Source organism: Eubalaena glacialis, chromosome 2 (assembly GCF_028564815.1).
Source record: "Eubalaena glacialis isolate mEubGla1 chromosome 2, mEubGla1.1.hap2.+ XY, whole genome shotgun sequence".
In the NCBI taxonomy this organism is placed as follows: Eukaryota; Metazoa; Chordata; class Mammalia; order Artiodactyla; family Balaenidae; genus Eubalaena; species Eubalaena glacialis.
The window spans coordinates 121,084,926-121,206,821 of NC_083717.1; the positions used below are offsets into that span (position 1 = coordinate 121,084,926).

The 121,896-nt window shown below is 42.3% G+C and overlaps 1 protein-coding gene across 1 annotated transcript; it reads left to right on the plus strand.

Moving 5' to 3' along the window:
• Positions 1-39,357: 39,357 nt before the first annotated feature.
• Positions 39,358-117,777, plus strand: LOC133084680 (dehydrogenase/reductase SDR family member 2, mitochondrial-like). Its single transcript, XM_061181468.1, has 7 exons — positions 39,358-39,372; positions 39,991-40,118; positions 85,418-85,507; positions 85,759-85,936; positions 116,086-116,187; positions 117,331-117,401; positions 117,720-117,777. The coding sequence occupies exons 1-7, from the start codon at positions 39,358-39,360 to the stop codon at positions 117,775-117,777; spliced, it is 642 nt and encodes a 213-aa protein (XP_061037451.1).
• The last annotated feature ends 4,119 nt before the right edge of the window (positions 117,778-121,896 follow it).

The following is a 121,896-nucleotide window of genomic DNA, read 5'->3' on the forward strand; positions in this document are numbered from 1 at the left end:
CTCTGAACCTTCCTGAGATGGTTCCCCCTGGCACCCCTGAAGGTGACTCTCCAGTAATTCTTCCTGGCATGGTACCTCAGTTGAATTCACCATCCAGTGAGCCATAGCCATGCTCTCTCCAACCATATCTGGATCAAAGTCCTGGGGGAGGGGACCATTTTCCAGATTTCTTCCTTCCTTGGGGGCTCTGCTTCAGCCCTGGGGTAGTGGCTGCTCCCTACGTCTCCTATTCCTGGCTCCAAAGATAAAGTCAGTGTATCTACTGTAAAGAGCAACAGGGCTATACCAGTAATCAGAATGACTTGGCTCGCAGAGATTTTGGCAGGAGCTAACTGATCACAGTGTTTATAGGAACAAAATAGATGGACATCTCATTAGAGGATTGTTTGATCTATATAAAGGAAAAACTCTAGTCTGGTAGTAAAAAAAACCTGACTTGAGTCACCGCTTTGGAGACTCATGATCTCTTACTCAGTTTCCAGATCTAAGTCAATTTATAGATCCAGAGCCCTTTGATTGAGAAGGGAGCTGGATCCCCTTGAAGAATAGCTCTGCGTCATTTCCAAAAGTACATACCATCATTTCCACTTATACATACCATAAATCTTCTTCCCCCAAAGTACTTGTGATCATATTTTAGGTTACTATTCATTGGAGAAAGACAATACCCAGACATTTCAGGGATTACTAGACACTAGCTCTGAATTGATGCTAATTCCTAGGGACCCAAAACACCACTGTGCCTACTAGTTAAAGTAGGGGTTTATGATGGTCAAGTGACCAATAGAGTCTGAGCTCAAGTGTGACTCACAGTAGGTCTAGTTGGCCCACAGACTCACTCTGTTGTTATTTTCCCCATCCTAAATGTGTAATTGCAATAGACATAATTAGTAACTTGCAGAATCTTCACAGTGGTTCTCTGACCCATGTGTTGAGGGCTATTGGGATATATCCCATAAAATTTAAAGATCTACTTGCACCCCTATGTTCATTGCAGCACTATTTATAATACCCAGGACATAGAAGCAACCTAAATGTCCATTAGCAGAGGAATGGATAAAGAAGATGTGGTACGTATATACAAAGGAATGAAATTGTGTCATTTGCAGAGATTGGATAGACTTAGAGACTGTCATACAGAGTGAAGTAAGTCAGAAAGAGAAAAACAAATATCGTATATTAATGCATATATGTGGAAACTAGAAAAATGGTATAGATGATATTATTTGCAAAGCCGAAATAGAGACACAGACGTAGAGAGCAAATGTATGGATACCAGGGGGAACGGGGCGGGTTGGGATGAATTGGGAGATTGGGATTGACATTTATACACTACCATGTATAAAATAGATAACTAATGAGAATCTACTGTATAGTACAAGGAACTCTACTCAATGCTCTGGGGTGACCTAAATGGGAAGGAAATCCAAAAAAGAGGGGATATATGTATATGTATAGCTGATTCACTTTGCTGTACAGCAGAAACTAACACAACATTGTAAAGCAACTATACTCCAATAAAAATCAAATAAAAAAAGATCTAAATGTAGACAAAATTAAAATTTAAAATAATATTTAGGAATAATCTTAAAAAGGATGAGACATTCTTAAATGTGGCATGAAACTCAGAGCTTATATATGAGAAAGATAAGTGAAAAAGATAAATATATTTGGCTACATAACAATTTAACATTTTTGCATGGCAAAAGGCACCATAAACGAAGTCAAAGACAAATGATATACTGCAGCAAATATGTGCAACACATGATTGATAAAATATAAAGAACTTCTATAAATTGATTCCCCTCAAACCCCAAACAGTCCAATAGAATAGTATGAAAAATATGAGTAGAAAATTTACAGAAGAATATAATCAAATAAATGATTAATAAACATGAAAAGATACCTAACCTCTAGTAGTAAAGAAAATTCAAATTTAAACAAATATGAAATAACATTATTAGTGTTTATATTATTAGTGTACCCCATAATCTTCACCCTCTCTCCTAAATAAAGAGGAATCTAAAACTAACAGCCTTAGATTTCCTTGGCGGTCCAGTGGTTACGACGCTGCACTTCCACTGCAGGGGGCACAGGTTTGGTCCCTGGTTGGGGAATTAAGATCCTGCATGCCGCACAGCACGGACAAAAAATAGAAAAAAACATTGAATAGCCTGGTTTCTACCTTTTTGCTCCTTTCTCTAGACTAGAAAATGTATGCAAAATATGATTACAAATGTATAGAGTTTTGTAGTTGATGTTTGTTTTTATAAAAATGGTATATATTTCTCTACAACTTGCTTTTCTCACTTGATAATATATAAGGACCATCCATTCAAGTAAATGATACATACATAATTCATTCTTTTGAAAAGCTGCATAATAATCTATTCAATGGATGTGCTATAATTTATCTAACTTTTCATCCATTTTTCATTGCATAGAAAGCAAAGTAGGTAATATAGAAAAAGAATAACAATTAGATTGTCATCAGATTTCTTGTCAGGAATAATGGATGCTAGAAGACAATGCATTTAAACAAGGATGTTTCAACTGATAAAATTTTATAATTCCTGAAGAAGATACAGCAGTCATCAACTTTTATGTTCCAAATACAACAAAGCCTGATGACTTTTGCCAGGCCACATAACCCAGCCATGGCCACACTGGGTTTGCACACTTTCTTTGAATGTCTATACACATTATTACCCAAATAAGCAAAATTTAAAAAGCGTTACCATTAGTGAAGGAAATGGGCCCTTATACACTGTTGTCTGGAGGGTAAAATGGTACAGACTTTTGAAAAGCAGTTTGACAGCTGCATTAAGACTTTCAAACATTCATATCTGTTTCCTAGCAATTCTACTTATCTGCCTTTAGCCTAAAGATTTCATCAGGTAGGGGAGCAAAACTTTATCAACAAGGATAAACACAGCATTATACATAATAAGGAAAAACTGAAAACAACATAAATAATTCAACAACAGGAAACTGTTAATTAATTGTAGACCATCTATTAGGTGGCATACACAATCTTCTGAAAATCATATTTAAAAGACTATTTAATGCCATGAAGACCGCTCAGGATATAATATTAAGGGTAAACACGAAACAGAAAAGCATGGGTTTCAACATACTTCCAGTGCTATGGGGTAAAATACTTTGTAGCCTGGAAGTTTGTTACTTTAATATCTACTTAGACTTTCAGTTATAAAATGAAACAAACCATCACAGGACACTAGGATCAACTGCAAAGTTGTAAAAACTAGATATTCAAGGAGAAGGTGTTGGCAAAGTTCATTGCATAAGTAAGGACATTGGTGCTTCTGCAGAGGATGTGGTTTGTTCTGTCAGTCTGTCAATCAGCTAGAATTGCAGAACAATGCTCTGGGTGTGGCAGACACCACTCAGAATAAGCAGTCACCACAGTAAAGGATCTGAATGGTGCAATGTCAGAAAACCAGATAAGTGTGTTACCAACTGAAACATAATTACAGCCATTACAAAGTGCACTGAGTGAAATGGAGAATCATGGTTGTGTTGGTGGCTTGAACATCAAATGACACTCTTGATGTGGGATGCACATACCTCCTAAAATCTCTCCATGGGTGACCCATTCTCCTCCCCTAATTTTGCACCCATTCCCTCTTGGGGCTTTCCCACTATCGCATGGTAGTGACCCCTACTTCAACCTCCCTTCCTACTACCTCCAAAGGTAAGGTGTCTGAGTGTGATGGAGCCAGTTGTAGACAGATTCGGAGGGCTGGCCTTTTTTTGGGTCTGGGCTATGTCCATGTGTGTGATTTGTGCAAACAGAAAGTCTGTTCTGATGCTCTAATGACTCAAAAAGAAGACTAGGAGGTAGAATAGGGAGGGGAGGCTGAGCTCATCGGAATATTCTGAAGGGGGTGTGAGAGAAGAAGGAATGGGGGTTGAAGCTAAGTCTTAAATGTCTATGTCCATGGGAGACAGTATCTGGGAATCTACAGAGAGGAGCCGCTGCTTTACGAAGCTCCCCATCCATAAATCAGAGAAGGGTCATTAGGACCCACATCTCAGGGAAGGTTCTGTGCTCTCCAGAAAGGCCACTTATCTCCTAGGAAAGGTGGGTGGGAATATCCCCCCAGGGCTGGGACTATAGACAGGAATTTATCTCTGCCTAACTTACACCGTATCCCACAAGATGCCAGGATTGTGCTGCTGGAGCCTAGAGGTGAGGGATGTGCCTTGGTCACCACTGTGAGTGACCAGAGTGTGGCCAGTGAGGGGCTCCTCATATCCAAACCCAGACAGCAGTAAGGGGGTGTGTGTGTGTGTGTGTGTGTGTGTGTGTGTGTGTGTGTGTGTGTGTGTGTGTGCCTGTGCTCTTCTAAAGACTCATTTCTGGCCCTGCCTGGTTACCCTTTGGGTACTAGGTCCTTATCCAAGGGAACACTGACTTTCCCCCTTCCTTCCTTCCTTTCTTCCTTCCTTCTTTCTTTCTTTTCCTTCCTTCCTTCCTTCCTTCCTTCCTTCCTTCCTTCCTTCCTTCCTTCCTTCCTTCCTTCCTTCCTTCCTTCTTTCTTTCCTTCCTTCCTTCCTTCTTTCTTTCTTTCCTTCCTTCCTTCCTTTCTCTTTCTTCCTTTCTTTCTTTTTAAATTGAAGTATAGTTGATTTACAAACCTCCTTCTTTTTTTTTAATCCCTGAAGATAAAACACCAAATCTCCAGTTCAGGCTGCAGAAGCCAATAGCCACTGATCAAAGAGGCACTACTGGGCCTGCCACTCTCCACTTTCGGAGGCTCTGGACTTTCCTCTCCTCAGAACACAAGGTCAGGCTGGGCCGAGTCTCCTTAGGATTCTGCTGTGGGGGAGAGGAAGCCTGATCTTATCCCTTAGGGAGCTCCTTCTAGACTTTTCCTACTGATCCCTATGTCTAGGAAGTGTGGCTGACGTTTGCACAGCTGATTAGGACCGTGGTAATCGTTCAGCAAATCTAAGAACAGGCCAGTTTTCATACAGTTTAAGTGTGCAACTTAGCCAAGGTCATGAAATTTAAAAAGCAGATTTTACTACTGGAGCTTTAAATGTGTTGCCATTTGAAGATAGTCTTTCAAAATCCTCTGTGGTAAGTGTTACAGGACTTTTTTTTAAAAGAGGGTCTTTGTATTATAAAAGCAATACTATTCCTAGAAAATCTAGTAAGAGAAGTAAAGTAGAAAGTCAAGGGAAAGAAAACACCTGAAGCTCCATCACCCATCAAAGCTCCATCAGAAGAAAATTACTTTTAATGTTTTTGTAAATTTCATTTCAAATTTATTGTTGATTTGTTAAATTCAATAATTTCTGCCCTAATCTTTTAAAATGTTCTTTCTTTTTTTAAAATAAATTTATTTATTTATTTTGGCTGCGTTGGGTCTTCATTGCTGCACACAGGCTTTCTCTAGTTCCGGCGAGCGGGGGCTACTCTTTGCTGCAGTGTGTAGGCTTCTTATCGCAGTGGCTTCTCTTGTCACGGAGCACAGGCTCTAGGCTCATGAGCTCCAGTAGTTGTGTCTCTTGGACTTAGTTGATCTGCGGCACGTGGGATCTTCCCGGACCAGGGCTCCAACCCGCGTCCCTTGCATTGGCAGGCATATTCTTAACCACTGTGCCACCAGGGAAGTCCCTAAATGTCCTTTCTACTTTGAGTTTATTTGCTATATTTTTAAGTAGCTTCTTGGATGGAAAACATACTTCTATAATTTTCAACCTTTCTTAAATAATCTCTAATTACAGTATCTAAAATTATATATCTACGTGTTTTTTCTGAGCAGTGCTTTGACCATATCCAACACACTTAAAAAATTTTGGCATGTTCTCATTGCTCATTTCTTTCTTTTTCTTCTTTTAATATTTATTTATTTATTTTTATTTTCGGCTGCACCACGTCTTAGTTGTGGGGTTCGAGAGAGAGGTCTGAGCTAGAGACATAAATTTGGGAGTCCAGAGCATACAGATGGCATACATATTGGGCCACTCCCTCTCTCAATGAGAATGCACGGCAGTAGGGCAGACAGGAGCTGTGCACTGGCTGACAAAATGGCTGTGGTCACCGAGTCCACATGTAGCTGAGTAATGGGAGTACCCAACTGGGATGCATCCAAGGGATGTAGCATCCCCATTACGGAGTGGGATCTGCTGTCAATTTCCTTCTCCCACGTCCCTGCCCAATCCACTATCCTGTTACCCAGCTCTGGAAACTATCATCTTTCCAAGAGTGAGCTTCTGTCATTAAACACTCCCATTTCCCAGGAGGCAGAGTGAGAAGCTGGAAAGAGCAGGTGCTTTGGACTCAGACGTCGATTTGAATCCAGGCTCCAGATTTGTTTCCCTGGGCAGTTTGTGACTTTACTTAACCACTTCTGTAAAATATTATACTTGGATAATAATGCCTTTATGATAGAATGGGTGATAAGACACTGTGAAGGCTCAGCACATAGTAGGTGCTCAGTAAAAGTTAGTTTCTTTTTTTCTCAGACAGATTTGGAGTCTGGGACACTGGGGAATACATTTTATGTCTCATGATTAGGCTCCCAGGTGCAGGTAGGGAAGGGGCTGAAGCCATAACAGCCGTCTCTGCCTGCAGCATCAGCTTCACCATACCTTGGCATCTGGCCCAGGATGGGGCCCACGTGGTGGTCAGCAGCTGGAAGCAGCAGAATGTGGACCGGGCAGTGGTGGCACTGCAGGGGAAGCGGTTGAACATGACGGGCACTGTGTGCCACGTGGGGAAGGCTGAGAAGCGGGAGTGGCTGTTGTCCATGCTGAGGGGCCAGGGATGGGGGTGATACGGATGCAGAGATCAGAACACACAGACCCAGCCTAGGGAAGTCAGAACACTCCTTAACATAATTTTGGATATTTCCCAGTGCCAGACATATACCAACACCCCATCACATTAGTATGTGAGGCGCTTGATGTTGTTGTAACAGCTTTACGGTGGGAAACAGACCTTAAGTGTCAGGGATGATTCTGAACCGAGCTCTGCCTCACTCCAAATCCCACATTCTTAAGCAGGACTGTGGCTCTGCCCCTGGCAGGTCCCTGCAGGGTACAGATGCCCGAAGCCTGGTGAAGCTGGGACAATGCCCATGACAGGGGCTGCTCCGTGGACCGGAGCAGGGAAGATGCCAGGCTGGGGAGCCCATCGTGGTCACTGTGGGAGTGGGCACTCTTTTTGGGGGCTCACAGGGAAAAGGTTGTTTTTGAAGAGCCTTAAACGACAGTGGGAATCAGCCAGCTATGTTTTCCAGAGAAGAGACTCCGGGTACATGGGACTTAAAGAGTGAAGATTTGTAGAAGTGAGGGAGAGCTAAGAAGAGGTGTCTGCCTGGAAGTATAAAGGGTGAAAGGAGAGAGTCCAGCAGCGCTGGGAGCTCTGAATTCAGGTCAAGTTCAGGGTTCTAACTTAGGCACCATCCAGTTTTCTCCCAGAGTGTCTTAGGGTGAGAGGAATCAAGCATGGGGCCACAGTGAAGCTGGCAGCAAACGGTCAGTGTTCCAGGACCCACTTGGATCAGCCAAGCCCTCCCAGACGACTGTGGAGGGAGGGAGGAGGTTTCTGGTCCACAGTTTCGTCTCTTCCTCACCCTCTGTGCTGCCTCTGTCTCCCCCCAGGCCCTAGAGTGCTGGGGGCATCAAATTCCTGGTGTGAGTGCTGCAGTCAACCCCCTGGTGGGGAGCACCCTGGGGGCTGGTAAGCAGGTGGGGGACAAGGTGAGGCCCGGGAAGCACGGAGCTGTGAGTTTCTCTCCGTCTCCCAAATCTACTCACACACCTGCACGTGTTCCCAGCTGCCCCTGTTCCTTGGAACCACAGCCCCCGGTCCCAACGGGTAGAGCACACCTGGGTCAATCTGCCCAGGTGGCCAGTGATGCTGCAGACCTTCTCTACTTCAGCCTTCCTCCAAGCCCGAGATATGACGGGACACACCCGCTCAGGGCCAGATCCTCTCTCCTGGCTCAGAAACCTGAGGCTGCTGTAGTCTGGACTCACTGGCACCCATTCTGATCCCTCCAGTCTGGCTGTCCCAGGGACGCCTCACCTGTCCCCAGGCACGGCTGAGAAAAGGGACCCTTGCCCGGCATCCTAGATGGAACGCACTAAGCACAGCAGGGGCTCCTGCTGCCTCTGCAGACTCCCTGCCCCTGCTGTTCTGAGGGCACCATCCTGACCCCTCCCCCGATGCCCGCAGAGGTGGGTCCTGTGATCAGGGCGAGCCGTTCCCTCTTTCCTCCTTGTCGAGTCTTCCTCCGCTGACCACCCCCTCCTTTCTCCCCTTGCAGACCCTGCCCCACTTTCTCTTTTTGGTTCTCACATTCCCTGGCTTTCCCAGCCAAGTTCCTCTCCCTGCCTCCTTTGCCCAGCCTCAGGCTTTTCTAGGAAAGTCAGATTTCAGCATCTGCCCCTGAAAACAGCACCGTTGTTTACCTTGTGCAAATTCTCACCTCTCCTCATTAAAGCAGGCACTCACACCCCAGCTTTCCTATGTCCTTTCCTGGTGCTATTTTCACTGACCTGGTTCTCTGGAGGGTGATGTGCCATGAGGAGAGTCTGTGCGCGAATGATAGTGAGGGGTTCGTAAGCCAAGTGCTCCTGGTGGGCGAGCAGGTCCCTCAGACCCCTCCTCCGCACCCTGGGAGAAGCGCACCCACACCCCCAGCTCCTCCCCATGGGACTCCAGGGAGCGGAGGTGGCTGCTTCCCCACCCTGTCTGACTGCAGATCCTGCACCTGAACGTGAGGTCCCTGCTGTGCCGCTGAGCCAGCTGCTGCCCCTCGTGGAGAAGAGGGGGGAGGGCAGGGAGGGCCCATGGAGTTGGGGGGACTGCCTTGCTGTCCTCTACGCCAAGGGGACACTTGGGGAAGGAGCCCGCAGTGGAATATCCCAAGGAGAGCAGGTAGAAGGAGTGTGCTCTGGGTGCCAGGATCTGTCCCCCGTCACCTCCTGAACCACATCTGCAGGCTACTTTGTCCCGGGGGTTGTGGCCAACACAGCAGAAGGGACTGTCTGGAAGGAATGTGGCCGGCAGATTCCAAACCCACAGAGGAGCCCCAATCACCCCTGACGGGCTGTGTCCTCTGAGAATGGCAGGGCGGATGCCAGGCCCAGGGCCTGGTAGTGTAACCCAGAGAGCCAAACCCCTCCAAAGAGGCCAGAGGAAGCCCCTTCAGTCCCTCCCCTGCACGCCTCTGGTAGCCAAGATTTGCCCCCCTTTGCTTTTCACCTCTTCTTGTCTGAATCAGAAACAGTTCTAGATTTGGAACTCAGGTGACTCTAAACGCATTTCCCTCCTATGGGAGTGGCCGTCCCCTGGGCTGCACCGACCTCACCCTGACGGCTGCCTCCAGGCTCCCCGCTCTGTCCTCCAGAGATCCAGCTACTGATTGGCCCTGCCCCTGTGACTGGTTCCAGGGAGTCCTGGGCTTTCCCAGCAGGGGAGGCTGTGTCAGCACCCTCTCAGACCCAACATCCCCAAAGATTTTACTTCTCCCCAGAGACCCTGGCACCATCCCCAATTTCCCTTCTTCTCCTATTATAGCTCAGTTCTGTCTCCTCGTCAGAAGCCCATTTTCTGGGAGCATCTGCTTCTCATTTGTGCTCACCTTTTACCTCATCACACCTGTCTGTCTCCTCACAGGGGAGGCTCTGCGGTGCTGATTGCCACTGCTGCTGTCTATGTACCTCCACACAGTGAGTGGGGAGCTTTGGAAGGGGGCAGTGGGATGGATGCCAGGGTGTCGGGGAAGTGAACATTGATCCTGTGTGATAAAAATATCCAAGTGCACAACACTGAACATCTCTCTGGTCCACATTTAAAATCACACTCATTGCCTTTATCTCATTCAAACCCCACACCCCCAGGGCTGCCGTGGTTGGTTGTACAGGTTGTTCACTGTGCAAAGGCACCAGGTCCAGGGACAGGGACAAGTGGGAGCTGAAATCCAGTCAATGCTCTGTTCGCCAAGCCACGCACCCTGGAGACGTACTCTATTCTCCTGAAGGAAGCGGGTGTCTTGAACATGCATTCACCAAGTCTGGCACCAGAGGGGCTGTATGGGCTCAAAGGAGAGTTCTTTTAAAAACTCACACCAGGGGGCAGTATAGACATGGCAGTCCTGTGACTATCAACAGGCAGCGCTTATAAACCACATAGCAGATGAGGAAATTGAGACCTAGAGATCCTAAGTGACTTGCCCAAGGTCGACCAAGTCATGGTACAGCAGGGGTCTGGCCTTGGGTCTCTTCAGTCCCATTCCCTGACCTCGCACCTAAGCTTTTCTCTCTGGGTCGAGCATAGACCAACATAGCCTCTGCCTTCCTGACTTTTCTTTAAGCCCGGGCTTCATCCTGCTCCTGCTTCAATTTTGTTCCTTGGTAATTCCCAGGGGTGGAGTGGGAGGAGCGTCTGAGTTGGGTCTAAGAGAGAGCAGGTTTATCCTCCACAGCCCTGGAGGTCCAGCAAGAGCTCCTCCCCTCACTGGCAGTGTACTTTTACTGTTTCTTTTTCCTTCTTAGATGCTGGACCAATACCACCAGCAAACTGCCCCACTGGGACTTACCAAGTCCTTGGCTGTGGAGCTGTCCCCACAGGGCATCCGGGTGCACGGTGTGTCTCCAGGACTTGTCAAGACTGACTTCAGCCGAGTGGTGAGGATTCAGCAGCTGCCAGCAGTTCCCACGCCAACCACCTTGTGCTTTCCCTGGCTGGGCAAGCCGCTCGGGGCTCTGAGAAGAGCAGCCTCTCACTTCTCTGTAGCAGAATCAGGGTTCTGTCTTCTGTGAGAAGGTCCAGTGGAATCCCCAGCCCCGGCCCTAAGCAGGGTCATCTTCGCCAAAAGGCACACATCTGCCAAGGGCAGCCACTCTTTTGCCCTTCACGATCCTATCTAGCACTGACTCCCTGAATTTTTTCAGTTTGAATATAATCTGGCTGTGCAAAACTCTTTTAAAAATCTCTGTGGATCGCAGAGGTAGGTGGGGTCCCCAGAGGAGACAGGACTCTGATTGCATCCTGGCTTATCAGAGATTCCTCTCACCGAGTCTGGGGTTGCACAGCCTGGGAGCCGGGAGCTGGAGGACAGGAGGAGCCTGGGAGGTGGGAAACAGGGATGGAGGTATGCTGGGCCCTCCAGCCAGGTCAGCAGGGAGACACAGGTCAATGTTCATTAGCACATGCACCGAGACTGCAGTTCTCTCCCCCTTCCATGCAGGGCAGGGCAGCCAGAGGACTGTGGGAACTCTGTCCTTCCTGTGCTCTCCAGATGCCAGCTACATCACTGGGGAGAACGTTGTGGTGGCTGGCTTTTCCTTGAGGCTCTGATATCCACCACCAGGACCGGAGGCTGTTGCTCTGGGTTTGGATATTGAATTTCACCCTGGGAACCACATGGTGATTGGCTAGGAGAATGAAGGCCAGGCCTCTAGGAGGTGTTGTAGGTGAATTCTAAGACAAATCTAGTGTAGGGTATGGAGGTGGGGAGACAGAGTTGCTGCTAAGCAGTTGCTGAGCTGAAGTCTTGATTGATTTTTTTTTTTTTTTTTTTACTGGCAATGAACTTGTTTTGAAACTCTTAACCTCAGCTTCCTTGTGAAGCTGGCAAGTATGAGCAGCCGCTTTGCCTGCAAATGCTATCCCTGCATCAGTGGTCCATTTCCTCACCACTGCCCCCTTCCTCAGGAGATCCTTCCTCCACGTATGTCACCAGCCCTCAAGTGAAACCGTGTAACTCAGATTGGGACTTGAACCCACGTGCCGGGACTCAAACCCGGCCAAAACCCTGCTTGGGACTCGAACCCACGGTCTTTTAATTAGAATCACTCACCTGGTGTCTAGACTTACTGAGGCTCAGGTTCTTTGTGTCTCAGCACAGAAAGAATTCAGTGAGAGACACAGTGATAGGTAAGAAGTGGAAACACACTCCACAGACAGAGTGTGGGCCATCTCAGAAGGCGAGAAAGACACCAGGGTATGGGGTTGTCAGTTCTTACAGGGGTGGGTAATTTCATAGGCTAATGAGTGGCAGGAGTATTCCAGCTCTTTTGGGAATGGGTGGGGATTTCCAGGAATTGGGCCACCACCCACTTTTTGATCCTTATGGTCGGTCTGGAACTGTCATGGCACCTGTGGGTGTGTCATTTAGCTTGCTGATGTGTTACAGTGAGCGTATACTGAGGCTCAAGAGCTAGTGGAGGGCTTCCGTGGTGGCGCAGTGGTTGAGAATCTGCCTGCCAATGCAGGGGACACGGGTTCGAGCCCTGGTCTGGGAAGATCCCACACGAGCCCTAGTCTGGGAAGATCCCACATGTCGCGGAGCACCTGGGCCCGTGAGCCACAATTACTGAGCCTGCGCGTCTGGAGCCTGTGCTCCGCAACAAGAGAGGCCGCGATAGTGAGAGGCCCGCGCACCGCGATGAAGAGTGGCCCCCGCTTGCCACAACTAGAGAAAGCCCTCGCACAGAAACGAAGACCCAACACAGCCATAAATAAATAAAAATTAAAAAAAAAAATTTTTTTTTAAAAAGTAAAAGCTTTCATTGATTTAAAAAAAAAAAAAAAAAAACTAGTGGAAATCTGCCACTTGTCCACCATCTTGGACCCATTTGGTTCTAATCAGTTTATGTCATGTCCTCGGGCTATGTCATTCTTTCAAAAGTTGTGCCCTGCCCCCTTCCCTCCTGTTTCACAAGCATCCTGAGATGCCGGGGAGTGGGGGGGCGGGGAGTCTTTGCCTGGGGAGTTAGGGAGGTGGTAATTAAATGTCTTGCCCAGTCACCCAGGAGCACACCCAAGAGCCTGTCCCTCACAAGGTTAGTGGCTCCAAGAGGAGATTCATCTCCTCTTAGATGTCTCCCTCCCCACCTCCCTGCCTGGGAGCCATGGAAATAACCTGGACGAGGAATGGACGATCTGCTAAGAGTCCCTCCTCTGCCACTGTCTTTACCTTTTCTGGTCCTCATTTTTCTCAGCTATTAAATAACGGGTTGGATTAATAGCCCCCACCCCTGCCCCCCTCTATTTTTCTGTGAGATTCCCTCTGTTTCCTGACCCTCTAGCTTCTGGGTCCCAATGGTCTCAGTGGTTCCAGCTCCCCTCAACATGTGCCACTCTGAGCCTTGTCACCACCGCAAGGTTATGGCCTCTCATAAACATGTTCCTCTCAGGGAGCAAAGGAAGCTGGAGAAATTTGGGTCCCTCAAGGGGCGGTGGCTCAGACAGACCCCCAGCTTCACCCCACACAGGGGGTGCCCTTCCAGTCCAGTGACTGTTACACTCCAGTCCTCACCCACATCCTCCTCAGAACTCACACCACCAGCTCCACCACCTTCATCAACACCGAGCCGTGAACCTTCCCTCACATGCCTCCATGGCTGGCCCAGGCCCCCGGTTTCCCCCAATGGCTTTTGAAAACTGCCACCACTCTTTCCTTACAGCTTCACTTTTATTCACTCTGAGCAAGGACCTTGCTGCACACTTCACAGACAGAACAATGGCAATAATGAAGCAGGAGGGAAGGGGGCAGGGCACAACCTTTAAGAGAATGACGTAGCTATAGGTCATGACAAAGACTAGTTAGAACCAACTAGGTCCAAGCTGGCGGAAGAGTTGACTTCCAGTGGACCTTGAGCCTCATTATACGCTCATTGTACTACATTAGCATATGCTAAATGACACACCCACCAGCACCATGACAGTTCCAAGGCTGACCATTAAAGATCAAAAAGTGGGGGACTTCTCTGGTGGCGCAGTGGTTAAGAATCTGCCTGCCAGTGCAGGGGACATGGGTTAGATCCCTGGTCTGGGAAGATCCCACATGCCACGGAGCAACTAAGCCCATGCGCCACAACTACTAAGCCCGCACTCTAGAGCCCGTGAGCCACAACTACTGAGCTCGTGTGCCACAACTACTGAAGCCTGTACCTAGAGCCCGTGCTCCACAACAATAGAAACCACCTCAATGAGAAGCCCACGCACCACAAAGAAGAGTAGCCCCCACTTGCCGCAACTAGAGAAAGCCTGCCCGCAGCAACGAAGACCCAACGCAGCCAAAAATAAATAAATTAATTAATTAATTAAAAAAAAAAGTGGACGGTGGCCCAATTCCTGGAAATCTCTGCCCCTTCCCCAAAATAGTTGGAATAATCCTCCCACTCATTAGCCTATGAAATTACACAGCCCATAAAAACTAACCATGTCATATTTCGGGCCTCTTGCCTTCTGAGATGGCCCACACTCTGTCTGTGGAGTGTGTTTCTCTCTAAATAAATCCGCTTCTTACCTGTGTCTCTCCCTGAATTCTTTCTGCAACGAGATATCAAGAACCTGAGCTTCATTAAATCCTGAGAGGCGCAAGAGGGAGGGGATAAGGGGATATATGTATACGTATAACTGATTCACTTTGTTATACAGCAGAAACTAACACAACATTGTAAAGCAATTATACTCCAATAAAGATGTTTAAAAAAAAAACAAGTCCTGAGACCAGGAATGTGATCCCAATTAAAAGACGGTGGGTTCAAGTCCCAATCTGAGTTGCATGGTTTCAACAAGATGGCACTCGTCACCTTTCCCCACTCTGGTCTAAAACTGACTTGCATCGCTTCTATTCCTCCCCGAAAGCCCGCACATCAGTGAAGGAGGTGCGTGTGTCTTCCCTCTCCAGGGAACTCCTTCCTTACCCACTTGGGATCTCATTCACTCCCACCCCTCTAGGCACCTCATTCCTTGAAATTTCTTCTCTCTTATCTGCAGCTTCAACCTCTCAGAGGTTTAAAGACAAAACAAAATCATCCAACAAACAAAACTCATACTCGTATCTCTGATTATCCTGGAGCCATTATATTATTTCACTCTTTCCTGTAATAGTTCCTCGCTCCTGTGCCCTCTGTGGGGGTTTTCTCATCATCAGTGTGCATGCTGAAGTTTTCTTTTCCTGCCTTTTGGGATGTTTAGGAATTTAACATGCAGATCCCTGCTGCTCTCCACATGCTCAGATACTCAGCAGGGTCTTCAAAGGTTCTTCCACAGTCACAGAAGTAAGCCTCTAAGTCTGTTGCTATTTTATTGTTTGTTTTTTTTTCTTTTCTGTCTCAGAAATTGTTCATTTCTGCACGAAGTCTACAGTGTGCCGCCTGTGGATTTCACGGCCTGCCCGATCACCTATTCTGTCATCTGAGTCCTGGGTCAAGGAAATTTTCCTTAGGTCTCTGGGGATTGGGGGGGTGGGGGGAGTTATCTGCCATGGATCTCCTTTCTGATTCTGGAAACAAGTTAGTGTCCATAAGTGTCACCTTCCAGATAGGCTTCCGGGACACACTCATGACATTTCTCAAGAGAGTTTAAAGTGTGCTACCCACTTGGACCGTTCACAGCAGAACTGGGGAGGCTCTCTCGGCCTGACATTTTGGGGCCTTAGTCGTCCATCTGGGGCTGCAACCAGGCAAAGTAGTTTCCCCAACTCTCCCTTGGTGGGTATCCCAAGGCTCATGAAGGGGCAATCTGTATCCCACAGCCCCAGCCAGGAAGCATTTGGCCACCATGGTAAGGAGCCATGCCTGGACCTGAGAAGTGGAAAACCTCACACCCATTGGGGGAGTAAGGGAATTTACAATATTGGAATCCCTTCAGTAGGGCCTCCAAAATATGGATTGGGATTTCCAAGCTATCTATATGTGTATATGTAGAAGAAGGGTCATAACAAGAGTTACAAATCACTATTTCTTTGGCTCCACCCCATCAGCTCCCAAGGAGCTCCACTGGCTTCACAGACTTTTGCAGGAAGGACCTTTCTCTACTCATTCTTGCTTCTGCTCATGAAAGAGGACACTTTGTAGAACTCAGCCCTTTCAAAAGTGTTGGTGAGGAAACACACACCCTTCGCTCTGCTGCCTTATTCACTTCTCCCTATAGGCTGAGGAGTAGGTAAACTGATTGGTCCACATTACCAATGGGGGCTTACAAAGGCAAGGCAGTGTCCCCTGTCTCTTCCCCTTGGGCCACCTGCACTTAGGTGGGCTCAAGTGACCTTTCTAGTCTCTAGTGAGCAAGGCTTGCCATGTCTCTGTTCTGGGTTGAAGACGTTTGACCTGAAACTTGCTGGGCACATCAGGTCAGCTCTGCTCTGCCAGTTACCTTCTATTTAAAGAGGAGGTAATGGAAAGCCTTGTTCTCTACCTTAGCATTAACAGTATGCAGGTGACCCTGACTGTGATTCCATCTGTCCCCTTCGGTGTAAGAGAGGATTGTGATCAATTGTTTATACTTTTTAACTAATGGTCCGGAATACTTATGTTTCAGTTTGGGAGAAAGTGATAAATAATAACTGTGAGTCCATGGGGGCAGATTAGCTCAAGCCCGTGTATAAATCATAGTTTATGGGCTATTTTACAAAACCCTAAGATGTACTTATGGATTATCTTAAAACATCTCATTTGTACCTAAGTGGTGTATACAATTTCGTACAGTTCAATTTCTGACAGTTCTGTTCTGCTGGGGATTTTACTGTAATTGTTGAGGTGGGAGCAGGTTAGGAATAGGGTTTGTGGCATGGGTTGGCTGTCACCAGTGCTGATACTACTCCCATAGATGTCTGCACATCTTGTTCTTTTGTCCTTGATTTCCCTCAGACCATCCTTTCCTTCTAGAAAGAGGCACATAGGTGCCTCAAATAACTGATGTACAGTTAAAATACATATTGTAATTGATCTGTATATTCCTAACTTGCCATCTCTATCACTATCTGCTTTTATATCTACCTAGGTGTACATATTGTTATCCGCCATCTGTCATACCTAAATTATCTATTTATCTGTCTAGGTAACTGGCAACTTCCTATGGTTCAACTAAATATCTGTCCCTTCATGCATCCTGCAATCTGTTCAGGTAAAGACCCGTTCTCCTTAGGACCCACCTGCTCCAAACACTTAGCTCAACCCCTCGTAAAAGGGATTATGGAGGTGAGTGGTGAAGGCTGCTTGAGTTGAGCTCCAGGGCTGCTCCACCTGCCCATCTTTCACCTATCCTGCCAAGCATGTGTCTGGCATTGAGGATGACAAGTGCTGGACCAGGAGTGCTCAGACAAGCAGGGAGGGGGTTCACAGGCTGGATGGCCCTGGGAAGAGGAAGCGAGGGTGTGTGTGAAAGGAAGAGGGGTGGGTAGGACCGTCTCCAAACCTCAGTTCTGTTCCTGAGTGGTTTCCCCTCTGGATCCAGGTCCTTATCAGAGGCTATTTTTGCTTCCTTCTCTTCTGCTTTTGGCTATTCCTGGGCACAAGCAGCAGTCAGTCAAACAAACAAGAGCCACCATCTCTTCCCCCCCAGAATAGCCCAGGTCTTCCTTTCCCCTGGTGACAAGTCAGGCTGCCCTGGGGCTCCCACCAGGTAAGCACTGGAAACACTGTGGTTGCATTTGGGGTGGGGATACCTCAGTTTTAAGGCCTGCTCCTATCCTTCTTGCTAGACGTGAGGTCAAAGTTTCCATTATGATTTTGAGTCAGAGGCAAAAGACTAGCCCAATGGATGCCAAATTGGCCAAAAGGCAAAGCCGGTTCAAAAGCCCCAAATTTAAGGAATGCATTTCGCTCAGCTTTACTAGCACAATGTTAAAAATTGTAGCCAAGTTTTATATATAGTCAGATGGAGATATAGCCTTTTTAAAAATTTAGGTACTGTGACATTTCTAAATTTTTTCAATAGGAGTAAATTCAAAAAACGTTTTTAGGTGAGATGCTTGGTTAAATATAAGGCTGTTTATCATGAACTTAATGCACCATTCAGGGCTGGAATTGGATATTTAACAGCAGTCACGTTTTCTTAAACAAAATAGAGACATATGGCTTGGAAAATGTATGCTTATTTGTGGGAATAATGGAACAAACACTTGAAAGTGGGACTTTTCTGGAAAATCTGGGTCATAGAGTTGTGTATTTTTTTAGAGGATCTATGCACCATCAGCAGGACCCAAACTGTTTAATAAGACTTTAGCCTTTTTGTTCTGTGCTGGGCAATCTTGAGCACCTCAGTTGCTCTGGGCTCAGGTGCAACCGAGGGTGGTTTGGTTGCTGAGGCAAAAGGAATGGACATTCTTTACCAGCTACTGGAAATGTAAATCCAATATAAGTTATTATGTTATCCATGATATATCATTTTTAGTTGGTAGTGTTTTTGAATCAAATATCTGTAAATGCCAAGAGTAAAACAACTCTTCAACATATGTAGTTACTGCTGTATTCATTAAGGCTTGGATTCATATTAATTCACTGACTCTTTCACCAGTTTCTACTGAGAACCAAGTAAGTGCCAAGTATGCCATAGGGTTTGGGGGTATGGAAAACAAAGTTGTCCCTGACCTCAAGATGCACCCAACCAGGTAGGTAGACAGGTATATTGACACATCGGAACATGATAAGTGCTGTAACTGAGGAATGAGCTGGGTTTGTGGCCATACGGACGATAAGCACATCAAGGAGTGTCACCTCCTAGTCTAGGTGGGATAAGAGGAGATGGAGGAGTTAAGCTAGGGAAACAAGAAGGAGAACGACATTCCTGACAGAGGAAACGGCATGTGTAAAATCGCCAGACATTTAGGGAACTTGGTTTGGTATTCCTGGGACTCAGACACAAAGAAGAAGGAGCAGTGGGAAAAGAGGATGGAGATAAGAGCAGAAGCCAGAGTCAGAAATCCCTCAATGCCAAGGCGGGGAAAGTGGACCTAGTCTTGAAGACAATGGAGGGACAATAGAGGGAACTTTCTTATCCAACACTTTGTGTCTCCCAGCTTTATGCCAGGAACTCAGACTAAGTTCCTGGCCATGTTCAGGCCTGAGGCATGATCTTCTGTCCCAGACAGTTGTTGAAACTCCAGACTCTGTGCTTCGAGTCTCTCCATTCACTCATCACTGAGTATCTACTCTGTGCCTTGCATCACACTGAGTAATGCTGACACAAGATTGAATAAGAAAAGTGAATTGATTAATGTAGTATTCTGCTCTAACAGATAAAATCCAAAATTGTAGTGGCTTAATACAGGGGTCAGAAACTACCACCCACAGTTACCAGACTGCTATCTGTTTTTGTAAAAAAAAAAGTTTTATTGGAATATAGCTGTGTCATTCATTTATGTGTCACCTATGGCTGCTTTCACACTAAGATGGCAGAGTTGAGTAGTTGCAATAGAGACCATACAGCTTTCAAAGCCTAAATATTTACTATCTGGCCCTTTATAGAAAAAGTTGCTGACCCTTGACTTAACATAGTAGAAGTTTATTTCTTTTTTATGTAAAGTCCAGTTGGAAACAGAGAGTTCTGCTCCACAGAATTGAGGCTGATGGAGGCTCTGCCATCTTCAACACATGATTTCCAAGCTAACCCTAACACCAACATCTGGGAAGCCAAGAGGGGAGAGAGAGCATGCAAAGGTTTTATGGGCCAGGCCTGGAAATGTCAAACAACACTTCTATCCACATTCCATTAGCCAGAACTCAGTCACATGGTCCCATCTAAACACAAGGGAGTCTAGGAAATGTTGGAGCTGGCTGGGAAGCAACCTTCTAGTGATAGCTCTACTGAAGGGGAACCAGGGTCTTTGGTGGAAAGCCATCTATCTCCCACAATATGCCCCCTGTTTAGAAAGCTTGTGCTTGCAGTAGGATCACCACATGTGCACAAATAACCAAAGTGTAGTCTTTTAAGAGGCTTGAACCTTGATGACTTTATCAGTATCCCAGTAATGATGGAGCTTAACAGGATACATCACGATAAAATAGGTGACAATAGTACAAAGACTAGGCACAGCCCCTCTTCTTTTTACTGTCTAATAGAGTGGAAACATCAAATGTACACCTAATGAAAATAAATATAAATATTTATTAAGCATCTGCCATATGCTGTACTAGACCTTTTGAATACACGATCTCTTTAAACATGTGCCATGGCCAGAGGAAGCCAAGACCCCAGGTTCATCTGTGCTGGCCATGTGAGTGTTCTCCCGCCTCTGTCTCTCCTCCCTCCTGCTCATTTTAATTCTGGAGGAGTAGAGGCAGCCTTGTAAGAGGGAAAGGAGAAGCCCTGGATGAGGAAAGAGAGAGAAGAGGACCACGTTCCCTCCTCTGATAAATGCTTCCAGGTTAAAGCCAACACCCAAGCTGGCGAGGGAAGAAGCTTTCACTTAGAAGAGGTTCCAGAATTGTTATTACCATATTGGACTGGACCAATAATCACTAACATGAGACTATTCTTGTGACCGAAGGGGAACAGAGGGCTTTTATCATCTAAGAGGAATTTCATCCAGAGGCAGGGCAGGGCATTGGAATAGGGAATGGGGTGAGGGAACAACAAAGGTGTTTTTCTGATTTCATCCTGCTCGTTCACCTTGCCAATAACATTTACAAATACTGGGATCCATGGAGTTAGCTTAAGCAAAAAATGACTTTATTAAAAGGTTATTAGGGAGCTCCTAGAACCTTGGAAGGCTGGAGAACCGGGCTAGAGGCTAAAGCTCCAGGTACACTGCCCACACCAAAACACAACACTGGCTTGACTGCTGTCACCACGGGACCCAAATGTTCCAGGTTGCTCTGACCTGAATACCAGGGACTTGACATCACTGCAGTTGCCACCGATGCCACATCAGTGCTGTGCCTCTGTCAGGAACCCAACCTTGAGACCACCACAGCCCCTGAAAGCCAGCTGGCTCTGAAGCCACAGTTGCAGCAGAATGAAGAACTTATTTCATTTCCTTCTGAATCAAAGTCTTAGGTGAGGCCCTCTGATTGGTGGCACCAGTGCCTGTGTCTTACTGCAGAGGAGGTGGGGAGAGTCCTTTTTGGCTAGAGAGACTATGGATGGGGAATCATTAGTCAAAATTCTTCAAATATTAGAACTGTCTTCAAAAGGTGCCAGGCAGCCAGAAGACATTCTATGTCCAAGTTTCAACACAAGTTTAAAAAATACGTGTATAATCTAGGAAATGTTGGAGACGGTTTTCATAATACAAAGATGGCGGTTCTAAACTCAACAAGAAGTGACCTTGGGCAAGTCATTGAACTTCTTTGTGCTTAATTCTTTTAATCTATCAAATGAGAGACTGCGCTAAGTAATTCTAAGCTCCTGTCCACAGAAAGAAACAGAGATGCATTTGCAAAACCACTTTCAAGTCAATCAGAACCCACTTTCAAGTCAATCAGAACTTGAGGACAAGTTTTGAGCTTGAGGAGGTGCCATGGGGGCAGATGCGGAAAGGGGGACAACTTCTATTAAAGAGCAGTCTAGTCTCAGACTATCCCCCAGGACACTCACTGAATTCTGACTTGCACTTTGGGGCAGCACTCGGTTTGCCCTGGGCGCACCTCTGCTGCACTGCCTCTTCCATTCACCGCTGGTGAAGATAGATAATGGTGGCTGACAACTGAAAACAGGAGCAAACTGAGGCTTGTGGGCTTGGTCTGCTCCTGATCCAGCCCTGCCCCACCTTCCAGTTTCCCTCACCCTCTCCCACTCCCCAGAAGACCTTTGTTCCTTCAGGTAATTTTAGCTGTTGAGTGCTCGAAACTCAGACTTATATGACATGGTCACCTTCGAAGATTATCTTCAAGTCCCATAGCAGAATTCCTCAGAAGTGGGGGCGTGTTCCCATAAATGCCAGCGATATCCCAGAAAAGCAGAGGTTTTGCTTTTGTTTGTTTTTTAAAATAAAATCATCCTGCACTTTTCCTGTCTCTAGCGCAGTTCCCTTGGTGACACCAAATGGTCTCTGAGTCTCTGGGAGCAAGCCCATCTTTCCTGGATCGATATAGCAAATGAGCTTCTAAACTGAGGTCCTCATCTCTCGTGTACCTTCAATTTCAAACTTTAACTATGGATCTAGAGAAGAAAGTGCAATCGGTGTATGATGGCAAGACACAAATGACCAAGACTATGGTTAGGAGGATATTTAATGTTCTGATTAAGGATAAAATGTCAAATTAATTTCTCCCATCAAATTAGTTATCTACCCTTTGTGGAAAGCAGCAGAAAAGTAATGACAGGATATGTAGAAGCCTCTTAGGAAGGTGGAAGTCTATTTAAAAATGGGTGAATTTTAATAACTTAGTGGCAAGTGAGGAACTTAGAATTCTAAGTACATGGAGATGAATTTAGCAAGCTGTTTTCCTTGATGGAAATAACTGTAGTTATTTATGTTCAAAATGCTTTGAAGGGGTGGAAACGCAGCAATACCATCTAACATCATGTCCAGTGGAAAGTCGTGGGAACTGGAAATCCAATGCTATATAATTAATTGGGCTCAAATTGTTTCTACTTTTTCTGGGCTTCAAATGAGAGGATCTTCGATAAGAAAAGGGAGCTTAGTGGATTTGGGATTTGCAAAGAATGAGCAAACGTATATGTTAGGAACATCAGTAAATGCAAGGTAAATAGGACCATTAGGGGCTGGTACCCCCTCTGAAGTCATACTTTTCTTTGACAGAATTTATCAGATAACTCCAACAAATGGAAAAAGATATGTCATTGCCAATGTCCTCAAGAAGATCACTACAACAAATATAGTTCCTGGTTTCATAACCTCCTGTCTGATCATAGAAGAAGGGCCAGATCTGAAGCCTAGACATAGAAAAGACCTGTAATTACTAAAGGCATTTGTCAAACAACTCTGGTAGAGAGATAAAATAAGGAAAATAGGTCCTTCCAGACTCATAAAAATGGCCTCTGTGCTCCCAAAGACTTCTATTACTCAGCTCCTAATGGCCAGGGCCATTGACATGGCATCTACAGTCTTAGCCCAACCCTTGTTTCTATATCAGTTGCTACCGAGGCAAGTACAGCATTAGTGATCTCAGTCGTAACTCATCCTCCTCGGCCCAGCCTTGACCACTCCCTTTTACTTCCCACATCTCTATCCCTGTCAGTCCACATGAACATGGGTCCAGGCCTCCCACCACCCTCCTCCCTTTCAGGCTGGCACAACCTGTCAGCCAGGGCCTCTGTTGGTTCCCAGGCCTAGACCCCAAACAATCACTGGTCCAGTATCTAGGTCAGGGCTCACCCTAAACCCCAGACAGGTAGAGATCCTGCTGCCTGTGGATGGATATCTTAAGTCACAATATCTGCCCCAGGGGATCCCTGGTCCTCAAACAACCAGGAGAATCTCCCTCTCCCTTTCCCCAGATGCTGTTGTGAGCCATGTTGTAACTCACACCGTTTGCTGTGTTCTTCGTACACTTGACTTCTCACTCTGAGCTGAACTTCCGGAGCGCTCTTTGGCAGGGGCGGGGGCTCCTCATATCAAGAACTTACCGCTGTTGTCTTTTAATTGCTTCTGACTTATTCTGCAGGTTATATGAAAAATTCCTCAGGCTGTAGAGAAGTGAGATCTGTGACAGATTCCACCTGCTCTGTGTTTAGCTGCAGTTGCTACCACCTTCACCAAAGGAGGAACCCGTAAATCTTCTGCTCTGTTTGAAAATGGACAAAATGGTCCAGCTGCCATGTCATCCCTGATTCAGCCAAACAGGTGTCAACTGGTCTTCATTAAAACAAGGCCTCCTTGTTTGACAATTGTCATTGTTCGTGGTTTCTTTACATTAAAAAAAAAAAAAGAACAATTGTTCACCCCCTTCTTATCCATAATTACAATATTCAGAATTGAAAAGGAGTGAAAAAAGTAAGGAAATAATTCAAGAGAAGTTGTTAAATTTGGAGATCTGATTTCCAAATAAAAGAGGTTTCCAAAGGTGAAAAAAAACAAACAAAATGATAAAATCAATACTCAGAGAAAACATTATATTTGAAAAAAAATTACAGCGAGTATGTCTAAAGCTCCAGGCAAAATCAATAACAAAAGCAACACCATGACATAGTTTCATAAAAAATTAAAACTATAAGGGAAAAAAAGAGAATTCTGCAAGTTTCCAAGTAGAAAAAGTAGGTCATTTTCAAAGAGCAAAATATCAGACTAGCTTTGGCTTTTTCCACTGCAAGGAGAAATGCCTAATGACACTGTGATGACATCTTCTGTGGAAGGGATAAGCTGCAACTCTAGAATAATGGGCCACATCAAGCCATTTGTATAGGGAGGCAACAGAGAGACATTCTCAGATCAGTCCAATTTCAAAAGAAATGTGGCAGCCAGGGGCTTCGTTTGAAAAGTGCTCAAAGCCACAATGTACACTATGCAAGGCTAACATTAGTGATAGAAATTTTGAATGGCTAATGGCTAAAAAATGAACCCGTGATAATTATTGATAGCAACTATTGTTAAAGAAGTAAGGATAACTCTGGAAGGGTTATTTATGACATCAGCTTAATTATTTGAAGAAAAGTAAGACACAGAACGCATAAAAGAAACATGAAAGAGAAAAAAGTGAGAAATATCATATTTAATTATGAATGGGAAATTAGCGTAGGGAACAAGAAGCACAGACAAAAAGAATAGTAGCCTTTGTCTTCCATGAAGGGGAGTGGAACAGGCTTTTGATTCGGGAAAGAGACCATTAGAATGCTTATAGAATGGTTTACGATATTCATGTACGTCTTTAAAATAGGGCTTTTTATGTCTTCCAAAACTTTTTCAAAGATAAAGGGGGTAATATAGTTCATATAAGCAAAGAGACAGATCCTAAACATTGAAAGAATGAAAACCAAATGTACCAAATACCAGATTTAATATAAATCATCTAAACCTACTGTTAAAAGCCGGTTTCTGCCTAAATCAATAAGCAAGATTAATACTCCAAAACGTTAAAGTTAGAAAGTTGGTCCAAGATAGGTCATTTCAAAAGAGTAAAAACAAATTAAAACAGAAAAAAGAAATTAAAATTGATAAAAATTAATATCAGATAATAGAGTTGGAAACAAAATTGATTAAGCACAGTATAAAGTTTCAATAATAAAAACACCAATATTCAATAAATGCAATGATGAAACAATAAACAGTAGGAATATAAGATATTTTCCATTGCTATATTTTCTTTCATCTTACAGAGAACTGAACCAAGCCCAATAAAAGACTATTTTTCACTCTCACTGATCTATCGTAGACCTTTTTTGTGATTCTATGGACAGAAGAAGATGTATACTCTTGGCTATTAATATTTCTACAAACTTGTATGCTAACTTAATACTATTGTGAGGATCAAGAGGCAGACATACATAAAACCTACAACTGGGTAACATTGACCAGAGAGGGTTAATCTTGAGATAAATTATTAAAACATCATTGGATAATGTTCACTAGGCCTTTGGTGAACTTTTGAGCATTTCCACGAACTCTGGTTCATCTAGTGTAATGGTGAATGTGAATATCAAGGCTGGAAATAGATCTTTCTTATGCATCATTATATAGGTAGTAATTTTCTCATTTGGATTAATATTAAGGTAACTGGGAAAACAATATCACTCATTTATAGCTTTTTTTTTTTGTACAAGAGAATAATATATCCTCAAAGGAACCACCCCCTTCCATTTACAGAGATTACCAGAGAATAGGGATTCTGTGAAAGAATTTGACCCTGCACCTCAAATAAAGAAAAGCTCTAATTTGGGAAGGTACGTGCCCTGAAACCCTTCATTTGTCAAGCCCTGGAGCAAGTGCTGAAAGAAGGTGTGTGAGCAAAGGGGACTGTCCAGGGCTCTGTATATCAAAAGGCCAGGTCTCACCTGCGGAGGCTGAGGAGCTGATGCTGCCTCGAGGAAATTGTTTCTGCTTATGAATATTAATTTAGGCTCTAAAGTCTCTGAGAATTAATGCCTGTCCCTGGGAGGGGTGTGTGTGTGTGTGTGTGTGTGTGTGCGGTCAGTAGTTGTCTATCAGATGATTAGGATTAATGAGAAGACATATAGGCCTCACAATGGCAGGAGCCCCCAGGAGGGCAGGACTTGGAGGCAAATTTCCACCAGACTTCCTGCTGAAGTGCTTATAATTATTTTAGGCAAAATAATCCAGCCTTTGGAAAGTAGGCTGTGGAGTTATTACTGTGCTTCACTGATACGGGCAGAAAGGGATTTAGACCCTAGAGCCAGTTTTCTAACTAAGGTTCAAATCCAGAGGTAGTAAAAGCAACCAAAAAAATAAACAAACCAGGGCTCCTAGGAGAATGATGGATTCCAGGGCTGGGACAGGGAAAATAGAGAATGAGCCAGGATTATCTTGTGGGGACAGTAAATAAGAAAGTGTTAAATAAATAAATAAATAAATAAATGGGAGCATGTTGAAAGGACAGAAAAGCCCACCTAAAGGAGCTCCCAGTGGCCAAAGCTGGAATAATTCGAGAAAGAAGGTAAATGGTGATAGCATTGGATTACAACCCATAAAATAAAATAAAAGTCCATGAGTCCATACTGATATTAATAAATGACTGAGTAAATAAATAGAGGAAGAGAAACATAAAAGTACGATTAATAAATGTAGGAGGAGGGAGGGAAATGAAAATTATCATTAGGCAAAAACCACAGTAATAATTGTTGAAGGCAAATCCATTTATTGATGCTAAAATTAGTGAGCAAAAGTTTGAAGAGAAACAGGAAATTTGATGGTCTCAAAGTGCCTCTGCACAAGATATTTATGAATTACAAAGGGAAAAATAGTCTCCACAACTGTGGAGAAGTCAGGCAGGCATCATCTTAGCCGAGTGATCCAGGTCAACATCACCAGTAACAAGACACATTGACATCATGTACCCCCTGCTAGGATGCACTGGGGAGGGCACAACATCACCTCTGTGGGATACTAGCTAAAATGCACAACCTCAATCTAATCGTGAGAAAACATCAGGCAAACCTGATAGGCATTCTACAAAATCACTGAACAGAGCTCTTCAAAACTATCAAGGTCATGAAAGACCAAGAAAGACTGAGGAATTATTACAAATTGGAGGACACTAAAGAGACAGATCAATTAAATGCAATATGGGATCCTGGGCCAGGAAAAACTAGTGAAATTTGAATAAACTGTGGAGTTTAGTTAATAGTATTGCTTCAATGTCAATTTCTTGGTCTTGATCATCATACCACGATTATGCAAGAAGACATCAGGGAAAGCTAGGTGGAAGGCATACGTAAACTTTGTGAGTATTAGGTTTGCAATTTTTCTGAAAATTTAAAATAATTTCAAAGTAAAAAGCTAAAAGAAATCTAAAGAAATAAACTTTGCTTCTAATGGGCTTTTAAAAACAATATTAATAAATGGGAAAAACAAGAAATTCAAAGATGTCTAAAAATATTTTTCTACTTCTTATACTTTAAATATGTAGTTGCTTTCAGTTATTAGTGAATAGTCTCATTTTCCAGGTATTGACAAATTTAGACCAGTTTCACATCAAAGCTTTAATCTCCTGCAATTTAAACCTTTTCCGCAACCCCTGGATCAGTCCTGACTCAGGCTCAGAAACCTGAAGCCCGGAAAGGGGGTCCTGGTTGGCTTTTCATTCTTTCACCTTGTTCTTTTCCCTCCATTTCTCCCTGACCCTGTGAGCTCCAGTTCCCCTAGGGTTGACACTGGGAGAGGAGACGCGCAGAGGGTGGAAAAGGTCTTTGGTGACTGGAACAGTTGTAATCTGGCTTTGGTACCCTCTGTGTGTGACCAGTGCCCAAATGCTTGTCTCTTATGGGATGATTCTGGGGTTCATTGGAGACCTTCACCTGAGCATTCCTGACCCCACCGACACACTCTCCTGCTGACAGCTGTGGCTCTCACACTCAGACCTTGGCACCCTGCCTCCATCCCCACCCCGGCGCCGCCAGCCTGTTCTTGGTGGGATCCTTTTCAATTCCAGCTCCCTTCCACAGGGCCCACAGCAGGTCACAGGAAACACACACCTTTCCCCATTGTCGGGGAGGGTGCCGCTGTTCCCATGGCAGCCTCTTCTCCCCGTGCCCACGGAGGCAGCTTTGCCACAGACTGTGGCTTTCAGATGCTTTCCCAGCAGTGACTCAGGTACTAAACCCTACATCCCCCAAATTCCACGGGATGTGTGGCAAGGTCTCTGAGTGGCTCTTATGAACCCTCCCCAGCGACTTGCCTTAAACTACGAGGGAAACAAACTCGGGAAAAGAGAAACAGCACGCTGCTCTGACAACTCTCCAGTTTCTCACTCTCTAAAGAAACCCTCTCTTCTAACATTTGTTCTGCCTCTCGATGAATTCCTGGCCTTCTCTTATATGACCCTGAGGCAGAGATGAGGCTAAAGGTGGAAAGAAAACACGTATTACCATCTCTTCACAGCTCCTGAATAGGTAGTTCATGACTTAGTTTGGTCTTTGGGGCCTTTGTTGAAAATCTAAGACAACAGGAAAAGTCACATCTAATATCCTATTATTCCATCAAAATTAAAAGCGTATGTTTCCTAGGGAACCCTCCTACTCTGTTGGGGGGAATGTAAATTGATGCAGCCCCTATGGAAAACAGTATGGAGATTCCTTAAAAAACTCAAAATAGAGCTACCATATGATCTAGCAATCCCACTCCTGGGCATATATCTGGAAAAGACAAAAACTCTAATTTGAAAAGATACATGCACCCCAATGTTCATAGCAGCACTATTTACAACAGTCAAGACATGGAAGCTACCCAAGTGTCCATCAACAGGCAATTGGTTTAAGAAGATGTGCCATATATATATATATATATATATATATATATATATATATACACACAGTGGACTATTACTCAGCCATAAAAAAGAATGAAATATTGCCATTTGCAGCATCATGGATGGACCTAGAGAATATCATACTAAGTAAGCCAAACAAAGACAAATATTATATGATATCACTTATGGTTACCAAAGTACCAAAGGGGAAAGGGAAGGGGAGGGAGGGAGGGATAAATAAGGAGTATGGGATTAACAGATACAAACTACTATACATAAAATAAATAAGCAAGGATTTACTATATAGCACAGGGAACTATATTCAATATCTTGTAATAAGCTGTAATGGAAAATAATCCTATATATATATATATATATATATATATATATATATATATCTGAATCAGTTTCCTGTACACCTGAAACTAACACTATATTATAAATCAACTATGATCCAAATAAATAAATGAATAAATAAATTTTACAAACCATACATTTCCTCCTGCACAACAATTCTACTTCTATGCATTTACCTCATATGTACATGTTTAGAGAGATGTATATACAAAGATATTCATTGTAGCTCTATTTGTAAAAGCAAGAGTTTGGAAATAATGTGAGCGCCTATTGATAAAGGATGTATTACAGTGCATCCATTCAGTAGAATACTATATAGGCTTTGAAAAGTAAGAGGCAGCTTCAAGTTACAGATACAGCATCATCTCCCAAGTTGTATTTTTAAGTGGGAAAAGCAAGACACTAGCATGCAAAATTTGGTGCAATAAACAGCCTGTGTATATGAGCGTCTGTTAGCAAATGCACAGAATATTGTTGGAAAGATAAATAAAGAATTTGATAACAGAGTCTGTCACTGAGAGGGGAAACTAGGGAGTAGGTGGGAAGGTGATTTATTTTTCACTGTTCATCGTTTGTATGTTTTGAATTTTTTACCATGTACATCTACTGCCCTTCCAATTTATACAAATCAGTAACTTCCCTCCTGTCCCTTGTAAGCTATCCCTTGTAAGGTCCTAAACTCTATTTAGGAGCAGAGCTTTTGGCTTGTGATCCCTGTCTGTTTTCCTGCCCTCTTTTTTTTTTTTTTAATGGCCTAGTATTTGTATTTAACCTACATACATCCTCCTGTGTACTTTATTTTTATTTATTTTTTGTTTTTTAGGCTGCACTGTTCAGCATGTGGGATCTTAGTTCCCTGACCAGGGATCGAACCCATGCCCCCTGCATTGGGAGCATGGAGTCTTAGCCACTGGACCACCAGGGAAATCCTTCCTTCCCTCTCGACCTGGGTCAAGATATGTAGAAAGCAGCCTCAAACTCCACTTTTCCCTTCTGCCTAAAAGCCAAGGTTCTAGGACAATTATAATCACCCCAGCTGGTGGGTTCTACTGATGCCTTCTATAGTCCTTTAGAACTATGCATCCCTAAATCCCCCACTTCCCACCCCATACCTATCACCCCAGAAGTTAAAGAGAAGGATAGAAAGTAGAGAAAGTCCTTATAATCCCTCACTCCAAGGATTTCCCACCCTCCTCTCTCCAGGCTTGGTTCACTGTTCACTGGTGACTTTACTGTAGGTTCTTGCTGCCAGAACAATCCTCTCCTCTTCTCCCCAGGAAGGAACCTGGAGGATGAAGGAACAGAATACAAAGCCAACCCTCGGCTCTAGTCCTGGCTCTGCCTTGAGTGAGCTGTGAGACCTCATTAGTAGTAGAAATAATAGCACATTGTCACGGAAACCCACCGCAGGCCAGCCAACATGCCAGGCATCTTATACACTGTACTCATCAAATCCTCACAGTGACCCCATGAAATAGGTGCCATTATTGATTCTGTTTTATAGATAAGTTGACGACCTTGCCCAAGGTCACACGGCAGAGCTAGGGCTCTATTGCTTGCCGAGCATCTGGAACTGTTTACTTAAGCTCTCCTGTACGCTCATCCCTCATTTGTATGATGCAGGAAGACGAAACAAGGTTTTCATGGTCTCTCCCAGCTCCGATGATGCCAAGACTTTCATATTGTGACTCCCTAGAACCTGGGCCTTGTCTCCCTTCTCTGTCCCCAGGGACCTCCCCAGTATCAGACCAGGCACTTTCCTGCTCAGCCCAGAAAACCTAACGGCTCACCCAGACCTCACGCCTCTGACACTTCCCTCTGTGTTTCTAACTCTGTCAGCCCAGAACCCCAACTCAGCCTCTCTGTTAAGTGTGTCTTGGTAAGTTTTTCAAGTGTCTTGGTAAAATTTTCTCCCCTTTCCCACAAGGTCTGAAGCACAACACCACACCCTCCTCAAGTCCACCTGCCTCACCGCGAGGCGCCCACACTTCCTGTGTGTGCCCCAGCTTCATGGGGATATTTGAGGTGATCTGTGAAGCGCTTCAAATTCCTCCTCCCCTGACCTTCTCTGTGAATTTCTCTGATTCCCAAGGCAGAATTAGGGGGCTCTTCCTCTCTGACACTTGGCACCTTTACATTAGGTAAGGAGGAACCTAGAGATCATTGCTTACATCACAGTGAATTCGAACTGCTTGTCTTTGTCTTCATCAGATTATGAGATAATTGAAGGCAGAGACAAGGTCGTGTTTATCATTCTATCACCAGCAAATTAGCACTGAGCCCGACACACAGCACAACCTCAATAGATGCAGTGAGGTTTTAAGCAGTGTAAAAGTTCAGTAATATGTGTGTTTTAAAAGGATTGTTCTGGCACCAACATGGAGGGTCAAATGACAGAAGTGAGATGAGAGAAAAAGAGAAGTGTTAAAAGGCAGTGAAGATGAGGAAGAGGAACAAAGGGTGGATAAAAGAGATTGGTAAAATTGACAATTCTTGGACCTACTGTGACGTTGAGGGTGAGAGAGGTGGAGCTATCTATATTGACATTGTGGTCCCTGGTTTGGGCATTGGTGGATGTCATTGTCATTGATTGAAATAAGTGAAAGTAAATTTACCAAAAAATATCAAATTTGGTTTTAGTCAGGTTGATTTTGAAGTAAACTTTTCAGCAGAAAATTAGCTATTTGGACTTAAAACGTAGAAGAGAGGTTTGGGTGAATGAGATATTTGAAAGGCACCAGTATCTGCAAAAATAATCATATCAGTAAGAAATCCAAGCCAGAAGAAAACAAAATCATGAAGAAATGAGAAATGTCAGTATTTGATGAAAAAAAAAGTAGATCCTCAGGAAGAAGAGTTTTCTGTGTTTATTGGATGTTCCTCCATTTCTACAAGGCTGTGGCATAAACCATCTAAAAACTACTGGAAACTATGCCTCCCGTGTGAAAGAGTTTTTCAGGGACCCCCGGTGTCATTCCCTTAGCTGAACAGTAACCCGGGGCTCCAGTGAACAAGGCACTTGTTACCAGAGACTCAAAGACTCCCTCACAAAAGGAAGGAAGCCAGATTCGGATAGGAAACTAGAATCCTGTCTATAAATGCGAAGAAGAAAGGATATTTTAAATAAATCCTGGCAGACAGTGAGCTTGCTTTGCAATAACACAATACAGCAGCCAGTGAGTTGTCCCAGACACTTTGTGTGTGCTGGACGGCTGCAAGCTTTATTTTCTCAAGTAACTTAAATTCCAGTCTTAGCGAGTCTGTCTAAAATCAGGTCCATCATTCAGAAGCTGCTGGGATGGATGTTTTCATCAGTGAGTGTTATCTTGGTTCTGGTGTGAGAAAGGCTCGGTGAGGATTTGCCTTTGGCCAAATGGACCAGTGAAGAAAATATCCATGACATTTTCTTGTGTGTGCAGGCCAGACCCCTGGATTTCCAGAATCTGAAAATCAGGGAGTAGAATGGCTGTGGAAACCCGCAATGCACACAATTGTTTCCATTTCAGTAGTTATTTATCTCTCCATCCTGAACAAAGGGAAGTCATCAGTCAAGAGGAAATGATACAAATGAACTTATTTACAAAACAGAAATAGACTCACAGACATAAAAATCAAATTTATGGTCACCAAAGGGGATAGAGGGGGGCGGGGGAGATAAATTAGGGGTTTGGGATTAACAGATACACACCACTATATATAAAATCGGTAAGCAACAAGGACCTACTGTATAGCACAGGGAACTATATTCAATGTATATATACACATATATATGTATGTATAACTGAATCACTTGCTGTACACTTGAAACTAACACATCGTAAATTAGCTATACTTCAATAAAGAAAAAAAAAAGGGAAGGATCCTGACTAGCGAAGAAAACTGATAAAACTACAGAATTTTGAGGAGCAAAAAATGATGAGGTTATGGACTGTCTTTGTCATGAATCATGGATGAACTGCGAAAAATCAAATCACCTCTTGGCACTGTTTGTAAAAAGATGGGGACAGAGACTCATTAAGGAGAATGCATTTAGAAACTTGTTAACCAACATGCATGACCTTAATTTTATTACTGTAATGTTAGTAGACTAAGGAGAAGAACTTGGAAAAAGGAGAATCTGATGCATCAACAGATGATGATTTTGGTGGAAAGCAAAACGTGACAACAAATGGATATTGTTAAATTATTGTGAGAAGAAATTTCAGAAGCAGATCATTTCACTAGTGTTTCAGAACAGAATAAACAACAATGCCTGGGAAGAAACGGCAAATATTGTGCTATAGACAAATGCTGAAATGGCTCCAAGGAATAAAGGCTCTAGGAGAACTTCTATTCCTTTTAAATTACAAATTTCTCTCAAGGTCTCACACAAAGGAGTTCAAGACCTCTTACTGCCAGCCAACAGCTATGCCGCACAGAGACACACCCAGCTTGAGCTGCTGATATTTTACTACAAAAAAATTCTCTCCCTCTAAAAGACTAAACGGGCCTCCATCTTGCTACATTCTGTAAACACAGAGTGTTTTATGGTGTGTTGGCGTAATTTTGCCAAAAAAAGGGGGGGAGGATAAAACCAAATATATTGTTTTGCAACTCATTTACATAGGTATTTAGTTATATGGATACTATAAGTTACTAAACCTTTCTCACATTGTTAAATTTCCAGGTTGCTTCTATATTTTGCTATTGCAACAATGCTAGAATGAACATCCTTGTATCTTTCGAATTACTGTAGGATGAATTCTGAGAGACTGCTGAATCATATGTTAGTTAGTCTTATAAATTCTGACACAAAATAATTGAGTAATGTTTGCTTTAAATCCTTTAGCTAAGGATTTTTGCATTTGTTATGCTTTGTTTACACAAGAACTATGCTATTCAAATGGTTTTACTTCACTCCCACACTCTGGTTTTGATTAATAAAGAATTATACGAACTTTCTAATGGTATGCTCAGAAATATATAAAACGCAAATTTTGATTTCATTTTTCTTTAAGAAGTGTTTAAAACACAAGGCTATTAAGATAATGATGGAGATATGATCTGTCGTTTGGGATTATTTTTAGTCTGTTGTGTTTTGTGTTTAAATGGGGAAGAGAGGAATAACAGCTTTGGTTACAGATGCATTAATCAAATCATTCTCCAATAAGGAGTTATAATAAACTCTAATGCTTCTGGATTGAGGATCTCAAACATTTTTCTCTAACTTTAATTTGCCAAAGCTGTACACAGGTGATTTAAAAATAAACAAATAAATTCAAAGGCGATATGGGCATTCAGTGTATAAACAATAGTTAACACTATACAAACATTGTTGACTGTCCTCATCAATAATAATGAAATTACTTTCAGAAAAGTATATTATCCTATAGTAAAATTGAAAAATACCTCGACTGGTATGCACGAAAAGATGACTTTTCTAACAGTTCCCTTGGAAGGAAATTCTGAAGAAATCACATAAGCTGGGAGGCATGTGAATGTTACAGTGTAAAAATATTCAGTTGCCTAAATTCATCTGTCCTTGTATAGTAAATGCATATGTGAAATCAAGTTATTTCACACATAAATTTCAATAAGTAAGATAGAGGGACTATAATTTTAAATGGAAGAAATCACATGGTAAAAGTTTGTTTTAAAATATTCAAAACTCCCTATGTCAAAAATCATAAATAATAAAATAGTCTCATATTGGTGTAAGAACTGAAAAGTAGAACCGCCAGAACAGAGAGTCAAGAAACAGATTCAGGTGTGTATGGGGATCTAATAAATGATTAAGTGGCATTTTAAATCAGTGAGGAAAGAATGGATTCTTTGTTTGGGGAAACTGACTACTGAATGGGAAATCAATGAAGTTAGACCCTTACCTGACATCATATGTACAAATATGTCCAAAAGGATTAAATATTTAAATGCGAAAAATAAAATTATTGAATTGCTGGGTCAAAATATAGGAAAATGTTTTTATAATCTCAAAATGGGCAAGGAATTTCTAAGTATAACTTGAACCCCCCAAACTACAAAAGATCTATAGATTTGATTATAATAAAATTAAACATTTCTGCACAGGAGAAAATAAACAGGCAAAGTAAAAAGACAGATGACCAACGTGTAACACATATAAGTGTCAGCTGCTATTACAGTCTAGGGAAGTCAGCCTCTTTCGTGCTCACAGCAAGTTAAAAGGAGACATGCAAGCTCATTCCAGTTTCCATGCACACATAATTACAGGGCGTGTGCTAGATGCCGGCCATGGTCAAAGGCACTGGTGATACATGCCTGAACTTTATGGTGAGGGCAGTAAGGTACCATTGAAGTGTTTTAAAGGGTTCAGGGAGGTTCATGCTCAGATTTGAAATTTAGAACAATTGTGCTGGAGAACCAGTTGGGAGGGTATTTGGGTAGGTAGATTTCAAGGTAAGAAAACCAACTGGGAGGCTGGTGTGGCAGTCACCCAGGTGGAGATGCTGCTGGCTTGTATGGGGGCTAAGAATGGGATGTGAGATATGAGAGAAAAATGGTGAGTGAGCTATTTAGATGGTAAACTAGGCAAGATTTTGTGGATTGCATATAGACATTGAAGTAGATACAGGAATAAAATATGATGCAAAAGTTTTTGGCTTGAGTAACTGAGAGAAAATGGTGCCAATTTACTAAGATAAGGAAGCCAGTGGAGGAGAAGGGTGTAGATGAAAGACAATGAGTTCAGTTATTGGTATGTTGTGGTTTTGGTAATGTGGGATGTCCAAGTACAGATGTCCAGAGCAGAGCTTAGTAGAGAAATCTGGGCTGAAGGGTTATGTATCCCAGGTGTCTCAGATTTCAGCATCCATGGACAATAGATTTAGTCCCATTATTATTATTTCCCAAGTTTTGTGGGTTCAGATCTACCACTTTTATGACTATAGGAATTCTAGTCTCCTGTACAAGCTCTCTCTCCAAGAATTTCCAGGAGTTCTCATGGGATGCATATAAGTGTCCAGGAATTTAACCCATCCTTGCTTTCCAGAATTTAACCCATCCTTGCTTTCCAGGATTAGAACTTCCCATCACCCCTGCCCCACTTATGTTTGGCTGAGCCCGGAATTCACGACACACAAGGCTGGAGAAACTAGTAACACCAAAGGCCAGGCTACACCACCAGTCACACTCAGGCTCTGATGAAGTATTAGAATGAGTCTATTTCATAGTGTCCACAGCCCCTCTCTCCTATGGCACATACACTCTGGGGAGGTGATCAGGTCCCAGTGAGCCCAGACCCAGCAATGCCCTCTGATCTGAGGCATCAATACTGATCCTAGTTCTTTTTGCCTAACTTTGTCCAGTACAGTGAACTCTCTTCTAGGTTCCTTGATGTCTATTCCTGCAACTTTTCTCCTTTGAGGTCCCCCCAGCCATCAGACATTTTTCCGTATATCTGAATCTCAGGGGCCCTTCAGCCCTTATGGAAATAAATGGCTACATATAGACAGGGGAGAAGCGTCATTCAGTCTTCCTCACCTGCAACATCTGAGCTCCACTTGTTGCCGGGACAGGATTCTATTATATATTCAGTATGACACTGCATTTGCCTAAGCCCAAGCCCTGCTTAAAAACTTAGGAACCTCCGAAAGTATCATTCAAGACCCTCCGCATTCTGGCAGGGGTCTTTCTTTACAAACTTCCATCCATTTCACACCACCTGTTGTCCATCGACACCAAATCACATCCCCTTCCCTAATGTGTCTCACACTCTGCAGACGTGTCTTGGGTCATGGACAGCATCATTCTCCCACATCCATTCCTCTGAGTCCCATCTGCCTCCCAGGGACCATCTGAAATGCTACAGCAGACAGCCATCTATGGAATCCAACTCTGTCCTTCCTTAGGCCTATAGCAGCTTGCTTGAACTTTGGTATAAACCTCATCGTTTATTCTTGCCACAAATATTTTTTGAACAAAATTATTAAAAGGTGATATATATAGCATAATAGTGAAGAAAACTGGAATAACATTGCCTGGGACCACTGCCCGGATTTGCCACTTATTAGTTGTATAAACTCTGGCACGTGACTTCATCTCTCAGTGCCTCAGTTTCCTGATAATGTAAAAATGTGGATAATGGAAGCACCTCTTTCTTAGGGTTCTTATGAGAATTAAATCAATGCATTCATGCAAAGCACTTAAATTGGTGCCCACACAAGTAAGCGCTCAATACTTTTTAGTTATTGTTATATATTTTATGTTTAAAATGCAGCATAGCACATGCTACATTAAGTTGCCTCTCAGTCACTTTCTTTGGGTCAGCATATAGGACAAATACAAAAGCTTAACATCTGCCTCTGATCATACCGCACCTAACATGCTTTATTGAAAATGCTTTGACACCTTCATTTTTAACAATTTTTATCCAGCAGAGAATTGTCCCAGAATACATGAGCTGAACAATTTTTTTTTGTCATGACTGCATCCACTTTTCTTGGCACCAGTTCTCATTGAATGATAATTATTTGAACCCTACTACCTGCCAGGGCTCTGCTAAGACTAGATATGCCATTATGAGCAAAATGTATGTGATCCTGTCCTCAATAAAACTTAAGGGAAACAAGCACTCAGTACGTAAAAAAAATAACAAATAAACAAATAAATATATAATAACAAAACTGTGGTAAATGCCTGAAGAAACAGGGTAGGAAGGAGGTAAAACCAGAGGCACCTAATTTACACTGAGTGGTGAGTGAAGATCCATTTAAAGAAGGGAGGTTTAATCAGAGACCTGAAATTTGAGCAGGACTAGCCAGTGAAGAGTGAAAGAATCCAGGTGTGTGCAAAGACCAAAAGGAAGAGAGCAGCTTGTTGAGATTTTTGAAATGGACTTCAGCCCAGGGAGTGAGATGAGATGCAAGTGGGTGGTGGGGTCAGGTCACATGGGGGCTTGTAGGCCACACCAGGGATCTATGACTCTGTTCCAAGAGCATTGGAGAGCCTCTGAAGGGTTTCATGCAGTGAGGTGACAAATAACTGGATTTATATCTTTAAAAGATTGCTCTGGCTGCATGTGAAGTGTAAATTGGAAAGCAGTGAAAACAGATGAATAACAGCTTCCTGTAACAATGGATATGACTCCCAAAACAGACTGCTAGGCAAAAAAGCAAAAAAAAAAAAAAAAAAAAAGCAAATCACAGAAGAATGCATTCAGATTGGTGTCATTTATATAAAGGTCAAAACCAGGCAAAACTAAGAAAAAACATTAAGGAGCTATACATATATGTTAAAATATAAAGAAATGCAAGGAAACAGTTATTTCAAAATTCATGATAGTGGTTACTTCCGGGAGGCATGACATAGCTTCTGGTTTGGAAGGGGCATATGGGAGGCTTAAAGGGCATTTGGTAATATTCTATTTCTTAAGCTGAGTGGTGCATAATATGTTCATTTACATTATATATATTCTTCCCTATGTGCAATATACAGTTGACCCTTGAACAGCATGCCTTTGAACTACATGGGTCCACTTATATGCAGATTTTTTTCAATAAATACGTATATGTATTGTAAGTGTATTTTCTTTTCCTTATGATTTTCTTCTTTTTTCTTTTTTTTAAATTTATTTATTTTTATTTATTTTTGGGTGTGTTGGGTCTTCGTTTCTGTGCGAGGGCTTTCTCCAGTTGTGGCGAGCGGGGGCCCCTCTTCATTGCGGTGCGCGGGCCTCTCACTGTCGCGGCCTCTCTTGTTGCGGAGCACAAGCTCCAGACGTGCAGGCTCAGCAGTTGTGGCTCACGGGCCTAATTGCTCCGTGGCATGTGGGATCTTCCCAGACCAGGGCTCGAACCCGTGTCCCCTGCAGTGGCAGGCAGACTCTCAACCACTGCGCCACCAGGGAAGCCCTGATTTTCTTAATAACATTTTCTTTTCTCTAGTTTACTTTATTATAAGAATAAAGTATATACTACATATAATACAAAATATGTGTTAATTGACCATAGTATCGGTAAGGCTTCTTGTCAACAGTAGGCTATTAGTAATTAACTTTTGGGGGAGTCAAAAGTTATACACGGGTTTTTCGACTGTGCCCCTAAACCCTGCATTGTGTCAACTGTATTTCATAATAAACATTCATTTAGATTATCTAACTCCAGAAAATTTTGTGAAATGTTAAAATATGAGAACGTTGGGTCATGGATGCGTGAGTGCGTGTTATATTACTCTTATATTTTTCTATTTGCTTGAAACATTCCAAAACTAATAATAAATCACAAAGAGAAAATAGATCCGAGGAAGGAGACAGAAGGAGGGAGAGCAGCGGCCAGGCAGCATAGCAGGACTTTAAGGGCATCTTCTTATTGTAACCTGTTGTGGGAATAGACGTGTGCTGGGCGCGGGGCTGCCTGTATAGGCTGCAGTGTTAACGTTCTTCCGATGGCCGCGTCACTGGTGAGGAAGCTTCTGCAGAAATCCAGGCTGTAGATAAACAGTGACTTGCACCAGGGTAGTGGCAGTGGGGATAAAGAAAAATAGACATTTTCAAGTTACATTTAGGAGGTGGAGGAGCAGACTTGATAACGGATTGGATGTTTCACTGTATCAAAGGGCTGGGAGACACACCTGTTCCGTGTCATCTGGCTTTTCACAAAATGCTGTTCCAAAAGCCGGGAGTCTGTTGGGTCACAAATGCATCACAGATGCTAATAACACCTCACTTGGAGACTCTGAAACAACTCTCTCAGCCTGTGGTTTTTCCAAAGTCACCCCAAAGACTTTCCAGTTCTGTTTTCATGCCAGATTTCCCAACAGCAAATGCCCAGCAGCTGTGGAGGGAGCGTGACACAGAGAAGGGACTCCTGAGGGACCCCAGAGGCTGGACTGACTTCAAAATACCTCTAGAATGCCACTTGTGGGTCTATTCCTGCTAAACACTATGGTTTATACTCACGTACTTAGGTTCCTAAGATATAGGTTTCACGCAGGAAAATAGCTGCTGGTGTGTGCCACAGCTCCTGTCCCTTGGCACATACACCACACGATCAGTTATCACGTGGTCCTGCTTCTCAGCTGGAGTCGGCCAGCCTTCCTGGTGCACCTGACTCAGCAGTCACCCCAGCACACGTCACGGCAGCCATGATGGCTGAGGAGGCAGAGCCCAGGGGTCCCCCACCCTCCCGCCTCCCCTGTACCTCGAGGTACCGACATGCGTGCAGTGACTGAAAAGAGGTTGATTAGGCATCATACTCTAAGCTCAGCGCACCAGTGTAGAGCTGTGGGGATCTCCAGTGCACTGTAGTTTGGCTTGTGGGCACTCATGACCCCCATGTGATAGCTGGACAACAGAATCATCTCTCCTTGGTGCCTTCAAAAAATGCTTATTGAGAGTTTCTCTGGTGGGAGGCACTGGGTCAGACTTGGTAAAAAAAATGAACAAGACAGTCAAAATACCACTTGTGCTTTGTGAATGTGCATTGAGTATTCTGAGAGCTAGTCATGGTCTTTCCTACCCATGCACTAAATTTTTCTACCTTCCTTAAAGGTTTGGTTATGTAACAGTCTTTTATCCATTTTACTAGAAGGGTTATATTCAGTTTGTCTTTATTTTTAGAAATGGAATATTACTAAGCTGATTTTCAAAAATCAATTGGATATTTTCCGTCCAGTACGTATTTCTACGGGGAGTTTTTAAAAGCCTATGGTCTTAAGCTGATGCTCATGTTCTGATGGTATTTTTCCTGGCTTGTCTTACCCATGGCAAAGGAATATTAATGATGTTTGTTCTTGGGCTTCTGTGTGTAAGTAATGAACAGGGAACTAGGTGTGAAACACCACAGCAGCCAGATTCAATTCAATTCACCAGTGTGTACTGAACAACCTACAGTGAGGAATATCATGGTTTATGTTAAGACTTTGATCCTAAAACCTGACAAAGAAAGCAAATGAAATGAATATCATAGACCAGTTTTAGTTGTGAATATAGATGGAAAAAATAAAATGTTAGTAAGAGTAGATTCAGCATTATGTTAAAAGAATAATGACCAAGGAGTTTCATTTCCAAAATGAAAATATAGTTTATTATAAAAAATTTATTATATTCATAAATTATAAGAGAAAAAACAATGAAATCATTTCCGAAGATGCCAAAAAGGGACTTAATATAATTTAACAGGCATTTCTAATTCAATAAAAGTTATTAGTGTATTACAATAAAAAGAATATAAGAGAAACTAAAAACAACATTACATTAACAGTGAAACACTAGCAGCCATTCGATTAAAGTCAGGAAGAAGACAATGATACTCACCATCACTGCTATTTAAATCATGCAGGAAATCAATTTAATAGGCCAACTAAAAAAATTCTAAAAATATTAGAAGAGACAAACTTTTCACTATTTTCAGATGTTATCGTTGTCTTCCTAAAAATTTCAAGAAAATGAACTGGGAGGAGACTTCCCTGATGGTCCAGTGGTAAAGAATCCACCTTACAATGCAAGGGATGCGGGTTCAATCCCTGGTCAGGGAACTAAGATCCAACATGCCGTGGGGCAACTAAGCCCATGCACCACAACTGCTGAGCTTGCACGCCTCAACTAGAGAGCTTGCGTGCCTCAAACTACAGAGCTCATGCTCTCTGGAACCCGCACACCACAACTACAGAGCCCATGCGCCCTGGAGCCTGCACACCACAACTACAGAGAAGCCCGTGTGCCTCAACAAAGAGCCTGTGCGCCACAACCAAAGATCCCGCATGCCTCAACGACGATCCCGCATGCCGCAGCTAAGAGACCCAATGCAGCCAAAAATAAATTAAATAAATAAATATTTTAAAAAGAGGTTAACTTGTTTAAAAAAAAAAGAAAATGAGCTGGGAAATTATTAGAAAAATAAGAGTGTAGTATAGTAACAAATTAGAAAATAAGTATTCTGAAATTAATAGCTTTCTATATACTGGCAACAGACAGGAATATAACTGAGAAGAATCCATTCACAGTTGTGACAATAAAGCAGTCAAATATCTAGGAGTAAGTGTAAATTGACAATAAATGAATAAAATCTATATGAAGAAAACTGTTCAACATTGCTGAAGAGCAGAGAAGAAAACCTGAACATGTGGAGTGACATACCATGTTCATAGATGAAAAAATTCGATATTGTCAAGATGTTAATCTTCCCCCAAGCAGATTTTTAAATTCAAAGCAACTCCATTAAACATATTCTACATTTGAAATAGTGAACATGTATAATCTACATAAAAGATGAAAATAGTGCAATGAACATTTGTACACCCCTCACCTCAATTTACCAGTCATTAGCATCTTGCCACCTTTACTTCATCTCAACTACTTTTATTTTCTGAACCTTTCGAATGTAAGTTGCAGACAGCAATGTCACTTTGCCCCTGAATACTTCAACATGCATCTCCTAAGAATTAAGGCATTTTGACACAGCCATACTCATCAGTTTCACACTTGAGACAGTTAACAATAATCCTATAGTTCCACCAAAAACAGTGCTTATCATATTTTACTATGCATGTGAGCCACCTGGGGATCTTGTCAAAATGCAGATCCTGATTCAGTGGGTCTGGAGTGATGGCCGAGGTTCTACATTTCTAACAAGTTACCAAATGATGATGATGATGCTGGTCTGGCAGAACACACTTGGAGTTTCAAGGATCAGAAGTTGTTCCTTCTATACCCCCTTCCCAGGTTATCACTCCCCTCTCCTCCTCTAAAGAAGGAACCATTATCTTAAACTTGGTGTAGTTTATTCCTATGCATGTTTTCATACACTTATTAGATATATGTATCCCTTAACTATATACAGTATGTTTTCCATATTTTTAAACTTTACATATGGTATCGCATTGAACATATTCTTGGGCAACTTGCTATCTTCATTCAGCATTATGTGAGGTTTATCCATGTTAATAAATGTAGTTCTGAGCCATTCAGTAAATCTAAAAGAGAAAAAAAAGAGAGATAATTGATAAAAAGATTATGTATTACCTTTGTCTGTTCAGGCTCTATAACAAAATACCAGAGACTGGGAGGTTTATAAACAGAAATTTATTTCTTACATTTCTGGAAGATGGAAGTCTAAGATCAAGGTGCCAGCATGGTCGTCTTCTGGTGAGAGCCCTCTTCCTGGTTCATAGCCAGCGCCTTCTTGCTGTGTCCTCACATGGTGAAAGGGGTGAGGGACCTCTCTGGTGTCTCATTTATAAAGACACTAATCCCATTCATGAGGGCTCTGCCCTCGTGACTTAAGCACCTACCAACGACCCCACCTCCTAACATGGGGAGACATCAACATTCAGACTGTAATTAATGTCCACGAAGCCTTTAGGAACTTAGTATTTCCATGTGTTATGATTGGGTTTAATGTTCATTCTTTTATTCACTGAGTATTTATTGAGGACCTACTATCAACCAGAAACTGTGTGAAGCACTGGAAATACAATGATGAGCAAAACAGACCAAGACCCTGTTCTCAAGGAGACAGTGATTATGAAGTAAGGGTCAGACATTAATCAGATAATCACACTCATTTATTAGCTACAAACTGTGATGACTGTGGTCTCTGGGTTGTGGAGATGGAACTGAGAGCTTGGCAAGAACAAAGCAGCTAGAATTTGCAGGACAAAAGACAGAGAAGAGAGAGCGGCAGAGGAGAACTTCACAGATCTACAGAAGGTACCTCTTGAGTATTCAGAAGAGTACTGATCAGCACATGTATGTGAGAAAACTAACCAAGGCCAGAGAAAGAACCACTGGAAAGTTGCCCGGCTGCTCTCACAAGGCCAGGAATAGCGTCTGTTCCCATCAGCAGACTGAAAACCTTATAATTCATGGGGCATTGGGCAGAGTGCTCTGAGGGGTCTCGCCTCAGTAATGAAAAATAATCATTCTTAGACTGAGCACTGCTCTGATCCCATTTAACGAACATTCAAAGCAAGATCCAAAAGGATCAAACTGCTCCTAAGTAATTTAACTGTATCCCAGAACAAAATTCAAGAAGATTAATAGGAATACAAAAATATCCAGCATCTAACACATATATATGGAATCTAAGGGAAAAAAAAAAAAAAAAAAGAGGTCATGAAGAACCTAGTGGCAAGACGGGAATAAAGACACAGACCTACTAGAGAATGGACTTGAGGATATGGGGAGGGGGAGGGGTGAGATGTGACAGGGTGAGAGAGTGTCATGGACATATATACACTACCAAATGTAAAATAGATAACTAGTGGGAAGCAGCCGCATAGCACAGGGAGATCAGCTCGGTGCTTTGTGACCACCTAGAGGGGTGGGATAGGGAGGGTGGGAGGGAGGGAGATGCAAGAGGGAAGAGATATGGCAACATATGTATATGTGTAACTGATTCACTTTGTTGTAAAGCAGAAGCTAGCACACCATTGTAAAGCAATTATACTTCAATAAAGATGTTTAAAAAAAAAAAAAAATATCCAGCATCTAAGAAGAAAAAATGCATAATGTATAGCTTCCAATCAGAAATTACAAGGCATGCAAAGAAGCAGGAAAATCCAATCATAATAAAGAAAAAAAAATCAATCGATCCCAACTGACACAGTTGACAGAGATGTTAGAATCAGCATAACAAATATATTAAATAGATGTATTCCATATGTCCACAAAATTATGTAGAGACATGGAAGACTTTTTAAATTTAATTTAATTTATTTTTTTATACAGCAGGTTCTTATTAGTTATCCATTTTATACATACTAGTGTATATATGTCAATCCCAACCTCCCAATTCATCACCCCTGCCCCACCACCACTTTCCCCACTTGGTGTCCTTACATTCGTTCTCTGCATCTGTTCATGCGCTGGAAGAGCAAAATGTCATTTCTCCCCAAACTGACCTATAGAGTCAATGCAATCCAATAAAAATTTCAACAGCTTTTTTCATGGAAGTTGACAGACTGATTCTAAAATCTATATGGAAATACAAATGACCTAGAAAGCCAAAACAACTTTGTAAAAGAACAAAGTCAGAGGACTAACACTGATTTCAAGACTTATATAAAGTTACAGTAATTAATACAATGGTATGACAGGCCCTCCTTGTTTTGACCTGAGCAGTGTCAGGAACCAGAAGTGCTGACTTCATAGTGGGCTCTATATGCAGCCTCTTTCCTAGAGTCCTGTCCTCTTGGGACCAAAGAGTCAGCAGTAAGTAGGGTTTGTAGTTTCAGCTGTCTCTGTGGAGTTGGGAGAAGGCACAGCCTCAAGAAGAGACATGATGAGACCCTTTCCATCTTAGTGGCCATTCCTTTTTCTGAAGTTTGCAACAGCATTATCTGGGGCTGGAGACTAGAGGACAAAAGTGGTACTGCTGAGTAACATTTCCCTCCATGGGCCCCAGCCAGTGCCTTGAGGTATCTGGAGCTGCAGGACCCCAAGGGTGGAATGTGTGCTAGACCCTGCATCCAGAGCAGAGAGCCAGTGCCCAGAGCTCATCAGTTACCAGTTCTTCTCACTGATCATCCAGGATTGAGCAATGGTAGACTGACCATATCATGTTCTCCAGGTGCTTAGAGGGCATCACTGTGGCTGCATTTTCCTCCAGAGCTCTAAGGCTTGAGGATGTAGTGCCACAGGATCCTAGGTTCTGGAGGAAATATGGACTGGACTATGAGTCTGGAAGGTCCTGAACAATGATACCAGGACAAGTGTAGTTGGTTGTAATTGTTCTGCAGTATGGATGTAACAGTTATCTTAAATTCCCTGTGGTACTCAAAAGCTCATTGAAAACAATTTGCAGTATTTGCATAATCCAGATGCAAGCTGAGATAAGTCTGCCATTTCAGAGGAAAATAAAATTATATTGAGGGTCATAGCATAAACACTTTCCTCATTCCTAAAACTATGGTTTCATAAAAGTGACTTTATCAATAAATAAATAATAAAAACTTCCCTCAAATCCTTGGCTGTGCCTGAACAGGGCAAGAATCTAAGAAACTCAGTGGACAGCAACAGCTGGGATTAGTGGTAGAGATTTCAGTAGTTGTCTGGTGCTCTGGAGAGGGGCTTTCTATTGACCTCCAGAAGGGCCATGTCTTAAGAACAAGGATCATGTTCAAGGACTAAGGACTTTACTCTAGGACAAAGGATAAAACTGAAATAGCCCCATTCTAATATAGCTTAAAACCAAGCCTCCATAAGATCAGGGTAATCTTCCAATGATTTAACTGCTGCTAGGACAAATCCAGTGCTCTTCAAAAGAAGATAAGAGAATCTATAGTCTCTTACAATGTATCATACAAAATGTAGAAAATATATAGTCAAAAGTTAGCAGATATGTGAAGAAGCAGGAATATGTGACCAATAGTAAAAAAAAAAAAAAAAAAAAGTGGTTATTAGACATAGACCCACAGACCACTTAGATGTTTCAATTAGCAAACAAGAATTTTTAAAACCTATAAAAATTTATCAAAGGATTTAAGGGAAAGGTGGATATAATGGGTGAAAACCGAGAATCCTGAAAAAGAACCAAATAGAACTCTTAGAACAGAAAAATACAATACATAAACTTTAAAAATCTGTTGGATGAGATTAATAGCAGATCGAACAATGCAAAGGAACAGACTGATAACCTTGAAGATAGACCAGTAGAAATTATCCAAATTGAAGTACAGAGAAAAAATAAATTGAAACAAGGACCTGGGGAACAGTCTTAAGTAGCCATAACTGGGGTCCCAGAAGGAGAAGAGAGAATGGGGCAGAAAATATATTTGAAGAAATAACAGACAAAATTTTTTCCAGATTTGACTAAAAACATCAAGTCACAGATCCAAAAATCCTGGTGAACCTCAAGTAGGATAATTACAAAGAAAACTACATCTAAGCACATTATAATCAAACTTCTGAAAAGCAAAGATCAAGAGAAAATTTTTAAAGCCACAAGAGAAAAAAAGGACACGTTATGTACAAGAAACACTGGTAAGAATTAGAGCTGACTTCTTACAAAAAATAATGGAGGCCAGGGGACTTCCCTGGTGGCGCAGTGGTTAAGAATCCGCCCGACAATGCAGGGGACATGGGTTCGAGCCCTGATCCGGGAAGATCCCATGTGTCACGGAGCAACTAAGCCCATGAGCCACAACTACTGAGCCTGCGCTCTAGAGACCGTGAGCCACAACTACTGAGCTCACGTGCCACAACTACTGAGCCCAAGTGCCACAACTACTGAAGCCCGCACATAGAGCCCGTGCTCCGCAACAAGAGAAGCCACTGCAATGAGAAGCCCGCGCACTGAAAGGAAGAGTAGCCCCCGCTCACCGCAGCTAGAGAAAGCCTGCGTGCAGCAACGAAGACTCAATGCAGCCATAAATAAATAAATAATAAAATAATGGAGGCCAGAAAACAATCGAACAAACTTTTCAGAGTGCTGAGAGAAAAACAATAACAAAGCTATCAACCTATCATTCCAATAAGTAAAAACATCCTTCAAAATTGAAGGAGAAATGTCGACATTCAGATAGTGAAAAGCTGAGAGAATTCATCACTAGAAAGCTTGTGCTATAAGAAACACTAAGGAAAATTCTGGCGGAAGGCAAATGATACCAGATGGAAACTTAGAACTATAAGAAAAAATTATGATCACTGGAAATTGTAGATATATGGGTAAATATAAAAACATTTTCCTTACTTTTCTTCAATTCTCTATAAAATAGTTGACCGCTTAGAGCAAAAAAAAAAAAAAAAACCCTACAAGGTAACATGGGATTTATAATTTATGTAGCAGTAAAATACATGATGGCAATTACACAAAGGATGGGAGGATGAGTTAAATAAAATTATACAGTTGAAAGATTCTTATGTTACATGTAAAGTGGTGTAATAATAAATCAAGTTAGATTATAATAAATTAATGCAGACTGTAATTGCGATAGCAACCACTAAAAACGTAATACAATTTGTTTTGCTTAACAGCTAATAGAAGAGATAAAATTAAATAGTTTTAAAAATGCTTGACTAACCCAAAAAAAGGCAGGAACAGAGGAAAGAACAGAGAGGGCAAATAGAAATCAAATAGTAAGATGGTAGACCCGAATCCAGTCATTTCTATAATTACTTTAAATGTTCAGGAATTAACCAGTCCATAGAAGCAGAGATGGTCAGAGGGATAAAAAAGCAAGACCCAATTATATGTTATTTATAAAAGACACAACTTAAATACAAAGGCACAGATACATTGAAAGCAAAAGGGTAGCAAAAGATGAATCTTGAAAATGCTAAGCATAAGAAAGCTGGTGTGGCAATGTTAATAACAAAGTGGACTTCAAAAAAAGAGCATTTTAGGAGATAAAACGATCGTTTCACAATGATAAAGGGACCCATTTATTCAGTAGATATAACAAACCTAAATTATATGAGCCTAGAAACAGCTCTACAATACATGGAAATAAAAGTCGTAAAACTACTTAAATTAAAAAGTATCAATAAGTAAATGTTTATCAAATCACAGTATTCTAAAACTTCCTAAAAAATATGCAAAGACAGACAACATAAAAGAGAGATTTGAAATCATAACTACTTAAACTTTGGCACATTAAAAAATAACCAGAGGGGCTTCCCTGGTGGCACAATGGTTAAGAATCCGCCTGCCAATGCAGGGGACATGGGTTTGAGCCCTGGTCGGAGAAGATCCCACAGGCCACGGAGCAACTAAGCCCATGTGCCACAACTACTAAGCCTGTGCTCTAGAGCCCGCAAGCCACAACTACTGAGCCCACGTGCCACAACTACTGAACCCCGCGCGCCTAGAGCCCGTGCTCCGCAATGAGAAGCCTGCACACTGCAACAAAGAGTAGCCCCCGCTTGCGCAACTAGAGAAGAGGCCCATGCGCAGCAACGAAGACCCAACGCAGCCATAAATAAATAAATAAATTTATTTAAAAAAAAAACAACCAGAGACAACAAAAAAGAAAAATTAGAAATTAGAAAAAAAATTATATCTATGAACAGCAAAACATCTATGAGCAAAGTCCAAGAACATCACCAAATCAAGGCTTTTGTCATTCTAGGAAGAATAGTTTCAAACTGAAGGCCCGCACATGACTCCATCCTTAGGCAGACAACGTGATTGATTACAGGCATACCTCATAGATGTTGTGAGTTCAGTTCCAGACCACCGCATTAAAGCAAATATCACAAGAGTCACATGAATGTTTTGGTTTCCCAGTACTTGTAAAAGTTATCTTTATACTATACTGCAGTCCATTATGTGTGCAATATCATTATGTCAAAAAAATACATTATACATATCTTAATTAAAAAATACTTTATTGCTAAAAAATGCTAACCATCATCTGAGCCTTCAGCAAGCCATAATCTTTTTGCATAGTAACATCAGAGGTCACTAATCACAGATCACCATAACAAATATAATAATAATGAAAAAGTTTGAAATGTGAGATTATCAAAATGTGACATAGACACAAAGTAAGCAAATATTGTTGGAAAAATGGTACCAATAGATTAGCTCGATGCAGGGTTGTCACAGGCTTCAATCTGTAAAAAACATAGTATCTGTGATGCACAGTAAAAAGAGGTATGCCTGTACTTCTCCAGTGATGACAGTACTTGCTTGAACACCTAGGAACCATCACGAGAATTGTATCAGTTAGCTATTACAGTGTAACAAGCCATCCCAAAACTCAGTCACTTAAAACAATCATTTATTTATTTCCCAGGAATCTACAGTGTGGATAGGTGATTCTGCTAATCTGGGCCATGCATCGTTGATCTTAACTAGCTCACTCATGTGTCTATAGTCAGCTGGCAGATCAGTTGTGAGTCATCTTAGATTACCCAGCCCCAGCCAATGCAGCCTAGACAAGAACTGCCAACCCAGCCAACACACAGAATTGTGAGATAAATAATAAACGCTTGCTGTTTTAAGCTGCTAAATTTTGAGATGGTTTGTTATGCAGCAAAAGTTAGCCAATGCAACCTACCAGAAAAAGCTTTCTGACTATCCACAAATTATATGATGAACAGGATGATGATACATGAGAGAAAATAAGCACTTCCCTTCCTTAGACCCTTATAAACTTTTAGCAGAAATAAGAATAACCATGTAATTAGCTGAAATGTTTTATTACAGTCATTACAAAAGTACATTTTAGCGGTAGAGGTGAGCCAGAGATTCTCTTGATTACTTGGAGTATGGGTTAGCCTTTCTAGAATCAACCATAGCCCTCCAGTATATTTCATGCTGGTCTCTCCCCCACCTCACCCGAAGCTCTGTAAACTTTCTTTTAGAATAGGAAGAGCTAACTAAACTCGGGGGAGACTTAAAATCATCCATGAGAATGCAGGGAAAACGATAACTTCTTTTTTATATTTATTTTTATTGCATCTTTTAAGAATTTATGTTTTTGTTTAAAAATTTTTTATATACAAAATATATTAGTACAGTACTATAAGCATAAAATTTTAAAATTTATAAAAGCTCAAAATAACTTTTATAGATAGCATTATAGACATCTGGAGACCCCTAATATAGACATACCTCTAAATTTCTATAGGTCAGACATCACAGCACACAGAAAATGTAGCTCCATCTAATCCATCTTGAAAGAAACTCTCAGGTACTACAGCCATCAGATCCCACACTTCTATGCTCCTTCCCAGGAAACTTCTTCTCATGGGTCTTAGAGCTTGTTCTTTAACAGTAATTAATTGAGCACTTGTTCTGTGCCAGAGCTAGTTCCTGGGTATAAGTGATGAGCAAGAGTCATAGCCTCTACCCTAATGGAACTTGCAAGCTGTGTTAATCTTTTGGGGCTGCTATAACAGAATACCATAGAATGGCTGGCTTATAAACAACAGAAATTTATTTCTCACAGTTCTGGAGGTGGGAATTCCAACAGCAAGTCTCCAGAATATTTGATATCTGGTTAGGGCCTGCTTCCTTGTTCATAGATGGCCGTCTTCTTGCTGTGTCTTCACGTGGCAGAAGGGCAGAGAGAAGTAAGATTTCTTGTGAGTCTTTTAAGGTACTAATTCATTCATGAGGGCCCCAACCCCATGACCTCATCTAATCTTAATTACCTGCCAAATGCCCCACCTTCTAATACCATCATCTTGGAAGGTAGTGTTTCAACATATGAATTTGGGGGTCAGGGGGACAGAAACATTGAGTCTATAGCACAAACTCTCTCTTGTCACATAACCCCGTGTCTCTTCCTGGAAAAAGATAATATATCCACCTCCGCGATGTGGAATCCCAGCTCTTAATCCCTGATCCTGAGAGAGCAGAACACCATATGGTTTCTATAGAAAACTCAGATCCATTTTGATGCTTTCATGAATCAGCGAACAGGATGTGGAGGGAAAAAAGAGAAAACCTAAAGAAGTGTTTCCTGAAAGAGGAAGGCAAGTAAAAACATTCTCCCTGTCTGACTTTGTCTCACTCCACAGCTAGCGCTAGCCTTTCCCTAGCCACAGGTGGCTGAAGAAGGCAGGTAAGGGGAGTGTTTTAAGAGTTAGAGGAGGGACTTACCTGGTGGCGTAGTGGTTAAGAATCCACCTTCCAATGCAGGGGACATGGGTTCAAGCCCTGGTCCGGGAAGATCCCACATGCCGCGGAGCAACTAAGCCCGTGCACCACAACTACTGAGCCTGCGCTCTAGAGCCCATGAGCCACAACTACTGAGCCCGAGGGCTGCAACTACTGAAGCCCACATGCCTAGAACCCGTGCTCCGCAACAAGAAAGGCCACTGCAGTGAGAAGTCCGTGCACCGCAACAGAGTAGCCCCCGCTCGCAGCAACTAGAGAAAGCCCACGCACAGCAACAAAGACCCAACGCAGCCAAAAATTAATTAATTAATTAAAAAAAAAAAAGAGTTAGAGGACAAGAAAAGATGCTGTCTCCCACTCCTATCCCTTTCTTCCCTCAAAGGTGGATGATGACAGAGGAGCTCACTGGACACCTGATTATATCCACAAGCTGAATACTCTTGATAGTGAAGAGAGAACTCATGCCTGCATACATTTGGGCTGAAGAAAGGAAATAAATGAGTTGGTGCAATGAAGGAGGGGTGAAGAATGAAGGAGGGAGAAAAGTGTCTGTTCTTTTGATGGTATCAATTTTACTCTCTCTTTTTGAAGGGTCAAATGGTTTCTGAACCACTCCACCACTTTCTTCCCTCTCTTCCATACTTTTTTTTTCTATTTCTTTCTTCTTTGTTCTCCCCCATACCCAAAGCTGTGCCAGGAATGGAAGAAGGAAAACTTATGCTTTTATAGGATGTACTTGATGAGTGTTGGTAGGAAAAGAGACAAATCATTTTATTTCATTTTCTTCCTATGGGCCAAGGGGAGTAAACAGAAGACGAGAAGTGACTTCACATCATGGTATTTATGTGTTGTTAACTTTACATTATGGTATTTAAGTTACAGGATATCAAGGAGAAGAGTGAACATCACCCAAGGACTTTGCATCCTATTCTAGGGAAAGGATTTGTGCATTTCAGTTGATGCAGAAGAGTTATATCATGTTAGGTAGAAGTATGACCTTGTCATTGTCTTTATTTAAAGATTAAGTATGTTTTAAGGAGAAGCATATAGATGCCACGTTGACAAAGGGACGGCTTGTAATGGTTAATTTTAAGTGTCAACTTGGCTGGGCCACAGTGCCCAGATATTTAGTCAAACATTATTCTGGATGTTTCTACAAAGGTGTTTTTTGGGTGAGATTAACAGTTAAATTGGTGGACTTTGAGTAAAGCAGATTACCCTCCGTAATATGGGTGGGCCTTGTCCAGTCCATTGAAGACCTTGATAGAACAAAGACCTCCCCTAAGCAAGAAGGAATTCTGCCAACAAATGACCTTTGCACTTAAAACTGCAACTCTTCCCTGGATCTCTAGCCTGCTGGCCTACCCCATCAGATTTTGGATTTGCCAAGCTTCACGATCGTGTGAGTCAATTCCTTAAAATATCAATAAATCTTTATCTGATATATTTGGCAAGATGCATGAGCAGTTTCTGAAAACTCCATACTTGTGTGAGCTGCATTCCCAGTCTTCACTAGGCTGTAGGTGCCCACCTGTCTTCACCAAAGGAGAGATAACTGTAAGCCCAGGGGTCTCACGGAAAGAGGACAGGATAGTTCAGTTCCCAACCCCATCTGACTGCTGGTTTGGCAGCCAAATACTACAAATAAACTTTAAAATAAAGTCTCTTGTTTATCCATTACAATTCTATCATACCTCACCATTTGTTAAACCATTTCAGAATTTTTTTAAAAGGAATTAATAAAAACATGAAAATATTTCAGAAGATGTTGCCAACATAGAAATCCAACAAAAAGATCAACTCTCAATTAGCAGAAGTTTACAAAAAGAATAACACAAGAACAATAGGAGTAGAATTCTTTTTTTTTTTTAAAGAGAAGGAAAAAAACTCCAGTTGCAAAAAAGATCACAGATTGAAAATCACACCAACAGAGTCTCTGGAAAAGTAAGCATCACCAGAAATTCTGAGACACAGCTTCTTCAACATTTTCAACTACAGGGAAAGATAAACTGGCACATTTCTAAGAAAGAAAATATGGGTAGTGTTCACAGGAACAAGCCCTCAGGCTGAGCTCTGGATTTCCTGTCTCTCACTAGCAATGCCAGAGGATGGTGGGGTGGCATCTTCCCTTGAAGACTGAGTGGAAAGGTGTGACTTAAAAGTGACATTTTTCATTTTCTGTGGGAAGGCAGCAGAAAGACTCTTCGTACTGTCTAAACTCAGCCAACAGCCTTATGTCAGGGGGGCTCAAAGAAGCATGATAAAATACTAAATGTTGTAATTAGATAACATACCTTGGTATATAGTTATTTTTATTGAAGAGAATGTGTAATAACTTCCAAATGCCATTAGAAAAGTAACTGATTTTTCTTTAAATGTTGGAATTGAAACAGGAAGGAAAGGGGCAGGGCACAACCTTTGAAAGAATGACATAGCCCGAGGACATGACATAAACTGATTAGAACCAAATGGGTCCAAGATGACGGACAAGTCAACTTCCACTAGACCTTGAGCCTCAGTATATGCTCATTGTAACACATCAGCAAACTAAATGACACACCCACAGACACCATGACAGTTCCAAGGCTGACCATAAGGATCAAAATTGGTCAGTGGCCCGATTCCTGGAAACCCCCGCCCCTTCCCAAAAGAGCTGGAATACTCCTCCCACTCCTTAGCCTATGAAATTACCCACCCCTATAAAAACTGACAACCCCATACCCTGGTGACTTTCTCACCTTCTGAGGTGGCCCACACTCTGTCTGTGGAGTGTGTTTCTGTCTAAATAAATCCACTTCTTACCTATCACTTTGTCTCTCACTGAATTCTTTCTGCGATGAGACCTTAAGAACCTGAACTTCATTACATTAAGTCCTGAAATCAGGTGTGTGATCTCAGTTGGAAGACCATGGGTTTTGCCCAGGTTTGAGTCCCTGCCGCACGGGTTCAAGTCCCAATCTGAGGTGCACCGTTTCAGAATCAGTAAGGCCTAAAAGCAAATAAAGCAACCTAAAAGAGAAAAAATAATGGGGGATGGGGAGGAACTCAGGTTCTTAAGAACAAGAAAAGTTAAGAGAAGCGACAAGCTGTGTAGACCCAAAGGGCAATGTTGCTTGTCTTCTTAAAAAGAAGTGCCCCAAATTGCAATTAATGCAGTAGCTTTGAATGAAGAATGATTTATAAAATATTTTAAGATATGAAACTGAATTTTTTTGAGTGTTTTTTTTCAAATACTTTGAAAGGCTCAGGGGGAAGGAAAGCTCCACCCTGCCTCAGAGTTCAGTGTCTGAGTGGGAGGGTGGCCCTGAAGCCACTGCACATGACTTTGACTTAAGTAGACAAGAGACATGACCAGATTTGCATTTTAAAATGTCAAAAGTAGAATGGATCCTTCCTATTGCTTTCTTTATGCTCCTGGTCTCTCACTTGAGCTAATATTGAGATTAGCATGCTTCCTGAATCAGAATACATGTGTGTGCTGGCAGCATATCTCTGGGAGAAGGTGCCCTCAGCCAGTGTGCAGGGCAACGGTGTCCTTATTGTCACAAAAGGTGTATCTGGGTATCACCTTTGACAGCATTAGCCGTTATGATCTGATTCCAGGACCACTAAACAACCCTGATTATAACTAACTTCTCTTGTAGCTTTATCTCTAGCAAGATACTAAGCTGATCAATGAATGTTCTTTTTTGTTGTAAGTCAAGAACTTAGCATTATGGTTTTATTTTTCTTAAGTGTGTATTTCTATGAATCCTCAATCTGCTATCTTTCTTTATTATTTTGATATAAGCCTATAATCCCTTATCCACTACTCTGAAATCCAAAAAGAAAGTTGTTTTTTTCATTTGGCAGCAAAACTTGACATGAACAGATGGAAGTCTATTTATAGTCTATCCTCCTCAAGGAGAATAGTTATATATTTTGCTGCAGAAATACAATGTGTTTGATTACAAGGTATCCTTTATCTGTATATACTGAGATACAGTTTTTGTCCTTTTTCTGCATCTATTGAGATAAGATGGTGTTTGTCCTTCATTATGCTTTATCGTGAATTATACCGATTGATTTCTTAATGTTAAATCCAATTTACTTGTAGTGTATTTTTTTTTTAATATATTGCTCGATTTGGTTTCCTGATATTTCGCTTAAGATTTTTACATCTATGTTCGTGAGAGAGAAGTCTGAAATTTACTTTTGTAATATTTTTGTCAGATTTTGAAATGAAAGTTTATGCTGGCCTTATGAAGTGGGTTGGAAAGTGTTCTGTCTTCATTTTTGGGGTGCGTCTGTGTAAGACTGGCATTATTTTTTTCATAAATATTTGGTAAAATTCACAGGCCTGGAGTTTTCTTTGTGGGATTAATTTTTTTAATTGTTATGGAGCTATCCATATTTTTCTATTTCTTCTGATATAAAATTTGGTGCGTTGTATTTTTCTAGGGATTTTTTCCATTTCATCTAAATTTTAATGCCATTGGCACAAAATTACTTACAATATTCTTCTATTATTTTTTATTATCTGCAGGATCAATAGAGATGCTTCTTTACATTCCTAATGTTGGTTATTTGCATCCTCTCTCTTCTATCAGTCATTTATCAGTATTATTAGAGAACCAAATTTTGGCTTTTTTGTTCCTCTCTTATGGTCATTTCTTATCTCATTAATCCTCTTGATTTATTCTCGTCTTTCATCTACTTTCTTTGAGTTTATTTTGCTGTTCTTTTTATAATTTCTAAAAACGGATGCTTAGTTCATTTATTTTTCAGCTGTTCTACTTTTTCATATAATTCATTCAAAACTTACAATTTCCCTTTAAGAAGCTTTATTACACAGGTTTTGATATGGAATATTTTATGATTATTCAATTCCAGATAGTTTTAAATGACCATTATGATTTATTCTTTAACATGAGTTATGCGGAAATGTATGCCTTAATTTCCAAACATATGTAGACTTTCTAGTTTTTGTTGTTGGCGGTTGTTAGCTGAGTTCTAGCACAACTGAACTGAAGACAGAGAACATGCTCGATATGATTGCAATATTTTTGAGACTTGTTTTATGGTCCTCATTCCGGCCATAGATTTTTGCAAGGTTGGTAGTTATTTTCTTTCAGCTCTTTGAAGATATCTGTTTGTTGTCTTCTGGCTTCTGTTGTTTCTGCTGAGAAAACCAACCCACTATTTGGCTGGTTGAGAAACTGATTACACTGGGGCCACTTCATTCAGAAATTCATCCTAAAAAAAAAAAAGAATGTATATATATGTATAACTGAATCACTTTGCTGAACAGCAGAAATGAACACAACATTGTAAATCAACTATATTTCAATTTTTTAAAAAAAGAAAAAAAAAATGCATCCTGATGGTGACTGACATGTGTTCTGGGTAAGAGGTGTGCTTTTCCTACTAACTGTTTCTGCACCAACACCATCAATCAAGGACTCACGGGGTGTCTGATTTACCACTGTGGCATACCACATAATGTTACCCCAGGCCAAAAACCCACTTTATGTCAAAGAGGGTGTGACAAGAGGCACATGACCGCAGGATCTATGGGTTCTACCATACGCCATGTCACCCAGAATCTGCTCATATAAAAGAGCACGGTAACTGTTTTTTGAAGGGATGCTAAGGCACCAGCATGGAGATAATGTGCTGTCTTTCAGGATGCAGTGTACATCTTAAACCTCTTAAACCAATGGTCATTAAACCAACGATGCTGTGTCCCCACAGATAGACCACATGTGTCCAGGATCAAAGTAGGAGGAGTCCATTTTAGCATCATTCCCAGCAACTCACTTGGCTAATCTGTGCTTCCTATCCCCATGACTTTAATTTCTACAAGTCTAGAGGTCCTGGTTCCAGCAAAAACTGAAACTGGCTGCTCCCTAGTCATTGTGTTCTCATGTACATAGACCAGCAGGCAAAGAAAAGAGTTAGGCCACTTACAGGGACAATTGATCCTGATCATCTTGAAGATATAGGTTGCTGCTACATTACAGGGGCAAGGAGAAATATGTCTGGAACTCAGGGAACCATTGAGGCATCGCTTGGTGCTCCTATGCCCAGACAACTGTGAATGGGCAATTAGTATCAACCATGCCTGACAAAGGCGTGACAAGCCACCTCGGCCTGCAGAAATGCTAGCCAAGAATGAAGGGCATCTAGAGTGTTGTAGGTGAATATCAGTTACAGCATCAGGACCAACCACGGTTGTGGGTACATAGATTGCCCAACTAACTCTCCTCTTTCAAGTTTTCAACACGAATGGTGACTAACTGCCATCTCCAAATATGTGTTGGAATAGAATGAAGTGAATCTTGAGTGGATATGAGTGACGCAAGGGGTGGACTGTAAAGGACAATATTTGTTCTTTGTTCAACAAAGCATCTTTCCCCTTGTCTTTCTTTTTATGCTTTCTGTGTGTGCCCTTGGGTTGAGTGTGCTTTCATTTCCAATGGTCAGAACCTATGACCTTCTTTTAAGGACTGCCCTCCAACCTCATTAAGAGCCAGAGAACTGAATTTATATCCTGCCTTATCCCCCTCCCAAAGGAAGTCCTTAATCAAAGGTTGTCAGGGGCAGGATTATGAAAGCCCAGGACCCATTTTTTGGGTGGGAATGACTCCAATCTGCACACAATTATTCAGACATTGCAATTCTAGCACCTTTGTTTCTCTTAGAATGATCTCTCTCTTTCTCTTTCTCTCTCTCTCTCTCCTATTTATTACAGTTAAGTGTATTTGAGGTGTTACATTTGTAGTGCTAATTTGAGATGGTATTCTTGGCCTCTTTGGCATAAAAAGAGATCTAGACATTTGTAAAAGTGGATCAGCTCCTGTTTATTCATCATTTAGTTGGAACGACTTTGGGAGCATAGGCTGTCCAACTTCTGAGAGTTATACAAGTCTGCAAAACCTTTTACTGATGCCCTGATATATGGTTACTCCTGGAACTGTAAAACCATCCATACCCTATAATATTGGCTGCCTGCAACATTCACATTATGCATGCTTAGCTGTCTTGTATTGTTGATGATTGAGAGTTGCCCAAGAAAGAAGGAATCTGGGCATATATAGTAAAAGGCCCATCTAGATATGACTCCTATGCATAATTTATTAAATTTCTACCATCATCTTCAATTCTTATGTTGGTTTTCTTCTTATCAATGTATTTCTCTCTTTCTTTGGAATTATTAATACTTGATAGCGCCCTTCACCCACTTTCTTTCCTCCCCATCTTCATCCTTATAGTCCAACATTTGCAGTGAATGTTCCTGAATTAAAGTTACAATACAAATGTACCTCTCTCAGTCCCCGAATCAGATGCTGCTTCTGTCCAAATATAGCCTGCCTTTAGGGGGTGTGCATCCTGAAGAAATAGGGTGTGGCTGTGATTCAGGAAGTCTAGGGAGGGGCCTGAGCATCGTCATCTTCATAAAGCGCCACTGGCATTCCTGACCTGCTTCTCCAACTGAAAACTGCTGCCCAAGAGAATCTGTACCTCTTCTCTCTGCATCTCTGCTCCATTCCTCTCTTGCTACCAAATAGACACTCCCCGCTATGAGGGAGAGGACATTCCAGCTATGAGGGTGAGTAAAAGACTCACCATCCCTGAGAACTGCCTTTGTTCTAAGGTAATTTCCAGATTGAATGAGAGTGTCCTTTGCAATCAAAAGAACTTAAGTAACACAACTAATAAGCTGTGATGGCTAATTTTGTGTGTCAACTTGGCTGGGCCACAGTACTCAGATATTTGGTCAAGCACCAGTCTGGATGTTGCTGGGAAGGTATTTTTTACGTGAAATTAACATTTAAATCAGTAGACTCTGAGTCAAGCAGATTATCCTTCAGAATGTGGATGGGTCTCATCCATCAGTTGAAGGCCTTAAGAGAAAATAGCCTAAGGGACTCCAAGGAACAGGGAATTCTGTCTTTGAACTTGAGCTACAACATCAGTTCTTCCCTGGATCTGCAGCACAGCAGATTTTAGACTTACCACAACTCCGCAATCACTTGAGCCAATCCCTTAAAATCTCTCTCCCTCTCCCTCTCTTTATAGATAGATAGATAGATAGATAGATAAATAGATAGATAGATAGATATAGAGATAGAGGTGCTATTTCTCTGGAAAACCTTAACACATGCATTTCTTGGTTTCTCGCCCATTGTTCTTAGCTCTCTGAGTAAACCTGATCTCTGGATGCACAGAATCATGCCCTGAAAGAGGCTGCAATTTCTGGACGACTGGAGACAAGCTCATTGGAATAGGACCCAAGAGCTGGACCAGATGTTGGTGTTAACACTCTCATAACTGTTACAGGACAGGTTGAACACGGTGTGCAATGAATAACTTTGAAGAAATGTGCATACATTTTCAAAAGGTACTTTATCAATAAGCAAATGTCCTGGTTTTGTCTTCTTTTTTCTGTCTCTCTTGTCCCTGGGGACCCCGAGGAGCAAAGTCCCCCTGACATTCGGGCTCATGACTCTCAATGACAAATTTCTAATATAATTAGCTTCTTTCTAACTAGCTTTCTTCAGAGTTCACAGTAGCAAAAATTCATTCCAGCAAAAACGTAGCACTGAAACAAGAAAGACTCCCTTTCTTGTTTTTTCCTTAAGCTTCCATGAATCTTTTTGTAAGCTCCTGTAGGTATGTGACACAAAAATGTTTCTGAAAATGTGGCAACCTATGAATCAAAGTGAGAAACTACTCACCTTCAAGCCAGACATTTATCTTGAGTGCTTTTCTAAGATGTACGCATCACTTCTGTGAGCTCGTGCTTTCACTCATTCTTTCTATGCCTCTTCCCACCCAATGGTGCCTCAGTTTCCCTAGCTTGTCCACACTCAACGAAACACAGGGGAATTCGAACCAATCTGATCATCTCTAATGGATTCTTGGCTAGGTCATCATTTTCTAAACAAATAAACAAGAGTCAAATGACTGAACTTTAACTAAGTGAAGTGTTCTATAGAAATCTTTTGACTCATTAGCAGCTTGCCGGTTTTTTCCCCTCCTTTTTCTTTCCTACATCTTCTTTCACTCATCCAGAACCTTGGTGAAGACAGGAATCATTCCACTAGCTCTGATACTTTGGCTACAGGCGCTAATGCATTTCTAGAATAAGTGTTTACACTTCTTGCCTCTTAACACGCAGAAACATGAAACCTGTCCCAGGCTTCTCAGCCTGATGGGGAGCCCCAGGGGAAAGGCTGTTTGGGGAAAGAAAGAACTCAGGCTCTCTGTCTGTAGTCACTTATTTCTCACAGGTCTCCCTAGAGCTCTCCTGCAGGCAAAAGCCCTTCTCCCTGCTGATTAAGTCATCATGAATTCCAAATCTAACTGTGTGAGAGACCTTGTTTGTTAAAGGTGCAAGGAACTCAAACACTCTCTATATAATTTTTAAGCCTTGTATTTTCTTTTCTTTTTAAAAAAAATTAATTTATTTATTTTTGGCTGTGTTGGGTCTTCGTTGTTGTGCACGGGCTTTCTCTAGTTGCGGCCAGCAGGGACTACTCTTCGTTGCAGTGTGTGCAGGCTTCTCATTTCAGTGGCTTCTCTTGTTGCGGAGCACGGGCTCTAGGCACGCGGGCTTCAGTAGTTGTGGCACGCAGGCTCAGTAGTTGTGGCTCACGGGCTCTAGAATGCAGGCTCAGTAGCTGTGGCACACTGGCTTAGTTGCTCTGCGACATCTGGGATCTTCCTGGACCAGGGATTGAACCCGTGTCCCCTGCATTAGCAGGCAGATTCCTAACCACTGCGCCACCAGGGAAGTCCAAACACTCTACATTTTAAAATTTCTGCCTGAACAGGGTCATAAACATTCTAACTTCTAGCCTTCCTGGTTGAATACAGTGAGTTAGTGTTGAGATGATCGGAGCAGAAGCCCATTTTGACCTAAATCAAGTCAGTGACACATTTTCCAGCCATTTCTCCACCACATTTTTACAGGAAGAACGTGATGTTCTATGCATTCAACTATTTTGATGCGGTAGTGAGGAGATCGTGACGCTGAAAAGGACGTCACCTTTACCCTCACCCCGTTCCTGATCCCACGTGAGGCTTTGGGAATTGAGCTGTGGTCCTGTGATGTCTACTGCGTATACTACTTGCAAATTTAAAATAAAGCCCTTTGAGGAGGGGATTGGATGGCAGGTTTGGAAATTTAGGGTTTTAGGGGAAATTAATAGTTGTTTAAATTAAAGAAAATTGAGGTAAAGCACCTCCTTCCTCTTCCCAAAGTTTGGGGTGCTGTGGGTATTAATAGCAAAGGATCATCTCTTTCCAAAGAAATCTCTTCACAGATCTCTTCGGAAGTGGAGTATGTCCCCCTCCGTACTCTGATTCCTTTTTTGTGTCCTTAAACTGGGTGAGAGGTTTAAAGGTCATAGAACAAGTTTTTAAACATTTTCTTTGAATATTTGTATATGATCACCTGGCTTTGGAATTTCTCATCTAGAGTATTTTGGTGCCTTGAACAAAATTTCAATTTTAACAGCCTGTTACATATACAAAATAAAAATAGAATTACAAGGAGATAAAGGCAAATCTAAAAACATAGGACATAACACATATCCTAACACATATTTTGGAAACTGACATCAAGTAGACAACATCAATCAATACACAGAAAATATTTAGAAATAAACCTAACAAAACATGCACAAAAATCTTTATAGGAAAAAATTTAAACTTGATTGAAAGATATAGAACAAAAGGTGAATATAAACAGATGTTTAGGTTTCTGGATGAGAAACCTTAACATTATAAAAATGTCAGTTATCCCTCAAATTAATCTATAAATTCAATGCAACCTCAATTGAAATCCTGGCAGGATTTTTAGGCAACTTGACTGTTCTAAAATGCCAGTGGGGAAGTAAAGGCACATTAATAGTTTACACAGTTTTGAAAGAGAAGAACACAGGTATGTGTGTGTGAGGGAGGTCTCTTGCCCCGTTAGACAAGACATATTGAAGACTCTAGAGTTTAAAACAGTGTAGGGAAGGGGGAAGGAGGAGGGATAAATTAGGAGTTAGGGATTAACAGATGCACACTACTATATATGAAATAACCAACAAGGACCTACTGTATAGCACAGGGATCTATATTCAATACCTTGTGATAACCTGTAATGAAAAAGAATAAGAAAAAGAACAGATATATATATGTAACTGAATCACTTTGCTGTACACCTGAAACATTATAAATCAACTGTACTTCAATTTAAAAAATAAAATAGGACTTCCCTGGTGGCGCAGTGGTTAAGAATCCGCCTGCCAATGCAGGGGGCACAGGTTCAAGCCCTGGTCTGGGAAGATTCCACATGCCGCGGAGCAACTAAGCCCGTGCGCAACAACTACTGAGCCTGCGAGCCACAACAACTGAGCCCATGTGCCTAGAGCCCGTGCTCCACAATAAGAGAAGCCACCGCAATGAGAAACCTGCACACTGCAAAGAGTAGCCCCCGCTCACCGCAACTAGAGAAAACCTGCACGCAACACGAAAACCCAACGCAGCCAAAAATAAATAAATAAATAAATATTTATTTATTTATTTAAAAAATAAATAACAATAAAAATTTAAAAATAAATAAAATAGTGTAGTATCATCACAGGAGAAGAAAAATAAATCAGTGGGATAGAAAAGAGAACCCAGACACAGATCCATGCACATGTGGGTGAATACTAGAGAAGGCATTAAAACTCACCAAGGAAAAGATAAACTATTCAGAAAAAAAGGCTTGGAAACTGGCTCATCTTTTGGAATAAAATTAAATTAGATGACAATCTTATAAGTGGAAAAAACAAATTTTAGATCAATTAAAACAAATAAAACTTTTAAACTAGTAGAAAAATATTTAGAAGTATATCTCTGTGATTTGGCAATGGGTGCACTTCCTAAAGCAGACACAAAAAGCACAAACCATAAAGGAAAAGATTAATACATTTGATTATATTAAAATTGAAAACTTCTGTTTGGCAAAAGACACCATAAACACATTTAAAAGAGAAGTGGCAGACTATGAAAGCACATTTGCAACATATGTAGCAGATGAAGGAGTAGTGTCTAAATAGACAAATAACTCCTACAAATGTAAGGAAAAGACAATATGGAAATGTTGCCAAATGAGGAGCAGACAATTCCCAGGAGAGACCACTCAAACAGTAAAAAAAATTATAAAAGATCCTCAAACTCCTAGTAACTATGGAAAATAAAATTAATAATTTATATATCATCTTTCACTAATTGGAATGACCAAAATTTGAAAGATTGCTGTTACAAATGCTGGCAGATATAGCAGTTATGGGTTACACATTTATACAATATTTTTGGAGAACAATTAAAAATTTAAATGTTCCCACCCTTCAGTCAGCAAGAGCCATCATGAATTCTATTTACTTCCTCGTCCAAATCAAGACATCCTTGAAGGCCTGTGGCTCTCCTCTCAGTTAATTTCTAAATATGACACACCCCAGGCCTTCCTCACCTGTCCCCACACTGGCCCAGGGCCTGGAAAGCATAAGACTGTCTCTGACCTTCTCTTGCCCCACATGCAAAACGCCTTTTGTCTGTGTGATTCCATGGCCTGATAGCACAGGTGATTTCTTCCTGATGCTTGCTGCTCAGAAGTATGGCCTGGGCAACCGCTTCTCGGCCTTTTGGCTAAGATCAGCTGTAGCATCTATTCTTATCAGAAGTACGGCCTGGGTTCTCTTTATTCTCGAACCCTAAACATTATGGAGAATTTGTCAGGTTGTTAGTTATCCCCACTCTAGACTAGGCAAGGACAGGAGATTTACACCATTCCCACTCTGCATCTCTGCCCCAAATTCTTCTCTCACACCAGCTCATAGAAATTTTCTAGTCTGTTCTATTGGCTTACTTTTTTTTTTTTTTAAGTCTCTTTTGGTCTGAGACTTGGACTATACTTCTCGAACTTAGAGGCTAAAAATGTGAAATTTCCCAACCTTCTACTTCCTTACTAGGTGTGGTGGTATTAAAATATGTTCAAAACTTCATTGGTACACCTCCCTTCAAGTGATGGAAGCCAAATTCCTATCCCTTTGAGTGTGGGCTGAACCTAGTAACTTGCTCCTAATGAATAGAATACTGTGGAAGTGACAGTGCGTAACTTGGGAGAGTAGGTCGTAAAAGGTACTGCCACCTCCTGCTCACTCTCCTTTGGACCATTCATTCTGGGGTAGGCCAGCTGCCATACTGTGATGTCACTCAAGCAGCCTATGTGAAGCCCATGTAGTGAGGATGCCTGCCAACAGCCATGTGAGCAAGCCATCTTGGAAGCAGATGCTCCAACCCCTTTTGGCCCCGTCTGATATCTTGATTGCAACAACACAAGAGCCTGTGAGCCAGAACTACCCAGATAAACTGACTCACAGAAACTGTGAGCTAATAAATATTTGTTGTTTTAAGTCTCTAAATTTTGGGGTAATTTGTTACACAGCAATAGATAACTAATACACTGAGGGAATTGGCAACATCTTGTCTCATGGCCAAATGGGATAATCAAAGAGAGAAGAAAAGAACATACAGGCTAATATTTTCTATGGGCTGAACTGTCACTCCACCCCCCGCCATTCATATGTTGAAGCCCTAACCCCCAGTACCTCCAAATGTGACTGTATTTGGAGATAGGGTCTTTAAGGAGGTAATTAAGATTAAATGAGGTCATTGAAGTGGGCCCTAATCCAGTGTGACTTGTGTTCTTATAAGAAAAGGAGATTAGTGGACTTGCCTGGTGGTGCAGTGGTTAAGAATCCGCCTGCCAATACAGGGGACACAGGTTCGAGCCCTGGTCCCCTGGTCCGGGAAGATCCCACATGCAGCGGAGCAACTAAGCCTGTGCACCACAACTACTGAGCCTGCGCTCTAGAGCCCGCGAGCCACAACTACTGAGCCCGTGTGCCACAACTACTGAAGCCCGCGTGCCTAGAGCCAGTGCTCCACAACAAGAGAAGCCACCGCAATGAGAAGCCTGCACACCACAATGAAGAGTAGCCCCCACTTGCCGCAACTAGAGAAAGCCCGCGCGCAGCAACGAAGACCCAATGCAGCCAAAAATAAATAAATAAATAAATAAATAAAAATTAAGAAAAAAAATTTTTTTTAAATTTAAAAAAGGAAGAGGAGATTAGGACACAGAAGCACAGAGGAAAGACCATATAAAGATAAAGGGAGCATACTGGGAACTTGCTCTGTGGCCAATGTGACTGAGACACTAAATTTTTTATTTTAACTAATTTAAATTTAAATTTAAAACTGATGCTCAATTCAGTCATTGGAAAACTTTTAGGTACATTTGGAACAGCTTAGGTAGGTGAATCTACTTTTTCAACCATAAATTTTATTAAATCTAAATACATGCCAGGTATTTCTGATGAAATTTAACATCTGAATTGAGATGTGTTGTAAGAATAAAATATATACTGGATTTAAGATTAAGATTTTAAAAAGAATGTAAAATAAGATTAAGATTAAAAAGAGAATGTAGGGCTTCCCTGGTGGCGCAGTGGTTGAGAATCTGCCTGCCAATGCAGGGGACATGGGTTCGAGCCCTGGTCTGGGAAGATCCCACATGCCTCAGAGCAACTAGGCCTGTGAGCCACAACTACTGAGCCTGCGCGTCTGGAGCTTGTGCTCTGCAACAAGAGAGGCCGCGACAGTGAGAGGCCCACGCACCGCGATGAAGAGTGGCCCCCGCTCGCCGCAACTAGAGAAAGCCCTCACACAGAAACGAAGACCCAACAGAGCCAAAAATAAATAAATAAATAAAATTAAAAAAAAAAAAAAAGAGAGAATGTAAAATATTCTCATTAAAAATTGTTGGACTTCCCTGGTGGCACAGTGGTTAAGAATCCATCCGCCAATGCGGGGGACACAGGTTCAATCCCTGGTCCAGGAAGATCCCACATGCTGTGGAGCAACTAAGCCCGTGTGCCACAACTACTGAGCCTGCACTCTACAGCCTGTGAGCCACAACTACTGAGCCCACGCACTGCAACTACTGAAGCTCACTCGCCTAGAACCTGTGCTCTGCAACAAGAGAAGCCACCACAATGAGAAGCCCGCGCACCTCAGAGAAGAGTAGCCCCTGCTCTCCACAACTAGAGAAAGCCTGCGCACAGCAACGAACATGCAGCCAAAAATAAAAGAAATTTATTTTAAAAAATTGTTATATTGATTACGCATTGAAATAATACTTTGGCTAAATTGAGTTAAATAACATGTATTCTTTTATTCTGTCTTCTTTTGATTTTTTAAATATGACTACTAGAAAAATTTTAATTACATATGTGGCTCACATTCTATTTCTATTTCTCTCATTGGTTAAAGACTGCCCCACAGGGCATTACTTTCCCCATACACACACCTAGCAATGTGTCTCTTGGCCCCTTGGGGGTGTCACAGCAGGACAGCCCTTTATCTGGGTCCATAAGTGGTGAGCAAGGCCAGGGTCATGCTTAGCCAAAACCTGAATGATTTCTTGTCACAAGCAGAGCATCAGAAGGCAGAAATAAGGAGTTGGAGGTTGGAGTTCAACCTGGAGAATCTTCTGTCGATAGACTAGAGCACAGGCAGAGCTGAGGACCCTGGTGCAGGACAAGTTGCTGCTGTTCATAGGACAGGGTGGAAGAGGTATAATGCAGCTGCCCAAGCTTGCTACCCACCAGCTGCTTGCGAAGCCACCACATTGCAGCCCTCATGCACTGGCAGATATCCTCCATGCAGCTGATGGGTACCCACCCAATCTGGTGTGGGATGAGGTGAGGAGAAGCATTCCTCACGAGCAAAGGCCTAGGCCTGGAGACATTGGGACTGAATGAGTCCAGGAAGGGTGTGCATAACTGGGTGTAGAATGTCCTGTGACCCATAAGTTCCATTTAGAGCTACACACTCTAAAGAAATCTTCATACATATGTATGAAGAAACATGTTCATTACAATATTGTTTGTAATAAAGAAAAGTTGGAAGCATTTGTCCATCAATAGACAAATGCTCAAATAAATTGTGGTATATTCATATAACGAACACTATATAACAGGTCAAATAAACAAATTAACCAAATGGAAATTCTAGAACTAAAAAATCAATAACTGAAATAAAAAACTTACTGGATGGACTCAGTAGCAGAATGGTGATGACTGTCAACCCAGAACCCTATTTTCAGTGAAAATATCCTTCAGGAATGAAGGTGAAATGAAGACATTTTCAGATGAAGGATAACTAAGAGAATTCACAGCCAGCAGATCTGTTCTGAGAGAATTGCTAAAGGAAGTTCTTCAGACAGAAGAGAAATAATACAATAAGGAAACCTGTGACATCAGGAAGGAAGTAAGGGAACAGAAATGACAAATACTGAGTAAATACAATAGAATGCTCTTCTCTTTTTTAAAAAATTTATTTTATTGAAGTATAGTTGATTTACAATGTTGTGTTAATTTCTACTGTACAGCATAGTGATTCAGTTATACATATACATACACATTCTTTTTCATTATGGTTTATCACAGGATATTGAATATAGGTGCCTGTGCTATACATTAGGACCTTGTTGTTTATAGAATGTTCTTCTCTTAAGTTCCTCAAAATATGTTTAATGGTCGGAAGCATAAATTATAACATTGTCTGATTGGATTTTTAAAGTATGTACAAATAATATTATATATGACAACGATAGTATAAAGTAGCAAGGGAAAGGGGTCCTATAAGGTGGTAAGTTTTCTACATTCCAATTAATGTGGTAAAAGAATGATTCTAAGCAGACAGTAAAAAATGATGTATTTTGTAATCCCTAGAGCAACCACTAAAAAACTGTACAAGAGATATAATGAAATCCCAATAGATAAATTAAAATGGAATATTTAAAAGATATTCAAATAACTCAAAAGAAGGCAAATGTAGAGGGGTGGGATAGGGAGGGTGGGAGGGAGGGAGATGCAAGAGGGAAGAGATATGGCAACATATGTATATGTGTAACTGATTCACTTTGTTGTAAAGCAGAAGCTAGCACACCATTGTAAAGCAATTATACTTCAATAAAGATGTTTAAAAAAAAAAAAAAAAAGAAGGCAAATGTAAGAAAACCAGTTTCTTCTACACACAGAACACTCTGACACAAAATGTGTTTTCCAGCTGTCTATGGATGCCAACTGGTTATCCTACAATTTAATTCAATTCTGACACTAACTACCCCAAGTAAGTGCAGACCCCACAGATTAAAGGCTCTGTCCCAGAAACTGCCTCCCACTTCGGATGCCCATGGCAAGTCTGGGCCTCCCATACTTCTGACCAACCAGCTATAAATCAGGGGTTCCTTCAACCCCCTCTTCAGTTTCAATAATTTTTTATAACAGCTCAGAGGACTCAGGGAAACCCTTTACTTACTATGACCAGTTTATTATAAAAGATACAACTCAGGAACAGCCAAATGGAAGAGATGCACAGAGCAAGGCGTGTGGGAAGGAGTATGGTGCTTCTGTGCCCTCTTGGGACACGCCATCCTTTCAGTACCTCCATGTGTTCACTGACCCGGAAGCTATCTGAACCCCTTAGTTTAGAGTTTTTATAGAAATTACATGATGTACGTATGACTGATTAAATCATTGGACATTGGCAATTAAGTCAACCTCCAACCCCTCTCCTTTCCTCGGAGGTCAGGTGCGGGGCTAAAAGTTCCAACCCTTTAATCAGGTGGTTGTTCCTCTGGCAACCACTCCCAGCCTCCCAGAGTCATCTCATTAGCATATAAACAGACTTATCACAATGGAGGTTCCACGAGTTTTAGGAACTTTGTGCCAGGAACTGGAGAAGATGACCAACTATATATTTCTTATTATACCACAATATCACAGCAAGAAAAGGGAAACAGGAGTGAAACACAGAGGGAACAGCAAAAACAGATTTATAAAACGGTATACCTAAACCCAAACATGCCAATAATTACACTTAAAAGAATAAGCTGTTTCTGTATGCACTAATGTAGAAAGTCTCTAGGACATATTGCTATGTAAAAAACAAGTTACAGGACTTCCCTGGTGGCGCAGTGGTTGGGAATCTGCCTGCTGGTGCAGGGGACACAGGTTCGAGCCCTGGTCTGGGAAGATCCCACATGCCACGGAGCAACTGGGCCCGTGAGCCACAGCTGCTGAGCCTGCATGTCTGGAGCCTGTGCTCCGCGGCAGGAGAGGCCACAATGGTGAGAGGCCCGCGCACCGCGATGAAGAGTGTCCCCCGCTTGCCGCAACTAGAGAAAGCCCTAGCGCAGAAACGAAGACCCAACATAGCAATCAATCAATCAAATAAATAAATCTTAAAAAAAAAAAACAAGTTACAGAACAAAGCATTCATTATAAACCAGTTAAGTTTTTTATATATTCCTGTATGTCCATGTACGTTTGCATTTCCAGCCCAACATAAATGCATTAGAAAGATCTGGAAGTATATTCAAATTGAAAATAGTTCTTGAAAAGTCGCTGGGATTAGAGAGGAGAAACAGTGTCAAGAGGAACTTTTTTTCTGTATAATTTTAATGACAAGAATGTATTTATGTATTACTTTGTCATTAAAAATAAATGAATGGAATTAATTTTAAAAGAACATATTTTTTCACAGTGTGCTGGTGATACCATACGGGAATTAGACATTTTTAGGTCCCCTGACTCAGGAGTGTAGCCAACTGCTTTTAGCAGAATTTGTCAAATGAAGTTATTAGTATTTCAATCTATTTCCTATCTGTGCCATTTATCTTTTACTCCCATTTTTCTTCCCCTTCCCAAATTTAAACCCTCAAGTCTGGAGCCCTGTAACCCTAAGGGTTATGGATCCAATCTCCCTTTATCTTCACCCACTCCAACATCATATTACTCTTTTAGAATTTAACACTTTCAAAATGTTAGATATTCCCAGGGATGGCTTTCATAAAAATATGTTCAGCAGTTTTTCCACTATTATTTTTAAAGTAGTTTTAAGAGCAATATTTTTCAAATTGTAGGTCTCAATTAGTAATGGGTCATAAAACTTATATAGTGGGTCTCAATTCATAATATTTTTTAAGAAATGAAATAGAAAATATCAGAGTACACTGAAATTATAGCGTGGGTGAGATTTGTGAAATTTTCGTTTGTGTGTGTGTGTGCACGTGTGTAGTGGGTTGTGATGGAAAATGTTCTTTGCTTTCTGTGGGTTGACGTAAGGGAAGGAGGAGGAGGAAGAGAAACACTGCTGTTGTGAAAACATTTAAAAGAAACTTGATGCAATGTGCCTTCTTTCCTTCTTCTACTTACACATGTAAGTAATGAGTAAATACTTACCCCTTAAACAAATGCTTGTTTAAAGACTAGCCAACAGATTCTTAGCTATACAAGCCTAGAAATGTGAGGTAACTAGAAGTTTTACAAATAATGCCATTCATCCATCCATTCATTCATTCATTCAGTATTTATTTAGCATCTATTACGTGCTAAGCCTCAGTGAAAGAATCTTTGGAAATTTCAGGGGAAAAAAACTAACCTCTTGAAGGGAATAATGAACAAAGGATAAATAAGACATTTGCACAGGGATTTAAGCCAGTTTTGTAATACGAATGTTATACCATGAACAGATATCCCCTAAGAGGATAGGGAACAACCAAGCATGCATACCAAGACTCGCTGTCTCTGGTGGGGCAGGTGGGAGGCTGGAAAGGATTTCAAGAGCAGAGTAGGCCACCATGGTGGTACCACAGTTCCACCTCAGCGTAGGATCCCCCTGGGTAGGGATGCGAATTTTCTGGGGCCAAAAAATATTCTCCTCACCAGGACAGGCTTGGCTCTTGCTTACACAACTGACTCAAAGTATGTTACTTAAGGGGCTGGAAACAGTGATGATTGTGACTAATTTTTTTTTAAGTACTGAGAATTTTTTTATTACAAAAATTTTAATGATCATGATACAGCACAGCACTGGTTGCAATGACTCTAATTTCAGTGTATCTGAAAGCATGGTTCCCCCCACATATTGATCTCTCCACCTAATGACCATCCTAACATAAAATTTTGTCTTCTGATAATTCACAATAGAGACAGTAAATATTTCCTTGAAATTTATTTACCTGCCCTTAGACTTGAGTGTGTAGTTTGCAGTTGTGGGTTCCGTGGTATGTGCTCAATTATACATGTAGAGTTACTGATGCTGGTGATGGACTTACATTTATTCCTGCTCCTTGAATCTGGGGTGACAGCAATTATTTCCTGAAAACTTAGAAAGTCATCAGCCTTTTCAGTAAGAGCAAACAGGATTATGATCTATTCTCCATTCGTTTTAAGGCTTTAGTACTTAAACTGATGTTTCTTGGTAAGTATGATCTCAGATGGCCTTGAGCTGCAGCGGCTTGAAGCAGGATTTAGGTTCCCCAGCCAGAGACTGACGTCGGGCAGCAGCAGTGAGAGCGCTGGATCCTAGTCACTAGACCACCAGGGACCAGTGGCCAGTGACAAGGCCCTGGCCCGTCAGCTGTGTAGAAATGAATTTCCACACAGAGATGGAAAGTAGTGAAGTAGGTAAAGTGTTTATTAGGAGGAAAAAGAGTACATACAGTACATGTGGATAGACACACAGGGGGGCTCAGAGAGAAAGTCATGCCCTCGTGGTAGTTTGAATCAGTTTTATGGGGCATTTCTTCCAGGTTTCCTTTGACCAATCATCTTGCTTTGCCTGGTTCTTTTATCTCATATGGATTTTTATTTTTTCTAGTTTCTTTAAAAATTTATTTGTTTATTTATGTATTTATTTTTGGCTGTGTTGGGCTTTTGTTGCTGCGCACAGGCTTTCTCTAGTTGCGGTGAGCGGGGGCTACTCTTCCTTTCAGTGTGCGGGCTTCTCATTGCAGTGGCTTCTCTTGTTGCGGAGCACGAGTTCTAGGCACATGGGCTTCAGTAGTTGTGGCATGTGGGCTCAATAGTTGTGGCTTGCAGGCTCTAGAGTGCAGGCTCAGTAGTTGTGGCGCACGGGCTTAGTTGCTCCGCAGCATGTGGGATCTTCCTGCACCAGGGGACCAGGGCTCAAACCTGTGTCCCCTGCAATAGCAGGCAGATTCTTAACCACTGCGTCACCAGGGAAGTCCCGCTTTGCCTGGTTCTAAGTCCATATTTCATATATCACAGGGTCCTCCTCTGTGTGCGTGCGCATCTCTTAGCCAAGAGGGATTCTAGCGAAGAGGCCTGTGGGTAGTTGACATCACTTACTATGGGGTGGCGCGCCCTCCTTTTTTGACTTCCAGGGAGCCTTTCTGCGCATGTGTAGTCCGGGAGGTCTCCTTGATTTTGAGAATGAGGAATATGTGGTCTTTTATCTCTTATCTGGGCAGGACTCAGCCTCCTCTCTCAATTGTCCTGTTATTGATATTTTGGAGTTTCTGTCCACAGGGAACGAACTCCAGCTGCTTACCCTGCAGCCCATCTATCTCCTGCCTCAGGTATATGCATTTTCTTTATTAGATAATAGGAGGACATGTTTCTTCTGTCTACCATTGATGTAATTTCTGTGACTGTAATTTTTGAAAAGGAAAGAAGAGTGAAGGAAGTGAGAGGGGGAGGGAAAGAGGGAGGGAAACTCACATGGGAGGTGACATTGGTAGGGACGTGGATGGTCCATGCCATGCCACTGTTGTTCTTCCATGATGGCTGAAGATGAGCCATTGGGAAGTTGGCAAAATATGCCAATTTATAGCTGAGTTGAAAGGCATAGAAGAGGGACAGCCTTGGAGTGAGTGTAAGTAGTAGATATTGTGGTATCTGACCAAGAGAGCCTCAGCATTCCCCTCAGCTTGACTGGACTTTAGGCAGGCTTTTTCCTGACTCCAAGCCCTTACCTCCCTTTTCTTAGAGTGTTTCCTTTTCAAAACCTGTCACTGTGAATTCTTTCTGCCCCTTTGAGTTGTAAATCTTTTTGAAAAGCATCTTGCCAGTTTTACAACCCAGGAATGTCTTTCTCAAGGACCAGGGAGCCATCCCTTTGAAATATAAACATCAAGGGAGACAGCACCCCTATCTCCCAGTTTCTGTGGGAGGGTAGGAGCCTAATTTAGGTGGGCACCTTGCTCCAAATTGTAAAACTACCTCCTGTCATGAAGATGCAATAAAGTTTATTTTTCCTTTGGGTAAGGTCAGTTAACAAACACAGATGGCCTGGAACATCCCCATCTCAGCTCTTAAAAACTCTCTTGCCCTTTGTTTCCCTAGAGGTGAGCTCAGCCTGAGCTCAGGACCTTAGCCCCTGTTGCAATAACCTTGAACAAAGTCTTCTTTGCCTGTTTGACTTTGTTCAGGAAATTTTTCCTTTGGCACAGCTATGGGCTAGCCTGGGGAGAAAAATACTTGAACTGAGAGCTGGGAAGCTGGATCGAGGTCCCCCCTCTGCTCTTAAATTATAGGAACTGTGGGCAACGCACTTCACCCCCCTGAGCTCAGGATCTTTAAAATTTAGAGGTTAAAAAGATGAACTCCAAGATTTCTTCCAGCGTCAAGGTTTTTTGGTGGCAGATGTGCTAGATTGACAGTGGGGAAAATTATAAATGCTCCAAGAAACATATAGCGATTTAAATGCAGGTGGGTTGTTGTGTCACCTAGAAAACATTAAGGACTAACAGGATCATACACTGTTGCACTGCACTTACCTGGTCCTTAGAAGATGAAGGGGCTCTTTAGGAAGCATGAACGTGACCCCTGTGGAAAACCCTTGTTCTAGAGAAGTGACTAACCCCCAAGATGCTAGCCATCTTGACTCCCCAGAGACACTTGTTTCCAGGTGGGCACGTTGGAGGCCACTTTTAAATAAATATTCTTTCTCTACAGACTCTTTAGTTATCATAAACACTGCTCTGTCCTATCATGGGTCAGACACCAAGACAGCTGGTGGGAATTTGGAACCAGAAGGATCAGGGTAGGGATAGGAACCCAGATAACCAGTTAAGGGTTTGTGATGATTACTCCTTCTACTTAACTCACTATGCACTTCTATTGTATAAACCTATCACCTGCCACTCATTCTCCCCAAACAGGAATGTCATTCATTCATTGATCGGCCAACCAGCCCATCTTAAGTGAAGTGGCTCAATCTCACAGAGTTCCAGCAAACGAAAGGCCTCGAGATAAGAGGCAATAAGAACTGACCGTATTTGTCCTGCTCCATCAGGAGTCAGTGCTGTAGTACAACACATACAGCAAGGACCTCTGGTCACAGTGCTGAAGGAATTATCCAGAATCTTCCTGGTCTATTACACTAATAAATCTAATACTAATATACCAATTACATATACTAATACTAATATACTTACACGTTAATAATTAATAGGAGTGAAAGGTACCCCCAACCACCACTGTGACCCCCATCACGAGGCAGGTAAGTGCTACAGCAATGTTCTATCAGTCAGGGCTCTCTTGCTAAAGGAGAAGCACTTCTGTATTTCAAGGAGAAAGGAGTTAGTTAGACGCTTACACAATGATTTGAAGGGTTGGAGAAACAGTATGGAAACTGGCTGGTTCATGAAATCAAGAAGGGGTGGATCCTAGGGAAACTGCTGACAACAATCCCAGCTGTCTGTAACAGCTCCTCCCTCTCAGGAGGGGGCCGGAAGCTGCAGCAAATCATATGTCTATCATATGTCCAAGCGTTTGTTCACAACTGCCAACAGAGACACTGACTTTTCTGCCTTCCACATGTCCTGTGAGCAACTTTAATTGGCAGACTGTAACCCAATACAGGAAGGTGATACTGGGAAATGGAGCTCCAGACTTCCCTGCAATGCAGAGAATGGAGAAAGCATTGTGGATGATATTGAATTGACAAAGATAATCTGGTACAAGCAAATTAAGCCAAACACCTATATCGAGGGTAGAAGGCACACAAGATGCCATCAAAGCCCATGACTCCTCGTATATTACTACAGAACCTCAGGGACACTCTGGGCAGAATCCCTAGAGCAAATTAAGCCCAGACAGACGTGGTGGCTTAATAATTCACCCAGCTTCTCTTTCCTTCTCAAATGTCAAACTGCCTGGAAGTCTCAGATATGGATCTGGCACACACATAACTCCCATGCAACACAGGCTATCTTTCCTCAACCTGGCAGTGCCCTCAAGCATAACAAGACTCTTCAAAGCCCAAGTCCAAGAGATCAAGGTCCGGAAAGAGAAAGGAGTTTCCTCCTCCCCTAAGTCCTCCCTGGGGCATCCCTTTGTAGGGTCTAGAGCCTCCCTGATAATTGACATGAACACCCAAGGCCATGTGCTTCCAGTGACACCAGAAGGGTATGGTCTGAACCTAAGGCCCCTCAGAACAGGGCAAAAAAATGTGCATTGTGCAAAAAAATGACCATTCACCATATAAGATATAGCATACTCAGTAGCAGGGGGCTCATTTTGTTACACTCTCAGATGTCTAACTGGGGAGATGATGGTATCATAAGTACAGGAGGAAAAGGAGATTTAGAGGAGGAAGGTGAGGAAAGGGACCCTCTGACACTGGGTGGGAATGTAAATTGGTGCAGCCACTATGGAAAACAGTATGGAGGTTCCTCAAAAAACTACAAATAGAGTTACCATATGATCCAGCAATCTCACTCCTGGGTATATACCAGACAAAACTATAATTTGAAAAGATACATGCACCCCTATGTTCATAGCAGCACTATTTATGATAGCCAAGACATGGAAACAACTTAAATGTCCATCGACAGATGAATGGATAAAGAAGATGTGTATATATATATATATATATATACACACATATATAGATGTGTATGTAAAGAAGATGATATATACATATGTGTATACACACACAGACACACACACACAGTGGAGTATTACTCAACCATCAAAAAGAATGAAATAATGCCATTTGCAGCAACATGGATGGACCTAGAGATTATCATACTAAGTGAAGTAAGTCAGAAAGTGAAAGACAAATACCATATGATATCACTTACATGTGGAATCTAAAATACGATACAAATCAACATATCTACAAAACAAAAACAGACTCACAGATATAGAGAACAGACTTGCGGTTGCCGAGAAGGAGAGGGGGTAGGGGAGGGAAGGAATGGGAGTTTGGGATTAGCAGGTGCAAACTATTATATATAGAATGGATAAACAACAAGGTCCTACAGCATAGCACAGGGAAGTGTATTTAATATCCTGTGACAAACCATAATGGAAAAGAATATGAAAAAGAATATATATATGTATAACTGAGTCACTTTGCTGTACAGAAGAAATTAACACTACATTGTAAATCAACTATACTTCAATAAAATTTTAAAAAAATAAATAGAGGAGGAAGGTGAATTCAGTCAGACACACTGAGTTTAAGCTGTCTGCAGGAGAGCCAGGTAGAGGAAGCCAAAATGCCCTGGATTCTCTGTATTTCTCCTGTTGAGAATACACAACAAAATCACCACACGGCAAGCTCCCCAGCCCTTCCAGAGTCACTGTTGTTGAAAGGCCTCCAGGCCTTTCATGCCCTAAGGGAACCCTTGCAGATCTGTCTCCTCTCCACCACACTCTTTCCTCAGTTCTTCTGCCATATCAACTGTAACTGTTTACAAATGCACGGTGCATGTTCTAGGCCTAGGATACTGAGTGTGATAACTTGGTCATCAAAGAGCAGTCACTGGATAAATATTTGTTGAATTGAATTGAACTGATGGGAAAGGCTAAACTTGTTTAAATTATTTTACCTGAAGCTGTTTCCCAATCACATCTGAGGAGAAGCCAGTCAGGGTCAGACTGAGCCAAAAGCAAGAAAAGACCATTTATGCCTGGGGTCCTGGCCCCATTCCTTTTGGTGCTGCCACATCCAAATCCATGAGCTAACAAATGCTAATCCCTTGGCTAACTGCAGTGATGCAGAGAGAAGAATCCACGTGACACAAGGGTGCTGTGGTCAACTAGAGTTGGCATTCTGGCTTAGAAGAAAGCAACTCACTCCTTCCCCTCCCCTGCCTTGCACACTGGCCTGGTTGTTCTTCCCCCACGTCAGAGACAAAACGTGGTTAGTTATCTTGGCCCCCTACTCCCCTTTGAATTTGGCTAGAAGGCTATACCTGTGATGCTGGCCTGGGTCTTCTCCCATGAATATACCCAACAGAGGAGACCCTTGCTGGCCCTTGTCTCCATTGAAGGAAGGCAAAACTACGAGGCCTGAGATAGGCTGACCCTGGCTGGGCTGAGCTTCCACTGGAGCTGGCCGAGCTTTTGGGGTGCAGACGCACTGACCATCTGGTACCCGCCTCTTCTGGGGAGCTGAAACTCACAGGACAGAACTTGAAGGCTGCAACTGTACTTCGTCATTATGTTAAAGGTCCAACCCCACTCCAACACCAGTTAGAGAGCTGTGTCTCTGTGGGGTCCTTAGAAATCAGAACTCAAGGCAAAGCTTGTAAGTTAACACTTTATTGAGGGTCCAGGCTGCAAAAGTGAAGGACAAAGGGCAGTGAGTGGGGGAAGGAGGGCAAGCAAATTCAAAGGGGCATGTTACAGAGCTGTCCACAACCTCAGCAGACGCACTCCAGCTGCCCAGTCATGCCCGATGCCTGGGAGAGGCTGAGCAGAGTCACGATGCCTCACAACAGTCTGGCTGGGACAGAAAGGACAAGAACTTTACCTGTCAGCTCCTTCCCATTTCCTGTCAGCTCCTTCCCATTTCCTGTCAGCTCCTTCCCATTTCCTGTCACTCACACCCTTAGAGTGTGAACTCTCCTGTACTTCCTGCTTTGTTACCAGCTCCTGGGGAAACCAGAGCCTCCAGGTCTAATAAAGTCAGGCTGCTTTTCTAGAATCCTTGTGGTCATAGAATATGGGAGAAAGAGCAACATAGTCTTACTTCCCTTTGACGTCACCATATTTTTTTTAAACGGGTCATCATCCAAAGGAGAGAGTTTGTGCAGTTTGGGAGTTTAGTTGTGATGACTTAAGAGTCTTGGCCAATGTCTAAACTCGCTGAGGTATTTCTCAAGTATTTGAAATCAGTTTTAAGAAACAGGAGGAAAATATTTAAGAATCGATTACTTTTTTTAAAACATAAATTTATTTATTTTATTTACTTACTATTTTTGGCTGCGTTAGGTCTTTGTTGCTTTTTAATACAGCTAGATATTTGTAAACAGTATGCATTCGATTTTTTTAGTGCACAGAATCAGTCTAAAGAAGATAACCACAAAGGACAGTGAATTGGATACATTCTCTCGGCTCCCCTTTTATTCTTTCCATTGCTGCAGCTATAAGCTTCATGCGGGTGTAAACTGACACCACCCTCATCAGCACTCTGTTTCTCTTGCTCTCTTCCCAGTGTGTCTCTAATGCTGGGACATGGGACTCATGGGCGGTCTGAAACTGCAAGGGAATTAACAAGCCCTGGGACAACCCTTGACCAATGCGGGAAGGAGCTGGTGAACAACTGATCCCCCTACCAAACTCTTTTTTTTTAATTTTTTAAAAAAAAATTCATTTATTTATTTATTTTTGGATGCGTTGGGTCTTCGTTGCCGCGCGCGGGCTTTTTCTAGTTGCCGCGAGCGGGGGCTACTCTTCGTTGTGGTGCACAGGCTTCTCATTGCGGTGGCTTCTCTTGCTGCGGAGCACGGGCTCTAGGCGCACGGGCTTCAGTAGTTGTGGCTCCCGGGCTCTAGAGCACAGGCTCAGTAATTGTGGTGCACGGGCTTAGTTGCTCCACGGCATGTGGGATCTTCCCGGACCAGGCATAGAACCTGTGTCCCCTGCATTGGCAGGCGTATTCTTAACCACTGCGCCACCAGGGAAGCACCCCCTCCCAACCTTTTGAGTGGAGAATCTAAGGTCCATTCTATGTGGCTTCTCAGAGGATCCCAGTGGCTTCAGCCCCAGCCTCCCACAGTGGTGACCACCTGGAAAACACACTTTTGCCTTGGCTTTCCCTTCCTCTCTGTTTTACTTTCCCCACTTCCTCCCTCCTTCTCCTGAGAGTATTCTCCAAAAATTGCCTATATGCAAGCCTTGTGTTGGGCTTTGCTTTTACTTTTTGGGGGGGATTGGGGAGGGGGAGGCTAGAAGCGTTGGTAACAGAAATGGTAGAAAGCAGACCCTAGAGTAGGATCCTGGATCTGAATCACTCTCTGGTCAAATGGAAGTGAGGGCTCCACTGCCGGACAGCATGGAATGGGCATGACCCCTGGTGTGCCTTAGCGTCACAAGATTCCTAAGATGGGGATACAGTGCAGGGTAAAGGTCAAGTGTTGGGTTACAAGGTTGCTAAGGCACTTGAACAATATGAGGGCAGTGATGATTATAAGGACTGAGAGTTTGCCGGCTTTTATTAATTGCTTTAGAAGCCTTGAAGAAAGAAAATGACAAGCCCAGGTTAGCCAAATAACAACACAAGTCACTCTGTGAGATCCAGAAGGACTCTGTAGCTTGTTTAAAGAGACCTCACCTCCATCAGCCAGAGGGAGAATGTGCTGAAAATAAGTATTTAATTATATGAGTGATGGAACTGCAATGATGATTGAATGCATGGCTTCAAAGGTCTCTTTACTCAAAGCCCTTTGAGGAGTTCTCAGGAGAACTCCGAGAACAGGAATAGGGGCATTTGGGCGTATGAGCCTGATAATATCGTGGAGGCTTACTCTAGAGGAGTCATGAGGAGACACATTATATTAGATAAGAATTCTTGGGAGTTCCCTGGCGGTCCAGGGGTTAGGACTCCATGCTTTCACTGCCCTAATACACCAGCACCTCTTTTCTCTCCCTCCCTTTTCCCTCCTTGCACAGAGACCCCCAAACTGGCAGTGTGTCAGCCAGATGTGTTTTGTAGACCCGAAGTATTGTTTTAAAATTTGAATTAGTTGTCAACATTTTAGAAATCACGTCAATCCACATAAAACTCTAAATTTCCACCCATTTTATTATTTACATGAACTCTTTAAAATGTTAGAGTTTGAAATCTCTGCCCTGGAGTCCCCCTGGGGGCCATGCTTGTTCCACCCAAGAGGCAAAGGCTGCCTTGGGTTTTTTTTTCCATTTACAGTCAGCATCATAGACTGTGGGGATGGGACTAGACAAGGATATTAGTTATGACCTTTCACTTCATTTTGCAGATGAAGAAATTGATGAGTAGGAGATCATAGAACATAGTCAAGATTATACATTGGTTGGTAGCAAAACCAGGAGAGAGTTTAAGCCTTTGTTTTCTGAGTACATAGCATTTTCCTTAGTGCACCCATCGCATTTTGGAGGTCAGAGTAGGGGGGAGGTAAGGAAATCTTTCTCATTTCTCCCTTTAGCAATTATATTGACTTGACATCTGCTGTGCCCTAACCCAAAACTACCTCTCCTGCCAAACTTGGGTGTCTATAACCTACCAGTGTATAGCCGACTGTTGGGTAATCAAGTGATTATTTTTTAATGTAACCCAGGGATCACACTTCCCTTAGGATAGTCTCCCTGAATCCCCATCCTGCTTATTCATAGAAAACCCCATCTTTTACCAAGATTCCCTGATGTTTCTGACTATCCCCAAAGAATGCTTAAAGATCCCACAAATCCATCCAAATTGTCTCTGCCTCCCCTGCCCCCTTGCCTGGGTCGGAACTGCTGCTCATTTCCACCACAGGACAGTCTTTCCATCTCATCACTAGCTTCTCCACGCAGATCATTTTCCCCTCAAACCACTTTCTTTCAAGTCTGGACACAGATACATTCCTATATTTCTCAGGCATAGCATTTCACGAAACTTTGCTTTAGCCTTATATAATAACAGGACCAAGTCATGCTGCAGAAAAGAAAATGTGTAACAGGTAACTAGTTGCATCTGCTCCTAGATTGTCTAGGTTATGACCATCCACAGGAGATTACCCATTAACCAGTGCTCTCCTTTGCCCCCCCCCCCCCGCCCCGAACCTGCAGCAAAGTTGCAGGGGCCAGAGACGGGCCAGAGATGGGCTAATTCTGTACCTGGGAACACATTTCCAGTGAAGCAAAGAAAATCTAAGTTTAAGGCTAGCTTTCCACCACGTATAATGATTTACAGAGATGCCAAATCTACCCACGATGAAAACAAATGGTTGCACTGTTTGCATGGCAGTTTGTTTCTTTCCTGTCTCTCCACGTTAGAGTAGTATTCTGGTTTGACTTGGCATAACCAAAGGGCCCTTGAAATATTTTCAGTGTCAAAAAAGCAAGGCCCCTCCTCCACAAAGATGAATTTGAACCTTCACCTTTGACGAAACAAAACTTGCTGGCCTTTGAAAATATTCTTCATACTTCTAGCCACTGAGTTAGAAAAAAAAAAAAAAGTAGAGGTTTAACCTCAACTAGAAAAACCAAGAAAAAACATTTTATAGAGTTTCTGGAGAGGTGAGTGTTGTATTTTTAATATTTCAAGGTTGACATGGTTTGTGGGGAGTGAGTGAATAACGTGGCTAAATATGGAGAAAGACCATATTTAAGAAAACAAAGGGGTATCTCTCCGAGATTGAAAGGAAAGAGGCCCACTCAGGGTAAAGCAGGCCACCGAATTTTAAAGCTCATCAAACACTTTGCCCTACTCTCTACTTAATAATTTAGCAAAGCACAGCCCTGAGAAGTAGGTGATTTAGCTCAAAGGAGACATCTAATTAATGGCGGGACAAGTGAATAAATCAGGCCTCCTGACTCACTAGGCATTTTTCTTTCCACCACATCAGGCTGCCTTCAGCAGACAACAGGTAGGCAAGGCAGTAACAGGGAGGCCCCTTAAGCAGAGATTTCAACTGCCATCCTAGAAAGACAGTGGAATCACTCTCCCCTTTTAACTGTGAACCCTTTGTGGGAGTGATAGGGACAGAGTAAAGGGACAAAGTCGGTGATTAAATAGTTAATCCCACTAGGGGATTGTAAGTAGAGAGAAAAGTATGGGAGACCCCTGTAAGTTAACGATCACTCAAGAAAGCAGGCTTATAGGGACTTCCCTGGTGGTCCAGCGGTTAAGACTCCGCGCTCCCAATGCAGGGGGCCCGGGTTCCATCCTTGGTCAGGGAACTAGATCCCGCATGCTGCAACGAAGACCTGGCGCAGCCAAATAAATAAATATTAAAAAAGAAAAAAAAAAAAAGGAAAGCAGGCTTGCTTAACAACAAAACCATGCAACAGAAGCATGAGACATGCCCAAAACAATAAAACAATGGTGGAATGAGATCCACATCCTGCCCAGTGATGTCAGTAAGTTAATGATTCCCAGGACATGCTCCTCTGCATGCACTAAAAACAAAAATATAGGGGAAAAGGTGACATTATTCTGAAACCTGAAATGATTAACCATATTTTAGCATATATTACCACCCTTCTGAATAGCACCATGACAGCCCCAGTTTGACCATGTAGGGACAAGAAAACTCCCCCACCCGACGTGGAGGAGGAGGTGATGATAGAAGCTTGACGTCTACTCAAGAATGAGGAAGAAGGTGGCCTTCTTCCCCTTCCCACTTTTCCTTTGATTATGAAAATGTAACCCATTAAGTTCTCTGTGCGCACTCCCTTGCCTGCCTGCTTGTATCTCTCACAAGCGTCCTATACTAATAAACTCTTTCCTTACCTGTCACTCTGCCTCTTGCTGAATTCTTTCTGTGCTGAAACAGAAGAATCTATGCTCTGCTAAGTCCCAAAACGCATTCTGCGGTTTCAGCAGCATCTTAGGAAGGGTGTTAATGACGGGGAGGGAGAGATGGAGCTGGGAGACAGGACACTTGGCACTTCTGTGTGTTGACTGAATGCCAGCAAAGTTGTTGCCCATTGATTCTGGGAAATCACTTCTATTTAACTTGTGGTAAATGCTTTATCATAGGACAAGATTCTGACACTTTACAAAGTGCTTTTTTAAGAGAAAGAAGATGTGGAGGGAAGAGGGCAGAGTGAGGAGTTGCTATCTAATGGGCACAGAGTTTCAGTGGGGGAAGATGACAAAGTTGGATGGTGGTGATGCTTACACAATGACGTCAATGTACTTAATGCCAAAGAAGTGTACACTTAAAAATGGTTACAGTGGTAAATGTTATGTTATGTATATTTTATCACAATAAAAATATTTTAAAAAAATTTTTATTGAAATATAGTTGATTTACAATGTTGTGTTACTTTCAGGTATACAGTAAAGTGATTCAGATATGTGTATATATATATATATATGTATATATATATATATGTTATATATTCTTTTTTTACATTCTCTTCCATTATAGGTTATTAAAAGATACTGAGTATATTTCCCTGTGCTATACAGTAGGTCCTTGTTGGTTATCTATTTTATATATAACAGAGTGTATATTTTAATCCCAAACTCCAAAAAATATTTAAAGAAAGAAGATGCAGCATCAGGAAGGGCTTGATCCCCAGAAGCCACAGAGTACTGTCTGGCCAAGGGAGTTGCTATCTGGGCCACTTGAAGCAGCTGAGGGATCAGGAGCTGCCACCACCGCTGTCAGCTCCAGAAGGAGACACCCGGGCCTCAATCCATGCCTAGCTGTCCCCATGAAGCCAGGGACTGCATATTCATGTATTCTTTAAAACCAATAATGATGGATATCACATTATTAAGGTATTTAGGTCTCATTGGATACGTTTAAGAGAGTGAGATAACAGTTTTATTTCAAAATATGAATATTTAAAATATGCCAGAAATTACTTCCTTTATAGTGATTTAAATGTAGATGTTAACTCAAGAATGTATGAGGGCCCAACTAGTCTTTCAGAATCCTTCCCGGGGTTCATGGACAACAGTGTGGGGACCATTGCTTGCTCTGTCACTGTGATTACCTTTGCACGTGTAACAGTGGCATAGACAAGAGAACGCTGGACTTTACACCAACCAGGTTCAAGTCCCAGCGCTCACAAGGCTTGCTCTCCCACCCACATCATTCGGCTCTCCACTCAGAAGTCACCTCCTCAAAAGCCTTCTCTGACCCCCTTGTAAAGCAGCATGCCAGGGCCTTCTGCCCTAGATGTGCCTGGCTTTACTTCCCAACACTTATCCATCTGCAGCATGGTGTGTATTTCTTTGTTCACTAGAAGGTGACCTTCTTGAGGGCAGGACCTGGGTCTCTCTTGTTCTCTGTGGCATCTCCTGAGCTTAGGACCGTGCCTGTCAGGGCGAGGTAGACTGGTTCACCCAACATTCCAGCCCCTGGCCTTGCCTGACCCTTATAGCTGGGGTTCCATGGGAGATGATGCTGCAGCCAAGCAGACCCCCAGGCAAGACATGGCAGACAGAAGGGAGGCCCAATCACCCCTACAAATAACAAGCAGCTAACTCTGCGGCCCAGCTTAATTAAGCACAGGAACAGAAGTAACACAGTCACAGTCCCCACCTCACTTCTGCTTTCCTAGCTCTTAAAAAGTCTTCGTGGCGTGCCGCAACTAAGAAGCCCACATGCCGCAACTAAGACCCGGCGCAGCCCAAAATAAAAATAAATAAGTAAATAAATATATATATATTTTTAAAGTCTTCATAGACCAAACATAGTTTGGAAACTATGAGATAGAGAATGCTTTAAGAGCTTTTTTTTTTAGCACAAACAATATGAATAGGCAATTTAAGAATGCAAACACTTTTTAGTTACTTAGAAAACACAGATAATGCCAATTGTGTTCCAATCTCAGAGCCAGGGGCTGGGGGTCGGGGCAGAGACTTGAAGAACAGGCTATTCTTCAAGAGTGTTCTGGCAGAGGAACATGTGAGGTGTGAGGATACATGGGCAGGTGCAGAAAGAGGTCGTTGAAATCAGCTAGCAGAGAGGAAAGGGGGAAGCTACCTACTGGATCTGTCATGACCTCTATCAGAGACCTCCCCAGGCCAAGTTCATCAAGAGGGTAACCCAGATAGAGGCCAGCATGTTTAAAACGGCGGCCTAGGCCTCCTACCCCTTGCAGTCTCCCTCTCCTGGAGGAGACCAGCAGCGGAGCCAACAGCAGGAAGACATTGGTCAATCAGGTTACTGTGATCACCGGGTCCACAGTGGTGTTGAGCTTCTCCCTGGGGGTCCATTGGGTGACAAGTGACTCTGGGATATTTGCTTCATGCCCTGACTCACCCCATCACTCCTGGTCCTCTGACCATCCATAGGTAGAGGGAGGCCTTATCAGCTCTGGGCTGTGGAGAGAATCCAAATGGCAGGGGACAGGAGATAAGGTCTCAGAGAAAGAAGCACAACCTGAAGAGATGGTCTCAGCCCAAAGCTGACATGTCACATCCTCTCCATTTCTGCTCCCAGGATCGGCTTCACCATCTCCCGGCATCTGGCCCAGGATGTGGCCCACGTGGTGGTCAGCAGCCAGAAGCAGCAGAATGTGGGCCTGGTGGTGGCAGCATTGAAGGGGGTGGGCCTGAACGTGATGGGCACCGTGTGCCACGTGGGGAAGGGTGAGGACCGGGAACAGCTGGTGGCCATGGTGAGGGAGAGTGGTTGTTTTAAAACCATAACCTGGGGAACATGGAACTTCTGGGACTGAGATTCCAAAAGATCTATTGGTAAGTGCTTTTAATATTACTCCTAAGCATGCCTGGTATAGAACACCCTCAAGCCAGAAAAGAGATTAATAGTCTAGAATAAAGACAAATTTTGATCATATTTTAAAAAGTGTCCATACTAGTACTCCTTAGTGGCTATTGAGCATTCAAGCGTGGCATGAAAACTAAAAGTTGGTCCTGGCCCCCAGGATGCTCTTAGACAGAGGAGACAGGCTGGAGGAAGGCAGGAGGGGGCTCTAATCCTGACCTAAACGCCTCCTGCTCACCTTCATGGTCCTCAGTGTCCACTTCTGTTCATGCCCCAGCTGTCTGTATTTGCCTCCTTCATATGTGGCTCCATCTGGATTTACCCCTTCTTTCTCTTCCCAGGGGAAGCTCCGCAGTTCTGGTCTCCTCAGTTGGGGTGTACACCCAGAAGCTGTAAGTATGAAGTTCTATGGCTTTAGATTTGGAGAAAGGACACAACCCCATTTGCCAAGAAAAGTGGAGAGGTCCAGGAAGATCCCAGAGCAGGCCATTGCTGGGGGGGGCACACCTACATAAAATTTGATCAGTGGGTATCTCAGATCTTCCTTCTCCAGGAAGGATACACATGGCAGCATTTTATCCTTTTTTAATGACATTATCAATGATCTCTGCAATTGCTGCTGAAGGGATATATTTCTAGGCACAGGCCTAGAAATTCTATTGAAACTCTCCTTCCCAGTTACCATATGTGTCATCTACTTTCTTGCCTGTTCACAGAAACTAGGGGCCTACCATGTCAGTAAAACAACCCTGCTGGGACTCGTAAAGAACTGGCACCAAACATCTGGGTGATCTGCCTGGTGCCAGGAGTCTTCAGCCAAGTGGTGAGGACCAAGGAGCGCTCCTGCCCCACTGAGCGCTCGGGTGCCTTCCATGCCAGGCCATGCACCACAGGGACCTGGACTCCTAGACCTGGACCTGTGGACTCTCATTCTGATGCTCTGATCCACAGCCTTTGGGATCAACAACAGAATCAGGACTTCAGTCCTCTGTGAGGGACCAGCCCAGAGTGTCCCCTAGCAGCCCTTCCACAAAGACACAGGCCTGCATGATGTGGAGCCCACGTGACTCCATCTGTACAAGCAGCGCTAACCTTCTGACTTTTCCTTTAGCTATTTGAGGACTCCGCCTTCTGGGAGCATATGAAGGGACTCAGTGAAATACAGAGGCAGGTTGTGTATGAGGCAGTGTCCTTTGTAGATTTGGATTAACATGATCCCAGAACCTTTATGATGGATAAAAGATCATACACCATCCCTCTGCAGGCTATTACCCATTCCTCTTTCTGAGATCTGATGACCCGCCTAGCTCTGGGATGAGTAAAAGTCCCTGCAGAGCCCATATATCTCCACTTGCAGCCCTTCACACATCCCCTCGGGGTCTTGACTTCACAGCATCCCACAGGAGTCCAGGGTTCATGGGGAGGTGTCACCACTCTCAGCCCCATCTCCTCTTTCCATGCAGAGTGGGGTGGCCTGAGGACTGTGTAGGACTGGTGTCCTTCCTGTGCTCTCCATACGCCAGCTACATCACTGGCGAGATCATCGTGGTAGCTGGCTTCTCCCCCACCTCTGAGGGGCATGAGCTCAGAGCTCAGGCTTGCCTCTTGATGTGCGGGCCCCGTGTGGTTCTGGGCCACTGTGTTGGAACATCTCTATTAATGACGAGCCTGTGCTCCAAATACACACTCTAGTTCAAAACCTTCACTGCCAGAAATAATAAAGGACATCAGAAAAGAGGGCTTGTGGTATGAAACTATCATAAAACCAGCTAAAATAATGTCAGCTTTGCCAGAAAATAAAATATGTGCTTTTGAGTCTTGGAAAAGGGAAGGAACTAAAGGTAGGAAGGGAGAGGGCTGTAAGGCAGGGGGAAATGCATTTTGAGCACACTAGTAAATGCTTTCTTATAGATTATCTCCTAAACATCTCTGTGAGCCTGCTGTTTACATCTCTAATTAATTCTATGGTTAAGGAAGCCAAGACTTAGAGAGATTGAAGGAAAATGCTCTGAGAACACACAGCTAGTCCATAAGCAGTAATTGAACCCCAGGTTTTGCACAACAGAAAAGGACCACGACAGAGCCAGAGGTGTCTGAGGGGAAAGACCAGCTCTTAGGGTCCTCATTCTTCCCCAGATCCCCATCCTAAGAGACTAGATTTAGTCTACCTGCATTCATACAATTCAGCATTCCACAGATATGTGCCAGGGCAGTAGCTATTATCTCTCATACAATGAATTTAGACGCTTGATGCCTGAAAGTCAGGGACAGTAGCAGACCCTATGGGTATCCTGCCCATATCCCCTTGGCCCCCACATTGAAGTCACAAGCATCTTCAGTGGACAATTCCCATACACACTGAATGCTTCAAACTCAAACACGTGTGTCTCCCTTCCTAAGGGCTTTCTCTGGTCACAGTTTTGTGCTCTGCACGTAGAACTAGTTAGTTCCTGCAGAGCAGCTCACCCCAATAAGGGGTGGGAGTTGGGGAATCACTACTCCAGCTGCTTGTCACTTGGTGGGACAATGCCAGAGTGTGTTCTATACAACGTTTCAGAGGGTGCCCAGCAGTGGGCACTAGCCCACAGTTCAAGAGTTTGCTCTTAAACACACACTTTATTGGCTCTTCCCCCTTCCCTGTTTCATTCCTCATTCCCTCACGATTCTCCCCTGGTTCGTCTCCCAAGGAAACTACTTACACCCAAATTTTGGTCTGAGGGTCTGCTTTTGGTGTAATCCAAATTAAATTGGGGACAAAACCTTTCATTTCACGTTTATAAACGAAAGGCTAAAAATGCAAAAGTCTCACTCAAAAACACGATGGCTGAAAATCATTCACCCTAAAGAATAATAAGTCAATTATTATTTATAATAAGCACATATAGTTGGGATCAGATTACTTTCATTTTGATAGGCGCAAAGAGTTAGAAATCAGGATAGCTGTTGCTTAAAGTTGGAGAGATCATCAAGTTTGAAAAGAAGCAAAGAAGAATAAGCATTTACGTAAATGACTAATATCAGACCCTTTCTAAGGTTATTAGGGAAGGAGATAATGAGCAAGATGGCACCGAGTACTTAAAAGCTAAGGAGGAGGTAACCCTAGAGAGGTGATACAGAGCAGGAACAGAGAATGAGATGCCAGAAACCCTGAAGGTTGACAATATTGTCTTCACATCTTTTCTTTTTTTTTTTTTAATGGTTGAAAGTATTATATTTCTTCATCTTGCTTTATTTTTTTTAATAAATTTATTTATTTATTTTTGGCTGCATTGGGTCTTTGTTGCTGCGTGGGCTTTCTCTAGTTGCGGCGAGCGGGGGCTACTCTTCGTTGCGGGCTTCTCGTTGTGGTGGCTTCTCTTGTTGCGGAGCACGGGCTCTAGGTGCATGGGCTTCAGTAGTTATGGCACGCGGGCTCAGTAGTTGTGGCTCTCAAGCTTTGGAGTGTAGGCTTGGTAGTTGCGGTGCCTGGGCTTAGTTGCTCCGCGGCATGTGGGATCTTCCCGGACCAGGGATCGAACCCGTGTCCCCTGCATTGGCAGGCAGATTCTTAACCACTGCACCACCAGGGAAGTCCCTTCACATCTTTTTTGAATCTCTATTTTCCGAATTTGTTCTTGGATTCACAGAAGGTTCCTGGAGGTATCTGCAGCCTATAAAACTGTATACACAGAGAGGAATCTGGGAAGATGGCCAGGAATCTATATCCCCATCTAGACAACAACTGCACCAGCAGAATCTGCCAGGGGGGACTGCTTGGATAGTAAATTGCAGTTAATTTCAGTCAATTTCAGTTCCTAGCACAGTAGCAATTACCCATCCCCCACTCTTAGCCACCTGGTAGGTTGACAGCTGTGCGTTTGTCCCTGGAGGAGCCTGCATACAGCTTCCAGGAGCCAGTTTGAGCAAAAAGGACCTTATCCTCCAAATATCAGGGATCAGTGCTCTGACTGCTGATTGCTGCTTCTGATCACAGAAGTGCAGACAAAGAGGCAGTCATTGTTATTGCACCTCCCCCCTTTATTGCAAGCCTCTCCTCTGCTGGTTGAAGAGACTTCTGGGGGAATTTAAAAGGCTGACACTAGGGAGTTCCCTGGTGGCCTAGTGGTTAGGATTCTGCGCTTTCACTGCTGTAGCCTGGGTTCAATCCCTGGTCAGGGAACTGAGATCCTGCAAGCAGCACAGTGCAGCCAAAAAAAAAAAGAATATATCATTAAAAATAATAATAATTAAAATAAATAAAAGGCTGACACTCTCCCCCACACACTTCATTTTTTGCTTTCTTTTTCCCCTTTTGGGAGCCAGACATTAAAGACTAGGACATTCAAAAACAACTGTATAGGGCTTCCCTGGTGGTGCAGTGGTTAAGAATCCGCCTGTCAATGCAGGGGACACGGGTTCAATCCCTGGTCCAGGAAGATACCACATGCCGCGGAGCAACTAAGCCTGTGCAGCACAACTACTGAGCCTGCGCTCTAGAGCCCGCGAGCCACAACTACTGAGCCTGTGTGCCACAACTACTGAAGCCCGCACACCTAGAGTCCATGCTCTGAAACAAGAGAAGCCACCGCAATGAGAAACCTGCACACCACAACAAAGAGTAGCCCTCGCTTGCCACAACTAGAGAAAGCCTGCACTCAGCAACGAAGACCCAACACAGCCAAAAATGAGTAAAATAAAATAAATAAATTTATAAAACAACAACAACTGTATATATGGGCAAACTTACAAAGTAAATGTGCAAGCTCAAGGCTCAGAAAAGACCTAAGAAGACCTTAGGTTTACTCCTCAGGCTGATCCCCAGCACAGAGACAGCCTACAAAATTTTTTTAAAAAACAGAAAACCCTGGGGAAAAGGGAGAATCTGATTTCCAGAGTTTCCACATTATTACATTCAAATGTCAAGTGTTCAACTACAACAACAACAACAAAAACACAAGGCATACAAAGAAACAGCAAAGTATGGGCCATTCAAAGGGGAAAAAAAAATCAACAGAAACCGACCTTGAAAAAGACCAGATGGCAGATATACTAGACAAAGACCTTAAAATAACTACCTTAAAGATGCTCAAAGAACTAAAGAAAAATGTGGAGAAAGTCAGGAAAACAATTGGTGAATGAAATTAAGTATCAATAAAGACATAGAAAACGTAAAAAAAAAATAATCCTTGAGCTGACAATTACTATAACTGAAATGAAAAATTCACTAGAGGGATTCAAAGGCAGATTTGAGCAGGCAGAAGAAAGTGAACTTGAAGATAGGAAATGGAAATTATCAACTCTGAAAAACAGAAAGAAAAAAGTTTGAAGAAAAGTGAACAGAGCCTGTGGGTCATCATCAAGTGGACAAACTTATGGATCAAGGGAGTCTTAGAAGGAGCCAAGGGAGAAAGGGACAGAGAGAATATTTTTTAAAATAATGGTTAAAATTTTTCCAAATTTGATGAAAGATATGAGTATAAACATCCAAGAAGCTCAATGAACTCTGAGTTAGATGAACTCAGAGACATGTTAAGTTGCCCATACATATGTCTATGTCACAGCTCCACAGATCTGTGCACAATGTTCTTTATGCCTTCTCTCTACCACATGCCACCTCACTTCCAATTTGACTCCACCCTCCTCCCACCATTTTCTCCACTTCTTTGTCATAGCCTGAAGATAAGGCTAGGACAATGCACTCAATTCAGAGAAGTGCCACTTGGGTGGCTGAAGTTGCCATAAACTTATACACCAGAGATTGAATTAGCTCTCCACGGGAAAACTTCTTAGGGCTACCCATGCCTGCAGTCTGATTTAAAGATGTTTGGGAGTTACAGGAGGAGCCACTCTCTCTATCACCAAAAAGCAGACAAATTAAGTGCAATCCATAAAACTCATCTACAAACTTGAGAAATTTTAATGTACAAGGAAGTTGTTTTGATATGGGCATGGTTAATGTTGCAAGTAAAAATGAAAACAGAAGTGCATCCCTTAAGTCTAGAAATAGGAATGTTAAAGCAAAAATATACGTCACTTTATCTTGAGCAATCTGCAGGAGGAAGACAACATGAAAACTTGGTCCACGTTAAATATTCCTTAGCTGAGATGGGTGACAAATTGTCTATGAATTTGAAGAAAATGTTAACATCTACCCAATATTATCGCCCAAATCCACAGTTCATATTCAAACTGCATTTGAATATTTGAAATATTCATTTCAATATTATTGTACCTACAGTCCAAATTCAGATGTAAATGGTCTAAACATTCCAATTTATAGTTGAAGACCATTAGATTGGATTTTTTTTTAAAAGCAATACCCAGTTATATGCTACCTACAGGAAATACGTTTTAAATATAAAAACACAAATAAGTTAAAAGAAAAAGGGGGACTTCCCTGGTGATGCAGTGGTTAAGAATCTGCCTGCCAATGCAGGGGACACGTGTTTGATCCCTGGTCCGGGAAGATCCCACATGCCATGGAGCAACTAAGCCCATGAGCCACAGCTACTGAGCCTGTGCTCTAGAGCCTGTGAGCCACAACAACTGAGGCCACGTGCCACAGCTACTGAAGCCCGTGCACCTAGAGCCCGTGCTCCGCAACAAAGAGAAGCCACCGCAATGAGAAGCCCTGGCACCACAATGAAGAGTAGCCCCCGCTCGCCGCTACTAGAGAAAGCCAGCGCACAGCAACAAAGACCCAACACAGCCAAAATAAAAACAAAACTTAGTTTGTAGCAAATGAATAACAATGATACAACTATACAGTTGTACCAAATCAACCAAAGTTGACTGCTAAAAGAAAACTTGTTTAATCATTACATCAAACAGTCCATAAATGGTAGTACCCTTTCCCCCTACCAAATAAAAAAAGGGGAAAAAAAAGAAAAAGGGATGAAAAAAGATACACCATGCTATCTAATCAAAAGAAAGTTTGAACTATATTAATATCAAAGTAGATTTCAAAGTAAAGAATATTACCAGGAATAAAGAAAGTCATTTCATGACGATAAAAGGCTCAATTCACATAAGCACATAACAATCTTAAGTGTTTATGCATCTAATAACAGTGCTTCCAAGTACATGAAACAAAAACTGATAGAACTGTGAGAAGTAGACAAACCCACAATTACAGTCAGCAATTCAGACCCCCACAAAATATGTGAAAGACCTGTCCATTGATAACTACAAAACTTTGTTGAAAGAAATTTTAAAAGACCTAAATAAAATGAGAGATACCTTGTTCATGGATTAGAAGACTCACCATTGTTAGGATGTTAATTCTCTCCAAATTAATTTATAAATTCAGTACAATCCCAACCAAAATCCCAGCTGGCCTTTTTCTGGGAATTGACAGACTGATTCTAAACTTCATATGGAAATGCAAATGACTGAGAATTGCCAAAACAACTCTGAAAAAGAACAAAGTTGGAGAGCAAATGTTACTTAATTTCAAAACTTATTTTAAAACTACAATAATCAAGAGCGTGATATTGTTCCCAATCTTAGAAAGTTAAATATATACCTACCTCATGACCCAGCCATTTGTCCTGGAGATATTTAACCAAGAGACTCTTGAGGACACATGTGCAGAGTAAACTCAGAGCTAGGGCTTGACTCTAAATAGGCTCCATGTGTGGCCCTGTAGATTACAGTAGTACATCTTTTTCTGACTTCTCAAATTTTCTAAATCTCTGTTAATCTTCATTTGTACTCAGAGACATGGAAAATACCTAGAGCTATCTCTGGCCTACACAACTGCACACAGATGTGGGAGTTTTGTTACACTATACTGTATCCTGTTAAGCTTTAAAGAAAACATCTCAGTATTGTAAATAATTTCCTTTCTACTTTGGCCAATTTGATTCTAAGAACAATTTGTTCCAGAAGACTCATTAAGTAAATTGTCACTGCACTTAAATTCAACTGAAGCATAAACTATTTGATTTCAGCAAAACTGTCATAAATAAGGCTCATTACAAGTATAGGAGCTCATTTTCTTCTAATATGACTCGGTTTAGAAGCAGTGATTAGTTTCATCCCATCACTAAGCTTTTATTCAACTGGCTTTTGTTCTGACCCTGGCTGTTGAGAGTTCTCTTGGTTTTCCAGCAAGTTCACCTTTATTTTTATCAAGGACAAGAATCATCCTATTTCAGGGTTGGGAATATCATCTAACTTTAATCCCTATTTGATGTTTGAATTCCCTCCACAACACCCCTGCAAAATGATCTTCCATCCTTTGTCTGAATAACTCTAGTGTTAAGGAATTCACTATTTCTTAGGGCAGTATCTTTTATCTATGGACAGCTCTGGGCATTTGAAAATACCTTCTTAAATTGAGCTGAAAAATGTCTCCCCATAGCTCTTCCCCACTGGTCTTATAGCTATCCAAGGAGCACCATTGATCAAGTCAATTCTCTTTTCCCCATGACAGCTCTTCAAACGATAACACAGCTCTATCATTCCTACCCATCCCATTTTGGTCTGCTCTGTTCTCTGTTAAACATCCTCAGTTCCTTCTCTAAGCACCTTTGATCACCAGATAAATAACATTTACTAGCATCACTCATCCCACCAGGAAGACACTGATTCTACTATAACTAGAAACACATGAGCATTATCATAATCTTAATTCAGTCCACACATTTTTTTTCTGAACTCCTAGCTCACACTTTATTTGTAGGATAAAACTGTTCTTGAAGCTTCCTAAATCTTCAAGTATTCTGAAAAGCACTCAAGCGTCACCAACAAGCATCACTTAATTCAGGCTGGAAATCACAGGCAGACGAGTCAGAAGATTTTGAGAAGAGTCTCAAATTCTCTTGGCATCCTGCAAAGAGGCATCCTTGGACACAGTTGCAGTTGGATGTTCGATGGGATTGTGCTCCATTTGAGTCCTGCAGAGAAGGAGAGAGAAGCGTCTTGATTTCCCAGTGGGCAAGTATTATGATAACCTCCACCCTTCATCTGAAGCTGCCCTCCAAGTGCTAATGTCAAGCTCCCTGCAGGGATGAGCCACCAAAGTTGTCTTCTGTGGCATGTGGCTTGATATGGCACTCTTGTTTGGCCCCCATCTTGTGCTGATCCCACTTTCTATCTCCCCTAGTGTTTTTCCCCCATGGGAGCACTTCCTAACAAATCATTTTTACACAAATCCTTGCCTCAAGGTCGACTTTGGGCATCCACTTCACTCACCATGTCACTCACCACCATCAAGGAGGTCCTGGATATCAGTGAGTATTCTAGAATCCCATCCTGAAGCTCTATTTGCTAGGGTCACTCCTGATACAAGTTATCTTAAGTTGGTTCCCTTGAAAGCAGACCCTGAGATAAAGACCTTGGTACAGATAGTTTATTTGATATGTAGTCCTAGGAAGCAGGAGTAAAGGAGTGGGAAGGGTGACATAGGTTTAGTGGAATCCTTTCAGGGTCCTTGGTAGAAGCACCCAACCGTCACTAGCATATTCCTCACTGCATTTGTATAAGAAGTGTCTTCTAAGCTCTCCAGGGACCATAGTAAGTCAATAGATTCTCGGTCACATCTCCGTGGCCTCAGCTCAGATAACCAGGCTGTCTCAGCTCTGGTCCCCGTATACGATGCTCCAGCTGGCTAGCCCAGGCTTGTTCACATGGCAGAGGCAGAGGTCCAAATACATAGATTAGAAACACACAAGGGCTCTGGAGGCCAAAGCTCAGAACTGGCACATGGTCATTTTTGTAATAGGGAAGAACAAATCTGACTTCATATTGGATCTGTTTCTTTTACTTTAATCTTTGTATTCTATAGCTTTTGTTACAAGGTAATCACTAAAGGAATGGTGCCGATAGCTTAAAGTATACATAATGGCCCATCTCCGAGAACCCTGCCTCCCATGCCTGAGTGTTAAGCTAAAATACCTTTGTTTAAGCTCACAGGAAACATCCAACCAGGCTCACCTGTGAATGGCTGCAGGAAAGAAGAAATTAACACATCCCCTCCACAGTCTGGCTGGAACCAGGAAATGTTTTCAACAACCTACCACCTTTTTAACTTTACCTCCTCACTTCCCCCTCTTTCTTCTATAAAAGAAGCTAGCATCCAAACGCAGGCAAGATGGTCCTTTGGGACACTAGTCCACCATCTTCTCAGTCTGCTGGATTTCTGAAAAAAGTCACTATTCCTTGCCCCAACACCTCGTCTCTCGATTGATCGGACTGTGGTGCAGTGAGCAGTGGGAGATTGGACTTAGTAACACTTTCACCTCATTCTATTGGCCAGAACAAGTCACAATGCCAGCCTAGATTCAATGGAAAGGAAAATAGACTCCATGTTTCCATGAAAGGAGCTTTAAAATCACATTGCAGGACTTCCCTGGTGGCGCAATGGTTAAGAATCTGCCTGCCAATGCAGGCGACACAGGTTGCCTGCATTGGCAGGCAGATGTGGGATCTTCCCAAGCCCTGGTCCGGGAAGATCCCACATGCCGCGGAGCAACTAAGCCCGTGTGCCACAACTACTGAGCCTGTGCTCTAGAGCCTGCAAGCCACAACTACTGAGCCCACGTGCCACAACTACTTAAGCCCACATGCCTAGAGCCCGTGCTCCTCAACAAGAGAAGCCACCGCAATGAGGAGCCCGCGCACCGCAACGAAGAGTAACCTCCGCTCGCCACAACTAGAGAAAGCCTGCGCGCAGCAACGAAGACCCAATGCAGACAAAATAAATAAATTAATTTATTTTTTTATTTATAAAATCACACTGCAAAAGGCATGGGTACAGGGAGGAGTGAAAAATTGTAGACATTTCTTTAATCTACAACAGAAAACTACATAGAAACTAAAAACAATAAACTACTGCTAAAAACATGGATGATTCTCACAGACAGTGCTGAGTGAAATAAGCCAGACATGAAAGAATGCATACTGTACTATCTTATTAATATAAATTCATAAACAGGCAAAACTTAAGTGTAGGGTTTATAGATACATGCTGAATAAAGTATTTTTTAAGTAGGGGATTAATTATCATAAATGTCAGCATGGTAGTTACTTTGGCATTGGTAGTTACTTTAAGACTAATGGAAAGGCATTACAATTGACAAGAAACACACAGGGGTTTCTGGGTTATTGGCAGTGTTCCATTTCCTAACCTGAGTGGTAATTACCTGGATAATCATTTAAAAATCATTAAGTGGTAGATTTATGCTTTATTTTTCTTTGTGTTATATCTCATGGTAAAAAAAAAAAATTAAATACTGTATGATATTGGCATAAGAACAAAAGAATGGACAATGGAACAGAGTAAAGAACTGAGAAAAAATTCACACCCATAGAAGAGAATTTGATATACAGTAAATGTTGCATCACAATTTAATGACAAAGGACACACTGTTTAGAAGAGGGTGCTGGGAAAACTGGTCCGCTAGAGGGAGAAAAATAAAACTGAATCCCTACCTTCTAAAGTATACAAAGAGGCTCCAGAAAGATTAAAGACCTCAAGGCAAAAGACTACAAATTAATGGTAGATATTGTGGATTAATGTCTTTCTGAAATACGAGGCAGGGAAGGACTTCTAAAGAACAGCACAAGAAGAAATCATAAGGCCAAACTAATTAAGTTAATTGCATAAAATTAGGAAAATTTGTTCAATGAAGCACAACATGATCAAAGTTAACAAACAGATGACAAATTGAGTGTTATTTGTGATGCCTAAAACTTATTTTTTTTAAAAAAACTAATATCTAACATATACAAGGAACTCTTAAAAGATTAAAAAACAGGAACCCCAAAAGATAAATGGGCAAAGGAAATGAAAAGACAATTTATAGAAGGGGAAATCAAAAAGGCTGGCAAGCATGTGAAGAGAAGCTCAAACTCATTAGCTATCAGAGTAACACAAAGTTTCAAAATAATAAGATATTACTTTATTAAGCTGGCAAAAATAATAAAGCTGAGAATACCAAGTGTTGGCAGGGATGTGGGGATAGCGGGACCTCTTATGCTGTTGGTGGGCGTGTGGACTGGTGCAGCCACCCTGGAGAGCAATCAGACAGTTCTTAGTTATACATCATTGTATTTCGTGACCAGCAAGCCCCACTTCTGGATATATTTCTCCAAAAAATTCCCACTCAAATTCACATGAGGACAGCTCCAAGAAGGTTTATTCCACTGTTTGTGGTGGTAAGGATCTGGAGGTTATCCAGAGTCTATCCAAGAAGTAAACTGGAAAATAAGGAGTACCGTGTAGCAGTCAGAAGCAACAATTAACACGTACCAGAGCAACATGCATCCTGCCGAGAGAAAACAGGAAGAAAATAATGAGATCTAGAGTGTATATCACTTATATAAATTAATACACCATACCCAACAGACAATACACATCTTAAAAGAACACATACAACTGAACACATATACATTGAACTGGATGGTTTTCTGTAAGGGGAAAGAGGCAAATGAAGGTGGGGATTGGGGTTATGGGTCCTACGCCAACCAATGAGTTCCATGAACCAAAGACCGTATTGAATTCAATCCTCTAAGTCCAAGGTTCCCTCAAAAAAAAAAGGAAAACCTCAACGAGAACAGGAAGGTTTGCAATGAAAAATAAAACCTTTCTTCCTCCATAGTTTTTCTCTCCATGGAATCTGCTGCTAATGTGTATGTGTTTGTGTTGCACATTTTTTTAGAAAAATGCTGAATGCATTTACTAGGACATGTTTGTACGAACGGGTAATTTTTATTTCTATCACATTGTTCTCTACCTTGTTCTCTTTGCTTCAGAATATACTTTGGGCACCTTTCCCTTTAAGCACTTACAGATCTATCTCCTTTATTAACAGCTGTATTATATTGATATACTCCAACTTAAATGTCCTACCAATAGTTATTAGTTTGCTTTTTAAGTTGTTTGCTATTAAACAAATTTGCTTTTTAAATTGTTATTAAACAATGTCTTGCAAACATTCTTGCACATAAATTTAGGGGAAATTTTAGCAAGCATATTCACGATGTAAACCCCAAGTACTGAAATTTCTCAATCAATACAGTCAAAATATACACACACTTAAATATTTGATAGATAGATAGATAAATTGCTTTCCCAAAGGTTGCAACAAAATAAAATCCCATCAGGGACTTCCCTGGCGGTCCAGTGGTTAAGACGTCACCTCCCAAGGCAGGGGATGCCAGTTCGATCCCTGGTTGGGGAGCTACAATCCCACATGCCTTGTGGCCAAAAAACCAAAACATAAAACAGAAGCAATATTGTAACAAATTCAATAAAGACTTTAAAAATGGTCCACATCAAAAAAATCTTTAAAAAAAATAAAATAAAATCCCATCAGAAACATCTGAAAGTACCTATTTCCCCATATTTTTGCCAGCTCTGGATATTATGAAGCTTTTCTTTTTTACCAATCTAAAAGTTGAAAGATTGTATCTTGTTGATGTTTTGATCTCCATGTTTTTAAAATATGAGTGAGATGAGAATGTTTCCATAATTTTATAGACCATTTATACTTTTCCTGTGAACTGTCCATTCTTATAACTTGCGTATTTTCTTTTGAGTTGTTTTACTTTCTCTCATTCATTTGCATGAGCGTTATTTTGCAAAATAAGGCAATTAGCCATTTTATCATATGTTCTGCAATTACATTTTCACAGTCTGTCTTGACTTTTGCCAAACAGAAGTTTAAAATTTTTATACAAATTTATCAGTCTGTTCCTTTATGCCTTCTGGGGAACAGATATTTTAAATTTATTTTGTCACTTGTAAGTTTCTGAGAGGATTGATTAAAGTGTCTGAGGTGAAGAGGGAGGAGGGGAGTAGTGGAGACAGTTGCAACTTCAAGGCAGAACAAAGAATTTAAACAAAGAGGTGGCAGGGGTGTTAGTGGCAGCAGAAATAGCAGCCCAACTGGGGCCCATTCCAGGGAAGCAACATCCCAGCAGAGCCTGCTGGATCCTTGCACTTAATGGGAGCTCTTAGCTACACCGGTAAGCAGCCCAGACTGGTCATGAGACCTGAGAAACATGCCTAGTTCTTCCCGGACACAGCAGGGAAGGGACCTCCCCAGGTAACTGAAATTCATAATTATCTGGGTCTTTGGAGACATTTCAAAATAGGGTGTCATTGTTTATTAAGCTGGCAAAATTGGGCATGCTTATAATATAAACCTCTCAGTCTGAGTTTCTCAATCAAGTTTCCAAGAGAGATTAAGATTGAAAAATAGGACTTCCCTGGTGGTGCAGTAGTTAAGAATCCGCCTGCCAATGCAGCGGACACGGGTTCGAGCCCTGGTCCGGGAAGATCCCACATGTCGCGGAGCAACTAAGACCGTGTGCCACAGCTACTGAGCCTGCGCTCTAGAACCCATGAGCCACAACTATTGAGGCCACATGCCACAACGACTGAAGCCCGTGCGCCTAGAGCCCGTGCTCCGCAACAAGAGAAGCCACTGCAATGAGAAGCCCGCGCACCGCAATGAAGAGTAACCCCCACTCGCCGCAACTAGAGAAAGCCCGCACGCAGCAACGAAGACCCAACACAGCCAAAAATAAATAAATAAAATTAATTCTTTAAAAAAGATTGAAAAATAATAATAAACAAGTTTTGAACTTTGCAAATTGGGTGATGCTGAAATTTGCCAGTGATGGCCAATGACAGAGCAGCTCCGTTAGCAATTTAATTAGAATACTTTCGAAGCCCCCTGTGGCAGTGAGGGTAGAACAGTGGTCATTTGGTTGAGCCCATCCTCAGTTTTTGATTCGAGATAGGGAAGGACACTGATAATTGGTAAGCACTGTATATTGCACGGAAGGGAGGGGGTAGCTGATGATGTCACCGTCTCCCTCTGGATTTACCTCTCCAACCTTCCCTGACACACCACTGACCACCTGGCAGGAGTGAAGGAGCTCTACAGGGTTGACAAAAAAATCAGAAGGAAATTTTCATACCACACAGATGCCCCCCCAAGAGCTTTGCTATTGTAAATGTTACAAACTTGGATTACGTAGGCTAGAAGTGAATTGTACTGCGGATTTTTCTGTTTCTTGCAATTCTCTCATTAAGTTATTAGGCCCTTCTGTTTTATATTTTACTAGCATTTGTATTTCACAAACAAGTCCAATGGGGCAATTTTTGAAGATAAGGTGTGAGACGGAAGAGGAGAATTCTAGGCCGCATCCTATGGACAATTCTGATAAGATTAGTGATGAAGAATTATAATCTTCTGAGTCATTCCACTGCACCATTGTAAAAAGTGGTCTATAAAAAAATCCTCTTTACAATGAAAACTACCCCTCAATTGATTTTTTTTTTTTTTTGGCTGCACCGGGTCTTCGTTGTGGCGCTCGGGCTTCTCCGGTTGCGGCATACAGGCTCTAGAGGACACGGGCTCAGTGGTTGAAGTGTGCGGGCTTAGTTGCTGTATGGGGGATTTTAGTTCCCCGATCAGGAATCAAACCTGGGCCCCCTGCATTGGGAGCGCAGAGTCTTAATTGCTGGATCACCAGGGAAGTCCCCCATCAATGGATTTTTACACATGCTGGTAATCCAAGTTGTCCTAGTGCACTGTACTTCATTTGAGGCAAACAACTTACAAATGCAGCAATGGCTCCAGCAAAATGGAAAAGCCACTTAACGATAAATCACAGCCATTTGACCCAGAAAAGTGCTGAATATTTCTAATGGCTACTGGAATCTCAAAGCAAACAGAGAAAAACTTTTGTTTACAAAAAAGGTCAGTGAAAAAGCTCAGGAAGCAAGTGATGGAGTAGCAAACTTACTGCCTAAAAAGGAAAAATTACAGAGGTGATGAAAATCTCCTAATTCCAGGATGTAAAATTATAGTGAGTAAAATACTTGGACAGATGCAATACAAGACACTGAAAAATTTCCGTAGCAGGATGTGTTGATGTATTTATGACTTGTCACATGATGTTAAAAAGGTTTTTATGTAATAAACTGAAAACAACCTCTTCTCTATCCAGGTTGGTAAGTCGACAGATTTCACTAATGAATGTCATGCTGCAACATTTATTAACGTGTAAATAATGGTAAAATTCAAGAAAAAATTTCTACTGCAAAGTGTTACCTGAAACAAGCAAAGGCCAAGATATATTTCATGTTTTGTTTAGTGTCTAGAAACGAAAGGTTATCTTGGAGGATATTGGCATTTGTACTGATGGTGCCCTATAAACGGTTGGTTCTGTGAAAGGCTTTGCCCCTTGTGTAAAATAAGACAGTCCTGACGTCATCACAACACACTGCTTTCTTCACAGGGAGGTGATGGCGTCAAAAAGTCTAGGAGATTAAATGAAAAACAGTTCTGGATGGTGGTACAAAAATGGTTAACTTTATTAACAAAGACCAGGTCACTCAAGTTTGTTTTTAAAGCTGTGGGGAAACCTGGACAAAGAAAACGTAAAAATCTCTGCTACACAGTGAAACTTCCGGGGTCAGCAGAGGAAGACTTCTAACAGGGTATTTGAGCTCAAAGGTGAATTTCTGGAGTATGTTCCAAAAAGTCGTGGGCCAGATTCTGCTGAGTGCTTTAAAGATAAGAATGGCTCCAAAAACACGCCTACTTAGCAGATCCTTTTTATCACATGAGCCAGTTGAACAAGCCAATGAAAGTGCTTGGGAAAAATACTCTGGCTTCAATTAACAAGATTTAAAAGGAAATAGAATCTTTGGAAAAATCATGCTGTAAAAGGAGATCTTAAAGTGTTTCTGCTGCTGCTTGGACTTGAGAGTGAGGAAGAGAGTAGGCAAGTATGAAAGTTAGCTTAGGGCTTCCCTGGTGGTGCAGTGGTTGAGAGTCCGCCTGCCAATGCAGGGGGCACGGGTTCGAGCCCTGGTCTGGGAGGATCCCGCATGCCGCGGAGCGGCTGGGCCCGTGAGCCACAGCTGCTGAGCCTGCGCGTCTGGAGCCTGTGCCCCACAACAAGAGAGGCCGCGACAGTGAGAGGCCCGCGCACCGCGATGAAGAGTGGCCCCCCCTCGCCACAACTAGAGGAAGCCCACGCACAGAAGCGAAGACCCAACACAGCCAGAAATAAATAAATAAATAAATAAATAAATAAAATTAAAAAAAAAAAAAGAAAGTTAGCTTACTGGGATCACTGCATGGGGTAGAAAAAAAGAAAGCTGATGTGTAGAAAAGAGAAAAAAGTTGAGGTGATATGGGGGAAAATCGTATGATCACACCAGCATCCTCCCCCCCGTGGGAAACATTGTACAGTCATACCATCATGCCTCCCCAGATCCTCCAGAACAGTGGAGGAATCTGTCTAGTGGGGACCCTCCTAACCCACCCCATGTTTAGTCGGAGCACACACTCACGATGGCGACAAACCAGCCTTCCAAGCCTTTATCTCCCTCTCACTCTAGGCAACCAATGTTCAATTGTCTGTTCCAATTCTCTATCAAACCACTACCCTGGGACTTCCCTGGTGGTGCAGTGGTTAAGAATCCGCCTGCCAATGCAGGGGACACGGGTTGGAGCCCTGGTCCGAGAAGATCCCACATGCCGCGGAGCAACTAAGCCCGTGCGCCACAACTACTGAGCCCGCGCGCCTAGAGCCCGTGCTCCGCAACAAGAGAAGCCAACGCAATGAGAAGCCGGCGCACTGCAACGAAGAGTAGCCCCCGCTCACCGCAACTAGAGAAAGCCCGCACGCAGCAACGAAGACCTAACGCAGCCAAAAATTAATTAATTAATTAATAATTTTTAAAAAATTACTCTGAGGATGAGTGCGTTCCTTGATCTGAAGCAATGTGACTCAGTGGTCCGAACTGGTACAGTATCTTGTCAATTGAGATAAATATAATGGTCACCATAAAACTAATCCACCGTGGTTTGCATACAAAGTATATAAGCCCCTTCATAGGAGGAGTTCCACTAGGCATTTATAGGAAGAGAATAATCCCCCTTCTTCAGAGTAAACAAGTGTTAGAGCAGCTTTTATCCAGTCCACCAGGCTTAGGAATAACCTCCCGTGTGTCTGGATCATGCATAGATATCTGTATTTGTTTAGTAGTGAGCTGTGGGTCCTACATCAACCCCAATGTGTTCTTCCATGCTGCAATATTCAAAAGCAAGGAAACTGCCCCTAAATTAGTCACTCTCACAATCATTTTAGTAAAGGTTTTTGAGGAAGCTGATGACATTGATTCACAAAATGAGATAACTCCTTCACACTATTGCCCTCTGGTTTCAGTAGTTTCTTCGTTTTGCCCTCTTCCAACCTGGACAAACTCCTTGGTGACCAGAGGTTGTAGACATGGTGTCTGCTGTCCCAGCATAAATTTTCCAGCACAGGTTTTAAATGAAAAACACAGATTTTATTATTTCTTTTTAGCTTCAAAAATAACATTTTATATGCATATATAGGCCTACAGAAGAGATCAAGAAACTTATATATGTGCATAATAACTTTGTAATTGCTAGACCTTTATTTTAGCCTGACCATGTCACTTAGTGAGAAATTTCTTTTTCAGTCTTAATAAAATAGTGTCTTAGGCTATTTTTATTCATATTGCTTTGGCTTGTGATTAATTGCTTTACTATTCAAAACTGTCAAATGTTTTTGTATTATAAATAACATTAATTAGAATAAATTTACAACCCTTGTTTAAGTTAAATCTATCAAGCTGACCTTTCAAAAACTGAATCCCCACTTTGGCTTAAGCCAGTTATTTAACAGAAATGTATTATGTTTGCCTTAAAAGTTTTTAAAATTTATGAAAAGGAAAGAAAGAGATTAATTTTAAGTAAGGTTACTTAATCTTTAGCTACCTGATTCTATTCAAGATATATTGGCCAAAAAACAAAACAAAACAAAACTTTTTAGCTTTAAATAGGAGAAACAATTACTCTTGCATATATTAAATACCATGTACCATACCTCATTAGTATTTCTTACCGTATGATTGTGTGATAAAACTTTTAGACCTATTTAGTTAAGTTTTTTTAAAAATCAAGTAGGATTTTTTTTTTAATCAAGGGAAAACTGAAGTCTCCTCGCGTGCACTACTTACGTGCAATAGAGTGAATATCCTTTGTGGGGAGGGGAAACCACACAAAAAGAGTAGGCTAATAAATTGGCCATAGTAAACAGATCCACAGAAAGTATGGTTCTCTACTCAAAAGAACACTGAGTATTAATATTGGATTATTATATCTGTAATTTACTATAATAGTAACGAACCATTGCTTCAAATATAACAGTGTTTATGCCAGAATTCCTTGAGACCTTCCCTTGAAAATTATTTCAAGCATTCTTTGAAGGTAGAAAGATTGAGAATGGCCTCCCTAAGACCCTACTGCCACTGTGTCAGTGTGACAGGTTTCTGTGCCCTCTTGTTTGCTCACTTTCTAATCGCTAAGAGTTCTGAAGAACAGCTTCACTGACAGCCAAGCCCAGGTCCCATTACAATATGATTTTTGTCCAACTTGAACACCAATACCCACTTGGACGTCAGCTTTACTGCAGGATTGAAACATGGCTGCTAGTCTCTGTATATTCTCACGAGCTCCTTCAGCCAAAAAGGGCAGAATTGCTATTAAATGAGGTAAATATACTAAATGCTGATGCAAAAAGATTTCCAAGACACCTTATAACATGAAAAAAGCAAAGTTACAAAGTGGTGTATAGCATGTAAACACATTTATATAAACATACCAAGTTATATAGTTACATGAGTTTCTGGCTGATTATATGTTCAGAGACATAGAGGTGAAGCTAAAGGTAAATTTGGAGGCAGAGAGCAAATAGAAGGAACAAAATTGCCTCATCAAGAACCATGGAAAAGAAAGCAATTATAAGAAAAATAAAAACATTAAATGAAGCAAATGGGATGAGAGCTGCTAAATAAAAAATTACAGTGCATGCATGTGTGTGTATATATGTATATATTATGTATATAGGTACATGTATATGTATAGATATAATTATATATTTATATATGATTTTATATGATATTCCTAGGAGTCCTCTGCCTGAAGATGGGACAAACTGGTCCTTTCTCGGGGCAGGAACACAGTTATACCTTCATGACCTGAGTCGTATTATTATTTGTTCTGAATAAAATAATCAAAAAGAAAACAAATACTTGCAAGAGTAGGTTATAATGCCAGTTACCTGTCAAGGTGCCAAGGATGCAAATCATCTTCCTCTCAACAGCATACGTGGGGAATTCCCTGGCGGTCCAGTGGTTAGGGCTCCGCACTTCCACTGCAGAGGGACACGGGTTTGATCCCTGGTCAGGGAACTAAGATCCCGCATTCTGCGTGGCCCAAAACAACAACAAACAAACAAACAAAACAACATAAAAGCATATGTGGACTCATAGCAGGAAAGCCAAACTATACTAGGCATACTTTGGCAAGAAACTGTCTAATATAGGATTGTCTCTGTATATTTAAGCCTGACTCTAAAACTGGCTGTGAAATCCTGTATCTTGCTACAAGACTTAGACATGCGGTATTTGAAAAAGAACAGAATTATTCCAGGTATAATTCCTATATCAAGGAATTAGGAAAAGGGTAGGCAAGCAAACCCTTAAGGGGAAGCTCAGGCTGAGCCCACATGAAGGCAGGACAGGGAAAGAGGCTCCATAGTTACCTTGGTTCTCATCTTCAGCCCACATTTAGACACTCTCTTACGTCCAAAGATGTGTTGGGTCAGGATGCAAAACTGTTTGAGTTTAAGCTCACAACATTTGATCCATTTCATTATTGGACCCATAAAACACACACACACATAGATATATATAAATAGATATCTTAGAGGTTAAGGGCATGGGCCTTGGAGACAAATCCCACAGCTGATGAACAGTGATTACATGTGGTTGGGCAAGTTATTTAACTTCTCTATGACCCAGTTTCCCTGTGTGTAAATGGGGATAGTATCACCTATCAATACCTCAGTGGGTTTTTATAAAGATGAAAACACCTAATGAACCTGAGTTTGATACACAGTAAACACTCAAAAAAAAAAAAAAAAGTGCTGTTGGACACTCCTTAGGAAGAAAGAGGCTGATTGTAACAGAAAACAATATCAGCTTTGCCACACGCCCACTTTCTCCAGCTGAATCTCAGGCTTTGACTCTCTGCGTCACAACACACAAGCCTCGTGGTGTCATAAGAGGCTCGAGGCATCGACAGAGAAGAGAGACGTCATTTTTAAAAAAAGAACTCCAAACAATAAATGCAAACCTGACTCTGGAGAAGTATAAAACATTGACTCTGCCCTTAAGGTACTATCAGCCTCGTTGGGGGTGGGAGGAGGCACAGGGCTGAGACATAGAGTTTGGTTGGAAAGACCAAATAGGTGTATCCAAGAAAGCTTCTCTGCAGACGTGACTGCCTCCAGAGGAGATGATGCCTGTGCTGAGTCTTGAGGAAAGAGTAGGAACAATCCAGATGATGAGGGTACAAGCATAGAAATACAGGGAAATTGTTATGTTTCTAGTAAAAGGAGCTTGTGAAAGCAAAGGGAAAGGAAGCTAGGGAGAGAGGTCAGGGACAAATCAACAAAATCCTAGTACAAGAAGCTAAGAATTTAAACTTTATCATAAAAGTCAATGGACAGCCATTGTTGAATTTTAGCAACGAAATGGACTTCATCAGATTTTCACCTTGGAAAGATCACCCCAGGTTAGTTTGGAAGTAACAGCAGAAAAGAGTTACAGCTACACTCCAGGCCAGATACATGATCACCGCAATAAAATATAGCAACAGTGGGATGGGGAGAAGATTGACTTAAGTAGAGCAGATATAATATTGGCAGGATTTGGTGACAGTTGGATGTGGAAGAAGTGAGAGGAAGAATCATGGCTGACTCTGAAGTTTCTGACTTGGACAACTGAATGAATAGTGGTTAACATAAAACACAAGAAAAGAAACAGGGGTCCTGGAAGCGGATGAGTACAGTGCTATAGAAAGTCACAGAGGTCACTGTTTGCTGTGATGTTAAGGGAAGGTGTTCTAGAGGCCCTACATGATGGACAGAACATGATCTGGTGTCTTTCAATAGGAACCTCCGTCCTAGTTTGGGGCTCTGATGACTCAAAAAAGTGAAGGCTGGAAAGAGGGCATGGAGATCTCGTGGGTGTGTCCTGGGAGGAGGAGAAAGGGATGGCCTGACCTAAAGCATGGAGAGGAGTGGCAGCAGCCCAGACACCCGAGGACCTGCACAACACTGAGGGCTACTACTGTCACTCGGATTCTCTCCAGGCATTGAGCAAAGCACCTGGGACTCACCACCAAGGTAAGAAAAGTATATATAGGGACTTCCCTGGTGGTCCAGTGGTTAAGAATTCATGCTCCCAATGCAGGGGCCCCAGGTTCCATCCCTGGTCAGGGAACTAGATCCCACATGCTGTAACTAAGAGTCCACATGCCACAACTAAAGATCCCATGTGCCACAACTAAGACCCAGCCCAGCCAAATAAATAAATAAATAAATAAATAAATAAATTTTTTAAAGTATATATAGAATATTTTATACAGATATATATTCTTCCCAAAACCCCATATGCCTGAGACAAGTGTCCCATCCTTTTGGCAAGAGAATGCTGTAGAACAATACATATGTAAAGACTTTCCAAGTAGGCATACATATCTTTTAAGAAATCAATTTTCTCATTTATATGAAAGCTTCAGAAAAGGCAAATTTATAAAATATATAGAGGCAGAAAGTAGATCAGTGGTTGCCTGGTGCTGGGGCTAAGAATGGAATTACCTGTAAAGGGCTTGTAGAATCTTATTGGAGTGATGAAAATGTTCTAAGAATGTCTTAGTGAGATTGCTGCACCACTTGGCAAAGTTACTGAGAATGATTCAATTGGATACTTAATTTTTATAGTAAAATAGACTTCAATAAATTTGTTTTTTAAAAAAGAAATCAACTTCCAGATCTTCAACTTCTAGATGTGGTCCTTTCTAAAAATGATCTGCCTGAGAAAGCACCTATGTTCAAGGTTATGTAAAATTTCCTTTCCTACCTCCCCTTACCATTAGCCAAGCTCAAAAAGGGAAGAAAGTTATATTATTCTACTATGATGTCTTGGTTCAGAACGAGAAAACCTCCCAGTTGCCAACGAAGACTATTCTAAATATTGGTTTCTGGGATGCTTCATTTAATATTTAAATGCCTTAGGGCTTCTTATCTTTCTCTTGTTGATACTTAATTTTGTTAAGAGTGTAGCCTGGTATATTAGAAATTAAGTGTTTTAGCCTGTGTTGGGATGTTCTGAATTCAGATGTATTGTCAGGGGCAGTGCGTGTGTGGACAATTTTCATTTAAGGACCTTTCCACACCTCAGTTCTTATCAAGGAACACATATGGGGGAGAGTTCTACTGGAGAAAAGCAAAAATAGCATTGTTACAAAATAGTAAATGCTGAAACTAGCGTTTCCAAGTATTTAAAAATAAACAGTCTTTTCAGGGACTTCCCTGGTGGTCCATTAGTAAAGAATCCGCCTTCCAAAGCAGGGGATGCGGGTTTGATCCCTGGTTGGGGTCTAAGATCCCACATGCCGCGGGGCAGTTAAGCCCCTGTGCCACAACTACTGAGCTCCCGCGCCTCAATGAGAGAGCCCGTGTGCCGCAAGCTACAGAGCCCACGCGCTCTGGAGCCCACGCACCACAACTACAGAGCCCACGAGCCCTGGAGCCTGCGCACATCAACTAGAGACAGAAAACCCTCACGCCACAGCTAGAGAGAAGCCCTTGCGTCACAATGAAGAGCCTGGGCGCCGCCTCTAAGACCCGTCGCAGCCAAAAAAAAAATTCTTTTCAGCTCTTCTCAACACTCAATCCCTAGATTGTGTCATTAGCTAGGAAGAAAATCACCTTTGGACGAATGAAGCTGAACTGTTTAGTGACACTTGTCTCCTTAGACTGTTTTCCAATACTAGCAAAATTTCAAGATATATTAAATAAAAGCCATGAATAAAAATTTCAAATGTCTTCTTCAGAGTCAATATGAATTTATCAGAAAGTTAAATAAGTTAGAATAAGTTAAAGCTTATTTTATCAAGTTGCATCATAAAATACATAATCCAGTGCCACTATCACTAACCAATCTTAAGCGAGCCCTTAATGCTGCCCATCATCATGCTCTAGTTCCATTACTCTCTCACTCTCTTGACAACTGTTTCATTCTCTCTCTTCTCCTCAAACCTCCAGCACTTCACTCTCAGATGAAGACCTCACTTCATTTTTCTGTGAGAAAATTAGGCAATGGGAGAGACCTTCCACAAGCCCCCAGCACACTTCTTCCTATTTATCTTCTCTCCTCTTACTCCGGATGAATTATAGGTGCTCTTAGCTAAAAGCCCACTCCTTGTGTTCTAGGTCCCATCTTTTCCTGCCTATTCAAGGATATTCCTCCTGTGATCTGCTCTCTCTCCTGCATTGAAAATCTTACCCTCTATCCTGGGTCACTGAGATCATCCACATCAGTTTATGGATGTGTTGATTTTTCTCTCCTCTTAATCATCTTCTCCATCTGGCAATTGCCCTACTTCTCTGCCTTTTTTTTTTTTTTAAACAACAAAACTACCTGAAAGGGTTATCTATACCTACAGTCTCTTATTTTTATCTTCCCCTTCTCTATTAAACCCACTCCAATCATGTTTTGAAACGTTTCTTGTCAAGGTCACCAGTAAATTCCACATTGCAAAATCCAGTGGTCAGTACTCAGTCCTCCTTTTACTTCAGCTATCAGCAGCATCTGATACAGCTGACAACTCTTCTCCATAGATGCTATCTTCACTTGACTTTGAGGATGCCAAATGCCTGGTTTTCCTCCTACCTCTCACCTCTGCAAAAAAAGATGGAAAGTTTAATTGTGCATAAGCCCACGCACGTGCGTGTGCACGCATGCACGCACGCACGCACACACACACACACACACACACACAGAAGTTGTCTCTATAAGGCAAAAATCTAACCATGTCAATATCTGACCCTTTCACCTTTCTTATTAAATTTCAGTGTCTCCCTCTGCCCTCTAGATAAAGCCCAGGTTCTCCGTCTCAGCATTCAATAACTGCCACCATTTGTCCCTTGACTAATTCTCTAGCCTTATCTCCAGCCTATCCCCACTTCACACTGGATGTTCCAGGAATACCAAACTTGTTGTAGTTTCTCCCACTGTGCTTTTCTCTCCTTGCCTTGATTCATGCTACCTTCCTTGCTTGGTGTGCCCTCCTGTATTCCCAAACTCTGTTATTTCATTCTTAGTTTAAGAATCAGCTAAGGAGGGCTTCCCTGGTGGCGCAGTGGTTAAGAATCCGCCTGCCAATGCAGGGGACACCAGGGTTCGAGCCCTGGTCCAGGGAGATCCCACATGCCACAGAGCAACTAAGCCCGTGTACCACAACTACTGAGCCTGCGCTCTAGAGCCCACGAGCCACAACTACTGAGCACGCATGCTGCAACTACTGAAGCCCGTGTGCCTAGAGCCCGTGCTCCTCAACAAGAGAAGCCACCGCAATGAGAAGCCCGCGCACCGCAACAAAGAGTAGCCCCCGCTCGCCGCAACTAGAGAAAGCCTGCACGAAGCAACGAAGACCCAACGCAGCCAAAAATAAATAAATAAAAATAAAATAAAATAAAAAGAAAGAAGAATCAGCTAAGGAAAGAAAGGAAGAAAGAAAGAAGGAGAGAGAAAGAGGGAGAAAGGAAGGAAGGAAGGAAGAGAAAGAAGAAAAGAAAGAAAGAGAGAGAGGGACAGAAGGAAGAGAGAGAGAGAAGAAAGGAAGGAAGGATGGAAAGAAAGGAAGGAAGAGGGAGGGAGGGATGGAGAAAGGAACAAAGAAAAGCCATGAGAACTGTGATCCCTTTCTGCAAAATTGAATACATGGATATTACATGAGAATGGATATGTAGAGAGGTAACTAGGGGAATTGTTTTTAAAAAAAACAATATTTAACTTGACATCAAATTTTTCCTTTCTTCTGTTGAAGGATAATTTTTTAAAAGGTAAAGTCATGACTGTCATACAAATATAATGTGAACAAGTACCAAAATTTTTATTTAACTCAATAATTCATGAAGGGAACCACTAAGATATTATAAATGATTCAAAAGTTAATTCAAAGAACCACACATAGAGAGAGACCATAAGGAAGACTAACATAAATTTGCTTAATAGATGCAAAGCTGATTTCTTCCACAGTGGGGGAGGGAAACCAACTGACTCTGCTCCAGATACCATTTATTTGCATCTATGGATGGGAATCATTTGCATTGCTATCAGTTATCTATAACTCATGGAGTTGTAAATAGCTCAAAGGCAATGAAAGGTGTAGTGACCCCACAGGATCCGATCACCTGGAAGAGTGTGCTAGGCAAAGCCTGGTCTTCCATTGAAGACACCCAACCCATTTCATAGTCGGATCCACTTTGAAGCCTTTCACAACTTTTCCCTGAATTTTCTCATGAATTTTCCCAAACATTTTTAAAAAGAATTTACAGTGAACATTTACCTTTTTTTTAAAAAAGCATGAATCTTAAAAAAATGGTTCTGGGCTTCCCTGGTGGCACAGTGGTTGAAAATCCGCCTGCCAACGCAGGGGACACAGGTTCGAGCCCTGGTCCGGGAAGATCCCACATGCTGTGGAGCAACTAAGCCAGTGCGCCACAACTACTGAGCCTGCACTCTACAGCCCGCGAGCCACAACTGAGCCCACGTGCCTAGAGCCCGTGCTCCGCAACAAGAGAAGCCACGGCAATGAGAAGCCCGCGCACCACAACGAAGAGTAGCCCGCGCTCGCCACAACTAGAGAAAAGCCCGCGCGCAGCAACAAAGACCCAACGCAGCCAAAAATAAATAAATAAAATAAATTTATTTAAAAAAAAAAAAAAGGTTCTGATGAACCTAGGGGTGGGACAGGAATAAAGACGCAGACATAGAGAATGGACTTGAGGACGTGGGGAGGGGGAAGGGTAAGCTGGGACGAAGTGAGAGAGTAGAATTGACATATATACACTACCAAATGTAAAATAGATAGCTAGTGGGAAGCAGCCGCATAGCACAGGGAGATCAGCTCGGTGCTTTGTGACCACCTAGAGGGGTGGGATAGGGAGGGTGGGAGGGAGGGAGATGCAAGAGGGAAGAGATATGGCAACATATGTATATGTGTAACTGATTCACTTTGTTGTAAAGCAGAAGCTAGCACACCATTGTAAAGCAATTATACTTCAATAAAGATGTTTAAAAAAAAAAAAAAAAAAAAAAAGGTTCTGATGAACCTAGGGGTGGGACAGGAATAAAGACGCAGACATAGAGAATGGACTTGAGGACGTGGGGAGGGGGAAGGGTAAGCTGGGACGAAGTGAGAGAGTAGAATTGACATATATACACTACCAAATGTAAAATAGATAGCTAGTGGGAAGCAGCCGCATAGCACAGGGAGATCAGCTCGGTGCTTTGTGACCACCTAGAGGGGTGGGATAGGGAGGGTGGGAGGGAGACACAAAGAGGGAGGAGTTATGGGGATATATGTATACATATAACTGATTCACTTTGTTATACAGCTTAAACTAACACAACATTGTAAAGCAATTTTACTCCAATAAAGAAGTTAAAAATAATAATAATAACAATAATAGAAGCTCCTTTTCCTGAGTCCACTCAGGTATTGTCTTCCCCAGGATATTTTATCTAACCACTCCAACCCCAAGGTTAGGTGAGGCACCCCTCCTTCCCTTTTGCCCCCATAAAACTGTGTTAATCATATTTATCTCCTAACACAATGGATAATAACCATTTTTTGTCTGCAGGCCCAGTTCAGAATATGAGAGCTTTGAGTACCAAAACTAAAACTATGATAGAGTCATCTTTGTATTCTGTGTGCCCAGTACCTAGTAGGTTCCCATTAAATGTTTGTTGAAAGAATGAAGAAACTAGTATACTCCTAGATTCTGTATCTTTTTTCCAAAATAAAGATGTGATGGGAGCAGAGAAGCAGAGAGAGAGAAAATAAAAAGAAATGCTTAGCCTTTTGCTTCCCCAAGCAGATTCTTCCTTGTCAAAAAGACTGAGAAATGGTTTGGGGAAAGGAGAGAAAGTGATTCTGTCCTTGGACAAGATGAAGCCCCAGAGATTTAAGAATAAACTGCCTGGAGTGACACTGACAAAAAGTTAAGTAGGAGGACAAGGAAACCCTTCTATTTTGAATCCTTGGCTGAAGGGGAGGTAAGGAACCATAATGAATGAATAAGAACCATAGGAGCTAAGTTTCTGAGAAAAAAGATTATGAATTGGTGTATATTTGCTTCGAAAGCATTATCTGCTTTGACATTTGCCTAAGATTTACTAAAGTTTAAGTGCTTAAATAAGGGAATTGGTTTTATGTAAATCAGTTCATAGCTATAGATTTGTGGAGATTTGAGCAGAGGGTCAGAATCCTAAACATCAGGGAAACACAAGTTCACTGTGTACACAAGTCCTGATGCCATTCAAAGCCTGAGCACTTAAAAACCAAGAATGGCTGCTTGAAAGTAAATGTTTCCAGACCAGAGCTGAACTGACACAACTGGACAGCAGAGGGGAAAAGTGTGACTAAGGAATTTAACTCACGGGTCTAGTGGGGCCCCTAAAACATCACTATTTCACTGCAGCCAAATCTCAATTCATTCATTTTTTTCATTCCTTTAACAAATGTCTATTAAGCAATTACTAGGTGGTGGGCACCCTGTTAAAAGTGATAAATGCAACACAGTCACTTAGCGTTAGTGAGATAAATGCTAGAAGGGGAATAAGCACAGGGGTCACTAGGTCACATGGAGGAGACAAGAAGTCAGCTTTGGGGGGTCAGAAAGGATTCCTTTAATGCACTGAAAATAAAGATAAGTCTGGAAGAGGCTGGGGGACAAAAAGCAGCCCAGGCAGGGCGTTGCAAGCAGGGGTGAGGTGTATCCAGAGGCTGGAGGCCAGAGGTCTCTCAAGGGAAGGGATAGAATGATGAAACACACATCACCCCTTATAAGAAGCTACAGAACTGCTTATATTTTAGGCACTTTACAGTTTACAAAGCCCTTTCACACCTTAACTTGCTTGGTCCTCACCTTCACAGCAAGACTGTGAAGTAAATATTTATTATCCTAGGGGTCTCAATGAATAAATAATTTTTGAATCTATGTGTGCATATGTCAGGATTTGATTCTAGGCAGCAGAAACCACTCCAGTTAGTTTAAACAGAAAAGATTTCTTATGGGAAAGTCTGTGTTCAGAAAACCATTAGAAGGGCTAGAAGAGCAGGCTCTAGGCTGAGCTTCCTGGGGTGATGCCCGGACCACCCCAGTTCTAGCCCAACCAGGGAGATGGCACGTCGATGTGCCATGTGGGGAAGGGCGAGGACCGGGAGCGGCTGGTAGCCACGGTGAGAGGCATTCAAAGAGGTACAGACGGGGCCACAGGGATGCTGCTGCTTATAACCAGTACTAGGGAAGAGGCACCATGACACGAATCAAGTCAACTATGTGTTATTCAGCCCCTGCCCAGGAGGCCCACAGTCTCCAACAGATCTGGGCAGGAAGAGGAGATGCTGGGGGGGGGGGGGTGCGGGGGGGAGGAGTGCATATGGACAGGATCTGGGGAGGTGTGGGGTAGGCAGCACGCTTGTGGAGGAGAATAGCCTGGTTACAACCACCAGCTGCAGTGTGAGAGGTTGGCCAGTCCCTCCTGGAAGATCCCTGAGAAGGGATATGAAGGGGTTCGGAACATTGTAGAGAAGGGAATCCTGATTGTACGGTCAGAGCTAGCGTTCTTGGGGAAAAGGAGAGCTGACAGTGAAACTTCAGGAAGCAGTGCCGATGAGGAGTGTCTGGGACTAGGAGGAGGGCATGAAAGGGTACCTGGGGTGTAACTCCACCCCTTCTTGTCCTGAAGCTCAGTGCCTGGTTCCTAAAAGAGATGGCTCTCCATCCTCATTTGGTGTGGTCCTCTCCTGGGTCTGACCTGGCACAGCCCCGGGGAGAGCAAACAGGAATCACCTCCCACTGCAGCAGAAACCTCCTTTCACTCCCCGACCCTTGTCCTCTAATATCCCCTTCTCCCCACAGGTCCTGGAACACTGCAGGGGTGTTGACTTCCTGGTGTGCGTGCCAGGGATCAATCCTTTGACGGAAAGTACCGTGGGGAGTAGTGAGCAGGTCTGGGACAAAGTGAGGTCTGGGGAAGCCGGGTGGGGCGGGTTGGACGTCATCCTCACCTTCTGTGCGACTCTCCACCTCGGCTTCCATGCCCAGAGCTGGTCTTCAGCTCCCATACGTCCACCCTCCGCTCACAGACTCACCCGCAGAGAGCAAGGCCAGATGCCTGCACCTTGAGCCTCAGTCCCCCATCTGTGAGTTGGAGGTAAGAATATCTACATTGCAGTTGTGGTCCCCACCATCCAGGAGCTCCCAGTCTGCAGGGAGTGTCCAACATAGAAGCAAATAATCACAATAAATGTGGGGCACAGAGAAGGGAATGACTCCCTTCCTTGTCAGGGATGCTTAATGCCCAAGGCTCTAACCCTGAAATCCAGCTGTGTTACTGCAGTAACAAATCCACAAACCAGGTGGCTTGAACAACAGAAATTATTGTCTCACAGTTCTGGAGGTCAGAAGTCCAAGATCAAGGCATCAGCAGGGTCAATTCCTTCTGAGGGCTATGAGGGGGATTCTGTTCCTTGCCTCTCCCCTAGCTTCTGGTGGTTTGCTGGCAATCTTTGGCGTTCCCATCTTATAGAAGCGTCACCCCAATCTCTGCCTCCATCTTCACATGCCGTCCTCCGTGTGTGTGTGTGTGTTGCGTGTGTGTGTCTCCAAGTTTCCCCTTTTTATAAGGATAGCATTCATATTGGATTAGGGCCCATCCTACTCCAGGATGACTCCATCTGAACTACATCTGCAATGACACTATTTCCAAATAAGGTCACATTCTGAGGTACTGGGGGTTAGGACTTCAACGTATACATTTGGGGAGTATATAATTCAGCCCATAACGCCTGCCTTCCCCACACTGATTGATGCCTCCTCAGCCCCACATGAAACATTCTTTTCTGACTGGTGCCCTTGGAGACATGGGGAGACATCCTGCAGGCTCTGGGGTCTTCTGTCTGCAGAGTCCTCAACCCGATCCCCATATTCCTGCATCTTCAGGGTGCCTCCCCGCCACGCATGTCAGAGAAAGCCAGGATTCTCTCCACTTCTCATGTCAGAGGCCATCACACCCACTTTCTAATGTGATAATATCTGCTAACACGGTGAAAACATGAGACTGACTGTCTCCCCTCCCCCACTCTTCATTTGCTCTGATTTCAGATCCTGGACGTGAATGTGAAGTCCTCCACCCTGCTGTGGAGCCAGCTGCTGCCCCACATGCAGAACAGGGGGTGAGGGCAGGGAAGCGGGTAGGGAGGGAGTCATTTGGTGTCAAATACAGAGCAGGCGAGCTCGAGTGAGAGGGGCCAGTTGTTGAGTTAGACCTTCCCACTGGGAAGCAGGCATGGCTGAGCAAGTAAAACAAGAAAAGTGAGAGTGTGACTTTCAGACCCTGGGGCAGCTAAGCAAACAAAAGAGAGTTCCATCTGCTAGTATCAGTCTCTCAAATCTAGAGGCCCAGGGAATCTGGAATCAGAACAGGGATCCACAGACAGAAGGGCCCAGAGTCCGGAATCGGGGAACTGTAAGTGGTCTCTCTTGGGCCGCAGCCACTCAGGGCACGAGAGCCCTGAGGATGGTGACCCTGAGACACCCCAGAGCCCGTAACAAGAGCAGTCATGTTTCTCAGTCCCTCTCAAGTCTGGTCCCTCCCTCTTCCCAGCTCTGACATTCGCCCTCCCCTCCCCCGCTTCCCCAGCCCCTGCAGGGCAATTCCTGCTTCCCTGTCTCCCACAGCCTGTGGTAGATGCCAAAGCCTGCCCAGCTCCTCCTCTCCTGTGGGACGGGCTTGGGCTGTCTCTCTTGCTCTGATTTCCCACTGGTCTCAGGGAGTGGGGTCTTCCCAGTTTTTCTCCAGGAACCCAGCATTTTTCCTGGGGCAGGAGCAATCTGGCTGTGCTCCAGGGAGCATTTTTCCCTCATTGAATTGCCAGCCCAATCATTAGAAGCTTTCCATTGTCTGACCACCCTAGGAATACAGCTTTTCCTCAAAGTGCTCTATTCACCCAAAAATCAGTCCTCCAAGTTGGGCCAGTCTCATTTCTGTTCCAAAATAGACCCCTCTGGGCATATCCCAGCTCCTCGGGCCTCTCTCCCTGCTAAGCCATGTCTCCTCTGAAGGTCAGAGCTGCCCGGTTATCTCCTTCAGCTTTGCCCTCACTCCCTCTTTAAAATGGTCAATTGAGGTTTTTTCAGTCTCAGTACAGTGCTTTGTAGATGTAGCCTTAAGACCCCTCTTCCATCTGGATTGCTTCCCTTCAGCTTCTCCCATATTGAAATTCTGGAGCAGCCACTGAACTCAGCAAGTACATTCTGAGTGCCTGGTATAGGCTAGGTGTCTCCTCTGGACCTGTGTGGCCACCTGTGATATACAACCAGGACTTCTAACGAGTCATGACTTCCAGGGCCTCTCCCAGGCCTAACACAGGCGTGATGGCTGTGGTATTAGATTGAGTCATATTTTTTAAATGCCATTTTTACATACAAAAATGGCCAGATACCAGTAATGTATGTGATTTAACCCAATACAATGGTTTTCAAACTGTTTTTCACAACAGAACCCTCTTATCAAAGAATACCCTCCACAAGAACCCAATCTCTAAAACAGACGAAAGCAGAGATGCCCAGGTTGTAATGGATCAGAGGCCTGGTGCCTACCCATTTGGCCTCTGCCTAATCCCCTGTTGGTTGTTGGCAGTCCTGAGCACCTCTGCAGAACTGCCTTCGCGAAATTGGTTAAAAACTACTAGTGTGTTGAAGACAGCATGGTCTTTGGTATCAGAGAGACCTAATCAGATCCCCGCTCCATCACTAGCTACACATTCTTGGTGATTAAACTCTCTGGGCCTTCATTTCCTTATCCATTAAGTGGAAATAATGATACTTAGTTGTGAAGATGAATTGACATGATAAAATGTCAATTACCAAGCAAAGTATACATAGTAGAGACTATGTATAGTTATGTATATTTTCTATAATAAATAATAAACATGATTTTCAAATGAATATTAATTACAGTATAGATTATAAGTACTATAAATATAATTTAATAATAATTAAATTGGTCTTAATATTTATAATAAACATTATTAATATTATTATCACTACTATTCTTACTAGTTACAGGATCTGAGCAAGGAAAAGATTACTTTCTCCAGCCTTGTGGACAAGGCAGGAGTTCATGAAGGAAGCTCTATTTAAATTGGGTTGTGAAGGGTAGTTAGGATTTTGACAAGTAGTTAAGAATAAATGGAAACAATTGAAAAAATAATGGGAAGCTTAGAGAAGGTTCAAAGAGCAACCTGAAAAACCACTGGGAAATAAAAAGAAGTGGTCAGACAGCATGAAACAAGGAAAGTATTAATACTGGGTGTCTAGATATTATGCAGTAGGCAGGGAGGAGGCTCTGACTTTTTTTAGCAAGAAGTCATGTGATCATGTATTTTAATAACCTTGAGCATATTTCATCCATCCTTCTAAATTTTAAGTATGAAGAGAAAAAGGACCTTGGTTATGGGAGTCAGTATAAACAGCCAGAAAGAGGAAGAAACCACAAGGACACAATGTAGCAGAGGTAAATAATTTAAAAATCAAAGATAAAAAAGTTTTAATGTATCACCTTACACCCAAGCAAGAAAGTTAAACAGTCTTAAACCAAAAAACTAAGTGAAAATAGGAGCCTTGAGAAGTAAGCTGAGCCCTGCAGTCAGCTTTTGCCTTGTGGGTATTTTCCAAATCCTCATTGACAAATGCCAAACCCTTTAGCTTCTGTTTCCATGGCCTCCCAGGATATAGGAGACAAAAAAAAGGTCTGCCCAAGGAAGAAAGTCCAGTAGGGGACACTCCAGTCATGAAGCTGGGACCCCAAATAACTACCCCTCAATTAAAAGATGAACTAGAAATAGACCCCTGGAAGACTGCAAGGAAAATTAGCTTTTGCAAAGTTAGAAACCAATGGAGGGGAAAAGAAAAACATGGCTAAGGATTTGGACCCCAAGTTATGCCCTCATGCAGATTTTTAATTTAACTTCCTGCTACTGAGATGACTCAACACACACACACACACACACACACACACACACACACACACCTCATACACACAAACAAGCAAGCAATAAAAAAAAAAAGTCAAAAATTTAATTTAGGGACTTCCCTGGTGGCTCAGTGGTTAAGAATCCACCTGCCAATGCAGGGGACACGGGTTCAATCCCTTTTCTGGGAAGATCCCACATGCCACGGAGCAACTAAGCCTGTGCACCACAACTACTGAGCCTGCGCTCTAAAGCCCATGAGCCACAACTACTGAGCCCACGTGCCACAACTACTGAAGCCCGAGCACATGAGATGAAGTCCAAGAGCAACCAGGTACAAGCTTCAAGGTGTCCCCTCTCAGTGCAGTCGTATGGGGTCATGCTTAATTCCAGCATCAATATTGAATATGTGCAAAGTGTTGTCAACTAGGGAAACTCACCCAAGCCTTGGTGTCCAGAGTTTTTATTGGGAGTCAGTCATAAAACACTCACATGACTGATCTTAGCTACCCAGCCTCCAACCCACCAGAGGTCAAACTAACACAGTGTATCCAAAACCTCAGGCATGCAAAAACACTCTTATCAGGAAGAATATTCCAAGTACTCAGAGGTTATCCTCCAAGATGCAGTCATGTGAGGTGATGATGTGTTAATTAACTCTACAGTGGTAATCACTTCACAATGTATATGTATATCAAGTCATGTTTATACTTTAAATATATACAGTTATATTTGTCAATTATACCTCAATAAAGCATGTGAAAATACACAGGACCAAAGCCCACACCACAGAGAGGTAAGCAGGACACCATTAAATCCTGGCCCTTTACATTTATTGGTAAAGCTCCTTATTGCTAGTAATAGTAATATCCTAGTACAGAAGAAGAGCAGGCAGATCAAATGTGTTGATAATTCAGGCAGCCACAAATAGGTTTACAACTCAGCACCTGCCAGAGCCAGGTTCACATTGGCCAGGCCCAGCCTAGCTCAGGCTTCAGGGACCCACCCTCACTCTGAGGACAAGGACCAGCAAGGATCTTCTGTATCAGTCAATCCAGAGGAGCAAGTCCAGGCCAACACACACAAGGGCAAACCAAATCAAAAAGGATGTTGAGGACTAAGAGAATTAACCCAAGGTTGGCTCAAGCACAGGGAATCATAACCAGGCCTGCGTGCAAGGCCAGGGAGGTAAGAGTTACTACCTTTAAACCAGAATTCTCTGTGTCTGCCACTGACCACAGTTCTTCATATACTCTGGCCTCTCTGTGCCACAGCAGAATTCCAGAGGATTAGGATTTCTGGAGCCATTTCCATGTGCAGGCAGAAGTGGTGATCTCTTCTTACCTTTGGCTCAGTCTGACCTCTGAATCTGGCTTTTCTTCAAATCTGATTCAGAGACGGCTACTCAGACGTCCTTACCCTTCTCCATTCATTCAGCTAAACAAACATGAAACAACTACTAATGTGGTGGCCATGGTATCACGCTGTGCCTTAGGTCTCGAATGTTGATGTGCCATCGGTACACAGGTGGCCATTAAGGTTTAAAAAATCAAGAATGCATACACTGTAATGGAGAGAGAGACAGGTCTGCAAGGTCCTCTGAAAACTTGTTAGTAGTTGCAATAACCATGGGGACTGAAGCCTCTGCATGAATATAACAGGGACCGGTGTGGTGCTGACCCTCCCATTTCCTCTC

Coding starts and splice junctions, on each gene's coding strand:
- LOC133084680 (XM_061181468.1), top strand. Junction 85,937..116,085: donor GGGAACAGCTGGTGGCCATG/GTGAGGGAGAGT, acceptor TTCTCCCCACAG/GTCCTGGAACACTGCAGGGG. Junction 116,188..117,330: donor GTGAGCAGGTCTGGGACAAA/GTGAGGTCTGGG, acceptor CTCTGATTTCAG/ATCCTGGACGTGAATGTGAA.